At 32.7% G+C, this 141622-nt stretch overlaps 15 protein-coding genes, 1 long non-coding RNA gene and 1 pseudogene across 19 annotated transcripts; 4 read left to right on the top strand and 13 right to left on the bottom strand.

Moving 5' to 3' along the window:
- Positions 1-4767: 4767 nt before the first annotated feature.
- Positions 4768-7642, top strand: LOC146911463 (uncharacterized). The gene is made up of 3 exons (XR_015018376.1): positions 4768-5212; positions 5326-5380; positions 7428-7642. It is a non-coding gene; the product is annotated as an uncharacterized LOC146911463 (long non-coding RNA).
- Positions 7643-9493: 1851 nt separating this feature from the next.
- LOC146911464 (protein BONZAI 3-like) lies at positions 9494-15647 on the bottom strand. Its single transcript, XM_085725115.1, has 16 exons — positions 15125-15647; positions 14129-14176; positions 13830-13978; positions 13628-13676; positions 13291-13347; positions 12305-12484; positions 12091-12225; positions 11934-11995; positions 11723-11819; positions 11518-11632; positions 11354-11430; positions 11028-11165; positions 10584-10751; positions 10211-10324; positions 10011-10107; positions 9494-9858 (listed from the first exon to the last, which is right to left on the bottom strand). Exons 1-16 carry the CDS (start codon positions 15269-15271, stop codon positions 9734-9736), a joined length of 1758 nt encoding a protein of 585 aa, XP_085581241.1. The 5' UTR covers positions 15272-15647; the 3' UTR covers positions 9494-9733.
- A 5688-nt stretch (positions 15648-21335) lies between these two features.
- Positions 21336-26844, bottom strand: LOC146911465 (DNAJ heat shock N-terminal domain-containing protein). The gene is made up of 2 exons (XM_085725116.1): positions 26753-26844; positions 21336-24987 (listed from the first exon to the last, which is right to left on the bottom strand). Exon 2 carries the CDS (start codon positions 24870-24872, stop codon positions 21618-21620), a length of 3255 nt encoding a protein of 1084 aa, XP_085581242.1. The 5' UTR covers positions 24873-24987; positions 26753-26844; the 3' UTR covers positions 21336-21617.
- Positions 26845-35921: 9077 nt separating this feature from the next.
- Positions 35922-42958, bottom strand: LOC146911466 (F-box/FBD/LRR-repeat protein At1g13570-like; annotated as a pseudogene). Its single transcript, XR_015018377.1, has 5 exons — positions 42940-42958; positions 41370-42110; positions 36801-37010; positions 36567-36725; positions 35922-36484 (listed from the first exon to the last, which is right to left on the bottom strand). The product of XR_015018377.1 is annotated as an F-box/FBD/LRR-repeat protein At1g13570-like (transcript).
- Positions 42577-43874, bottom strand: LOC146911467 (bifunctional 3-dehydroquinate dehydratase/shikimate dehydrogenase, chloroplastic-like). Its single transcript, XM_085725118.1, has 3 exons — positions 43806-43874; positions 43617-43680; positions 42577-43093 (listed from the first exon to the last, which is right to left on the bottom strand). The coding sequence occupies exons 1-3, from the start codon at positions 43868-43870 to the stop codon at positions 42803-42805; spliced, it is 420 nt and encodes a 139-aa protein (XP_085581244.1). The 5' UTR covers positions 43871-43874; the 3' UTR covers positions 42577-42802.
- A 77-nt stretch (positions 43875-43951) lies between these two features.
- LOC146911468 (bifunctional 3-dehydroquinate dehydratase/shikimate dehydrogenase, chloroplastic-like) lies at positions 43952-44740 on the bottom strand. Its single transcript, XM_085729521.1, has 3 exons — positions 44603-44740; positions 44259-44348; positions 43952-44146 (listed from the first exon to the last, which is right to left on the bottom strand). Exons 1-3 carry the CDS (start codon positions 44738-44740, stop codon positions 43952-43954), a joined length of 423 nt encoding a protein of 140 aa, XP_085585647.1.
- A 1506-nt stretch (positions 44741-46246) lies between these two features.
- On the bottom strand, positions 46247-48936 carry LOC146911469 (Transport protein particle (TRAPP) component). Its single transcript, XM_085725117.1, has 4 exons — positions 48691-48936; positions 48237-48354; positions 47916-48147; positions 46247-46652 (listed from the first exon to the last, which is right to left on the bottom strand). The coding sequence occupies exons 1-4, from the start codon at positions 48840-48842 to the stop codon at positions 46624-46626; spliced, it is 531 nt and encodes a 176-aa protein (XP_085581243.1). The 5' UTR covers positions 48843-48936; the 3' UTR covers positions 46247-46623.
- A 1444-nt stretch (positions 48937-50380) lies between these two features.
- Positions 50381-61691, top strand: LOC146911470 (fas-binding factor-like protein). Its single transcript, XM_085729522.1, has 22 exons — positions 50381-50480; positions 50561-50624; positions 50717-51031; positions 51124-51177; positions 51257-51310; positions 51397-51456; positions 53186-53580; positions 53850-53931; positions 54168-54209; positions 54482-54544; positions 55187-55236; positions 55725-55746; positions 56528-56605; positions 56706-56774; positions 56854-56914; positions 57277-57387; positions 58135-58250; positions 59867-59936; positions 60096-60137; positions 60340-60380; positions 60672-60798; positions 61376-61691. Exons 3-22 carry the CDS (start codon positions 50717-50719, stop codon positions 61495-61497), a joined length of 1974 nt encoding a protein of 657 aa, XP_085585648.1. The 5' UTR covers positions 50381-50480; positions 50561-50624; the 3' UTR covers positions 61498-61691.
- Positions 61692-67285: 5594 nt separating this feature from the next.
- CSD1 (copper/zinc superoxide dismutase 1) lies at positions 67286-70226 on the top strand. The gene is made up of 8 exons (XM_085725119.1): positions 67286-67372; positions 68262-68350; positions 68451-68552; positions 68833-68928; positions 69061-69092; positions 69237-69312; positions 69595-69648; positions 69952-70226. The coding sequence occupies exons 2-8, from the start codon at positions 68275-68277 to the stop codon at positions 69972-69974; spliced, it is 459 nt and encodes a 152-aa protein (XP_085581245.1). The 5' UTR covers positions 67286-67372; positions 68262-68274; the 3' UTR covers positions 69975-70226.
- A 793-nt stretch (positions 70227-71019) lies between these two features.
- On the bottom strand, positions 71020-75550 carry NHX2 (sodium hydrogen exchanger 2). Its single transcript, XM_085724935.1, has 14 exons — positions 75253-75550; positions 74630-74748; positions 74317-74414; positions 74096-74155; positions 73965-74011; positions 73678-73872; positions 73544-73590; positions 73197-73263; positions 73015-73115; positions 72804-72905; positions 72588-72726; positions 72430-72492; positions 71917-72000; positions 71020-71485 (listed from the first exon to the last, which is right to left on the bottom strand). Exons 1-14 carry the CDS (start codon positions 75406-75408, stop codon positions 71123-71125), a joined length of 1641 nt encoding a protein of 546 aa, XP_085581061.1. The 5' UTR covers positions 75409-75550; the 3' UTR covers positions 71020-71122.
- Positions 75551-80329: 4779 nt separating this feature from the next.
- LOC146911473 (ARM repeat superfamily protein) lies at positions 80330-90925 on the bottom strand. The gene is made up of 22 exons (XM_085725121.1): positions 90652-90925; positions 89991-90095; positions 89747-89890; positions 89569-89649; positions 89407-89476; positions 87974-88044; positions 87736-87899; positions 87550-87621; positions 87220-87457; positions 86208-86270; positions 85832-86107; positions 85221-85334; positions 84974-85100; positions 84716-84885; positions 84530-84631; positions 83479-83582; positions 83075-83369; positions 82442-82650; positions 81727-82230; positions 81322-81616; positions 81002-81185; positions 80330-80726 (listed from the first exon to the last, which is right to left on the bottom strand). The coding sequence occupies exons 1-22, from the start codon at positions 90754-90756 to the stop codon at positions 80647-80649; spliced, it is 3573 nt and encodes a 1190-aa protein (XP_085581247.1). The 5' UTR covers positions 90757-90925; the 3' UTR covers positions 80330-80646.
- Positions 90926-98438: 7513 nt separating this feature from the next.
- Positions 98439-103262, bottom strand: LOC146911474 (putative serine/threonine-protein kinase At1g54610). Its single transcript, XM_085725122.1, has 7 exons — positions 102682-103262; positions 102299-102583; positions 101866-102183; positions 101246-101473; positions 100297-100397; positions 99788-99905; positions 98439-98976 (listed from the first exon to the last, which is right to left on the bottom strand). Exons 1-7 carry the CDS (start codon positions 102997-102999, stop codon positions 98677-98679), a joined length of 1668 nt encoding a protein of 555 aa, XP_085581248.1. The 5' UTR covers positions 103000-103262; the 3' UTR covers positions 98439-98676.
- Positions 103263-104726: 1464 nt separating this feature from the next.
- Positions 104727-108691, bottom strand: LOC146911475 (uncharacterized). Its single transcript, XM_085725123.1, has 4 exons — positions 108568-108691; positions 107607-107854; positions 106285-106504; positions 104727-106131 (listed from the first exon to the last, which is right to left on the bottom strand). Exons 2-4 carry the CDS (start codon positions 107850-107852, stop codon positions 105047-105049), a joined length of 1551 nt encoding a protein of 516 aa, XP_085581249.1. The 5' UTR covers positions 107853-107854; positions 108568-108691; the 3' UTR covers positions 104727-105046.
- A 1478-nt stretch (positions 108692-110169) lies between these two features.
- LOC146911476 (aspartic proteinase nepenthesin-2-like) lies at positions 110170-111624 on the bottom strand. Its single transcript, XM_085725124.1, has one exon. The coding sequence runs from the start codon at positions 111596-111598 to the stop codon at positions 110270-110272; it is 1329 nt and encodes a 442-aa protein (XP_085581250.1). The 5' UTR covers positions 111599-111624; the 3' UTR covers positions 110170-110269.
- Positions 111625-117072: 5448 nt separating this feature from the next.
- Positions 117073-123250, bottom strand: PES1 (Esterase/lipase/thioesterase family protein). The gene is made up of 13 exons (XM_085725125.1): positions 122554-123250; positions 121935-121986; positions 121533-121588; positions 120982-121140; positions 120765-120869; positions 120477-120583; positions 120092-120213; positions 119841-119949; positions 119275-119408; positions 118427-118796; positions 117995-118108; positions 117619-117704; positions 117073-117534 (listed from the first exon to the last, which is right to left on the bottom strand). Exons 1-13 carry the CDS (start codon positions 122981-122983, stop codon positions 117231-117233), a joined length of 2148 nt encoding a protein of 715 aa, XP_085581251.1. The 5' UTR covers positions 122984-123250; the 3' UTR covers positions 117073-117230.
- A 1487-nt stretch (positions 123251-124737) lies between these two features.
- On the bottom strand, positions 124738-136044 carry LRS1 (Transducin/WD40 repeat-like superfamily protein). Of its 2 annotated transcripts, XM_085725126.1 has the most exons (19): positions 135921-136044; positions 134956-135062; positions 133724-133882; positions 133210-133275; positions 133029-133118; positions 132557-132862; positions 132283-132380; positions 130973-131008; positions 130777-130897; positions 130407-130643; positions 129621-129716; positions 129455-129520; positions 129265-129303; positions 129002-129136; positions 127807-128165; positions 127068-127161; positions 126547-126747; positions 125705-125827; positions 124738-125216 (listed from the first exon to the last, which is right to left on the bottom strand). In XM_085725126.1, the coding sequence occupies exons 2-18, from the start codon at positions 135052-135054 to the stop codon at positions 125729-125731; spliced, it is 2301 nt and encodes a 766-aa protein (XP_085581252.1). In that variant the 5' UTR covers positions 135055-135062; positions 135921-136044; the 3' UTR covers positions 124738-125216; positions 125705-125728. The 2 variants fall into 2 exon arrangements, with proteins under 2 accessions (XP_085581252.1, XP_085581253.1); XM_085725127.1 differs by lacking the exons at positions 124738-125216; positions 125705-125827 and having other exon boundaries at positions 126709-126844.
- A 2615-nt stretch (positions 136045-138659) lies between these two features.
- On the top strand, positions 138660-141065 carry LOC146911479 (SEC-C motif protein). Of its 2 annotated transcripts, none has more exons than XM_085725845.1 (5): positions 138660-139000; positions 139075-139223; positions 139306-139467; positions 139960-140075; positions 140672-141065. In XM_085725845.1, exons 1-5 carry the CDS (start codon positions 138811-138813, stop codon positions 140688-140690), a joined length of 636 nt encoding a protein of 211 aa, XP_085581971.1. In that variant the 5' UTR covers positions 138660-138810; the 3' UTR covers positions 140691-141065. The 2 variants fall into 2 exon arrangements, with proteins under 2 accessions (XP_085581971.1, XP_085581972.1); XM_085725846.1 differs by having other exon boundaries at positions 138706-139000; positions 139969-140075.
- Positions 141066-141622: the final 557 nt, after the last annotated feature.

The following is a 141622-nucleotide window of genomic DNA, read 5'->3' on the forward strand; positions in this document are numbered from 1 at the left end:
AAATATAGTGTATTTTACACTTATAGTGTTAACTGAGTAATAAAAATTAGAATGATAAATAATTAAATTTATTAATTTACTCAATTGATAAATAATTAAATTTTACATTTATTTTCATTAGAATATTTAACCACGTGAGTTGGTTTGGTGATGTTATCTTGAAACTTTAGAGTGTGCTTATTTCTAAGTCTCATGTTCGATTCTCCTCAATATAAATTTCAATAAAATGGTTTGACTTCTTAAAAAAAACAATATATACATTTTATTTTTTCTGTGGGAGCAAGGGCAACAACTCCCAATCCAATGGACTAATTATTATTCTATCAACACTTATCTATTAGGAGTGTGATAATCACTTGATAAAACTCAAAGATTTGTCCCATTTCTATTTCACTTGAAACGTAGAGCATCGAGTTTTTCAGATATAAAAATAATTGACTCGAGCAAAATTTGGGGATGTGTTAGGTTAAAAGAATAATTAGTCTCAATTCATTCATAAATAACTCACTCATGATTATTAGTTTTTATTATGGATGATGAGTTTGGGAGAGTAGCAGGTAATGAATAAGTTAGTTGAAGATTTCATAAATTCGGCATTGCTGAGATGATTTTGTATTATAGAAACTAATGTCCACAAAGTTAGGTTAATGGCTGTATAATCAAGAAGTATGTCAATTGCCAAGTGGATGGGATGAATTGAACTGAACATGGATGTAAATTTGATGTCTCACATGGAAATTACCAAATACGATAAAAATTTGGAATAATTGAACTTCAAATGTTTGTGGTACCAATTTGGTGGTTTATTCATTTATTTTTACTTGTGGAATTAGACATTTAATCATTGATGTCCATGTAGTAAAATTTGCAGAAGATTTCAAAGAGAACGATGTCATTGAAGTTCCGAAAAGATGCATATCAGTAAAAAATCATTTTTCATCACATATCGAAACTTTGCTAAAAGATTAATAAAAAAAGAAAAATGATATTTGTACGACCATTTTATGATGACTTTTGAACAACTTTCTCTTTTATACAGATTGTCACAAAAGTTATCATTAAATAATTGTACACATATCATCACTCAAAAAAAACTTGGTTCTTTCAAAAAAAAAAACTTGATTAAAAGACATACACTCAAATCTCAATTTAATATCCATTACTCGATAGTTCATAAGTAAATCAAACTAAAGTAGTACCAAAGACCATAAAATAAATATAACAATTTGTCGAAAAAATACTTTTATATAGAAAGTAACGTATAAATAAAAAAATTAAGTAAAATATCAACTATAATAATAATAATAATAATAATAATAATAATAATAATAATAATAATAATAATAATAATAATAATAATAATAATAATAATAATAATAATAATAATAATAATAATAATATTTAAAATATCTTATATCTTATCTTATATAATAAAGCTTAACCCCTAAAGCTATTTCTAACCCTAATATTTTCCCCCCATTTCTCCCTCCACTTTTCTGAGCCATTGGATCTTGCACATTTAGGCGCCATTCAATTTTAGCCATTGATCATCTTACTTAATTAATGCCAGCCGAATTTTGTTATCAAGTTTGCTATAATTTTGACTATCCGAATCCTTATTATTTTTTTTGAATTCCTATCCTCCTTTTTTTTTTTTTCCGAATCCTTATTTTTTTTTAAATCCTATCCTCCTTCTTTTTTTATTCCTATCCTCCTTTTGGCCGGCCGAATCCTTATTATTATTTTTTTTGGAATTCCTATCCTCTTTTTTTTTTATTCCTATCCTTCTTTTGTTTTTTAAGCAAATATTTTCTACACTTTTAGGTTTGCAATTATTTAACATAACAAATTCCATCTAAAAAAATGCATCGCACCAATTTTATTCCTATCCTCCTGCCTTTTTTTTTATGAAGCAAATATTTTCTACCCTAATCTATCTTATATAATAAAGCTTAACCCCTAAAGCTATTTCTAACCCTAATATTTTCCCCACATTTCTCCCTCCACTTTTCTGAGACATTGGATCTTGCACATTTAGGCGCCATTCAATTTTAGTCATTGATCATCTTACTTAATTAATGCCAGCCGAATTTTGTTATCAAGTTTGCTATAATTTTGGCCATCCGAATCCTTATTATTTTTTTTGAATTCCTATCCTCCTTTTTTTTTCGAATCCTTATTTTTTTTTTAATTTCTATCCTCCTTTTTTTTTATTCCTATCCTCCTTTTGGCCGGCCGAATCCTTATTATTATTTTTTTTGAATTCCTATCCTCCTTTTTTTTATTCCTATCCTCCTTTTTTTTAAGCAAATATTTTCTACACTTTTAAGTTTGCAATTATTTAACTTAACAAATTCCATCTAAAAAAATGCATCGCACCAATTTTATTTCTATCCTCCTGCCTTTTTTTTTATGAAGCAAATATTTTCTACCCTAATCTATCTTATCTATCATATATAATAAAGCTTAACCCCTAAAGCTATTTCTAACCCTAATATTTTCCCCCCATTTCTCCCTCCACTTTTCTGAGCCATTGGATCTTGCACATTTAGGCGCCATTCAATTTTAGCCATTGATCATCTTACTTAATTAATGCCAGCCGAATTTTGTTATCAAGTTTGCTATAATTTTGGCCATCCGAATCCTTATTATTTTTTTTTTAATTCCTATCCTCCTTTTTTTTATTCCTATCCTCCTTTTTTTTTTTCGAATCCTTATTTTTTTTTTTTATTCCTATCCTCCTTTTTTTATTCCTATCCTCCTTTTGGCCGGCCGAATCCTTATTATATTTTTTTTGAATTCCTCTCCTCCTTTTTTTTTATTCCTATCCTTCTTCTTTTTTAAGCAAATATTTTCTACACTTTTAGGTTTGCAATTATTTAACATAACAAATTCCATCTAAAAAAATGCATCGCACCAATTTTATTCCTATCCTCCTGCCTTTTTTTTTTATGAAGCAAATATTTTCTACCCTAATCTATCTTATTATATAATAAAGCTTAATCCCTAAACCTATTTCTAACCCTAATATTTTCCCCCCATTTCTCCCTCCACTTTTCTGAGCCATTGGATCTTGCACATTTAGGCGCCATTCAATTTTAGCTATTGATCATCTTACTTAATTAATACCAGCCGGATTTTGTTATCAAGTTTGCTATAATTTTGAGTATCCGAATCCTTATTATTTTTTTTGAATTCCTATCCTCCTTTTTTTTATTCTTATCCTCCTTTTTTTTTTCGAATCCTTATTTTTTTTTAATTCCTATCCTCCTTTTTTTTTTATTCCTATCCTCCTTTTGGCCGGCCGAATCCTTATTATTATTTTTTTGAATTCCTATCCTCCTTTTTTTTATTCCTATCGTTCTTTTTTTTTTAAGCAAATATTTTCTACACTTTTAGGTTTGCAATTATTTAACATAACAAATTCCATCTAAAAAAATGCATCGCACCAATTTTATTCCTATCCTCCTGCCTTTTTTTATTTTTTATGAAGCAAATATTTTCTACCCTAATCTATCTTATCTAATAAAGCTTAACCCCTAAAGCTATTTCTAACCCTAATATTTTCCCCCCATTTCTCCCTCCACTTTTCTGAGCCATTGGATCTTGCACATTTAGGCGACATTCAATTTTAGCCATTGATCATCTTACTTAATTAATGCCAGCCGAATTTTGTTATCAAGTTTGCTATAATTTTGGCCATCCGAATCCTTATTATTTTTTTTTGAATTCCTATCCTCCTTTTTTTTATTCCTATCCTCCTTTTTTTTCGAATCCTTATTTTTTTTTAATTCCTATCCTCCTTTTTTTTTTATTCCTATCCTCCTTTTGGCCGGCCGAATCCTTATTATTTTTTTTTTGAATTCCTATCCTCCTTTTTTTTTATTCCTATCCTTCTTTTTTTTTTAAGCAAATATTTTCTACACTTTTAGGTTTGCAATTATTTAACATAACAAATTTCATCTAAAAAAATGCATCGCACCAATTTTATTCCTATCCTCCTGCTTTTTTTTTTATGAAGCAAATATTTTCTACCCTAATCTATTTATCTATAAAAGTTAACCCGAAAGCTTATTTTAGCTCTAATTTTAACCTAAACCCTATTGCTGAAACTTACTGTTTTAACCCTAAAGCTTAATTCCGATTTGTTTAACCCTATTAACCCTATTTTTTGCAAGCCAAAAATCGTATTGTTCCTAATCGTTTCCTACTAAACAGATAAACATAAAAAAAAATCACTCATATTAACAAATTGTTCCTATCCACTCCTATTAACAAAATATTATTAACAATAAAAACAACAAATCTGTTGCATATCCACTCTTATCTGTCGCTACAGTCCTTCTTAACAAATTCCACTCCCATTTATCTGTTGCATATCCACTCCTATTTTTTTGAGAATACAGATCGCTCCAACCTTTATTAACAAAATTAACAAAATTTTCTTGCATTAATTTCGGTCATTCCTGCCAACTGCCCACTGATCCATTAAACATTTAATGTGGCCTTCCATATCTCTCCATGCAACAAGCGAATTTGTATTCCACGAGAAGTCTCTCCAACTCCCCAATTCATTGTGTACACATGTCACCATGATTCAAATTCATTTTGTCTATGAGTCCGGTATAAATAGTGGCGTGCACATAACTTTATGGTACAGTTAATCTTAATGGATTTCCATACAATTTTTGTTCTAATCAATCTAATCATGTTTCATTGAATATATTTGGTTCTAATCAGTTGCTTGGTGTTTTTTTGTGCAGCTCCTTTGAATCTAAATCCAGTCACTGATTTTGACAAAATTGTGAATGAATTACGACTTCAATACAAAAGGATTTGCATTCAGTTTCATGTTAGGGTTGTAAGAATGCAACAATGTCGTTTTTTTCCTGTGCTGGACTTGAATCAATGTGGTAACAATTTGTTATTCTCTTTTTATGCAGGGCGCTAGAAGGCCTACTCAAGGAGCAGCAAGGATGATCTTTAATTTCCTGTTTTCTGTATCACTCAGTTTCTTAAGGTTGTACCAGCGCCGCTCCTCCTGTTTACCTCGCCGTCGTCTTGAATATTTTGTCGTTGAGGTAATTTTCTCTCATCATTTTTATTCATGTGCAATTCCTTTTCTTTTGAGGATAGTTAGTTTATCTTCAATTGTTGACCTTTTTCTTAATGTGTATCTGAATGGCTAAAATGGATTATTGATTCGTTCGAGGTACAAATTGTTTTCTTAATTTGCTTTGGAATAGTGAGTTTTAGGATTGTTCTTCATCGACAACATGGTTTGGGCTACAATTACATTGAGGTTGTCCCTCCTCACTATTGCAGATTCAAGTGTGTATTGTCTTTAATATTCATCCAAATTCCCTCCTCTACAAATTATGTAAGTTGAATCATCTTTCATTTTCATTTTTTATTTTGTTTTATGGGTTTGATTAGAAACAGTTTAATAATCTTTTTGGGGATTTTTTACCATAAAAATTCTTCAACAATGATTGATAAGGAGGATAATACTTCAGAGCCTTTTGATGCAGAGACAAAAAGTTGGGTATATGATGAATGTAGTTTTGCATCAAACAAGATAAGTATTTGTGTATCGTCTCCACAGGGAATAGTGCGTTATCAAGGACAGTTTAACATCAATTATCATTCCAAGTATTAAGAGTACTTGTTTGTTTGAATTGAAATGTAACTAGCTAAACTAATTGCAAAAAGTAAAAGTTGAGATAAATAAGGATTGAAACTTGTTAGGAGTAGAGTTCCTTAACCAAACGTCACATGTAGCCTAATGATCCATACGAATTCTAGCTTTGTAAACAACATTATCACAATCAATTCTAAACTATCCTTCGTGTCCAAAGTGATATAATTAACTCTAAGGTATCGTTTAAACATTCGTGTCCAAATCCTTTAAACGATAACATAGTCGATCGAATAACCTAATCGACCGTGTCCAGCCTGATTAAATATCCGGAAGCATTTAACTCTTGATTATGGTGATTATCACAAGATTAACAAAGATGTCAAGTAAGTTAACCTAAGATATATTGCTACTCTAGCTCTAGATTCAAGAGTTTGTGTCCAAAGCATCTTGAATCTCATTGAAAGCATTAACACATGAATAACAACAATATTGAATATAAATTGCTAGAACCATATATTGCAAGATCAAAAGATTACATGTTTAGCAAGGATCAAGTACCTCTCATCCCAACAAAGGGTATTTAGCTACACATCCTCATGGAAGCCTTGCAAGGATGGATTGAAAAGGAAGGATTCATTACACTTGTGATGTCTCAACAAAGAAATAAAGATCCAACTTCCAAAACCACTCTCACTCTCTGAAGAACTACCCTATTTTCTCTCTAAAAATATCTAAAGGTGAAAAACTAAGAAGAACTAGAAACCCTAGATATTTCCTAAGATAATTACAAAGAATAGCAAGTGGGCTATTTATAGAATTCCCACTATGCTTGAGCTCGCCTCGCGAGCAGCCTTACTCGCCATGGCGAGTTCTGTTTCCTTCACCATTAAGATTCTGCCACGTCACCCTGGGAGGGTCAAACCGCCCTTACTCGCAACGGCGAGTAGCTCTGCTCGCCTCGCGAGCAAGAGGGTGCTCACGGCTTTTTGGCTTTGTTTTGATGCTCGCCACTGCGAGCTGCTGTGCTCGCCTCGCGAGCAATGGGGTACCTGCGGCCCTTTTGCACTTTTCTTGGCTTTTTCATACTTGCTTAGTGTCTTGAGGTCAAATCCTGCACAATTGGGTAAAGTAAGGCAATTAAAGCGTAAAAAGGCAATTATCACTTTTATCTCGGCTTTTCCCTAAATTACTTGCAAAACAAGTAACAAAAGTGCTTAAAATATAACATGAAAGTATCACTTCCTAGCACTTATCAGTATATTGTGTTATTTGAAGCCATCCGAACTATATAAAATTATAAATAGGATTTCACCTTTAATTTATCCCATCAACCTATAAATAGAGTGATCACTCATGACTCTGACATTGAGAAGGGCATATATAACTCCATTTTGCATATTAGTTTTAGTCCTTTTTATTTTTGAAATAATATTAGCTTTAGTCCTTGATATCTAAGTTCTTTGTATATTCCACAACATTTTTTCCCCAATATAATGGAATTGGGGAGCCAAAAAACTATATGTAATAGCACTAATCCTCATTTGAAATATATGAATCTTTTTTTCTTTTTTTTTCGCAAAAAAAGCTTAAGTGTGTTTTATTGGATGAATATGAATCTTTTGTTGTTTTTTTTATGCATAAACTTTTGATCATAAAGATAAAATAGGGTGTTGAATAAGTGTTAGGGAATATGAGATGTGTACATGTATCATTGTGTTGTTGTTTCTTACAAGTTAAAGATGTTTCTTTTTTACTGCTATTAATTTTTTTTCTTTCACATTGACAGATTCATATTGTAGCATTTCAGAAAGAGAATGTAACCAAAAAGCTTTTCAGAAAGAGAAAAGAAATAGGATACTCATAGCATGATTCTCAATGGAAGAAAGATAGTAGCAATGACCAAAAAATAGAAAGTTTAAGCCACTCCACATTATTATTGTTGAGATTCTGAAATGGAAAATTCTATTGTTTAATGGTAAAAAATGGGAAATTCCTTGTATATATCTCTAAACTTAATACATATATTTAAACTTATATATAAATAATTATTCTTCTGGATTATATAATTGACTTTAAGCCTCAATGTGGAATCTCTAACAATCGGTTTAGTCATCATCCAAAAAAGTACATGGGTACCATACCACCTATAAATGGTTGTTTAAAGGGATCCTATTGTAAACTTAAAAAAGGACATCACCAATTTTACTTCAAATTTTAGTTAATATCAGTAAAATATGTGGTTTTTTTTATAGTTAACAGGTCTTAATTATTAGTTATAGTTCTACTTATTTTGATTTTCGAGATCATGCTAACATGTGTGTTAATTTTCCTTTTAAAAAAAATATTTTCCTAACTTTTGTTATCAAAAAGCAAACAAATAAGCTTAATAAATTACTCCCTCCGGTCACATTTATAAGCAAAAAATCACTTTTTAGATTCATTCAATACTTAATGTATTTGGTTATATAGACCAAATTCATTATTTATTCAATGAACTTAAAAAGTGCATTTTTGCTTATAAATGTGACCGGGGGGGTATGTTTTTGGATATGCTAAAAGTAAATAGATGTTTTGGTAAGATTCAAATGTTATGAAGATTTTTATTTTTATTGCAACATTTATCTCTATTAATTTCTTTTGTAATTTTTAATAGTGTCAACCTGTTTTGTAATTTTAAATTTTTGACATTTCACCATCAAATAATGGCCATAACCGATGAAATCAATTTTCAATTCATTTTATTTTTTAATTTTTATATGACTTCTATTAAACTATGAAAAATGCTAGATATCAAGAATGATTTTATCAAGAAAGATTCAAGAATGACATGACAGAATAATCACCCTTAGATTTCAGTCTTATTTATTAACCTTTCATAAAAAAAATACATAACATCCATCACCCCATGATTTCCGGCCAGGCTGAGATTTTATTGGCTAACATTAATTTTAGGACAATTTCTTGATAAAATCTATGGGTGATTATTCTGTCATGTCATTCTTGAATCTTTCTTGATAAAATCTTTCTTGATATATAGTATTGCTCTTAAACTATATATGTTTACATTGTTGCGACTTACTCGTTTAACTTCTTCTTGGAAAGACCCGTGCGGTAGCACGGGTCAAGAGTCTAGTATGATAATAACAACTCATTGCTACAATGAATCGACTAAATTTGCTCTCCAACAGCTACCTGAGAAGCAAACAAAGCAACATTCTAAGAACCAATAATCATTTCAAAATTTAGAAAATTATTCTAGAACCTTGATAACTATAGTAACCATATATCCTCTACTATTTACTCTAATCTTTAATTAATTTCCAAACTAAACTACATATGTCCAAATATGCATTATTTGGATTATAGGTTGGGTACTCATCTCCTTCCAAAAGCAGGAGAAAATTTTGGTTAGATGTGTTAATTTTTCTCATGAGTTTGATTTATGGAAGAAATTATGTGCCTTGGAAAAGAGCAGTTGATGGAAAAAAAAATTGGAGTAGTGTTGAAATAGAAAAGGAAAAAAAAAAAAAGGAAAGTGAAGAAAAAGTGGGGGGAAGTATCGGTTCCAACCTTTTATTTACAATAATGGTGCAAGTTGATAGATGAGAAGATCATGAGAGGTTTTTGACCATTCTAGGTTAGTCATGAATGAAGGTTTCCGAACAGAAAAAAGGTTTTCAGAGAAGGAGATGAAGGTGGTAGAAGTAGAATTATTTGTAACTGATACCCTATGAATATGAAGAAATGCATTCTTACTTTAAATAATGAATGGTGCTAGGTACATCAATTATATACATTTTGGAAGAAAGGAAGATCAACTTGAAACTGAATCAAATAACACAATGAAAACTAAAAGCTAACTAACATGAAATAGAAAGAGCATAAACAACTACTACTATCTAACTTTCATAATCAAGATGCTACATATGGCAGAGATTCATGCTTCAATATACCGTTCATTTGAATGAAAAACGCATTTGAGACCTAAAATTTTGTCCGCATCCAACACAAATAAAATGTACTGCTTAATATCTAAGGATTGTGGATCAAGTATCTATACAGAGAAAGGTTGGCTGTCTCTAATTGTAATATCTATAGAATAGTTGGTGGATGAGGGAACTGGGAAACAAGTGGTTTGATATCTCTACTTCTCATGAAAGTCAAAAATTGATTAGGTAGTTCCTCCAAAAGAGCTTGCACAACAGAGATTTGTCCACCTGTCAAAAACACAATAATGGGGTTCAATTAAATGAATAAAAATTGTTAGCAAAAATATAAGAGTAATAAATATTATATTTGTGTTTTCAAAATAGTTATAAGAATTGAAAGACTATTACACAAGTTAACTAGAGAAGCAACTATTACTTACTTTGTACTTCTCTCATGGGGACAAACTGCACTATATCTCGTGTAGCTATTCGACCAGTAGAACTTTCTAAGCGACGTCCATTATCAGCATCCAGTACCTGTAATAATTAATCTTAGGACTTGTTATTCTCTCAGATAACAAAGCATACTTAGCAGGAGCCATGTTAAGGAAAAGAAACTTAGGCAAGGGTATAAGTAGACCTCCATGCTCTTGAAATCAGCGCTTCCAACACCAACTATAAGAATCGATAAGGGAAGATCAGATGCTTTAACCACAGCATTTATGGTTTCTTGAAGATCCGTAACAACTCCATCCTACGGGAAGATCATGGACATTTGATTGATTAATTTTAAGGATTTAATTTATATGCGTTGTTAGTGTAAACTTTTTGCATACTGTCAATCAATTATAATCGTCGGATTTTTAAAATGTTTGACTTTAATCAAAACTATTTTAAAAGTCACATAGATATATGATTGACCGTGATTGTTTGACAGTGTAAAAAGTTCTACTCTAAACATGTATCAAAATTGAACTCTATTCTTAAATCATAGTACTTTGTGTCTTTCTCACCGTTATGATAAGCAATACATAGTACTTAGAGCCGTTATATGATGAAAGGGAATCTGCAGCCATTTGTGCAGCCAAGTTCATAACCGGGCCAAATAAAGTGGGTCCTGATAGACTGACACTGCGTAGAGCACTACCATAAGCATCCATTATGCCTTCAACTCCTACAACCTAAACACATAAGAAAACTATATGTTAGTTTTTTTTAAAAGAATGTATCAAGTTCATGATTGATGAGTAAGAGGGTAAGGGTCCTTCCCTGAACTGTAATGAAACGTATAGTAGTATATGAATGTTATTATCATTAGAGTTGATGAATGAGGTGAAATTGAGTTTATTAAAGAAGGAAAATAATAATTAACAGTAGTTTTCTAAATTCTCTAGTGAGAGTAATAGAAAAAGAAGTCAAAGAACCATTGTACTAAAAAAACAGAAAGAGTTTCTCACCTCAGAGCTAGTTAGACTCCCATTCAGATTAAAACAATGAGATACGATACCTCCGGGTATCTTTCCTCCAAATCCCCAAGCAGGAAACCGCTTATCAGAATCATAGAACTGGATAACTTCTCCAACCTCCATTATAGCCTACATAAATTTGTAGGGTGTTCATTAGGCAAGATAGTCATAATATCACACCAAGTTACTTGGAACCAAAAAAGAAGTTAAAAAATTGTAGGATCACAGTGGGATATTCAAAGTGATTGATTTCATTATGTTTCACAAGTTGATGATTAAAAAAGTTGGAATCTTCCATTGACAAATATCAAGCTTACCTTTTGATATGAATTTAACCGACCGGATAAATCCATGTGATGCAAAGAATCTGGCTGTTGAGGATTTCCATTTGAAGCTGGACACATATCGAAGCACTTAACAAACTACAGATATGAAATTAGTACTATTGTTCACCTTAGTCAATAGAAAAATAGCTACTTACCAGTGAAATCTACCGCAACCATGAAGTTTAGTTCAAATCCACTAGATACGTAGTCAATAAAGCTGAATTGTTCCTTTTCACAATATTGATCCACAAAGAGTTGACCCTTCAGAACCTATAATGAAGAAATTTTATTAAGTGTGAGGTTAAGCAGAGATCAGATCCAAAATATAACACAAATTCGATTTCAGGGACCAATGAATACCTTCTCTTGTCCATTGCGTGTGGATCGCATGACAAAATTTGCGCCTTTCCTCTCTTGGAATAGCTTTTCAAGGTCTGCTACTGATTTTTGCAGTTTACTGTTGCCAACAAACATTGATGTCACTATTTTGCATCTATAAAGTATATGAACTAGAAAATATAAAGCCTAAAGAAGTTTAGGCTAAACAAAAAACTATATAATTTGACATTACCCTATAAGTACATGATTTCCACTGCTATTGAAATCAAAACACTCAATAAGTAATGGATTATCCTGCATAGAGAAAAAAATTAAAAAAATGTCAGAGTAATCTATATATGTATATGATGTAACATCAGACATGTTGTGCACAAAGATGGAAAGCTTACTTTACTTCCAAACTGCTGGAAATTAAGACAAAGTGGTCTCCATTTTGGATTTAAATTGTTGTCTTTAACTTCAGTCTTGCAAATAGGAACAGAACCACCACTCTCAACAATTCTTGATATCCTTAGAAAAGGATCCTACAAGAAAAAGCAAGATGAGTTTTAAGAATGTTATAAATAAAACAGATATGAAGGGAGCTAGGTATTGAATATTTACACTTTTAGATAAAATGTCTTTGTTATCCAAGTGAGAACAACGGAAGATAATCTCAACAGCACTCCTTGCAGCAACCGTCTCCTCAGCATGAATGGTAATTGCCCCTTGTTTTCTTTGACCACTATTCCATCTTTTGTTTTGAAGCTGTACGGTTAAGCTCCGGCTCGGTTTGGTCACTATCTGTTAACCATAGTACACAAAAACAAGAGAGACACCAATGTCACACGAAGTCTTTTAATCTTATGTCTGCATGCAACAGAGTTAGCAAGCAGCTATAATTATGCTGACCAGCTACATGTGTGTGTTTTTTTCATGGAAATGTGTATTTGTAACGTTATATGTATGCATAAATTTATTACTGAATGAAATTAATGGTGATCACACTAAAGAGATTGATTCATTAGTCATTAACATATAAATATTTATTTAATATACTACCATAGAAATTTCAATAATGAGAAACATTGAAGACTGTAGTATGAGATTATATTTGGGTATTTCTTTTTATATTTCCGCAAGAGTTTGTTTGTTACAATTTCTAAAAAATGTGAACGTTAGAAATATGGATTCTCATGTTTGTTACAAACTAAAGAAATTATTCTCAAAAATAAAACATTTACTATAACAAAATAACTGTCAATTTCTAATTTCTTGAGACAAATAATTCTAAGAAATTTCATTAATCAAACATTTATTTGAAAATAATTTTATGGAACAAAATTTCCATAAAATTCTTTCTCATCAATTTTTTAATTAGATTTTTTTTACTATTAAAATAAGTTAATTCATGAAGAACTAAAGAAAATGTCTTATTGCAGAATGTGGGGCACCCAAAAGTTGTACATTATTGAAGCTGGCTAATATGTATGAGGTCAATGGTCTATCAACAACGAAATTTCTAGTATTAATTAATTAAAGGTTTCTTAGGAAATGAATACAAATTACAAACAAATGAAATACTGTAGTGGATAATATATTATACTGACCTCTGATAAAGTGCAGCTCGCCTCTCCAAGGAAATCTTGATCACTCAGTTTCAGTGTCTGCATGAAGTAACATATATAACATTCAAACTTTCAGTTTTCAAATATATAAACTTCACAAATACCATCACAACTTTTTATTGCAAACTAAAAGACCCTAATGCTGAAGTTTTTTCTTTCAAGAATTTAGCAGGCTATAAGTAGGCCCTGTATTTTACCCCAATCTAAAATAATTCATAGTGAAATTCTGATTGAAAAAAACAGTATAGGGAGAACTCATGACTTAATTAATCATAAAATGCTTAAAATGCAGAGTTATTATATGGTTTGGTTTACAAACCTTGGTGGGAACACGATGATATTTTGTGTCAATGTCATACACATGAAACCTGAAAGAAAGTAAAATGAGGGGGAGAGAGTTATATATAGGTTAATAAATCAAGTCACACAGAAGCCTCATAAATCTCATTGCTATATCTACAAACAAAGCACAGCATTTATGCAGGAACAGGCACATGAAAGATAGATGGAGGGTAACTTACACAAGTGGTTGCACCATCTCAAAATGAAATGCAATACTGATTTTTTCTATCCATTCTGGATTCAAAGAATTTGGTATGACTTCAGTGCGTCCTAATTCTTCCAATCTTCCATCTCCTTTCTTTGCATATACCACAACCATAGGATCACTCTGAAATAAAAAATAAAAAATAAAAAAACATTGGATGTAGTAGTGGTTTTAGCTAGGTAGATAAATAAATAAGAAACATCATAGGAAAAAAGGTGGCAACCGTTTCAGGTTATCAAATAACAGATGCATTCTAATGTATAGGAATATTACCTTTGATGCAATGTCCAGATCAAGTAAGTTACAAGCTGAAAGAGATAGCTGCAGCAAAAGATTTGACGACCATAAGTAATTGACCAAGGTTCCAAGTTACAAGTAATTGACCAAGGCTCAATGACAAATAGTATATTTGAAGTAAGGAAAACAAAAGTCAAAAAATAGGATATCAAACAAATGAAACTTCAAAACATATTCTTCATTGACAAAAGTACTTTGGTAAAACTAGAAGTAAAATGAGAAATGGAATATCAAGGACCAAAAATACCATGAAGACATTTTTATGTAACAACTAATTTAAATTATCATGATTATCAAATAAATATATAAAGCAATTTATATATAGGAAATAGTTAACGATTAATCAATTGGGAATGCCCGAGTTCGAATCTTAGTTGGGAAAAATTTTAACTAAACTTTACTTATCTTCTTACCAGTTCAGCCGAAGCTGAATTGATTTGATGGAAACAATTACAGTTGGGTTTGGTGATTCAAAAATTAATTCCATACTTATAAAAATGATACAACATGTTTGGGTGATGTCGAATAAAATTTATTTGATCTTTAGTTTTTGTAGTTTTTTTGTGTACACTTGTATGTATGGTATCTGCGCACGTAATTGCAGATACTAATCTCTTGAGTCGACAACCGATAATAATAGTCGGTTGAAGACCGACAACCGATAATAATTTAAAAGGATGTAACTGAATGTAATCACATGTGTCATGTCGGTGTTTGACATTAACGCGTATGAATATGGAACACAACTTCAATCAGAAGTGTCAGTGCTACATAGTATCACATTCAGCTTATATTAAAGTTGTTTTTACAAAATCAACTCATTCAAAATCAATTGTTGAGACAAAAGAATCAAGTACACACAATATTTAGTCAAAAATTTGAAATATTGGTATAAACATTTGCAAAAACAATCTATATCAGCAGTAACGGTGATAATGATGATGACGAATTAGAAATGGTGGTTGGTGGTACCTCGACTTGCGTGAACAATGGTTGAAAACCTTGAGCGGTGTAGAAGAAATCGACGGCGTCATTGTTGTTGTTAGTGGTTCCAGTTTGAGCATTAACACCTCCCACAGCTTGTTTGGCTCCTTTCATGTCAGAAAAACACGACCCCATTATAAACCCTAATTCGCTTTTCAATCACAATCACAATCACAATCACAATCACAATGCTTTTAACTTGTGATTGATTAATTTCTTATTATTATTATTTATAATAATGCTTTCGCACGAACAAACTGCGAAACCGGCGTTACTTAACAAAAAACCTGCTGTAAACAGCGAAACAAATTGTTTCGTGTGTTGTTACTTCGCGATAAATACCTTTTTTTTTTTTTTTTTTTTTTCGTTTAACAAACCAATTATAACAAACGAATCTCTCGTGATGATTTGATTTAATTTAATTTTAATTCCTGGAACGTATCGTATCTATGATCTGGCTGCTATTTAAACTCATACAGAACGCGTGCCCCTTGAATTGATCTTATCCATCAATGCAATGCAATGCAAAGAATTGGTTTGGTAGTTGTATTGTCGTTGTAGTAGGAACTCGGAAAGTGCTTATTACTAAATCAAATTATTAACTATTTGACCATTTCGAGATATCAAACAAATCTATATTCATTACTTTTGGTAGTGGTAGGACTGTACCTCAGACTTGTTGCAGAAGAAAGCTGAAAGCTAATTGTGGAAACAATAATTCAATAAATAATAGAATAAAAAAAGAAGAAGAAGAAAAACAAAAGAAAAGTTGAATCCAATTAACTTTTTTTAATCGAGTGATTAAACTTAAATGATTAATAAATTTTATAACTTACTATCGTTTTAGAGAATCTGAAACAATTATTGGTCAATTTTGATTATCTTGCAATTGACCTCTCTATTTTGTATACCATTGATTTATTTATTTATTGATATAAGTAACCCATTGATTTCTATGTGTGCAAGGCAGACTTGAATAAAATATATTTATTTTAGAGGATAATTGTATAAAATATAACAAGAGAAAATGTGTGCAGGGCAGAATTGTATAAATAAAGAGACATTCTTACATGGACACAAACATAAATGTATAGTGTTTAGTCACACACACATCACAACTCTTTTCCTCAAACTACTAAATCACTTTATTATCAATTTGTTTTTTGTTATTAAAAAAAATATTTTAATGTATGTGTGAGCACTATTTATTTATATTTGTGTCCATAGTAGAATTTTCCATAAATTAAATAAGAAAAAGTAGTGTGTCTGACATGAGAAATAACCTCCGAAATTGAAGGTTTTGGTTAGTGTTCAACACGTTTTGTCCTAGAGTCTTGGTCATCCAAAATGCCCAATTTTATTTCCTTTTATTTTTTACTTAAATATGTTTTTTGTGTACATAAATATTATTAATTTAAGTGAGGAATTAAGTCATTAAATTTAAATAGTTAATACACTTTAGTTTGTGCATGTTTGGTTACGGTAAATTTAAATGAATCATGATGAATCATCGTAATTATTCAAAAGCAGCAAAGGTAATGTCTGCATTTATGGTGTTGATGTCGTGCGTATGCTCCCCAAAAAAAAAATGTTAACAAATGTCCTAAGGGCATTGTTTAAGCATATAAAAGTAGCAACTTTTGCATTGAAAATTGTACGAGTATGACTTTAACAAGTGTTTGACTTATATTTTCAAGACATATTTTGCTTTTGTGGGTTCCTTAAACAATGCCCTTAGGGCATTTGTTAACAAGACCCAAAAAAAAAACTGGTAGCTTTGAAATTTTCAAAGTGTAAGTGCATTGGAATGCGATAAATCTTGATCCCCTGTCAACCCAAAGATACGCGAAATGTAGCTTTTAAAAAGGGTTTTGTTAACCAGTGCTCCCGGGCACTAGTTAATGAACTAATAGTAGAAAGAAAAGTCAAGTTTTGAATTGAAAATGTAGTACTTTTTTAACTTTCAAAAAGTAGAATACACAATTTTCAAAACAATATTTTCTTTTATAATTCCTAAACAAGTGCCCCGGAGGCACCAATTAACATTTCCCTTTTAAAAATCATGTTGGCTCACATTATTCTGGCAAATTCAGTGTGATGTCAGACACGCACTTAAAAATAAATTATTCATAAAAACTCATGTTTGAACTGGGGTAACATTTAGGTGACTTTGAGTTAGGTGGCTTTGTCTCTATTTCTTTCCTAACCAATAATTCTCTCTCATCAAAATAAGTTATTTTAATCACTCATCTATCATTCTCTCATCTAAAATACACTAAAGTCACTCAAGTATTTCTGGTTTGAACTCTAACTAATTAATCAATGATGAATTTTTTCTTAGTTTTCGACCCAACTTTGATGAATTATTAGGGTATTTTTATCCTAAAATTGTAGGCTTTAAGATCAGAAGTATTAAAGCTAGATGACTTAATAAAATTCAAAGACTCATCGCATTCCTATTCCTATTTCACTTGAAATGTATAGCATGAAGTTTTTTAAGTTTAGAGACAAGTCAAAAAGAAATTATTACTTCTATTGTGTTTGTTTTCTATGAAGCAATTTGATGAACAAAATATTCAAGTTGGAATTCATCTTAGTTTAATTAGTAGTAATTTTTTGGAAAAATACCACGCTAACTAAGTTGCTAACCACTTTTGCATTGGGTACGAAGTAGAATATTAATAATCTTTGACTTCTAAATTTTAGTCACAAATATCATACTCCCTCCGTTTAATCTTTCACAATTTTCAGAGAATTGAATAGTTCAGTTGATTTGAGCTGAGGTCGAGGAGTTGAACAGGGTTCAAGTCCTGATAACGATAAAAACTAACATAACAATTAACATACTAACATTTATTATTTAAAAAAAATATATTTCACAATTTTCTCTTGACCCAATTTAGTCACTTAAAAAAGTAATACCCAAAACATAAATCAATTTGTCCTCGTTTTAAAAATGACATAGGCTAGTTTGGTATTTTTTTTTCTCCGAAGGATAGGCTAGTTTGGTATTATTTTTTGTTGAGACTAAATTGAATCGCGACAAAAAATTGTTAAGCACTAAAGTGAATCTTCACTCAAAAATAAAATAATTGATTAATCATTCTAAAATAGAACTAATTTTAAGTGCAACTTTTGCAGATAAATATTTAGATCGAAGGAATGATGTCACAGAAGACTTTCGGACTTAAATAGCACTAACAAAAATGTTTATATTTACCTCCCACTAAAAACAATAGCGTGGCTCGAACCCGAGACTTTCGGATAAAAGACTTGTCTTTTTATTCTTAAACCAAATCCTTTGAGTTTTTTTTTTCTTTTCTTTTTCATATCATTGAACCACACACACACACACACACACATATATATATATAGGGGGCTGTTAACTTGCACCCACCTAAAAACACTAAGGTGCAAGTTAACAAGCTGCACCTACTTGTACTTTACTAAAACACTCTTTTGTCTCTATTAAACTTTATTTTAATTAAAAGGACATTTTTGTAAATAGCATAAATAATATTTGTTTATAATAGAAAAACATGGGTGTTTTGGTAAATAACTAGTAGGTGCAGCTTGTTAACTTGCACCTTAGTGTTTTTAGGTGGGTGCAAGTTAACAGCCCCCATATATATATATATATATATATATATATATATATATATATATATATATATATATATATTCGAGAACCACTTTTACAATGTTAATCTCTCTTTTTCCTATAAGCCCGTGCTAATCTCATTGAAATAGCTTGGTAGTTTAAGGTAGAAGTAAAAGATGAAATTAAAGAGAAACTCGGTTTATATTTTTACGTAGAATAGATGGACTATGGACATGAAATTGACTATACTTTATGGTCATTTTATTTTTATCAAAGATCGCTTTGTGGTCATTATTAGTCATCAGTCTAATGTCAATGATTTTGTAATCAATTTTAGAAATACCTGAATGGAAATGGACTATATAACATATGGGTCTTGCTAACAAGTGCCCTTAGGGCACTTGTTAAGGATTCAAAAAATGGAAACAATTGATAACTTTCATGTAGGAAAAGTTGCTTTTTGATTTTTTAATGTGTTGAATGCACAAATTCCAAGATGAAATTTCCATTTTAAACTTCTTATCAAGTGCCCTAAGGGCACTTGTTAGCATTTTCCATAACATATTAGTGTGATAGTTCTGCCCTATATGTTAAGACTTGTTTTGCAAAATGGAAATTTCAGTATGGTTGCTCCCGAAATTGAAATGTTTTGGTTAGTGTTCAACACGTCTTATGACTAACTTTTGGTCATCCCAATGTCCAACTCTAGTTTTTTGTTAAGCAGTGAGTGGCTAGAAGGTGAATGAGGAGGGTTTTTTTTTTTTTTTAGTTCAAAATTCAATCTCTATATATAATAAGAGAAATGTTAGCAACACATTTTTCAACACACTCTATTTGATTGGTTAAAATTAACATGTGTCTCACCAAATTTATATGGCCCCACATAATTTGGTGGGACCCATGTGAATTTTAACCAATTAAAGAGAATGTGTTGAAAAGTATGTGTTCAAATGTGTATTGTTAGCATTCCTCATATAACAATACATTGTCTCTGTTAACTAGGTTTTGCTTACGAATGCCCAACTCTAAAGAGCATCTCCAATGGGGGGTCCTTACTTAACAAGGACCACTCCCCATTAAGGACCCTCCATTGGAGGGTCCCACATTTAAAAAGTAATAAAATGTGTACTACTTGGTCTCACTTGCATAAAGGAGTAATAAAATGTGTACTACTTGATCCCACTTGTAAAAAAGAGTAATAGGTAAATTATTTTTGCTTAATGATGTAAAGATAGTGGGACATATTTAAGTATTTTTCATTAGAGTCATTATTAGTGTATTGTCATTGGAGTCATTGAGTCCTTAATAGGTACTTTTATTAAAAAATTATAAATAAGTGATGTATCACGTGGGGTCCATTTAAGAAGTCCTTGTTAGGGAACTACCATTGTGGATGCTCTTACTTTTTAGTCATATATATTTTTTAAAGTTAGTTCTATGGTGCATAAGTAAAGTATGTGTTGTATAATATACACATTTATTTTTAATCTTAGATCAATAATTTCCACATTAAAACAAATTAGATGATGTAATATTATTTTATGGAAAATGTTAACAAGTGCCCTAAAGGCATTGTTTAAGCATATAAAAGTAGCAACTTTTGCATTGGAAATTGTACGAGTATGACTTTAACAAGTGTTTGACTTATATTTTCAAGACATATTTTCCTTTTATGGGTTCCTTAAACAATGCCCTTAGGGCACTTGTTAACAAGACCCTTATTTTATTAGTGCGCTATACAATTAGTTTTTTTTTTTTTTTAACACACATAAATATCAAAATGAGCACGACTTTATAATATTCAAAAACTTGCCCCATTCCTATTTCACTTGAAACGTGGAGCATGCATCGACTTTTCCAGGTTTAGAGAGAAGTCATGGTCGGGATAATCATCACATTTTATTTATAACTCATTCCTAATTGTTAATCCTATTATTTTTGTCGAACAAAATATTCAAGTTGAAATACATCTTAATATTAACCTCTTATTTATTAATCAATGAGAAAATGAGTTGTTCATTTTAGAAAAACACCGGCGCAAGGAGAAAACATTTCAAAGAATGGAGCAAGGATGGTCATCACTTACAAGCATTGTGATGTTGTCGGACCCAAGAATCAAACGTGCGTTACCTTTGTTCCAATCTTCCCTAGATAATGAAAGCAATTTTACCCAGCGCTGACATTTTTAAAAACCAAAGAAGATTTCAAAATACACATCTAGAATAATCGTATTTTTGTTAAAAAATACACATCCGATGGCACAAAAAAAAATTGTTTATTCAGATTGTAGTTTCCAATTGCTTTTAGGTGGAAAAAATTCCTCCCTTTTATAATAATGGCTTATTTGATCCAATGGTCCCCTAATTAATTTTAAGTTTTCATTTTGGTCCCACAATTAATAAAACGTACGTTTTGGTCCCTCACTTTTTCGAGTCCATCTTTGCTCCTTTTGCCTTTGCTCCATTTACCCGATTTAAAATCATGGTCATGGATGTGTGTACCATTGTGACCCTCAAACATGTTAGTCCTACTAGAAGACGCATACTGTCAATCAAAAATTCAGTAATACAATTAGAAATACACAAGGATAGAAACAAATTGCCATGAAAGACCCCCTTTCTCTTGAGAGAAGCAAGTTAATCTGTAAAATTGTTAAGGATAAATCAGAACATCGATATAAGTGTTAAATGCCAACACAAGATCTGACATCGGAGCCAAATCGAGACACAGCTTTAACAATAACAACTGACCATATGGAAATCTTTTCAACACATTTCCACTACATTTTTCATACTTCAGAGAATAGCTGGTTAAATAGTACCATAAAACATAAGTTTACAGCTAACTAACTGAGACAGAATAAAAAGGCTATACTTCAACTTAAGTGTGTGAAAAACCAGGAATTGAAGAAGGATCGGCCACCCAACACCCTCTGAGTTGAACATCGTCTTCCCCATTGTGCTTAAATACAGGAATCTGATGTGAAAATCTGCCAACGTCTTCTCTTAAGATTTCAATTATATTGGTCTTAGATCGCCGGATAATAGGAGGCTTGAAAATGGGCTGAGATCTGCTATGACGCACCAGAACAACAACTTGTATACTCTTGTCACTGTCTGCTAATACTTCTACTATATGACACTCACTTCTGCCTCTTCCCTGGTTTGAAGAAGTGAGTTCGTAGTTCTGTTCCTTGTATAGAGCCCAAATCTCACCTTTTTTAGGGTAAATTTCATATATTTTATTTCCCGTGGGCCCAACTTTTACTTGATGAGAGAATGCAGAGGGAGAGAGAATTTGGAGTTTGGCTTTTTTAATTTTGAAGGAACCACAGGATATTGTTTGCTTCAAACCTTTTGGTGACGAACAGGGTTCAAGTTCAGATACGTGCAGCCGAAAATTAGTGGAGGATTCAATCTTCTTGATTTGAACATAAACATCAGGAAAATTATCCTTATCACCATATATTGCCCATATCTGACCACACTGAAACATCTCCCTAGATTTTTCCTTATTGAAGTCATAATATGCTCCCACAACTCTCAAATCCTTTTTCAAATGTGCGCTAGCACTTCCCACCAACTGAGAAAACACAGTTTCCTTAATATTATTGTTAGGGTTGGAATGATTATCAGTCAAGTTGTCAGTTGCACAATCGCCGGCACCTCCTACATCATTTTTCTTGCTTAAATCTCTAGGTGACCTTCGAACTGTCAATACATCTCCATGATAATTTCTCTTCCTGGGTTTCTTTGATGTCTCGAAATTCTCATTGGTCTGGCATGCAGCAGCTTCACTTCCCTCCGGTTGACTGCAGTCTCTGTGGCTACTGTTTTTGTCATCCTCTCTGGCCATATAGTGACTAGTGCTTGCTTGACCATTGCCCATACTTTTTGTGTTTGACCTTGGTGAAACTCTTCTACTGATTTGTGGAACTCTTTCAGTACCATTACTCTCTCGTAACTTTGCATTGTGAATGCTCTCATTCGACTTGTCACCTTCAACTTTACACTTGGAAGGTTCCTGGAAAGAACTTCTTACATTGTTTAACTTCCCATTGTCCTTCATATCCCCATTATCACCAACTTGAAAAACACTCATAGGCAGGCCAGCAGGGTCAAGTTCAAACGATCCACTTGGAACGCCTTCCCTTTCTTTACCAGTCATCACAAATGAAGGAACCCGATGTGAAAACCTGTACAACTCATTAGGTGGAATACAACATAAGCTAATTCCATTCTGCACAGTTTGCTGAAAGAGACTTACAAACCCTTTCACTTTGCTTAGATAACTAACTTTAACACCATCACTCTCATCAAAATCAGATAGGACTTCCACAAATTCAAATTGATATTCTGAATTCTTTTCTGGTTCGGAACTCCATCCTATATCCCAATGTCTGAAAATTGCCCAAGTTTCACCCTTCATGGGATATACTAGATAAGAACCCCTGCCACTTCCTTTTATGCAATTCACCTCGTGAGAGAACATAACAAGATCTCTAATTATCTGAGAATGACCGAGTCTGTACTTACCGCACGCAACAGGCAAACCTGCATCATGCCAATCAATTTCGTCTTTGCGAACTGGATTTGGTTCCAACCAAGTATATTCCAGCCCAAAAGGGGAGTGCACCTTCTTGATGCGAGCATAGAATCTTGGCATACAATCAGTATCATCATAAACAGCCCAGTATTGACCAACAGCAAAACAATCCTTTTTCCTAACCTTCTCAAAATCACTGAATTCTGGATCAGGACAGCAAATAATATCGGGATTGGATGTCTCCTTTCTTTGTGGATTCAATTGCTCAGTTTTCATTTTATTCCTTGAAACTGTTTTTTCAGGGTGGCCATTTTCTTTATTTCTCATCTCTCCATTCTGACCAGCCACATCAGCAGTGAAACTAGTTGGACTTGTGTTATTATTGAACAACCCACCATTTGCAGGCACTTTTCCTTTATCCACTTTAGTGGTTTTATCTTGCCGTTGCCTTTTGGAAGCATTCTTAAACTCACCATCTCCAGCAGTTTCTGTGAATGAAACTTGCTGCTTTTTCTTGGAAGATCTCCTAGAATGGACTCCAGAATCAAGTCCAGAAGGATCAACACCACTTTTTTTAACATCGCTGTCTTTCATGCCATTGCCATTTCCATCCTTGTTATCGTATCTTGAATCTTCTGATGCTGACTGCCTTGCTCTCTTACTTCCAACCTTTGTTGGGGTTCGTGATTGCTTGTCTTTGGATGTAGTACCATTGGAAGTTCCAGCACCAGCCTTTGTCACTCCTGCAGCTCCATTGCTATCTTTACTGTTTCGAACTTTAGAAGAGGCACCACCTCCAGCACTACATTTTGCCATTGGTACAGGACAAGACGGCACAAATTTGTCTGCCGGTCCTTTACCATAAGGTTTTCCACCATTACTTTTCGATGCTTCTTTTGGTGGCACATGGTTTGGAGGATCTTTATGACTGTTAAATGATGATGATGTATGTCCTGATGGTGCCGCCCAGAACCCAATATCATAAGCTTTAAAAAGTTTTGAACATTGTTGACAATGCAAGGTAGAATTTTCAACGGTTCTGTAGTACTCGTACTTAGTATCACAATGTTGGCATAAGGTCCAAAATGTTTGCGATGAATTCTGAGTGTGGGAGTGTGAATAAAAACTAGTATTGTAATTATTCCTATCTGCCTGATAGGGTGGACCCTGCGGTGCTGTAATTCCAACAAGACGGCTAATCTTTGCGTTATATAAAGAACGCTTTGTTTGGTCACTCAATACTCTGTTAGCATCCACGATCAACTTGAAAGCAGCCTCTGCCCCAGCAGATTTATTTTTATCAGGATGAAGTAGCAGTGCAAGCTTTTTATACTGCTTCTTTATTGTTGCTTCATCAGTAAATTTATCAGTCAGAAGAATTCCATACCAGTCCATATCAGACGTAGAGAGTTTGTTCTGTGCAGCACAGTGAACCTCACAGGCAGTAAGGATCTGTGTAATGTTCTGTATCTCAGGAAACAGTCGTTGAGCTTTCTTAGCAAACTTCAGCGCCCCTACAAAGTCACCACTTTTCATTCTATCTTCAGCAATTTGTTTCGCCTTCAGAGCATCATCCTTGTTGCACTCCATTGGTGAAGATGAAATCAAAATTCAATTACTGTAGTTCCCTCAGTCATGCAACACACAGACGGGAAACTTCTGCCTTTTCACAAATTTGACACCCACACACAGTGCAATATTTCACCTGATTGACACAAGCCAAACCCCCAATGAATCATTAAACAAGAACGTCATGAATAACTTGGTTGGATAAACAAAACTTTGAGTGTTTCTAGAATTAATTTTAGCGGAAACAAGGATCTCAAAAGTAAGCCTGTAATAAGATTTATTCCATGTTTGTGTCGATGTATTCTCAACCATAGTCCTATTAAAATACCAACAGCTGTGATTTAATGTAAAAACCATGTTGTTTGGATATTTACTCTAAAATCAATTTTGGTTGGAGAATCCCATTGATGTCAGATCATCCCATGTTTTTGCATTTAGATTCAATATTTTCAACTAAAATCATTTTCTATAAATAAAGGTATTGAAACATAAATTGCATTTGTTCAAACTCGCTAAAATCAATTTAACGAAATCAAGATCTGTAATGTTAAACCTTTATATATTTACCAAGACATACCTTAAGTATGAAATTCTCAAATCAACGCAAAAACTATTTTTTTTAACTTTTAGGCTCTGTTTGGTTATACAACTAAACTAGCTTATTAGATTAGCTTATTGAGATGTATTTCACAAACAAGCTTCTCTTGCTAGCTTAATTTTATTTTTTTTTACCCTTTTCATAAAATAATAAAACAACCGCCCACCCACGTTGTTTTTTTTTTAGGAAAAGCAACAACACTTTTTTTTACTTGCTCATTATTTCTACCGACAGAATTTTTTAATGGAAGCATCTTACTTTTTCTATTGTTTTTAGTTGCGATTTATAGCATATTTGATTTTAGAAAAAAGTTATAATAATGAAATTAAACAAGTTTACTTAAACGAAAACAAAATCTCAACTGAATTTATATTCATATAGCTTCCGATTTTTACCCTATAAAAATTATTCATATACCACATGTATTATTTTAAAGACGGAAGACAATTTGAAATAAACATAATACATAAGAAAATGTTTATAAATATAATTTATAAAAATTAAACAAACAAGTACTTTAGTGTCATTTTATATTTATAAGTAAGTTCACTTCAACAACTGAAGTTACCAAACCCTTTAATTTCAATTAACTAGCTTAAAGGGGTTGATTTTTAAATGGCAAAAGTATATTAGAACAACCAAGAAGTCACAAAGAGTACAAGAAGTACTCAATGTAATACAACAAAGGAAAAGTACAAAAAAGATACAAATGTTAGCAAAACTTATAGCTTAATATTAGTAAACAGAGCATTAGTCTAGAGTACAAATGTGACAACAACTTCACCAAGCATGCAATAAAATGGGAGACAAAGTCAGGACCTGTTTGGAATCAAAAAGAATTTTTTCTTTTATCTTTTTCATTTTCAATTACAAGTATATCCTTGCATTCAAAAAATTGTAAAGCAAATAGCGAACAAAAAAATTGATTTCACTGTATCAGTTACAAATCTTTGACAAGAGAAAACAAAATTAAAAATTAAAAATTCTCTCAAACCAAAATTAAAAATCACAGGCAAAAGTAGATCCAAACATGCAATAAATATAATCCAAAAAAAATTAAAAAATTGAACGAATTACATGAAAACCAATGACCTAAAATCAAAATATAAACCCTAATTCAGCTCAAGAACTAACGACAATAATAATTAAAATGATAATAGTAAACCGTAATTCAGCAACAACATAGCATAATCTAAACCCTAATTTCAAAATTCAAAAACAAAATCGGCAAAAAAAAAAGTACGAAAAGAGAAACCCGAAGTGAAGATCTAAAAAAGGAAGTAGAGAAATTGATGGAACTTACTTGCAGTGCGGCTTCGAGGGTCCTTCTTCCTCCTTCTCTGCGTAGATTTCGCCACTTGAGTTTTTTTCTTCTTTGATTTATTCTTTTTATTTCTTTGTATTTTTTGTCCCGAAGCATATATGTATTTTTATTTTTATTTTTATTTTTTTGTAGGCAGTATGTATTTATATTTTTTATTATTTAATTTAATGTGCTAAAGACAGACAAAAAGCCATTAAGCGGGAATTGAAAAGATATGGGTTTGATTCAAAGGAACAAAACACAAACGCTTGAAAATTGAAATTTCCCCATTTCCCACTGCGAAGAAAATTCTACATAAAAGTATGCTCTCCAGTCACAATTATTAGCAAAAATCTACTTTTTAGATTTATTTAATAAATGATGTATATAGTCTATAATATAGGTCATATACATCATTTATTGAATGAATCTAAAAAGTAAACTTTTGTTTATAATTGTGATTGGATGGTGTATAATTTAGAAGGAAAAAAATATTTTTTTTTGAAGAAATCAAAATGGAATATATTAACAGCGGCGATGTAAACTCTTAAGTACAAGATGTACCAGAGCAAGGGGAAAAAAAATCTTGAAAATTGTATATTCAATAATTTAAAAGTTTAAAATTTGTATTTTTCATATAAATTTTGCTATTTAATTTCTTTTTTGCTTCCTTAAGACCTTGATACATGTTAGTATGATTCAAATAATTTGTGTCTTTAATTTATTTTCGAGTATGTTTTTTAAGTATTGAATAATTTTGTCTTTTAAATGTATTAATTCATCGAACATTCTAATGTTTTAGGTATGTGTGAATCTAACTCATATCCTGCACGAACGTTCTAAATGATGTGACATTTATATGTGAAGTGAGTTAAAAAAATTTATAAATATTACATAGTTGATTGGCATACGTGGGTTAAAATTCTCTCCATCTGTTGGTGGCGTCTAACATGGACTAGCAACTAAGTGGTGCATGGGTGAACCACAACTAATAGCTATTGGATTGAGAGATTCCATGTCATCTTGTGATGCACATGTAACACCAAATATTTATTCCTTCTTTCTCCCTCTCTCGTGCTTGTCCACAACAGTGAGTGAGTTCCCCATTTCTCCTCCATTGTGTTTTAGGTTAAAATCTGTAAAATTTCTTCCTACACAGAGCCAAAAACCACATTAAAGATAGATAATTACAAATTAGGGAAATCAAAATCATCATATGATTGAAATTCGAAGCAACAGTGAATGAACCCACACACTGGACTCAACCAAAATTTTCAGAAAATATAATGTAACAGAAAAACATAATAACCAAAAACAAAAGCAGAGCAAATCCCAATCATGTTCTATTTGAATTAATTATTGTACAATTGTGGAGATTGATAATGTTAGACAAAATGGGACTTTATTCCTTTGAAGATTAAACCATGATTCAGTGTATTAAAATGGCGTCAAATTTTTTAAACCAAATTATTGTATTTTTTTCTTTCTAATTTTGAGTATCTACATGGAGAAGGAGAGAGAAAGTGAATGAATGTTAGATTGGTGGTTTGCCTTTACTGCGATTTGAAATGGTTGGGTTGATGGAAGGAGACGCCCGAGATGGGAATAAGGAAAAGGGGGAAAGAGAATAATTCAATATAGTATAGATGCAACATGATATGATAAAGTGAACCGCTTCATCTAATGGTTTTTAATGATTGTCCACCTATATTATGGGTGAGGGACTTAATTGCACCCTCCCTCACCCTAGAATCCACCCCATTTGTTAGTTTATTAATTTCTTTCACTTGGAGAGATAAAAATACAAAAAAGTTTGAAAATAATTAATAGTGATGGGACCCACTTAGTGGTAGGGCCCACTATATACTTTATTGTACCTATCTATCACCAAGTGGCATTATCCATTTATTTTAAGCAAATGAAGAGGATCTTAACTTGGCATAAGCATATACATTTTTGAGATACATTTGCTCGAATACGTGTTGAGATTGTTTTGGAACAGCTACCTGTAACCTATATTTTCATCGAAGGATATAAGTACTTTCTTAAGTACGAGGATTTCCACTCCATTTGTTGCAGGTGAGGACGTTATGGTCACACGAAAGAGCGATGTGGAAAACTCTTGGGAGAAGCAACCATTGCTATGAAAAATACAACGGTGGTAAAGGTGAAGGACGAGGAGGAGACAACAAGTTTCTCAAATATCGTTTTATTATTTGCGATTTTTGTCACAATCCAAAATTTTGGTTGTATATAGTATTTTATCTTCATATTTAAAATTGAAGCAATAAATCAACACTTATTGAGACGAATTTAAAATTGAAGCAATAAATCACAATTTATTGAGACGAAAAAGTTCACTTATACAAAGAGATAAATATTTTCATGAGTTATAAAATTGAGGTAACCCCTAATATGGACCTCATATTTTTTGGTCCATCCACGATCCTCTTTACATGACTGAGTATAGCCAGTCACTTTTTTAGTTAGCAAAAAAAATCATATTCATTTTTTTAGCAAAAAAAAGGCATATTCTTATGTTTTTCTTTTCTTTGTACGTCACATTTCGTTTGTGTAGTGCCTTGATTTTCCAATTCTCAAATGTATTTCTTCTTATCTTTATTCTTAATTCTAATTGTTTTATGAGTTAGTGGTCGTTGTAGTTGAATCAAAATTGATCAGATCTGCAAATCCCTCTTAATTTCGTTTTTATCTACATGAACTGAACACCCAGAAATGGAGCACTCTTTTCTCTGAGATCCGATTCTTCATCTTTTTCATTTCACCACCGATTTCTCAATTTTTAAACACGCTTTGATACTTCCACAGATTTTTTTGTGGGTTTTCGATTATTACATAATTGTTGTATTCTAGTAGTGTTCCTATTTTTTCTTTAATATTCGATGGAAACAACTTATTGGTCGCTTAATTTAACTGGTTTGTGTTTTTTATTGAGTTATGTTCTGTCTAGAATTGAAAGTTTCACCTTTTGGTTTTACTTGTTGATAATTTAGGTTTCTCTTTTCAATTTGATTATACCCATTTGGAAGTGGAGTTTTAGTGATCTGGATTGGAATTAAGAAGACATATGATGCCTATTTCATTGAGAAATGATAACTGAACACACTTTCTTGGACACAATACAGACACCATAGTATAATTATACGATATTTTCCTTTTTTTACACTGTTACTTTATACTCCATTTTACTTTTTTTTTTCATTTTCCTGCACCTTGTCCGTTATCTCTTTTCTCTTTCACACCATTACGACCGCCGTCTCTACAACTCTCCTCTTCCCTTCTCCTCCGCCTTTGTCAATTGAGAGATAGAACAAACTCCATCTCTCTCCTCGTCTCAGTCTCATCTCTCTCATAACAGTTACTCACCGTCATCACTAAACTCATCGTCGTAACTAAACTCGCCGTTGCGTGCGGTGGAGATCTAGAACAGAAGAAGATGGGTCTCGGACGGCGGCAGATCGGATCTCCGGTGACGTGAGGGAGAAGAGGATTTCGTCGGCGGCGTTAGATCTAGATCCGAGAGAGAAGAGAGAGATGGTGGTTAGTGTTTGACGGAGGTGAGGAGGATGGCGGTGGACCGGTGGTTAGAAGATGATGAGAGAACAGAGAAGAGAAGAGAGGGTTCTGCGTTCTGCACACGCAGAGAAGATAGAAGAGAAGAGAGGAAGAAAATGAGTGTGTATTTACAACAATGCCCCTGCTTTAAAGTTGAAAAGTCTAAATTACCCATGATGTCTGTATTGTGTCAAGAAAAGTGTGTTTAGTTATCATTTCTCCTATTTCATTGTATGATATATCTTTAACAAGACATGGATTAAATGGTAAACTCCAAAAATGGATGACAAAATCAATGAATAAATTAATTTACTAAATTACACAACTTAAAACTTGAAAGGGACCGCATGTCACTAGAGGTGTCAATAGAGCCCCAAATTTTAAAGCCCACTTAAAAAAGCCCCCACCAAGCCCACTAAATTAAAGCCCCCTAATTGAAAAGAATTATTTGGGGCCAAGCCCACTATAAACTCTATTTATTTGTGGGCCTAATAAAGCCCCACATTATAATTTTTTTCTTAACAGTTTATTTATGCAAAATAACTTATTCAAAATAGTTTATTTATGAAAAACAACTTATTAGAATGACTTTTTAAAAACTGCTTATTCAAAACAACTTATTTATGCAAAACAGCTTATTACGATCTCATTTTAAAAAACAACTTATTCAAAACAGCTTATTTATGCAAAAACAGCTTATTCGAAACAACTTATTTATACAAAACAGATTATTTGTGCAAAACAGCTTATTTATACAAAACAACTTATTCCGATTTCATTTTAAAAAACAACTTATTCAAAACAACTTATTTTTGCAAAACAACATATTTATGCAAAACAACTTATTCAAAACAGCTTATTTAAGTTGTTTTTTAAAATGAAATCGTAATAAGTTGTTTTGTATAAATAAGTTGTTTCGAATAAGCTGTTTTGCACAAATAAGCTATTTTGTATAAACAAGTTGTTTCGAATAAGCTGTTTTGCATAAATAAGCTGTTTTGAATAAGTTGTTTTGCACAAATAAGCCGTTTTGTATAAATAAGTTGTTTTGAATAAGCTGTTTTGCACAAATAAGCTATTTTGTATAAATAAGTTGTTTTGAATAAGTTGTTTTGCATAAATAAGCTGTTTTGAATAAGTTGTTTTGCATAAATATGTTGTTTTGCATAAATAAGCTGTTTTGAATAAGCGGTTTTGCACAAATAAGCTGTTTTGTATAAATAAGTTGTTTTGAATAAGCTGTTTTGCACAAATAAGATATTTTATATAAATAAGTTGTCTCGAATAAGCTGTTTTGCATAAATAAGCTGTTTTGAATAAGTTGTTTTGCATAAAAATGTTGTTTTGCATAAATAAGTTGTTTTGAATAAGTTGTTTTTTAAAATGAAATTGTAATAAGTTGTTTTGTATAAATAAGTTGTTTCGAATAAGCTGTTTTGCACAAATAAGCTGTTTTGTATAAACAAGTTGTTTCGAATAAGCTGTTTTGCATAAATAAGCTGTTTTGAATAAGTTGTTTTGCACAAATAAGTTGTTTTGTATAAATAAGTTGTTTTGAATAAGCTGTTTTGCACAAATAAGCTGTTTTGAATAAGTTGTTTTGCATAAATATGTTGTTTTGCATAAATAAGTTGTTTTGAATAAGTTGTTTTTTAAAATGAAATCGTAATAAGCTATTTTATATAAATAAGTTGTTTCGAACAAGCTGTTTTGCACAAATAAGCTGTTTTGTATAAACAAGTTGTTTCGAATAAGCTGTTTTGCATAAATAAGCTATTTTGAATAAGTTGTTTTGCATAAATATGTTGTTTTGCATAAATAAGTTGTTTTGTATAAGCTGTTTTGCACAAATAAGCTGTTTTGTATAAATAAGTTGTTTTGAATAAGCTGTTTTGCACAAATAAGCTATTTTGTATAAATAAGTTGTTTCAAATAAGTTGTTTTGCATAAATAAGTTGTTTTGAATAAGTTGTTTTGCATAAATATGTTGTTTGTTATAAATAAGCTATTTTGTATAAACTGTTTTGCACAAATAAGTTGTTTTGTATAAATAAGTTGTTTTGAATAAGCTGTTTTGCACAAATAAGCTATTTTGTATAAATAAGTTGTTTCAAATAAGCTGTTTTGCATAAATCAGTTGTTTTGAATAAGTTGTTTTGCATAAATAAGTTGTTTTGAATAAGTTGTTTTTTAAAATGAAATCGTAATAAGCTATTTTGTATAAATAAACTGTTTTGAATAAAAAAAAACTTTAAAAATAGTTTTTTTTAAAAAAAAAAACTTTAAAAGAAAATGTTTATAGAAATTTTGAGGCTTTGGGGCTTTTGATTTGTGGGCCTTTTAATCTTGTGGATTTTTAAGCCCCATTACCATGTGGGCTGGGGCCAAAACTTCAAGGCCCCATGATATTGACACCTCTACATGTCACCTGCTATAGACAGTCACATGAAGAGGACCATCGATGGACTTGAAAAAATAGGGTTCATATCAGGGGGCACCCATAAAATTGAGGGCAAAAGTACAATTAAACCTAAAATATAAAACACTATAAATAATTAATATACTTTTTTTTAAGAAGCTAAATCAGCCCATCCAAATTGAATATACTCTTAAAAAAATCATCACTCATTTATTAGAGTTGTGTGCGGTTCTTAAGAAAATGATCAGTTTGATTGATTTTAATGGTAAAATTAATACCCAATCCGTTGTAAAAACATGTCGCAATTTTACAATATGCTCTATTCACATAATTTATTTTGATCATATTTTTCAACTAATATATAAATACAAATGTTAGTATGTAACATGTTGTTTGATTTATCTCAATGAATATTTTCTAAATATTAAATTTTTATAATTTTTTATTATAAATATTTAATGACATTTATACATAGTTGTGTATTGTCATTGATTGTGATATGTATTTAAGAATGGAAGTAATATCATTTACTAAATGAGTGATCTCATTTCTCACATTTCGGTCTCTCTAGATTGCTGTTTTTTCCTTTATTTGATGTGAAAAAGCTTTTTATATTAAGAAGTATGGTTCTTTGGTGTAAGTGTAATGTGGGCCTAGAGAGAAAGGGTGTATGATTTGAATCAAGTGGTTAAAATATCAACTTATATTATATTATATATGCTCAAAAAATCTAAAAATTGTGCATAGGCATATACCCATGGATCACGGTTTGCTGCAGTCAGTAAAACCACACAGTCACGCACAGGCACGGATCTACACAGCCTATAATGGGGTCAGCTGACCCCACTCCTTCAAGAAATTACTAACCAAGAGTTTTATATTCTGATGGCTTGACCCCCATTTGAAATGTTATGTTGACCCCCATTGTCCAATTAATTAATCAATTGCACCGCAAAAAAACACTAATACTACTTATTTAGTGTGCAATTATGCATTGCTTTGGAAACTAAATGCTGGTCTTTATTCAACAATCAAAAAATTTCTTAAATTATAGATAAACGAAATGGAAATGGGTGGACTTGTGGGAGGTGATGCGCAACACATAAGTTTTTTTTTTAATTCGTCTCTACTCTTGATGTTTTGTGTTTTAACTTTTAAGTGGGAGACTCTTTGGGGGGTGTATTGGATTAAGATTTTAAAAGACTATTTTAATAAAAAAAGTCTTTAAGATTTTAAAAGACTGTGTGAGATTGTATTGATTCTGTGAGATTTTAAAAGACTTTTTATGTAAAAGACTTTATACACTCAAGATTTTAATGGATTTATCACACTGACTTTTAAGGATTTCAAAGGATTTTATGGGATTTTAAAATTTTAAAGGATTCAATGAATTTTAGGGGAAAAAAGAACAAACTTACAAGCGTGAATGATAAAAATAATGAACAAATAAATTGTAGTGTTTGAATAAAGAAAAATAAAACCAATAAAAAATTCTTTTACTATTGATTTTAAAATTTTAAGGATTTTATGGATTTTATAAGATTTTAAGGGACTAAAAAACACTCTTAACACATTATTCTCCATACACATTTTTTATTTGTTAAAAATGTTATTCCCACAAAATTCAATTGTACATATTTAAAATTATGACAGCCCTTACAAATCTTTCAAAAAAAAAAATATTGTGTCAGCCCTCATTTTGTGTTTGAAATTAGAGAAGTCGTTTGAGTTTTTCTAAGAGAGGTGAGAGAGAGAGAGAGAGAGAGAAGAGAGAGGAGGGAGAGGGAGAGGGAGGGAGAGAGAGAGAGAATGGAGAGATAGAGAGACAAAGAGAGAAAGGAGAGAGGGGGGAGGGGAGAAGAAAGAGATAGTAACTTTTAAATGAAAAACAATCCCAAGAAATCTCATCTCTTTATGAAAGACTTTTTCTTGTTAAAATTACACTACAAAATCCCACAAAATCCATCAAAATCCAATTTATTAAACAATCCTTCGAAATTTGAATGATTTTGAATACCATGAGACTTTTTTTAAGTGATGAAAAGTCTTGATTGAATACCTCAAGACTTTTTTAAAATGACAAAGAGTCTTGATTGAATACCACAAGACTTTTTTTAAGTTGCAAAAAGTCTTGATTGAATACCACAAGACTTTTTCATAATTAAAAAGTCTTTTAAAATCTCATAGAATCCTAATCCAATACATCCCCCTTTGATTAATAAAAAGGTTCTGCTAACCGGTGTCTCTGGAACACTGGTTAAGCATACCATAAAAGGGAATTATTACCATAAGAGGGAACTGTTTTTGACTTTATTATAAATTAATTATACAATTTCAATACATTAACTATTATATAATTTCCTTTTTCATATCCTTAACCAGTGCCCGGGGGTACCAGTTAGAATTTCCCTAATAAAAAATAAGTGGGAGATTCGTGAAGGTGTAATTAATTTGTTTGAAGTTTATTGAAATCTAGTGACGAAACATTATGTAAGTTGTTCTTTTATTATTTTTTTTCCTCCTAAAAAGTTTAGTGACAAAACTCATATACACTAAATACAAAGAAGTAAGAAATGGTGGTTCAAAATTCTATTCTAACATATCAAATGTCTCTATAATCTTTTATCATCTTAGTTGTACGGGTTGTTACTTTTTTTCGTTTCATTTTTGTAATATTGTATTATTGAGATTTAGTAATTTCTCCCTCTATATTTTTTAAGTTATTACACTTGTGCTCTAACAGATAATTATTTAGTGTTATATTATTTTAATTGACTAAAGAGTGATGTGTCTTCAGATTTTAGATATATAAAGGTATAATTTTTGTAATCTCTAATTTTTTTCTCTAATGATAAATATGATGTCGCCATTTATCGCTAGTGCATTATTATATTTTATGATAAATGATATACCTGAATATAATAAGTGATCTTGACCCCACTTATTAAAATTTATGGATCCGTCACTGGTCACGCAGTCATGTGTGAATACGGAAAAAACTAACTGCAATGAATCCTATTTCCATGTCCACATATGGAAAAAACTAATTGCTGACTTATGTATCTAAAGTCGGGTTGATCCAAATAATTAAAACATGAAAATTACTTGATTAGTGGTGATGCAGGAAAAAGTTCTTCAGCATAAACGTAAAAGAAACCTGAATGGCACAATAAATTTCATGTTTCCAAATGTTTCTCATACAAATGAGACAATAAATATATGAATATGTTAAAGACAATGTTACCAAGTGTTTAGGCACTCACACAAACTAAACTTAATTTCTAATTAAATAAATAAAAGTATGATTATTACAAAAAGAAGTTTAAAAAGAAGTAAACAAGTTGTTGCTCCAATTGTGGCTTTAGCTCTCTAGCCTTCTTATAGTCAAAGACACTTCCACTATAGCACTTAAAGTTCCTTCACCTTCATATGGTCATCAAATCTTATATGAAGACAAGTTTTTCTTGTCCTACTACAACTTCGTCTTTGAGCTTTTCACCCAACCTTTCACGCCCACCTGGACAAGAGTTCCAGCTTAAGCCATCATCTTCTGTCCAATAGGGACTCAACACTATTTGCTCAAGCTTGTGGGCAGATTTTAGAACATTCTTAACAAACTCAATTTCATACCAATTGCCAACACAACCTCTCAATTCAATAACGCTTATACCATCATGAGATAATATCTCAACATCCCTAATATCCTTTTGATTTTCAAACAACTCTGGAGCTAAAAACTGTCAACATTAAAACAGAACATGAATGATATAATTAATGTACCATCAAATGCAAATCATAACATCTTACATGTTCACTCACCATGATTGAAAGTTTCTGCAAAAGAGGAGAAGCTTGAAGCATGTTTAAAATCCACAAAAGACCATAGCCCATATCATATGTGAACGAATCCGCGAAAAGGACAAGGTTTAGCTGTTTAAGACATTTGAATGGTTGAGTAATTTGTATGGAAGTTTTGACCTAGAAAAAAAAACTGTTAAGATTCAAAATAAGGAGAAATGTAAAAATAAAAATAAAAAATATCTTATGAATAACCGTTGGAAATATTTCCACATGCAAAATCTCAAGTTGAGGAAACGTTGCACAGAGAGCAACAAATGCTTTAAGACTTTGTTTTGGTAGAATGGAGAATTTACCGCTCTTTAACATAGAAGTCTTAATGCTTGAGGTATCCAATTCACATCCAAAAGACTCTAGTGAAACGAGTCTAAGGCAATCTACTAAAAACAAGTTTGCATCCACCTTGAGATTGTTGTAATTTTAGAGTTTTATTTTATTTCAAAAGTTAACATAAATTGGTCCTTTTGACACCTGCTCTAATTCATGATTTTATAAACTACATGTCATGGTGTTTTGACCACGTGATGCTTTACTCAGTCCAAAACTTATTCTTCTAAATTCTGTTTGGTGTTGCTTTGACCATGAGTTTGTTAGAAATTTTCCTATTATCATGCCTTACTTCCCCACTAGTAGGAAAAAATAATGGCACTCAATAGAGCACGTTCCTTCTTTACTTCCTTCATTCTGATCAATATAAATAGTATCCACCAGAAGCAAACTAGCCACCTCTTCTCTTTTTCAATATTTTTTTTATTCCTGGGTTATATCTCCTGTGTTTAGCAAATTCAAGCTGTTCTGTCACCTCCAGTTATGATTCATAACGGGGAAGAACTGTTGTATCCTGGGAGGATATGCGCTTATGAGGCGGATAAAATCCTCAAGGACAGTGACTATGTCACGCCTCAGGTTACGTAATAATGGTTTAGTGTTTTGCAGGTTATCACTTTCATGGTTTCATGTTTGTTTACTTCGATTTGGCCGACATCAAATTACCGCAATCTGAAGAACAGATAAGTTTATTGTTCTCTCTTTTAGCTATATTTTATTGAGGCTTGTATTTATATATGTTGATTATTATTCAGAGATAATTATTATGACGAATTTATACAACAATCTTGAGGATTTTAATTTAATTATTTGTTTGCAGTACTGCTAGATAAATGGTAAAAGAATTGCTTAGCCTGAAAATGGTAACACGTCGTCCGTGAAGCCTTTGATAATCAGGTGAACTTTATTGTATAACAAGGAGGCAATCATCGGTGCAGGTTTTATCAATGCCCTCCTACTTCTAATTATTGAATATGATTTACTTGTGTCAATTATATATAAATGATGCATGAATATGATATTGGGTTCAAGTTTAAGCGGTTGTGAGCTAGTGTGTACGTGTACCTTTTGGAGTTCTAATGTTAGATTTCTTTATGCCTCTGAATATTTTATGTACCTCATTTTGATAAATATTAACAATATTGTTTACACTTGGACGATTTTTGAAATTTAATATTATTGTGGGCTAAATAATACTCTGTGTAAAAACGTTACTGTAAATCGCATGATAATCAAATGTTTTTCTCTTAAAGAGGTGTTTATATGTAACATATGTGTTTTATATTTTTGCCTTTGATTTCACCCTGTTATCTATCATTGGATGCTTATGTGAAACTGTGTATTGGTTTTCTTGTGCCATTATGTTACATGTATAGTTCAAATCTCTTCTATCATATTTGTGTTATTTATTCTTTATATGACAATTTGTTGTTTCGGTCGATATGAAACTTTCTGAATGTGGGGGCTATACATGTGTAAACTCAATTTAAGAAGCTCATGAAGGTAAATATGTCATATGCATTGGTGAAACAAGTGTAATAGAGATGTTGTCGCTTAGAAATAATCTAAGTAGACCTGAATATATTTTTATGACACTTGATATAACTCATGAGATATATATTGAAATTCACATTAAATTATTGGTGACATATTATGGATTATCCATTGTGTTAAAATAATACAATGATGTTTGATTTACCAATGTGTGGGTTTATGGATGATTTTAAAGGCTGGTTGTGATGTATATTAGTCTTTCCAAATTTATAATTCTAATTCTCTACTATCTATAGTATGCATGCAAACAAGGTATGTCTGTTAACTAGCTTGATAGATTTTTATTGAGATGAACTCTAGATATGGTATGCATAACTTTGTGGTTGAGAAATTTTATAAGTGCATTGATATGATATATAATAATGTATTATGTGGTTAATTCTTTCTAAAATTGCTTTAGACAAACTTGTGAGGTCACAATAATATTTAAATGATGAAGTTGTGATTGCATGTAACATTGATTTGAGCTATTTTCTTTTTTCTTGGTCTTTTGTGCATATTACTCACTCTCAGTGATGAGAAACTATTCTTTTAATCCCAATTGTAGACTTAGCCAAACTTTGGTGCTGAATATGAGCTATTGATTGATTTCCAAATATGTTGTCTATCATAATTGGTGCTAGCTCCTGATTTGTAACTATTAGTTTAAGCAAAAATTTGTTCAGTCACATGTGATAGTTATCATTAAATAAACAGATAGAAATAACATATTATTGTGGAGTAATTATTGTATGTCATCTTTGATAAACTTTAATTTAGTGGAGTTATGAGTATATGATATTTACGGTTGGAGAATTCATTTTTAATAACCTTTGTGTGTATACATGAGAACTATAGTTCGGAAAAATTTACTTTACTGTAAAATATGAGAGTCCTTGCATTTTAGGAATTGCATTGTTAGGAGGTATTCTCGAAAAAAAAATTATGATGAATAATATGATAGTAATGGATGTTTAAAACTTAAACTGGGTATTCTATTTTGATTATTGTTTTGGTAATACTTGCTTGATTCTATGAGTCAATTGTTTAATGTGCAAATTTTAAGATCTTTTGATATTGCTGTCACTTGAAAATCATTCAAGACCTGAATAGAAATCTACCTATTTTATGCAATGTGGGGGTATTGTCGCCTGAAAGTTTTTCAAGTAGACATGTATAATAAAACTAATCATAAATTTATTTTCCCCTTTGTGAAGATGTTGTCGCTTAGAATTTATCTAAGTAGACCCGATGACATATATCAAAAGGTCAGTTTGACAATATTTGAGATATTGTTTAAAAGTGGATAAACCATTGTATCCAAAATACAATGACGTTAATTAGATATGAATCCAATGAGAATAAATTTATAAGTAGATTTATCTTATTGATGAATATGTTGTCGCTTTGTAGACAACTAAGCAGACCTGTATGAACTTATTATGAAGAACAAGTTTATAATTGTTAACTTGGTAAATTTGAGATTAATTGACTGAGAGACGTCTTAGTCAATATTCTTTGATGAAAGAAATCTTTGTCTTCATCAAAGTGTGTAAAGTACGTACTAATAAAGCCCCTGGGATGAAATAAATTTGTGAGCATCGAGGGGATTGAGACTTAAGCCAATCGAAATTGACATGTGATAGGAACCCAACCTTTGTGATTGGAGATCCCATGAAGAAGGTTCAATGTGGTAAGAACAAGTCACATGTTAGTTCTGCTAGCGCTAAATTTAATCCTAGTCTCTTTCCTATGGTGTATTTGAGTAAGTGCTAGACACTGCAATATTGAGAGGATAAGCTATAATGCTTTCAACGATTATCATATCCCTTACGGGTGGTGTATGACTTGCAGCATACACTTGATGAAATCGCCTATATGGGTGTCGAGTGGGGCTGCTTGCATGAGACCGTGGCGGGTCTCTAGAGCACTCATGAATACCAGGCACGCGCATGGCCTATTCGCGCACAACCGCTTAACAGCATGAATTGTGGGGGTGTAGTGTGATTATGAGACCTCTGACATACAACAAGTGTCTTGGGTTCCATAGCTTGCTAAACCAATTCACTGTGTGTTAAGTCTTATTAGTCTAGGACGGGTTCCATAGCTTGCTACACCGTTCCGATGCATTACATCTACGATGTTTACCCAGGAAAAACTCTTTTTTACCTTTTAGTTTAACTTTTGAAATATGTGGGGGATTGTTGTAATTTTAGAGTTTTATTTTATTTCAAAAGTTAACATAAATTGGTCCTTTTGACACCTGCTCTAATTCATGATTTTATAAACTACATGTCATGGTGTTTTGACCACGTGATGCTTTACTCAGTCCAAAACTTATTCTTCTAAATTCTGTTTGGTGTTGCTTTGACCATGAGTTTGTTAGAAATTTTCCTATTATCATGCCTTACTTCCCCACTAGTAGGAAAAAATAATGGCACTCAATAGAGCACGTTCCTTCTTTACTTCCTTCATTCTGATCAATATAAATAGTATCCACCAGAAGCAAACTAGCCACCTCTTCTCTTTTTCAATATTTTTTTTATTCCTGGGTTATATCTCCTGTGTTTAGCAAATTCAAGCTGTTCTGTCACCTCCAGTTATGATTCATAACGGGGAAGAACTGTTGTATCCTGGGAGGATATGCGCTTATGAGGCGGATAAAATCCTCAAGGACAGTGACTATGCCACGCCTCAGGTTACATAATAATGGTTTAGTGTTTTGCAGGTTATCACTTTCATGGTTTCATGTTTGTTTACTTCGATTTGGCCGACATCAAATTACCGCAATCTGAAGAACAGATAAGTTTATTGTTCTCTCTTTTAGCTATATTTTATTGAGGCTTGTATTTATATATGTTGATTATTATTCAGAGATAATTATTATGACGAATTTATACAACAGAGATCATTGAATACCAAATCGCAGTATAAAACCTTGAGATGACATAATGATGAACTTACTATCACAGGCAATGATTTGAGTTCACAGGAAATTAAGAAAAGCTCTTGAAGCCGTGGGCAATTAGACAAGAGACTTTCAAGGAAAGTTTTATCTAGTTTTGCACTTACAAGTGATAGAGATCTCAAATTTTTGAATGGAATAAAATCGAAATTGATGGGATTGTAAACAAGACAATTTTCAAGAGACAAATGGTGTAGAGTTGAAAGATTAGTCTTGGAAAACAAGGCAAGGTCAAATTTATAAGGATCGCGACGAGTGGTGCGATGTTTATAAGGAGTACCTAGAAAGAGTAGATCCATTCTTCCAACTCCCCTTTCAATTGCAAAACTTACCCATTGATCAATAATGTCGCTATCTTCACAATCGAAATAGAAGTTGACGAGGAAAGAATTGATAATTGTGCCCTGAAAGTTCTTGATAAATTGATCAACTCTCTCTACAAAGAAGCATCAACGAGATACCCGAACTGTAGCAGATCGTCTTCGGTTGTTCCAAGCATGAAGATGTCAAAGAATAGATCTCTCCTCACAGCCCAAAGCTTACACCACCTTTTAGACAGTATACTGGTTTTCAACAAATCTTTCACATATAACATTGTGAGGATATAAGACAAGACGTCATCAGACAACTCACTAATGCGATCATCCATTTTATTTATAATCTGAATCCGAATGCACCTGCTGCAATATATAGGTGGAGTTTATATCAATTTTCATAAAGCATCAGCTTTTGTATATGTATAGTTTTTCTTTGTTTGTATTCCAAATACGGACAAGAAATTAAATTTGAACGAAATAAAAGTTGTGTTGACACTATCCCCGGTGATTCTTGTAACCCTTTTGGAATCAGTCTTCAAATTCAAATTTAATTCTATCCAAAGTTCCGAATCTCTTCTCGTGATCAAGAAACCCTTGTTTTCTACCCTCTCATATTTTTCATCTGATACAAGATCTGTATTTATAGAGAAATATGACTCATCAATTTAGAATGGATATCACACTGAAGATACCTTTCTTTTATTTCCTCCTTCAACGTAGAATATATTTGCATCATATATTCCTTTTAAAATAATATTTGTATAAAATATTTCTTCATACGGTACAAAAATATATTTATGGTTCATAAATATATTTTCAGCACAAAATATATTTGAAACAAATATTTTATATTTTTAGCAACAATATTCTTCATCCATCAAATTTTGAGTCAATTTCAACGATACGCTATATATACCAAAGATTATTTGCAATGTGGCCCATTAATTGGCTCAGAACACACCGTCATTTCTCAATTTATTTGTCAATCAAATGCTATATGCCTATATAGAGGTATGAAGTGTATAGCATAGTTCAAATAAGTTATATTTAAATAATCAATGGAAATAACAAGTTTGTTCAATGTGAACCAAAACACCCTTTGTGACTAGTTTGTTGGTTAAACTTAAGCTCCAACATGAGAAAAACCAAAGAAAATTAAAATTTATATAGACATGATATGCCTTATTTATACCAAAATCAATGTCAAAGATGATGACTATACGAGCTCCTCTGTTTTTAGCACCAAATGCTAGTGCTTTCCCTGCACCTCCCACACCAACTAGAACAAACAATCGTCGATCAAGGGGTGAACCTGAAGATGGTTCCACCATCATTGCAACCATGTTCTGACAATTGTTCCATTGGAATCGCTAAATCAGTAATTATCACACCAATTGTAATTTGACCTTGATAAAGGACAAGATTTGATCAAAGAATATTTGCATTGTAACTACAAAAAGTAAATAAAGACAGAAGAATCCTTCATAAAAGAGAAAACCGAAACATGGTAGATAATTACTTTTGTAGATGGAAAGCAGTCTTGGTTCTGCATTTATCAATTCAAGTTTTTAACAAAGTTGGTCCTTAATATATTGTTTCCATACCTCTTTGGCCAAGTGATAAGGAGTTTGACCTTTCATCTTTTGGTGTTCATTTAATTGCTTTAGCTCTAAGAATTTCATTTTTCACTGATACATTTGACAAGTTCAAGGAAAGTTCAGCAATTTCACATATATACAAACTAAAAAAGACTTGGGCCTTTTTTTCCCTCATATATATTTATAGGAGAGAAGAACTATTATGGAAATTCAGATCAAGCCATAATGTGGGATGGAACACTTCAAAATGTTACAAGGAAGAACAATTAACCTGAGCAAGTGGATGGACTTCATCACAAAACCGTAGAACTTCTTCCTTATATGGAATTCCAACACTGCAGTTCATAAGAAAGAAGAAATAAAGACAAACACTTAATGGTTAATTTGATAACAAAGTGAATAAAACACTATGGTTGCTGGAAATTTAACTTCTTGTCTTAGAAGAAAACATTTGACATACCTAAAACCAGTAAAATCGGGACTTGGATAGGTGCTAAAAAACATTTTAAGATCATCAACAAACATTGGGACATAGATTCCATCACAGTTTACATGTCTGAAGGAAGGATTATGCAATATAGGGCCTTTGCTGTGGCAAACTGGTTTTTAGATGAGTCCAAAAACTTTGGTATTCGCATTTACATGTTCCAATTTATAGGCATCCCGTAGACTATCAAGAGAAGGCAGGCCAGGGATTGGATTTCTTGCCAAAGATCCACAGACAAAGAAACCGCCAAACTTTGGACACAGAAGTTGGCTTATCAAACCGCTTTCTCCAATAGAATGTGCTATTAATAGTACCTGCAAATCGTTACCCCAAAGCAGGCATATCACCAAGTCCTCATACAGTTATACTTTATGTTTGATACAATGAATTAAGCTTCTTTTTTTCCCTCTAAAGAAATGCTCATGCCTGACAATAAGGAAACAAGCTGAATATTCTTGTTATTTCTGTTATATCAGCTGCATGTGTGACAAGTTTGATGATATCTGTTCCTGTAGCCTGCATGAGTGCAACAAGTTGAAGAAGTTCTTACTTCTTTTGTCGAAGGAGTGATACCATCCCCAAAGCAGGACGCAATAATTGGTCATCATTTATCAATTTCCGACAAGACCTGTGTGCTGATACATTTTCTTAATGCTATTAGTGACAAAGATTGGTAGAATGAAAACAATCTTTCACACAACTAGTACAAATAGAACACTGTACTGTACTATTTAATGTAAACTTTGTGAGTACTGTCTGTAATATTATACCTTGAACTCCACTACATCAGCACCCTGTGCCTTTGCCTGAACCATGTCACTGAGAATGAGCTCCACAACAGGTTGTTGAACTGTGAGTTGAGCACAAACCACAGTAGAACAATTTGATACTGATCCATAACTTTCCATATGTCTGAAAAGAAGATTTGTATCGCCCACAAATAAATTATTGAAGTTGCATTTATCTGTATGATGATCATATGTTGGTAGTGAAGTGAGAGCTCAAGTTTAACTCATACGAGGATGAATACAGCTAGGGTCTAAGTCGGATAAGTTGAAAATAGAATTTGAAAACACCAACAACTACAAGTGTCTACAACGTTAAGTTAAATATGACTGTCATGGACATGATCAAGACATCAAGTTGGTAGACCAAATGGAATATTTCTTTATAAATGACATTATGACAAGCAGGACCGTTCCTTGGCATGTGCAAGGAGCTCTACGGAGCCGAGCCTCCAATTTATGGGGGCCTCAATTATTTGTAGGGGTATGAGTATAAATGTTGGGATGTAGGATAAAATTTTCTTTTGTTATGTAGGTCTAAATCAAACACTTATTATTTGACAAAAATAAAGAGTAAATGGACAAGTTAGGTCAAACACACACATCTATCAACAACAAAAATTCAACAAAACAAATTAAAATCAAAATAATGCTTATTGTTAATTTGCAATTGTTTAAATTATCATTAATTATTTTTATTAGAGGTCATTTTTAATATTAGAGCCGAGCCTCCAATTTTATTGGAACGGCCCTGAATTGACAAGGACATTGAATTTATCATTTCAAGGAAATAATTGCACCAATTAGAAAAGTTGCAGCTGCAGACCCATTAGGAATATCAAGCCGACGCTTGGAAGAGCTTAGCAGAAATTTTCGGTTGTAAAAACATCTTAAATGGATAAGGTTCTTATATAATAAACACTTGTTTTATACTAACATGTTGTAGATATCAAGTATTCACCATCCTTTAACAATACTAATCTTTTTTACTAACCATATACAAATTTCTTACCATTAAAACCAATTACATGTTCGCAACAAACACTTTAATAAGGCTTGTGTGTTTCTCAACTAATACAATTGTTAATCAAAACACCATACTTTGAATTAATTAATTAATTCACGATTAGATACTTTTTATTGAAATACACCGGTAGTTATCGGATATTTGCTACTTGTAAGTGTATCCATTATCTGCTATATAATTATAATTTGTTATTTTTCTAAACGAAGTCTAAGTAATTTTTTATTGCATTCCGCTAAAAAAAAAGTAATTTTTGAATTGTTGAAAGAAGACTAATACAATTTGTTATTCTTTCAAAAATAACTCTTCGTTTATTCTTTGAAAAAAGAGTTATTTTTGAATTGTTGAATGAAGAAAATGTTATTGACATATATTTAATAGTAATAAATATGACCATTTATAACAATATTTTTATTATTAAACTAAAGTAGTGTGTGTGTCATAAGTTAATAAACTTTTATTATTAAACCAAAAGGTTTGCTAAAGAATAAACATCAGATCAAGTTCGTCCGAATAAAATATTTCCGATATATAAATTTAAGCTAATCCTCCAGACAAAAAGGAAAAGGAAAAAAAAAAAAAATCATCCTGTAAAGAAACACAAGTAACAAAAGGTTTTCAAATTAAGTGTAGCATTAGTTCCATACAAGAGGGATATAACATTACAATGACTGAAACTCCCATTGTCTTTCAACAGTGCACCATAGTAACCATAGTATGTGACTATGTGAGCAACAGACCAATTATCGTAATCTCCATGAAATCTGCAGCCAAAAGAACCAAAAGTCCTAATTTATCAAAACACTTCATCTGGACCTCTTTCTATACAACAAAGTCAATAGTATTTGATAGTTTAAAATATGATAAAGAAACATTCCCCACTCCAGCAGATTTGGGACAAAAGAGTACAGTCGCAGACATCAAATGATCGTTGAGAACAATGTTGATGCTTCCCCTCACATCAGTAATACAAATGAACTTATCAAGCTTTTATACGGACAACAAATGAACCTGCCAAATAATGTGTAAAAGGATATTGATCAGAGAAAAATATGTAAACAAGACAAATGGTCATGCATTGGTTGACAATTTTAGAGCAAGAACAAAGATGCTTGGAACTGTATTTGACACAAAATGAAGGAATTTGCAAGCAGCAATGGTAACAGTCTGTCATGAATAGATAGGGCAAAACACACTTAATGTGATGACAATGACAACATGTACTCCAGGTATAAACTGAATATGTGAATATTATCAGAGTTTCAAATCAAGCTGAATCAGTGATGATATTATTAGCCTAAGATGCATACAGGCCTGCCAATATTGAAGTTATGTTCGTGATTTACTGAACACAGACCTGAATCATGAGATGCTCTAATATTTATAAACATGGAAAGCATAGACCAGCCTATAAATGCCTAGACCCTCTTATGTGTGAACTGTGAAGACAAAAAGTTGTTTGAATTGTTAAATAAACAAACATGTGCAAACATAAATTTTCTATAAAAGTGAAAATTAAACATCCTATACTGAAGCAACCAATGCAGGGGCTGGTAGAATCATACTATCATAGCATTCCACTTTACTATCAGCACCTTTTGAATAATTTTATTCCATAATGGAAAGAGATATATAGATCACAAATAATTTAAGAACTAACTTAGTGACATGATTGTCATTGATTAGAACTTAAATAAACTAAAACACTTAAAAAAATAAAAAAAATAAACTTCAGGTTTATTTCTAACTGGAGGGTGAGACTTGGTGCATCAGACAAGCTGATGTTTCCTGATCACAGAGATAGTTTTGTGACCCTCTCGGGTCTCCACTCATAGGGCTAAGGCTAAATACATCTAATCCATATCAGACCCCACAATAGTAGAAACCCCATGCACTAAACCGCCCCTTCTTGGTTTTTTACCATAGAGAATCAGTCAATGATGAAAAATGATTCTTCTATTTGCAAAAACATACAAGTTAGACATGATTGAAACACACACAACTTCACCCAACAGAGATTTGATCAATAAAACTATATCCAAAATCTAACAAAGAAACTTTAAAGAGTAATGATACTCTCACACTACCCATTGAGTATGAACTAGTCTAGACCCTGTTTAAACATTTCCAAACAGATCAAATTATTCACATCAGACTTGTCACATGCAAATTGTGCATCCAGAAAACACTAAAAATGAAAAGAAACTCTTCACTATCCTTAAAAAAACTTCTCTTGTGTGTGTGTGTGAGAGAGGGAGATGGGGGGATACGCACATGCTGGAAGGCTTGATATGTCTGCAGAAACTGCACAGGGAATTCCCAAGTTGGAAAGAGCTCCTCTAATGATCCCACATGGGAAATAAAGATGCATGCTCATCGCCTGTGCTGCCTTACTTTCAGCCGTAGGTGCAGAATAATCCTCAACTGAACTAACATTATCAGTGGATGGATCAACCGACATCCGTGCAAGCCACGGAAATTTATTATCTTGCAACACAAATGTACCCTGCAGCAGAACCAAATAACAACACAACCATCGAAATCAGAACACAAAAATACCAATATATATCTATACATTCAACGATTTCAACTCACCCTATGGTTAGTTTTCAAGTTGTCTATCTGCTTCTTAAACACCTCAGACCAAAAATCCTTGCAAATGAACTTAATTGCCTCCAAATGATCACCAAACCGAGGCCGCTCCATCGTATATCTGAATTACACACATCACATTTATCCAATTCATTGCAATTTCATCATAACTTACTTCATCCATCCATCCATCATAACCTATCTGACCCTGACACATGTGACTACATTCAATTATTTCATTTTCTCGAATTACTACATAGGTCGTGCTTCATGGATAATAATAACTAATCAATCATAGTCTAACCAATTTGTTTACAATTTCATGATACAAAAGCAATACAGAATCAACCTTCCAAAAATAATTAACATGAAGAAATAGAATAATCCTACTATGGTGTGTGATAACAGATCTGGACGAAGATGAAGAAAGAGAGAATTAGGGTTTGGTAGAACCAACCTTTCAGAGAGCTGTTGACCGACCTGATAACCAATGGCTTCGATCCTGCGAGCAGCAAGTTCAGGTTTGTTGGCATAGAATCGATTGCAATAACAAGCAACCATCTCCGTCATCAAGCTATCAACGCAACTCTCTGAAACTTCCCTCACCATTTCCACTCTATGAAGAAAATGGAAGAAGAAACTGAATCAAATTGCTTTTTTTGAACTCTGATTCTGAATCTCACTACAACTCGCTACTCATCATCGTGTTTCCTTTGCCTCTTCCAGATCCATATAAGGAATTTCTATTACCACCCCTTTTTTACTAATGCACCTTCCTTTCTTTTGTCAAAAAAAGGCAAAGACCAAAAAAGAAAAGGAAATTACTAAACTACCCTAACACTTATATGCATGCAATCCTACGAAATGTCATTAAAGAGAAGCTTATAGAGCTCTCGCTAGCATTTTTATTGTCTTCACGTCTAGTGGATTAATTTGAACTTGGCAGTTTAAACTCAAGGTTACGGATACAACAGACTAAGGTGGTAGTTCCCTTGTTGTACTTAACATTTCTTGATATGATCAACAAGAGAGATAGAGTGAATATTCACAAATACATTCTCTGCATCTCAGCATGGAGTGCATCACAATTCCCAAGCTTACGAGAGTCTACACCTTTATCCATCGGCCATCTAAATCGTGTAACAATCATCCACAACATGCAATGTTTAATTTGTCTTTATGTGCTCTATCATAATTGAGCTTCACTCATCCCTCTTGAAAGCTTCTTCCAACCAACCAAGTACTAGTGTCACTAGATGATGATGAGTGCAACTATCAACGCCTTTTGCCTAACCTCTGAAAAATTTCTTCAAAATAGCTTTGTTCCTCCACGTCCACATGTTTAAGCATGCAAACATGAAAATTGAGATCCAACTATCATCTTTGTCTCCATGCAATTGATTGGTGATGTTCTTGAAGATTCAACCCATGCAATTCAAAGAGACAAAAATAGGAACCACCACCACACCAACAATCCAAAAATAGGAGCCATCATCCATGTGAAAGTTTGATTTTATGTGAGCATTTCCACGCCCATATTTTCTTCCACTAACGCTCAAAAGGTTGAAGGTCCTTTTGTTGAGTGATATAGGCACTCTGAATCGAGAAATGACAAGTATTGGTTCCTCTCTGATCGATGGCATCATGGTCCTCTATGATAGTGGCCGCTGGGAGGTCTAGGATTTGATGAACGGTGATAATAATATATTTTTAGTAAGAAAGTTCTCGTCTCGTTCACAGGCCGGAATCAATATTAAATTTTTTATGATATTTTTTTTATAGAAGATACCTCGACCTTAAACATTAAGAAATATGGAATGGAAGGACTGGTTTTGTCGTGTGTGTATAACTTGACTAAACTTTTATTAACATAAAGAGGAAATTCTAATTGCAAACAATCAAGAAGTTATAAACATTTTAGTTACAAATCTCAAATCACATAATATACTCTATTGAGAAGAAAAAAAACACTTAATATTATTTGGTGGAAAATTGGTAGGGAAAGAGAAAGGGAAAGAAATGATTTGTCCTAATTGTGGTATTAATTACTAAAAGTTCGGAGACCGTTACAAAGAAAAGTCACATGTCATACATCTCATTCAATGATGTTATGTTAATGATTAATGAACGAATCCCCAATCCTTCCACAATAGATGGACACCACTCCAGGCTTCCTCTTATCTTTGTTATTTCATTTTCTTACAATATCTGTTTTTTTCTGACATTGTTTGTTTTATCGCTTCTCAGGTAATTGTTATAATAGTTATAATGCAAATAATTATATTTTATCAAAGATATTCAATAACCAATTTCTTTTATATCTTTAGTTTCAATTCAAGGAGATAAATATTCATACCAATCTGAAGATCACAATACAAATCACAAAGCAAGGTAAGCAATATCAACGTATCATTGTGTATAAAAATAATCCACGATGATTCGATCGCCTTTTAACGATTATTCTTAATTTTTTTGTTTTGTAGATGGATAGGCGGAGAATGTATGATAGGCAACAAAGCTCAACGGGAACGCCAACATCACCGTCTTCGCCGGTAATGATGTCGCCCCTGAACCGACATGCTCGTGCAGGTTCCACTGGTTCTGCCATGAACAACATCGGGAGAACACAAAACAATGCCACAAAAGCCGCTGCTCAACGACTCGCACAAGTTATGTCGCATCAAACAATTGATGAAGAAGAAGACGATGACGACGTTCCTCTTGACTATTCTGCAATTAGTGGCACTAGAAGCATCGGACTTGGTGGTGGAAGAGCAGCGCGGCCTCGTTCCCCTGTGGTAGCTATTATTCCTTCCTTACTTGTATTTATATTTTGATATTGATATATTGAATGTTCATCCAATTCGAAGATGTTGTTGCATTCTATTAGACAGTTAAGAGTACTCAAGAACAACCTCCACCAATGAGACCGCGTTCACCTATGGTAAGCTTCATGCTGATCACATTATTTTGAAAATTGTATGAGATTTTGAAACATTTAATTTTTGTGTTGTTTCTATTAGTCAGTTCGCTCTACCCAGGAACAACCTCTATCTGCAAGATCACGGTCACCAATGGTATAATTGGCTTCAGTAACCGCTTAAATTTTAGATCATGGTTTTTTGTTTGAAAATTTGAAACTTGTGGTTTGTTGTTTTATCAGAAATTTCGCTCTGCTCAAGAACAACCCCAATCTGCAAGACCACGTTCCCCTGCACCAGTGGTAATTGGCTTCTTCAATCTCAATTTAAATAAAGGCACAAGTCACCATCCTTATTCCTTCAAATCTTACTTACTCATTCAAAACAAATAAATTACTTATTGAAAATTCATCAATTCCATAAAAATTAACAGCACATTTTTTTAGTTTTTTATCTAAGATTGTGACCTCGTTATTGCTATCGAAAATCAAATAAAATATTATACGGTAAGGATCAATTTTATCGTAAGAAAATATTTAAAGATTGAAACACGTTTCATAACCAAAAATTTAGAGAGACTAAAAGTATAAAAATGATATACACTAGTGGAAAGACGAACGTGTGAAATTTTTGCTATTTTTATTGTGCTACATTTGTAAATTATGAAAAGTGTTTTTTATGAAATTTTGATTTTGATTAAAAATATAAGTAGGGATAACAATTGGACCCAAGCCCAATGAGCACCCGCAAAAAATACCCACAATGGACGGGTAAATACCCGCATTGTTGGGTATGGGCCTGGGTGCGGGTACGGGCACTCTAGTGCCCACCCCGCCCCATGCCCGCACATTATATAGACTATACCAATAATTTTATTTATATTAAATTTAGTTAATTAATCCCATGTCTTTGATATTTATTGTAATATGCATTTGTTTTTTTATATTTTAGATGCTTTTTATTTGGCTAAATAATATGATGTTTAATATTTTATGTTGATTTAGCAGATTTCATATCATATTTTAATTATGTTGTGATATTTTTTGTTATTTATTATCTTTTTGTTGTTAAATTGCGGGTAATGGGTGCGGGTACGGGCACTTAGATACCCATAGGGTATGGGGACGGGCACCAAACTTATTGCCCACGAGGGTATGAGATCGGGTATGGGGATTTTCTTAAAACGCGGGTATGGGGATGGGCACTATAATACCCTGCCCAATGGGTACCCATTGCCATCCCTAACTATAAGTATAGATAATTGTGACTTTCAAATTATAAAAAACCCAAAACATAATAACTATATTTTTTCAATGACAACAATAATATAGTAAATATCATATAAACTAGGCTTAATTGCAGTTTTAGTCCCCCTATTTTCACCAATCTACATAATTGGTCCTTCTATTTTAAAATTTGACAGTTTTGGTCCATTCATCAACTGGTTGATAAAAAATATGGTGAAATGATGTGTTTTAAATGCTGCTTTTAATAAAATTTTCTTACAATTTAATTTATATTAATATATTTTTTTAATCACCGTATCATATATCACGACATTTAAAACATATCAAATTACAAATTTTTAGTTCTAAAATACGATAGAGGGACCAAAACTGTTGGATTTTAAAATAGTGGGACAAATTATGCAAAATGGTGAAAATAGAGAACCAAAACTGCAATATGAGACTCCCTAAAAAAAAAACTGCAATATGAGACTACGAGTCGTTATCTTTTTTACTTACATCAACATTATAACATTATTATAGAAAACTTTATTTAAGGGTGTAATTGAAATAATAATAAAATTCCCCATTCCAAAATTCCCCATTCCTTTATATATATAATAGATTCAAAGCTATCTTGAAGACACATAAGTGAGATTGGTAATGCACCATGCACAAATTTGACTTATTGAGATATAATGTGACTATCTTAATTGTGCACTAAATAATTAGCCTAGATATGAATCTTACATGTATGTTCCTTAATTGGAACAAAAATATAGAATTTTGATCTTGTTTTTATTAGTCAGTTCGCTCAATTCAAGAACAACCTCAATCTTTAAGAACTATATCTAGTGTTCGATCGTCTTTCTCTGCAAATAATGCTGAGCAAACTCCACCACGAATCTCCACGCATGCCAATCAGGGGGAGCAACAACCACCCTCTGCTCGTTCAACAACGACAAATCGAACATTTGATTTGTCTCCCTCTGCACGCAGTTTAGCTATGTCTCGATCGACTCAATCCAATAATGTGAACAATGATCAACCTCCATCTGCTAGAGCAAACTCAGGGCGTCCTAGTGGACTTTCTAAAGTAGTTCCCTTGGTTCCGGCTAGTGTACCTATCACACTTAGGCCAGCCACTTCTGGTAACATTCCTCAAACAGAGTCTATTTCAGATGGCAGAAAAGACAGAAGGTAATATAAAAAAAATTCCTGCTCTTCTTTCTTTGCATTTTGGGTTTACATTATTCTTCTTGGTTATTTTCTATATCTTTCTTATTTATTTATTTTGAAAATGTCAATTAGTATATTAGATGAACGAATAGTTCATGCAAACCTCTTTCATATCAAACATTTTTCTTTTTAATAATATGTATGCATGCCATGAAACTACGACATGACATTGTGGTCCAAAGTTTACCTCTAAACACGTGTAATATTATGCATTTTTTGTGAACATGTAGATTGTCACTTGATCTTGGGAGTATGAAAGTAAGAGAAAATTTGAATCCGCAACAACGTTCTCCCACTGAACTTGAGGATGAGGTATGGTCGATGACACTAATAAAACAATATTAATGGTTATTACACTCATGTATTCATAATTGTGTTATCTCAATGTTACCGATAAAAGCAAACAATCTTGTATTTGCACTTACTTTTTCCTTCCACCCCCTTCCATGTTAGTGCACTTGTATTTTTTTAATCTTCAACTCCCTTGTCCATACATAATTGTTATCTCCTTATAGGAATCTACTAATTAGATGTAAATTCTAATGCAGCTTGATATGCTACAAGAAGAAAACGATAATTTACATGAAAAGGTGACAAGATGCAACATATTGAGTAGTTTATTCTCTGTATAGACATTGTGGTTTTTTTTTTTAATACTTTATCCTTGGTGCTTATAATTGTAACATTGAAATTTAGAAGAAATAATCTCACATGAATTTTGGTTAAATTAGATATGTAACTGGCTTAACACTCCCATTGAAACATTGGTTATTATAACATCAATTTTTTCTTCATACTTAAAGGTGGTTATGTTTTGCATACACATATTTTGGGTATGTCATTCTGACATGTGCATCCTCAGCTTCGACATGCAGATGAGAGATGCGAGGAAGCTGAATTGAGAGTTAGGCAACTAGAGCAACAGGTAATACATTTTTGGAAACATTTAATATGTGCATGTTTCTTTGACAACCTTTTTTTCATTATTTGTCTTGTGCACAAACCATACCGTAAATAGATCAATGACTGAGAACTTAAGTATACAATAGTATCATTATACACAAAGAGGATTAATTTACCAACATGAATATGATGTTCATTTAGCCAAATACATCAAATCAAAAGGCAGTAAAAAAAATCATTAAAGAAAATATATTCTCTTTGTATAAATTTGACATGTATTTTGCAAAGAAAATACATCTATAAAAAAAATGACTTGAAATCATATAAGCATATAAAGTATACAAACTCATTGTAGAAATATTTATCTTAATTTATCATCTACAGAACTATGTGTATAGGAAGTTTGTCAACAAATAATTTTGATTTTAACTAAATAGTAGTTGTATATATTTGAATACATCAAAACAATTTACAATGACATCTAAGGTTGTATCACTACACCATAAATTTTAAATCTTATATATCGTCAAACATATTAAGTAACATAATAATATATCTTAAATTAAATATATTGGTATTGAAATAGTGCTTCAATATTTTGAGTTTGACAAAATATTATATTTAGTATCAAATGTCCTAATTTTTCTCCACGTTTTCCTTACAGATTGCTAATCTTGGCGAAGGGGTAACTTTGGATGCTCGCATATCAAACAGGTAAGTTTAATACTGAGACAAATGGGTATGACACAAAATCCACCATGAAGATCACACACTACAAAATTTGTGGTTTGACAGGATAAAATAATTTTCCTTAAAATTTTATATGGTTTAAATGTTAACATTGTTGTCCACCTATAATTTTATAAATCCTCCCAAATTATGAGTATTTCAATAATTTTCTACATTGATAAAATTTCATATATACACTTATTATTGAATCTATTTCAACGCGTATTATTTAGATTTTGAAGGAAATTCATCCACGATTTAATCGAAGTTTTTTTTTTTTTTTTAAGAAAATAATCATTTGCAGAAGAAATACTAGTTGAGATTAACAACAAAGACCGTATTAACATGTGTGTAAATTCATGTTTCAATACAACAACACATGGTGAGGTGAACATACGAAAAACCACAAGATGTAAGCCTGATTTTCCTAAATATTTTCTATTTTTTGACATGTGTTTTTTTTTTCTTTTCAGGAAAGAGCTGCGACAAAGGGAGGTTTGTCGAGTTTTTCTTTTACTAACAATTACCTTTTCTCTATGCATTCATCATTATATCACTATACTTATAGGACCGTATTAGGTTTATATTCCTAGTAGTTGTGTGCCTATTACTTGTGTATCATTTTATCAAAGATATCATTATAGTGATCATTTTATCTATAAAACCATGTTGGTTTGATCTCTACTTTTACATATTTTGGTATTTTTTTAAAATAGGATTAAATTAGTTTTGGGTTCCTACAAATATGAATTTCGTTTTTAGTCTTTGTACCTACTTTGTAGTCCATGCAAATACGAAATACATTTTTAAGTCCCTAAAAGAGTGACTAAAAGTATATTGTTTGTATTTTGTAGTGTCCATATACACTCCAATATCATCCTCCGGATAAAACAAATTGTTTTTTTTATCTCAAATAAAATTAATTTTTTATAAGAACTTAAAAATCCACATCAAGTTGAAAATTACCTTGCAAGCCTAAGTAATTTTAATCAAAATGGTCAAAAAATGATAGTCACGCACTCATATAAGAGGCGCTTTTGCTACAAGCTACATTTTCTAATTTATCTTTAAAATACATGTTTCACCTCTTCGCAAAATTCCTTTATAGAGTAGTGCAATGAGACTCCCGACAATGATTAAGCGGACATTAATTAATTATTTTAATTTTTTATTTTTTAAAATTGTCGCCTCCTTCTTTAAGAGATGAGCAAAAGCTTTTCAAAATTCTGAACTATAATTCTAAATATTAAGAGGTTGACTAATATCATTCTATTTTTTACAGGCTGCTATGGGAATTCATTCAAAAAATCATGGAGGTTTTCAAGGTGGTACATCACTTCAGACGGATGCTGAGGTATCCAAAATTTTACCTTGTACATTGTATGATTTTGTTTCATATTCGGATGTCCATAAGCAATACACTCATAAATTAAATTTAAATATCTCATATATAGGAGGCAATGTCTACATTGGAGAAGTTGCGACTTATAACTCAACGAATGATACTCACATCGGAAGAAATGGTTAGAATTTTATGTTGTTAACGATGCATTCAAATTGAAAAACTTATTTTGTTTTGTGGTTTCCCTTTCTGTCTCTTAGGAAGAGGTTGTTTTGAAGAGGTGTTGGCTAGCTCGATATTGGAATTTATGTGTTCGACATGGTAAGATCGTTTAATTAGGTTTTCATATATAAATTTTGAAGAATGTAACTTATATGCATATAATTTATGGATATTTATTTATTTGATAAATCTCAAGTTTAACTTATTTTACTTGCATCTTTGTTCTCTAGTATGAACAATGCTACTAAGAAAGATTCTTGACTCTCACACTCTATAACAAACACTTATCAACATGCTTTATTAAGAAAACTTTAAGCTTTTATTTTATAGATAGATGTGTAATTAGCAATAATTGATTAATTGAATTTCTATTTTTTTATTTTTTTAAAGTCACTCTTTAATAATAAATGAAAAGGAAAAATATTTCACATTCCTTTTGATGACAATAAATTGTTTCATAGGTATTCATGCTGAGATTGCCGAAGCAAAATCTAAATACTGGTCTACTTTTGCACCTAACAATCCAATTGATGTCGTATTGGCTGCAGGAGAGAAGGCGAAAGTTGAAACAAGTAATGTTTATATAGTACGTTAGATTTTTTTTTTTTTTGTATTCCTATTTTTGTTATTTGCATTTTATTATGTTAGAAGAATTCTTAAGTTGGATTATACTAATTTTAAATAGAAATATCATTTTTTTACTTTATCGAAGTTGTATATGACCTAAATACAGAAAACTCGATTAAAAGCTATATCTTATTCAAATATATTTTAATAAAAAAGTACAAGTTGCATGATAATGTTATAAATTTATATAATAAATAAACATATTAATGCAAGTGGTCTATGTATAAATATAATTACATATATTATATATTTTTTGGTAGTGTAATCTTTTTTTTGGTAGTGAATTACATATATTATATATGTATATCACTTTGGTTTAGATTCTTTTAGAAGAAAAAAAAAAAATCACTTTAGTTTAGATTGAATTGGATATGTTTTAAATTAAATTTAATGTTTGATCTAGCTTAGTAAAAAAAATAATTATAATTTTTTGTTTGTTTTGATTTTGGTTTATATGATTGTCGATTAATCATTTTTTGAAATATTTATTAATATATCCCTTGAAATAATATATATATATATATATATATATATATATATATGTATGTATATGTGTATGTATATGTGTGTGTGTGTGTGTGTGTGTGTGTGTGTGTGTGTGTGTGTGAATGAATACATATAAATTATTTACGTTGATATTTAAAATAATTTTGTGTGCTTAATTTTCTCTCAATTTTTGAACTACACTGCAGATCTCGATTTAGAGGATATAGAATATCAACGTGACTTGAATGAACTTTCTGGTGAGGGAAATATTGAGAACATGCTTTTTGTTGAGCAAGGCTTGCGGGAATTGACTTCTTTAAAGGTGTCTACTAAATCTTTATTTTAAAAATGTGCATCCATGTCCTTCATTGAGACAATATTATTATGGGTTGGTTAAGTAAGCTAGATATCGGTTAGATATTTATTATATATGCATATGGATAAATAACTTTATAATCAATTTTAAATTTTTTATTGAACGAGATCAATGAACACACTACTTCATATTCCTCTAGTAGTTCAATTTGGTATCAAAGGTGTGAGCCTAAAAAAGTGAACTCTTGTTTAATGTGATCTTCCTTAATGATTTATTTTTTCTTTATTTCTTTTAGCACATTTGCTTTAAAGATCTTTAAAGATTAATGCCATAATTTTTACCTATATTCATTTGATAGTTAGTCATGGGATTTTCTCGTTTCTCAACCCCTCATAGGGAAAGTTTTCAAGTGTAATATATTCCTTAACTACTGCTAAAATATGTAAGATATGCATGAGAGGTTCAAACAACACAATGATCTTCAATTGAAAATGAAGTTGTTAAGTTGTAAAAGGTTTGTTTTAGTGTAAACTGCATTTCACAAAATCAAAATCCTTCAAAAAGAAGTTAGTTACTATTAGATTATGTGCCTCATGTTTCAGGTGAGACTTTCTAGTATGTGACTCTTAATGATGCACCATCGTTCAATAGCCGACATACTCATAGACTCTTTAATACATGACACTCCACTTGGTGGCTCCTCATCTAAATTTATCTGGTTAAAACCCTCCAATGGTCAGAATCCTTTATGGATAGTCTTTTCCAAATAGTCAATCCTCTCCACAAAATAATCAATGCTATGAGCATAAGCCCAAAGAGAAAGGCCAATTTAAAAGATTTTCCTATTAGGTCAGAGACCTATTTAGTTAATACTTCTCAATGTGAGACTCCTAAGTCTAACATTAGGTCTCAAGATCTTGCATAATATATTTGTAATGAATGTATTCTCGTTGTCCTTATAGGACTCGATGGAAGTTCTAATCAAACCAAAAGTCAAACTTTTTCCATGGATCATTTCCCATCGTTTATCATGTTTTCCTCTTTTCATTCAAGAAGAGAAGCAAAAATGGTTGAGGAAAACAATGGAATATTTTAGTAACAACTTGCTTATGCAGTGCAATCCTCCCAGGGTTCAAAGGAGAAGTACTCTATGAACCACGTAGAGAGAGACAATGATGTTCACATTCTAGTATCCTTGGATGGACAATGGAGAAATATTTAGAACTTCATGAGCAGTTTGCAAAAGATATAAAAGTCTCATGATCTTCATAAACAATGAATTAATTCATTGATTATAAGTCAAAACTTACACACAAAAATTTACCTTATATTGTGTTAAAACATATGTCAACTATAAAGTAAAATTCATGTTACTATACCGACGACATTGAATGATTTGAGCTCAAATTCTACTAATATGGTCGTATAACTTTATCAAATGATAAGAAAGATTTTAGAAAAATATAATGACATTTAGTATTCTCTTAAAATTTCTCGATGTGCATATAAAGAAAATAAAATCCTTGTGTATTGTATTCATTTATCAGTCGCAATTGGTAGTTACCAAGAAGAACAAAAGAGGTCTTTCCCAAATCAATATCTTCATTGTAAATTTTTTATAGGTAGAGGAAGCATTGGCAATTGCATTGGCTCAACATAGGCGACCAAATTTATTAAAAGCTGGGTTTTCAGGTGCAAAGTTCTATAATATATATACATGTGCTAATTTTATATTTTCCAATGTAGTTCTCATCTCATATATATTTACACATGTATGTACATATTTTTAAAACTGATACTTAGTGAGTTGCATTTGTTTATTGGCTTTTGTCTTTATTTTTTTTGTTATAGATGACTTGAAGCTTCCGGTTGAAGGGCAATGTGATGCGTTTCGTAAGTTTTCCATGCTACCGTTTACATTTTCCATTATCATCATGTGGTAAAGTGTATAAATACAATGTTGGGGGAGTCGTAATATTGTTTAGACTTGTGTGGGATCTAAAGTAGTATTATATTCTTGACAAAAAAAGTAGCATTAAATAAGACAATGATTCTGACGTGTTATAACTCACTCGAAAGTAATTTTTTATTCCAGAATTGAGCCAGGAGGAGGCTCAAGATGTAATTTTTAAGCAGGTACATGCAAACACATATTCATTTTTGTTTGCTCTTTCATTTTCTTAGATAATTTACTCCTCAGTCACGTTCTACTTTTATCCTTACTATATCTCTTACAAATATAAAAATGAATATGTCACTTTTTTTTTTTGAACCAGAAAAAAAAAAACATTTTAGGTTGTTATAGTTTTATTAAATGTGTCATGAGTTTTTTGTTATTATAGTTTTTAGGTTGTTTATTAAGAGAGGTTCAGATTGAATTACATTTGATTATTGACTGGTTCTTTCTTATCCATCATGTTTGTATAGGCATGGCTTACTTATATATGGAGAAGAGCAAAAAGACATGAAATAGAACCAGAGATAGCGGATGAGCGATTGCAGTATTGGATCAATCATAACTCCAAGACACCTACCTCACAAGATGCAGTTGATGGTATTGTCAATCTCATTCGTCCTATATATTTTAGTTTGCTTCAAATCTTAATCACTATTACAATATAGGTTCACCATATCGATTTTTTTTTTTTTGAAAATTAAGGCAATGTTTACCTATTTTAGTTTTGTCTTATTTAGCCACTTCTTCAGTATTTTTTCTGTCAAGTCGCTTATTTAGTTAAGTGAGGATAAAATTTGTAAATTAGATCTCACTATTTAAACATAACTTGTATTTTGTAATTTTTACATTGCACAATAAAAAATCTTGATCTAAGGTATAATTGACCGCACTCTACAATCAATTATCGTGATTTCATGTGAGTTACTATTTATCTATGGGAAATGTTAACTTGTGCCCTTGGGGCACAAGTTTAAAAACTATACATAGAAACTTTTTTTTTTGAAAGTGTGCATTCAATGCATTCAAGTTTTAAAATTTTATCTTTTCAATGCAAAAGTTATCTTTTAATTCCATTTTTAACTTCTTAACTTGTGCCCTTAGGGCATAAGTTAACATGACCCTTTATCTATTTACTTTTGATTTGCGTTTGTTGTTTAACATATTTCTTGTGCAGTTGAACGTGGACTTGCAGAGATTAGGAAGTTGGGTATTGAAACACAACTATGGGATGAATCTCGCAAAGAATTGGAACAAGAAACTAACAATTCCAAAGCACCGAGTCGTTCTGACTTTTGATTGATAATTGACAACTAAAATAGGTTTTTTCTTTCAATTTTTTATCCTGTCACATACCATTCCAAGGTGAAGCTGTCTATCACAAAGTCTTGGATGAATAGGTTACATCTTTAAGTGTATTATATTTTGTAGAAACAATGTTCTCAATTTTTATGATGTTGTAAAAAAAAACAATGTTAATAATAGATTAGAATTATATTTTATTTTTCTTTAAGAATTGCAGTTTATATAAATATCATCACTATTTACCCTTCTAAAAATATAGCGACCACTTACAAGAATTAATGTAGAATATCATTAATAATTACTTTCTCATGCTTATAATAATATTTTATTGTTTAAATTACACCAACCTTTTTATTAATGCAATTTTTTTTTACCGGTTCTTTATCAATTAATTGTCGAATAATAGTTCATGTTTCATATATTTTTCTAATTATAAAAGTTGCGGGTACATGAAGGCTAACCTAGTAAAAGAAAAAAAAACGAGAAAAACAAAACAATCATGATCACATAACTCAATCCGAAACAAATTAATAGACATCATGCACAATCCAACGCGCTCACGTACGAACACGAAATCAAATTGAAAAAAAAAATGAGGTGTATAGTCGACGAATATCAAACAATATCTTCAAAGCGGGGAGTGGATCCCATCGTCAACACGCTAACTAATAAATCCACACACACACAACTATTTGCGGCGATGAACAACAACAAATTAACAATCATTTTTGGCCCATATTCTATTACCAAGGTAAAAGCAGATATGAAGCTATGAAGCATACAAATCTCAACAAATCTGAAACATCAAATAATCGTCAATCAAGAACACAAAACACAATCAGTTTTACATCGTAACAAAGACATGAACCCAAATTATTCTAATTTCTATGTGGGAATTAATTTAATCTTTTTGTGTTTGACTTATTTATGTTTCGAAATTAATTAATGTAGTTAGCATAACAAAATGCTTTTAAAGCTCTAGTTCTCTAGGAAAGTAATATGTGGTGAAACTGATAATTTGTTTTCTTGAAAAAAAATTCATTACTTCTCTGTTTAGTAATTTCTTTATATGTGTCTTGGTTACTTTTCTTTTATGTCATGTATTTCGTTACTTCGTAAATTGAAACGCATGATGTAAGTATCATGAATTATGTATAATTTATGAAATTTGAATGAATTATATATGGATGTTTAAAAGTTAAAGTTTTTTGATAATTAAAAAAAGTTATTATCTCTAAAAAAAGTTAAAAAATTCGTGGGTAACCATGAATACCTCACTACCTGCGGGTTATCCGTATCGTGTAGAGCTATCAAAACGGGCGGCCCGACCCGTTTAGGGACGGCCCTAACGGGCTTCAGGCTTTATCGGGTCGGGCCAAAAAGCCCCGTTTGAAAACGGGCTTGAAATATACTACCCGAGCCCGGCCTACACGGGCCGCGGGATAAACGGGCCGGCCCGTATTAAAAATTACATTTTTTTTTTTGAAAAAAAAATGTACTATAAAATACTCCTATAAATTTTTTTATAAATAATATTTTTAATATGTTTAAATAATGTCTAGCAGAAAAATAAATTGTAAACATTTTCGTACAAACGTCGTAAACTAAAACGGTTAGGAATACAATTTTAAATAAATTAGATACGTTATGGTTATAGATATTTATATATTTGATCTTTAAAATTATAAATAACGAAACGAGTAAATATAATTTTATATTACATTTATATTTGTGTTAATTCATTGAATTTTCACTTTTATTTTTTACTTTGATAATCAACTAAGTAAAAAATTATTTGAAATATATATATAAATTATAGGATTTTTTTTATTACGCGGGCTAACGGGCTACCTGCGGCCCTTTCGGGCTAGCCCTAACGGGTACCGGACTTTTTAGGGTCGGGCTAAAAAGCCCTATTAAAATTCGGGCTCAATATTTAAGACCCAAGTCCGATAATTAATCGGGCTAAACGGGTCGGCCCGTACGGCCCGACCCGTTTTGACAGCTCTAATCGTGGGTATCCACACGGGTACTGGACAATCACGGATATCATATTTATCTAACTGGACAGTGACAAATATCATACTATATGTACTCATGAATACTCATCGATATGGATGGGAATAGGTCAGGCCATGCCAGACTTTGGTAGGCCTGAGTCTGGTCTACGAAATTTTTTGCAAGCCTGAGTCTGACCTATGGCCTTTCATAGGCCTGTAAGCCTATTTACAGGCCTACTTCATATTAAAGTCATTAAATATTCAATTTTGTCTACTTTTAAATAGGTCAAATTGGCCTTAAAGCCTATTTCACCACAAGGCTTGTCTATTGCTATAAGGTTTTAAAAACCTATTTCAGTGTAAAGCCTCAAAGTCTATTTAAATAGTCCATTATTTGAGTTTTCTTCTTGATTTTTATTCTAATATAAATTATATTTTAATATAAATAAAAAAATAAATTTTAATAATATGAATAAATAGGCCGGCCTATCAGGCTTCGTAGGCTTTTGTTGATAGCCTGAGCCTGATCTATTTACTTGAGATTATTGCTCTCCACCCAGCACGTTTTGCTCGCACCCTGCAAGCCTACCAAAAATACCCTTGCGCAAGTTAACTTGCGCAAGTGTTAATTTCTGCGCAAGTTAACTAACGCTACGTGAGTTAACATGCGCAGCGTTAGTTAACTCACGTAGCGTGTTGTCTTAAGCATGCAGACCACCTAATTTCGTCATTTCTCATCTAAAATCTCAAAAAAATCTCACTCAAATCACCCAACTCCAAAATTCCTTCAAGTTCAAATCAAATAACACTCCAATAACAAGTAAGTTCTCATAATCAAACATCATTAACCTTTTATGTTTGCATGTTAAATTTTTTTCTCTTAAATTAGAAATTTTTTAGATTTAGAGTTTGTTTAAATTTTGGTGTTTTTGGAAGGAAATCATACAATGTTAGGATGTAAATGACTTGTGTTGCTTAAAATGTTTAGATGTTTGCATGTTTATGTTGATTTTTTTAGAATTTTTTTTAGAATTAGGGTTTGTTTAAATTTTGATTTTTTTTTGCAAGATATGATACAATGTTACATGCAAATGAGTAATATTGCTTAATTATTTAGATGTTTGCATGTTTATGTTGTAGTTATCATTTTTAGGGTTTATGTATAATATGCACACCAAGTGTTTGATTAAATGTTTGAATGAGTTTTTCATTGATTATTTTTAATTTCTATGTGTGTAGATTTGAAACAATGGCCGGGTGGATCGACGTTCATGCAACATTCAACGACGGAGAACCTCAGAGGTTGAAGTTTCGGTGCCTTGATGTATCGTTAAGAGATCTCAAGGATCAACTGAATGAATTTAACCAAGGAGTCAACCCAAGAGACACAAGGAGGGTGCAAAATATTCTGTATAAACGTCCAAAGCTCGACGAGGGGAGCGTATCATTCACTTGGGTGGAGTTAAAGAACGACGAAAACGTGACGAGCATGTTTTGGGAGCACACCAAGTTCCAGTGGATCGATATGCGGGCGACGTTGCTGAGATCAACTGAAGATATCATCAACAGCTTGATTCCGCCAGAAGTGATTCCACCAGAAGTTCGTCATTAGTTAGGGTAAGGTGCATTCAAACTACAACATTTGTCTCACCTCTGATATGGGGTAATTCGAACTTGCCAAACGGCGAGGACTCAAGCATTTCGCTCAGCCTTCATGTTTTTCCTTTGGAAAGATTAAATTTTTGTTTGGCTGGTTTAGATGAAGGTATTAAGTGTCAAGGAATGGACCTTATTTCGGTGGCACTGGAATACATTCATCTAAATCAAGCCTAACAAAAATTTATTCTTTTCAAAGGAAAGCATGAATGCTGAGCGAAATGCTTGAGTCCTGTTGTTTGGCAAGTTTGAATTTACCCCATTTCAGAGGTAAGACAATTGTTGTAGTTGGAATGCACATTCCAACTACAACAATTGTCTTCCTCTGGATGGGGTAATTCAAACTAGTTAAATGGCAGGACACCGGCATTCGACTGAGAGTGTTTTTATTCCATTCTAAATGTTAATTTCTTGTTGGCTTCGTTTAAATGATGGTATCGAAGTGTCAAGGTCTGGACCTCATTCCGTTGGCTCTTAGATGCTATCATTTAAAACCAAGACCAACAAGAATTTAACATTTGGAATGGAATAAAAACACTTCTGGACGAATGTTGGAGTCCTGCTTTTTAGCTAGTTTGAATTGACCCCATTCAGAGGTAAGATAATTGTTGTAGTTGGAAGTTTCATTTCCGAATGTAATGTAATGATAGTTGACGTACATGTCTTTTATGTAATGTAAAGTAATGATACCACAATGTAATGTAACGTAGATGAAATTATATCTAAATAAAATTGTCTAAGAATTAATGTTGTGTACTTATCGAATTTATTTATTCAAAACGCCAATGCAAATATTTATTTGAATTCACGCTGTCGCAATATTTATTTGAATTCACGCTGTCACAATATTTGTTCGAATTTTATTGAAATTTATTTTATTGACTTTATTCTTCTAATTTATTTTATTGAATTCACGCTATCGCAATTTTATTGACTTTATTATAAAAAATATATTGCGTTAATTAAGTCACATTGCGTGACTTAACTCACGCATCATATAAGCTGTGCGTGACTTAAGTCACACACGTTATAAGCACTGCGCAAGTTAACTTGCGTAAATTGGCCGGTTCTAAAAACTGAGGCACAAACGTTTCTTGGATGGTAGTCAATGTTCTTCAATGGTTTTTGCACGTTTTCCTTCACATTTGACCACGTTTTTTGACTCATTAATTGCTATATACCTCATACCCCCTATAAAAACCCTCACATGCTTCCTCTTTTCCTCACATTTTATCATCCCACTCTTTCTCTTCTTCTTGCTCTGCTTCTTTGTTTCTTATTAGTTTCTAGGGTGGTTATACCGCTTTAGGTATATACCAGTGGCTTCTGGGGGAAGTAGTGGTCGGTCCGGTCGGGAAAAGGGCATCTTGATGTCGTTTTTCCCAGGACTGATCACTATTTCCCCCAGGAGCTATTTGGCATATACCGAAGAGGGTATCAAATAAGTTTTGACCTCAAGAGGACATTAAAAAAAAAGTTAAAAATCAACCTTATTTGCGCGACTTAACTCGCGTAGTGCGTGACTTAAGTCACGCATAAATACAACGTACGTTAGTTAAGTCACGCTACGTGACTTAACTTGCGCAAGAGTATTTTTGGTACGCTTGCAGGGTGCGAGCAAAACGTGCTGGGTGGAGAGCAAAATTCTTTACTTAAATAAATTTTTTCAAATGTCTAAGCCTAACATTTTTCATAAATAGATCAAGCTTAAACAGACCAGGCCGTAGGCCCTTGTAGGCCGGTCTGACCTATTCCCAACCCAACTCATCAACATCCTTAAAAATGTTCATACTTTCATAGATCATCATCATCTATAATTGATCATACAATTTGGTATCCGCTATTCTTACCGGTAAGTTAGATGAGAGACACATAGCCTAATTAATGAAATTCGACGAAAAAGAAAAAAGCCTAATTAATGAATGAGTAGATGAGGTTACCAAAAAAAGATGAGAGAAACATAGCCTAATTATTAATTAATGAAATTCGACGAAAAAAAAAAGCCTAACTAATGAATGAGTAGATGAGGTGGCAGTTGGGGGTAGGTGAATGTAAGAACAGTAGAGGCGTGGAGCTCGTTTGTGTCCTGCTCGCATATATACAAACAGGCTGCTTCATTCATTCATTTCATTTCATTTACCTAACCTACTCACTTACTCACTTCTAGATCATTCCTTCCTTTTCACTTCTCTTCTCTCTGGGGGTTTCCTGAGGTATGCATGCATCAATCAATAATTTCTTCATTTTTTTCTTCACGTGTTCTCGGTTTCTCTCTGATTTTTTCTTTTTGTTTATTTACGATCGATTGTTCGTAATTTTTTTTTGTTATAAGATTGATCAATCACTTGCTTTCATCCTGATTTGATTATTCATTCGAGAAACCTAAGCTATCTCGCGGATCTGTATCTTTTTCTCCAAAAATTTAATTGTTTTGTTTATTTATTAATTTTTCAATTTTTTTGTTGAATTAAATCTATATCTGGGATTTGGAAGAATCCGAGTCAGTTAGTATCTGTTTGGATTGACCTATTTGAGTTTATGTACTGTCTGTTTCAGAGAACGTGTGAAAACAACTTACGACTTTCAGTCATAATCCGTTTTCAACTTATTTTCACAAGTTCTCCCAGATAACTTATGAAAACAACTTTTAAAAGATACATAAATAATTTAATTTTATCTTTGTTGTAGAAATGACTTGTATTAAGCGTTTATCTTGGTAAGCGCTTACGATATAAGCTATAAATCAAGCTGGGTCTTAACTAGACTGAATCTATTTAGTGATCAACTAACTTAACAGTGTTGAATTTGGAGTTCTGCTTTTGGGCTTGATAACCTTATTTTACTTGCAGTTAAATCATCAAATTCCTTATATTATTGGCAATTTGCAAAAGAAATGCTTTAGTAATTGAACAAAATTTTATTATGATTGTAATTTTTTAATGTTTTGTAAGATTTTATTGGTGCTATTGTTGTTAGATTTCTGTGAAATTCAATCGACCAATTTGTTTTGAATAGTCTGCTTTTTATACTTTATATTGTTTATCTAACAAATGTTATTTGTCTTGCGCATTGTATTTATCACCTAGCTGTTTTGTTCTTTAGATCACATTGAACAATGGTGAAGGCTGTGGCAGTTCTCGGTAACAGTAATGATGTCTCTGGTACTATTAGCTTCACTCAGGAGGGAAATGGTAAGTTTCAACAGCGTTTGGTCTCCGCGAAGATTAAGTTTTTGTTTAACTCTACTGTGTGCTAAACCAAATTGATTAACATGTATTGTGAATTCTGCAGGTCCAACCACTGTGACTGGAAATCTTTCTGGTCTTAAGCCTGGCCTCCATGGCTTCCATATCCATGCCTTGGGGGACACCACAAATGGTTGCATGTCAACCGGTAAAGTCCTTGGACAATAATTTGTTTCATTTTTAATATCTCAAGTCACTATTGAGTATGAGAAGAAACAAATTTTAAACTCTCAATTTCCTTGAATGAATATAAAGTGGAGCATTTGCTTGAGAAATTTTTACTCTTGTATACGTTTTATACATTATATTCTTTGAAGTTCCAAGTTGAGAATGAATTGTGTTAGAAGAGACTTAATTCAAACTTCTGCGCTTCTATTATTTATTTAATTTAATACAAAACTTCATCTTTTGAATCTGTTTTGTTACAGGACCACATTTCAATCCTAATGGTAAGGAGCACGGTGCCCCTGAGGATGAGACTCGACATGCTGGTGATTTAGGAAATGTCACTGCCGGTGATGATGGTATGGCTCTGTTCTTTTAGTTATCTTCTTTTCCAGGCCACTTGATTTTATTTTTTTGTGACCGGTTATCTTTAAAATGTGCTTGTTTGATTTTTATTTTAAAATGGTTTCCTCTGGTTGTGTGTAACTCAGGAACCGCAAGCTTCACTATTACTGACAATCAGGTATGTTACTCATCTCTTGAATCATGTTATTCATTTCTAATGAATTATTCTAAATTGACAACAAGACCTGAGAGTTTACCCTCAAAAAAAAAAAAAAAAAGACCTGAGAGTTTCAACTTTTAATCAATTGCTAAATGTTCACAGATCCCTCTCACTGGACCAAACTCAATCATAGGAAGGGCTGTTGTTGTTCATGCCGATCCTGATGATCTTGGGAAAGGTACATATCTTAGTCATCAATCGTCCCATTTTTTGTTGAGGGAAGTTAACACAATCTTTTGGAAACACTTTTTGTGTTTGGTTAGCATTTTTAAAAGTCTATTTAATTGCCTATAAAGTGATCGTCACAAATTCAAGAGTGTTTTTAAAATAGTGTTGCTAGCATCAGCCTAGCTCTAGCATAATATGACACAACTGTTTTTCACTTTCATCACATGTTACAGCCGTTTCTTATTTTACGATAATATTTTGCATAACATTTCATCTCGGTACTGCTGTATAGGTGGTCATGAGCTTAGCAAGACTACTGGAAATGCTGGTGGCAGAGTAGCTTGTGGTAAGCATACGCATTTTGATAGTAAATTCTGTTTTTTTAAACATTCACTGTGCGGTATAAAAAAAAAACGGCCGTGATGCAAAAAATTAAGGTTCAAACGATCTTTAGAGGAATATCAACAACTATACAGTGAGAAGTTCTGACAATCATGGATAACCTTGAATTTGTTACTGAAAACATTTATCCTGTTACTGTCTCATAGGTTCTAACAGTTTATCCAAATTCAAGATTCAGTTTTCATCCCTTCATTTTCTAATTGTTATCTTGATTGTATGAGTCTTATCTGTTCCCCATTTGTTGTAGGTATTATTGGCTTGCAAGGATGAACTTCCGGGATACATGAAGTTGGAAATGTGCGTGATGATATGTCGAAGCTTTAGAAGAATAAATTGCACTGATCCCATCTCTTGCTTGTTTAGGTCTGATATGTACTGTTGAATTATGTGTTTTTTCTTGTGTCGAAATCTCAATGGCTATATGACTGCACTTGGTACTCAATTTATGACTTCACCTGAAGTTACTGTCATGCTTGTTTTCCGTTTGTGGTATGATCTTAAGGAAATATGAGCTTTTAATAACGACTTCATATTATATCATCTTCCGTAAACAAAGGATTAGTATAATACTGATTAAAACCCGTCATCAATGCCGTCCGACCTTAGCTTAAAAAATCTAATTGTAACTGAAAATTTGCAATATTTTTGCCATGTCATTAATTGCCCGGTAAACCAACTTGTGCAGAGGCTCACGGTTATTCTATTGACTGCTAGTTGTGCTCTATGCAATTGATTTCTGGAAGCAATACGATAGAATTAAATTTTTACGGTTATTCTATTGACTGCTAGCTGTGCTCTATGCAATTGATTTCTGGAAGCAATACGATAGAATTAAATTTTTACTGTAGAAGTAATACGTAGTGAAAAATACAACTTGTAAAAGAAAACAAAAACATCAATTTTGTGCCAAAAGTTGATGTAGAGACTATACAGTAAATTTCTAGAATTTATTTTTCTTACAACCATATTGAGTTTGAGTTTTTTTTTTTTTTTTTGAAGGAATATTGAGTTTGAGTTTCATATTCTCTTAGAAACCAAGTTGAGCATTCACTCTTACAATAAGAAATTATTAGTTAAATTAATTTATTAGAATTATATAAATAAATAAATTAAATCAAATTCGATAAAAATTAATAAACTTTTTTAGCATCTCTATCTGAACCGATGAATGAAAGTTCAAGAATCCTATATTTACTTCCATTTTCTCGCGCTTATTTCTCACTTCTTCCATCATTTATCTCTTCTTTGTATTCCATGATTCCATCGCAAGCAGATTAATAACACTTGATAACTCTTAAAATGCCAAAATTAAATATTTCCTGCGGTAAAATACAGAACCTAACTAACTGTATATTCCTATTTGATCTTCAAAAAAATTTCATTTTACAATAAATATTACATCTTTCTCGGTTTTGTTCTCAATCCCATTGTGGTTGGCAGTCACTTTCAGTTGGGGAGGAAGGAACAACAGGAACAAAACCCCTGCCGCCAAAAACTGGACGCATAATTGCATCATCAAACTTACGCCATAGTCGATGAACAGTGTGTGTTGGAGTTGTGAGTAAGTCACGAATGCTGCTTGGACGGTGAGAATCATTGGCATCATTATCATTATCATTATCATTATCAACTTCTTCTGAATCTTGTCTGCCTCCAAGGAATGGCACAGTGATTGATTTTGGTGAAGATTCTTCAAGACCCGCCAAGCTCTTTTTCCGTTTTGGTGGGTGACCATGAGGTATCAAAAACCTTATCAGCGGCTTAGTCATCATTCCAAACACCTGAGAAATGGTAATTAACTTGTGGTAGCACCACCTCCAATCCAAAGGTTTAGTTTTTCAATCATATACTATATACTATATACGAGTTATTTCATCCACTCTATTATACACTTGATAAAAGATAAAACAATTGGGTTTCATAAGTGCAACTCTGATGATAAAAGGATGCAAAAACATTTGATGTATTGGGGGTGCATGTTTGACCCGCAACACCTCTCTTCTTCATAAAAAAGTACAACTTTAGCAATAACTCGAGTGTTCAAAGATCTTTATTAATCCCAATTTAATTGACAATGAGGTCATTCATAATTTAACATCTCCCATGGTTTACCAAACAGTTGTGCAGAAAGTGATAACTAGATAAGCTCAATATGAAAAAGAAAAATGAATAGTGACAAAAGATTAGGGAAACAAGAAAACAGGTCTCTTACCATTGTACTGACAAGCACAACAGTGATGGTACTGGTGATCATGATAGCATTGAATTGTAGTTGAGTATGCCCCGACATTGTGAACTGCATTTCATAAGAGTTAGTTTCTAAAACATGAACTTTGAGACCAGTCTAATGTTCAAATTTGGGGACACCATCATGTGATGTGTTGGTGACACTATATGGCCTGTTTGGATTAACTTATTTGAGTTTATTTACCACCATAAGTACTTTTAAGACTGTTAGCCAGAGCTTACGAAAACAACTTATGATACATCCATAAGTTGTTTTCAGCTTATTTTCATAAGCTTTCAAGAATAGCTTATGAAAATAGCTTATAACTTATATGAAAACATTTTGATTTATTTTATCTTTGGTTATAAAAACAGCTTATACAGAAGGACTTATATGGTAAGTGTTAATGCTATATGCGCTCAATTAAGTTGTTTATCTAAACAAAGATTTGCAATGTAACAAATGATAAGTCAGCTCTTAATGGGAAGTTGCCCCCACCTCATTATAGGCAAGTGCCATTGAAACAGCACCTCTCATAAGACCAGCCCACCAGATGATCACCTAAAATAAGAAAGAATAAAGAATTTGTACCGATGATTACTTACAGCTCAAGAAATCCTCAAAAAGAATACCTGTTGACAGAAATCCAAGCATACCTGTTTCCTGAAGCTTATTTTCTCATTTTGTGACTTTTTAGTCAAGTTGGATAAAAAGGATAAGGGGAAAACAAATGCTGCTCTTCCAATGAGCACTAGAGCTAATAATACTGAACTCACGATAACAGATGTTCCAGGTCTGCAAAGATTAGTAGGCACAAGATTCATCAATCTTTCATTGATATTAAAAAGTCTTAAAGAGAACACATGACATACCTATCACTAACAAATCTCCATTTTTCAATGTCCAATGCATCCATACCAACATAAAGGAATAGAAATGTCTCAGCAACAAATGACAAGGTTGCAAAAGCATGTCTGTAAGAGTAAGACAAAAAATAGTTAAATATATAATTATATATCGATCTGGACAGTGTTACTACCCCAAATAGATACATATATAGTTTTAAGAACTTAGAAGATGTACTTAGTAGTGATTCTTGAGCTCTCAGTCACATTATGCCATGTATAATGAGACATTACAATCCCACAAAAGAATACAGTAAGAATGCCACTCAGATACCATAACTGCACAACATGTAGATATATTATGTAAGACACGAGATTAGATGGAATATGCAAAACTCAAGATACTTCTTTAGAACGTACTTCAGCCAGAATGTAGGTAAGGTATGCCATTAGCATCATGAGAGCAACCTCACGATCAGTTGAGTGCCTACATTGAGTGGCAAAGTTGTTCAATATCCCAAAAATTGTTCTAAATTCTAAATAACATTACTACCTGAGTTTCATCATACTTGATTTTACTTGGAAGAAACTGAATATATATATATATATATATATATATATATATATATATATATATATATATATATATATATATATATATATATATATAAAAAATATAAAACAATAGGATGCTATCATAAATATTAGAATGCCTGCTGAATGAAAATGGAAATGGCAAAAACAGTTCTGGAATTCCAATATGATACCTTCCAATATAAAGCTTTTTGATAATGTAAGCACTAAGCAGACCACCCTGCAAGGCAATGAAGACGCATCACACCAGAGCCACATGCACATTTGTACTTGAGATTGAGAGAATCAAAGAGAGCAAGACAGTTACCAAAACTCCAAGCATGGTGCTTGCTATAAACAGATACAAGAAGTTGCCAAAAAATTGCAAAGCAATTCCATGGTCAAGTTGTTCAAGATCAAAACTTTTGATTGCATTGAAAAGCACCACTGAAGTAGCATCATTCACAACACCTTCACCAAATACAAGGCTGTATAGTAAAGGTGTCTCATCCTGGTTTAGCACCTGCATAATCATCATTTAAAACTTCAGTACTTAGCATTGACATCTTATAGTTGCTTTGGAACATAGAGAGAGTAAAGATTATTGTTACAAACCTGCAAAGTGCACACAGAATCTGTTGCAGCAAATATTGCACCAATTGCTGAAATTTTATTTACGAAGTGAATCAGAATTTGTCAGTTGACAAATATATCGATGATATTGAATAATGTACTTCAGTAATTACCTACAGCCTCCCCTAGATCAAGCGTACCAATACCCATTCTCTTAAAAATTTGTGATACACCTGAAACAATGCTTCAAAATATTAAGTCAGATCAGAATTAGACAATTACCCATAAGGATAAGGGATAGTTTGCTTAAAGTAACCATCTGAGTTTTCTCTATGTAGATTTTTCAAAAAGAAAATCATAAAGGTTCGAATCCATATAAAGAGGAAAGACATACCAAAAGTTATGATGCTACAACTTATTAATGTACCAACAGCACCAAACGACATGATGGTTATGAAGTTAACAAAAAACCGCTTCTTTTTAACCTGAAACCTGAAATAAATTACATTTATGTATAAGCTATTTCTATAATGAAACCGAGAACATGGTTAAACTATTTCCACAACCTATCATATAAGCCTTATATTGAAATAAACTAAAAACAAATTCGGAACACACCATAAACCATTTTCATAAGATTTTAACAAAGACTTTCAAGTGTTCCTCAATCAAACAAACATAAATAGAGCACGGTACAAAAAAATTACCCGGCATTAAAGATGATGGGAGGTAGAAGATATATAAAAAAAAGATCTTCACTAAAAACTAGTAGATGCGAGCTTTTACCACCACTTATCCACAAAATAACCACACCAGTGCATAGACCCTGATCAAAGCAATCCAAATGAAATTTAGTCACCACCATAGCACTCATTTTTTTGACCCTTCACACCATTTAAAAACTGAAGGTACCAGACGATTCAAGTCCGGTTGAACCGTGAATTGGCACCGTTTATGATCCGGCACAAAAAAGTTCTTATACCAAATGTTACAATTTTTCACCTCATTCATCCATATATTATATCGAAAAGATAAAGATGATGTTATTAAATTTAATATCTTCAAGCCCTTCGTTGATCATCACTACTTGGACACATCTTTAACCCCCATAGAAGTGTGTGTCTAATGAGTGTTAAAGTGTGTCAAAACAAAGACAGTTTTTTTTTTTTGGGACACACTTAATATCGGAGGTGTTTGTACTTCCAAGATTTTTGCCCTAGTTCGAATGATTTAAATCACTTGAACTATGATTCTGAGGTCTCACTCTCGTTTGATATTTAAAACATTAGTTTACACAATAGAAATGAATGGCAAAATAAGTAAGACTTACTATCAAAAGGGCAGTGATAGACTCATTGACCCATCGATTCTCTTCAAGAAGATGACCAATTACTATACAGGCACATAGCAATGCCACAAATAGGTTCATAGAGATTACGGATGCATAATCTGAAGTGGTTAACATTTGAAGTAATTCAACACCCATTTTTCTCAACCCTCAATGATTAATTTGTGCAACCAAATTCACATTTTATTATAAAGTTTAGCTTCACTTAATCTACAAGCCAAATCCATGTATCTCTTCTCGTACTTTTAGGATCTTAATCTTAATCAACAAAACAGCATCTGAAAAGAAAAAGAAAAAAAAAAACAAGCGGGTAAGATTTCTAAATGAACATAAATTATAGAAAAAAAATACACATGCTTGTGTTTAGTCAGAATCATAAAAACACATGAAGAAACAAAAATAAATAAATGAAGAAAATGCAAAAGAAGATTAACGAAGTAGAAGGTGAATGGACGTGTGAGAGACAAAATGTAGAAACATAAACGAAACGCTCACAGAAACGTTAATTAATGGAAACATAGGAAGGAACCCTGCGATTTGGAACAGTTTTTTGAGCTTGGTGCAATGCAATGCAATGCAATGCAATGATTGAGGAAAAGAAAAAGGAAAAGAAGTTTTGTTTTGTTTGAATAATAATAATAATGATTATTACAAAAGAGGAAGAGGAAGAGGAAGAGAAAAAAAATCGGAGAAAAATGGAAGACAAAGGATTGAAAATAAATAACAACCGTGTAACGCGGGAATCACACACTAGAGAGAGAAAGCCTCGCTAATCTATTATCAACTCAGCTTAAGCTCAATCATTACACTCTATTATTACCGTTGGATTGTGCTACTGGATTGGAGGGGCTCACCACTTTACATGATGATATAAAACCTTTGTGGATAACTTTCTCGTCACTATTATAAATAAATATTTATTTTTCAAATTTATTGAATAACTGATGTATATAAACTATATTATAAATTAAATACATCAATTATTCAATAAATCTGAAAAAATAAACACATACATTGCTAGTAATTGTTAATATATACATTGCTAGTAATTGTTAATATATTATGGAGGTAATAGTCACTTTAGTCCCTTAATCATTTTAGTCCTTCATTGTATCAAAATTTTAAAATAGTCCCTGATTGTGCATTATGTTAGTCAAAATAGTCTTTAACACTAAAATAATTTCTCAATGTTCACAATAACTCTTTTCATATATGGACTAAAATGACAATAAAAATGTACTTATAAGGACTAATGAGACAATAAGTAAGTATATTGGAGGACTAATCTGACAATATTAATGAAATATTTTAATGTTAAGGACTATTTTGACTAACAAAATGCACAATCAAGGACTACTTTGAAGTTTTGATACATTGAATGACTATTTTGACTATTCATTACAATTTCAGGGACCAAAGTGACTATTACCCCTATATTATGTTGTTATTGAGAATAGAACAATCAACCTCTTTATCACTTCACTATTTAACTCCTCCAACCAATCACCAAATCAATCTTTTATTCAAGTGAAACCATTTTCAAACTCTAAAACTATTTTGTTTTGATAAAAAAATGACCATTTTTCATCGTCAATTTTTTTAATGATGTTGTCCCGTGGCATCCACATTGAATGTCATGTAAGCCGTTAATATGTGCCACCTTATTTTATTCGACAGAAATTAACTGAAGTATTATTTTCATGGACACACCTCAATTTTAGAGACTAACTTTTTGCTATTTCACAAATTTTAAGGACGAAAATGATCCATCGTTACTAGTTTATTCACTTATTGTATTTTTGTAGAAATAAGGATCAACCACACTTCATTATTTTTGGCATATTATTAAGTAAAAATTAGGCCATGATGTAAAAAAGGATGGCACTAGCATACCATTTGAACCAACCACACATAAAACACCATCATTGTTCTAAATCCCTAGTTTTAACTCATCAAACTCGTTCTTTATTTATTTTTCAATTTATAAATGAGAAATCAGTGTCTTTTAGTCTAGCGGCATTTATAGCCAAGACTGAGACAATAGACGGTTTGTGCAACTCTCCAAAATGTTTTATGAAATTTATCGGTTTAAAAAATAGGGTTAAATATGTTTTTGGTCCTTATAAATATGTCAACTTTTCGTTTTAGTCCCTCTAAAATTTTCCTTCAACTTTTAGTCCCTATAAAATTTTTAATCACTACTTTTGGTCCCTATTTTTAATTTAATTTTTGTATTTTTTAATGAAATTGTGCAGAAATGTGTAAAATATTCTAAAAAAAATTCCTAAAAAAATTTAGAATTTTTTAACAAAACATATATTAAATATGAATTTTTAACCTTAAAACATATAAAAATTCATATTAAATTCATGTTTTGTTAAAAAATTCTGAATTTTTTTTGGAGTGATTCTTATAATATTTTGAATTTTTCTGGAAAATTTTATTAAATAACATGAATTCTACATATGAGTTTACTTTAAAAGAGGGACTAAAAGTGAAGATTGAAAATTTTATAGGGACTAAAAGTTGAAGGAAAATTTTAGAGGGACTAAAACGAAAAGTTGACATATTTATAGGGACCAAAAACATATTTAACCCAAATACTAACAAGTGTTTTTAAGGTATGGTTTATGTATCTTAAAGTAGTAACTTTTACATTAGAAATTGTGTAGTTAGGACTTTTATATGTGGTTGACTTGTATTTTTAAGTTAAAATTTCTTTTTTTTTTATTCTTTAAACAATGCTCTTAAAATACTTGTTAGCTAACAAGACCCTTTCTCCTTTTTACATTTTCTGTTTGAGATTAGGATAGATGATCTATTGTTAACTCTTGTTAATTAAAGAAAATGTTAACCGGTATCTCGGGATGGTGTTAACAAATGTTTTGACAATGTAATTTTTTTGGGTTAACTCATAACTAATTAATTACTCCTAGTATGGTCTATGGATATCACAACTTTCATAACAATTTTTTTTCATCGCTTTAATATCAAATTATTTTGAAACGAACCCGTTGATTTTATATATAAATAATTGCAGAATTTATAAATACAAATGCAAAATCAAACACAATTCAGAGATGCCCATTTAAACAAGTATTTGAGATGTATTTGCAAGTATAGCTTATTTTACTGGAAAAAATCATACACTTTCATTAATAATTAAAATCTGAATACAATAAAATCTTCATCACAATTTTAAGATTCTCTCCTAAAAACTTTATCAAAGAATTTGAAAAATATGAAAATAAAAGATATCTTGAGATCTGAGCTATACAACCCATTAGCGCCAGCACCAAGCCACGAACAATATTAATCCCATTACTTAAAACCAATTCATTTATTTTTTGGAATATAAAACCCAGTTATTGTTGTTGTTGAAGCAGTGAAGCTTGCTATATATCGGTTAAAATTAGTTGAAAATGAAAGAATATTAGAAAGATGTTAATCTTTACAGTTTACATCTAGCTAAGCCATGTTCGATGATTTGACATGTTAAATTCAAACTCTAGAAACATTGAATCCTTGTTGAAATTAAACCCACACAGTCGATATGTCTTTGTAGTAACGGTGATTGTCATGGAGACAGAGAGAAAACCTGGTTTACAGACTCAATTTGATCTTAATTTAGGAACATAAGTAAATTACAGTCACAAGGAGAGAGAAGAACCAACAGTGGAAAAAAATGAAGATAAACCTTCAATTGCCGGTAAAACAAATGGGTTCACAGGTGGACCTTTGTATATAAGGTCCATATTAGGGGCTCCCTTTAAAATAATAACATCATATTCATTTGGTTCTCCCAATTATTATTTTTATATTATCCACATCCATCCACATCATAACTAAACTAGATTCAACTAAAATATCACCTTAGTTGAAAGAGTTGTGTTATTTAAACCTTCATTTATATACCAACTTTTGAGACAACTAAAATTTTGCAAAGAAAATGAGGTATTGATATACAAAAACCAAAATAATAAAGAGAGAAAATAAAAACATAATGTGAGCATGAGAAAGTTGTAAAAAATTGATTGTTCAAATATTTTTTCTCTAGTTGAAAAAATGTCTATTCGCTTCTTGAAAAGCATAAGAGGCATGGAGTTTTTATTTGAAGAACGAGGAAGTCTTGATGGTCACAACAATTTAGACACAATGTCTAGACAGACTGACATATTTAGAAAAAAGAATCAAATAATATAATTTTTAAAGTAATAAACATGTTTTTCATACAACATGGGGCTATTCTTACTTGAACACAAATATAAATGAAGAGGAATGCTAGCAACACTCTCTTTTGAGCACTTTCTCTAGCACTCACACTTTTATTGGGTGAAATCAATGTATGTCCCACCACTTTATGTGGGTTCAATTTCCAAAGTGTAGGTCCTACATTGATTTTATCCAATAAAAGAATGAGTGTTAAAGAGAGTGCTCAAAAGAGAGTGTTGCTAGCATTTCTCATAAATGAAATATGTTTGGGGCATACTCACATAAATGGAGCAAAATAAATGAGAAAGAATTTAGTCAAATCATTCAATTATTTATTCTTTTATTTTTTTATTTATGTGTGTGCCTAACCACTTTTTATTTGTGTTTGTGAATATGTTATAATTTCTCATAAACATGGAGTATGAGAGAATAATTGTAAGATTTGACTATGACGAAAAGTCTTCTCTCATCACATTAAAATAGGACAAATCAAATTCTAGTTCCCTAGCTCTTTGTTCAATATGTAAATAAGGCTCACTAGAGTGCCAATATGTTTCCTCAAGGTTTTTTTTTTTTTTTTTTTTTTTTTTTTTACAAATATATTTCCTCAAGTTCATTTGCACAAACTAAAATTTGAAAATAAAAGTAGCGAGAAAATATGAACCAATAACACCAAACAAAGTAGCTGAGAGAACCCTTAAAAATTACTTGAGGGAAGGAATTGATCCTAAATTACTTATTTCTCTGAAATAGAAGTAATTTAGAGAAGACTAAATAGAGGTAAAACAGTGATAATTTAGAGATGAAATTCAAGGTTTACTCTAGTTATATATACTTCACAAGGGAGTATGCAAGGTCATAATCATAACCCAACTTCACTCAAAAAAATGAATTGAAATTTAAATTACAAAGGTCTGAATAATTGTCAATTGTGGTTCAACTACGCTAATGGAGCTTATACACCAACACAAAAAGTAAATATCTGCATACTGTGTACCAGAATTCTCATGTTGCTAAGAGGAAGGACATGCAAATATTTGTACTCCCATCTAATTTCTCATTTGTAAAGGTTGCAGGGGAAAAAGACGTTTGAAATAAAAGGCTAAATCTTCTCAATATAAGCTCACTCCTGTACACAAAACCTTCAATGAGCTCAAAATAAAATCAGATCATGGCTGCCAAACCGACAGCATCACCATCATGAACATTGGACTCAGGAGCACTGGCTGAGCTGCGTGGTCTCACTGCATGGCAGAAGCAGAAAAGGTTAGATTTTTCAAAATATTACTCTAGAAAAATAGATAAATAGATTATCCTAATAACAGCTGAGACATATAGCAGTATAGGGAAACTACCACACTCATGGGAACACTCAAATCTTAATATGTTATCGCACAATTTGAGAACTATAATGTACACACTACGACGATTCATTGATAACTCATGCTAAACCACACATTCCAGAAGTTGGAGAAGTAAAATATAGAAAGAAAGAAAAGCATTAAAAGTCATTGCTTACTTGAAACATTTGTAATGATGTTTACACTTTTCTGCGCTGCAAGTGCTTTTAATTTGTTCCCAGTTGCCAATAGAAGCAAGCTTTTCATGTGCTGCTTTTGTTCCTTTGGACTTGAAGTTTTGGATAAAGATTCCTCAAAGGCATGTAAGTCGCGAGGAGTAACAAATGGGAGAGATTGCAAAATCTACAAAAAGAGTGAACACATTATTAATACGAACACAAAATCTATACTACTCAATGTCCAAGGGATTTTTTAAAGGGTATTCCAAAAGTTAAATGAACTAAGAAAAAAACTATCAAAATCATGGAAAACAACTAACCTGCCGGGGGGCTGGGTGTCTATCACAAAGATTTACAAATATCTCTCGGCAAATAGCAACTAGATCAGAACTGATTATTGCATTTGATTCAAGGGATAAACCTTGAATAACGGATGTAAAAAGATCTCTAGAAACATATTCTACGAGTTCAGTATGGTTTGTTACTATCGAAATAACTACCATCGTAGAGCAAAAAGAAGAAATCTTTGTCACAGCTTCACCATCTGTCCATGTAAAAACTTCTAAACACATTCTTAATGTTGGAAGGGCAAGACTTTCATGCTTTAGAAGGAAACTGTAACGTTTAAAGACATAATGAGAAGAAAAAAATTACCAAACTGAAGTTAAACAATAGGAAAGAACCACCATAGATGAAGTATATTCCAAAACAAGTAGAAAACATACCCAACCAAAGAGCATGATGCAACTGCATCCAAGCTTTTCACAGAAGACATGTCGAAACGAATAATATGCCCAGACTGTTCCAAAGAAGGGAATCCAGTATTCAGGGGAGGAGAAGCAATCACAGAGAGGAGTGAGCACATTTCACGCGTGAGATCCCTCAAAATTTTTTCCTCCATCACTTCTACTTTCAGGTCTGATCCAATAAGGATTCCATGAATATCAGGAACCTTTGCTCTACCATCTTGCAGAAGACTAGACCATGAACAGCTAAGAGCTTGCTGAACATGAACAAATAGCGGGTGCAGAAGCTTTTCCAGCCAAATTTCCCTCATATCCACAGGACAGTGTTTAACCAAAGGAATCAAAATGGAATGAACAAGCAGCCTCAAATGCCTGAACTCCATTGACTGTATATTCTCCATCAGGGCAACAGCAACAGAGTGTACATCCAAATTTTTGAAAAATGAGTCCCCAACGGTAGTTGACAAGCCCAATACATTATATCTATTAATATAGACCAAGCATTTAGTAATGTATGGAGACATAAATAAAGAACAATGAAGATGTCATACATGCAGATTCATATATTAACCAGGAACTTAATTTGATCTTCATTGATATTTGGTGAAAAACAAAATTGCCAGTGAAGAGCGATCCGATTTGGAACAGATAATAAGTAATAGATAAAAAATAAAAATTGAATATGCACGCTTACCCACTGTCTCTGATGCCTTTAAACCAATTTCGTATATCAGATTCATTTGGTTCACCGTATCCTTCCTTAGGGTTCTTTGGCAATTTAGGGTTCTCTTCTCCAAGAAGACTGAACCTCTCAAAATCACTCATTGCCATTGCAGCTTTGATCTCTCCAGGTAAAGTTTGACTTATAGACGGAGACCAAAGAGAATGTAAGCCTCGAAGTAGCTGGAAAGTAAAAAATACACACTATTAATATTTGTTAAAAATAAAATACAAAACCATTCATGTGTCTTCACCACCTAACAGTTAAAATTTTGAAATGGTTGATGGCATTTTACAAAAGCCTCTGATCAAGTGATCTTGAATTCAATCCAAGCCATCCCCATTTTATTCTAATAAAAAGTTCAATTTCAACATATGGTAGGTAGGAATGTTCACTATCCACTCTTCAACCCCAAATGGCACTTGAGCGAAGGGACATGTTAGATATATAATATTAAAAGTTCATGCCTTTACCAAATAACTTAAGCATCTTGGATAGTTGGAAAAGTTCAAAGATTTAACGAACAACATTGAAAACATAGCAACCATTTTGATTTAAAATACTAGAGGAAACACATGGCCAGACTCTTCAAGGAAGTATGCATACTTTCAAGAGAGGAGTTAGCATCCATAACACATGAGGGGCCATTGGATTTAAAGGAGTTGAATCTGATGCTGAGCTGTTTTCTAAATTCCCGTGAGCTTTCTTCAACCCACTCCTCTTGAGCGCTCTCTCAAATAATGCAACTGTGTGAAAAACTGACCACATAACTGGCGCTTCTGAGCACAACTGAACCAAACCATGTGGATTAGACAAATATTTATCCTGCCACTCCAATTGTATCCACTGTTGGCTCAAAGGTTCTAGCAGCCACTTTAAAACTTCTTGCTGCTGTTGAATCCTGTGGCAAATTAAGAAATAATAAGTGAGATAAGGTTAAATAAATCTTAACAGAGTATAAAAAAAAATAAAAAATATCAACAAAATTATCTATTCTGTTAGATCATTACCCAGCAGAAGAAGCCATAATAAGAAAAGCTTCGCCTATAAGATTATGCTCTCCCTGAAGTAAACGACCCTCCCTTTGCAAACAGGAAATGGTATCAGCAATGCCCTGCATACAAAGCTGTAAAGGTAAATATACTAAATCTCCTCCTGATTTACACTCTAAGCAAAGGGGCATTTTCAACTTGTACTCAAGTGTCCAAAAAAATGAAAGACAAACTAGTGAGAACAAAGCTACACTAATTACAAAATATAACGCTTCAAGGTTCCCTGAGTTATTTATATAATCATTCAATAGTGCCATTTTCACATGATAAAAGTAGCAGATAGAAAACTACATTGTGTCTTTCAAAGATTTAAGTTTCACCAGCCCAATTCCAGTCCCTCTTCAATTCTTTCGATTAAAAGTCAACTTCAATAAGTGTGTGGTTTATAACTCGTCAATTGAAATAGCATCACACACTAATATATTGACGTGTTTTAGAGGAGACTAAAGTGATAAAAACAAGTTGGAAATTAACAAAAGACAAGTATGAAAGAAAATAGACAGTTGCTCTTGAGGCCACCTGAGTTGCTCGACCTATTGGAACATATCTTTCGATAAGGTTTTTTTGGCTCACAAAACCTATCGGATTTCACTATATTTTGAGCAATGCAGGGGGGCCTTAGAGTAATATTCATGAAAATATAGTGCCAAATACCGATTCCAAGAACAATTTTACAAGGTCAGGCGACAAGTCAAACGAAAAATTCAATCACCAAATATTTGTATTATACCATAGCAGCAAAGATTTTTTCAGGAAACATATTTTCATATTTGTAGTATACTACACCGGTGTGTTGACAGTTGACACATAGATATCAAAGTAGCCCCAGTTAATTCAGCATGATCCCTGTAGTGGCTGATTTTTATTATGTTATGACTCAACTGGCTTAAATTATATTTTTAATTCATAACTAGATCAAGGTTAGTTATATAGCTTAACACGTGTGAAGATCTGTGAACATAACCAGTTAATTGCAATCGTTTAACGATGGATGTTTTAACAAATGCACCTTCATATGAGGCAAGATGCTTTTATCAGCAGCTTTTGCTATCCGAATAAATGATGTACAGATCTGCAACCTTGCATGTCGAGCACTTGATGTTGACGGATCCTACAAAGAGAATATATAACTTTTACTTGTCAGAAAATTTATATATAGTTGAAAGTAAGAATGAAAAGGGGCTGTTGAGGGAACCTTAATTTCAAAGGGAAGAGATGTTAGAAGTTCAAATAGTTTATTGATAACACTGCCAGCTGCATCTGGGAAATACTTCAAAAAGAGACCCATTCCTTCCAAATAGCGAACAAGTACTTCCACAAGTGCAGGCTCCTTCCATTTCAAGGAAATAAATTGTTGGAGTAAACCTTCAAGACACAATAACCAGAATTATTACAAAGGTCCAACCAGACAAACTCAAAAACAGCAAAATATGGAAAAATAAACTAAAACAACCTTCAAATGTTCTACATAAAGCAAACTGAACTTCAGCATTTGCCTCGGCAGTATCATTGGATCTGTCAAAAACAGCATTTACAACATTCTCTAAAGCCAACTGCATGCTTTCCACCACAGCTAAGTCCTACAATGAGAAAAGCAGAACAAACAACAGTCAACACACAGGCATGAAATGATGGCGAGAAGCTGACATTTTATCGAGACTAAATTCAAATTGAAAAATTAAAATATAAGGCATTTAAACCTGAGTTGCCTCCGGTGAAACCAGGAAATTCTTGATTACTATATCAACTTTTTCAGAAACTTTAGCTGCAGCTATCAGGGGTTTGTGTGAAGCAACAAATCTAATCAGCTCCAACTGTTTTTAGAAACCACTCATCAGTAAAAAAATATTTCAAAACGGTTAAACCAAATTTAAAATAAAATAGAAATAAGTTGGTTTTAGGGTATAGTTTTACTCTGTATTTTCACGTGTTGTATTTTTCTTTCTATTAGATTGTGGGTATTTCATAGCTTTGAACAGCTGTAACTAAAATATAGTTATAGAAGGCTCCTCTCCTCTCCTCTTATATCTATAAATAGAGTAGGGAGAGTCTTTGCATTTTACCTCTCATTTTACACATTGACATGCAAATGGTGAATTACACAAACACTCCCTCTTATATAACATCAATCAATGGAATATTGCAAGCAATAAGCCACTTTCCGAATACTATCTCAGATTATGAATAAATTCATTAAAGTAGAAACTTCCTTAAAAGATGTTCCATAACAGAAATTATTCATGTAAGTATGGAAAAATAATTTGTATGATAGACAATAATATGTTAATTTTTATACGCCTAAGAGACATACCAGCCTAGAACGATACTGGCTGAATTTACTCTTGTCCTCAAAATCGTCGCTCCACAACTCCAATGCCCCTAAAGAAAGTGCAGTTCCAGGCAGAATTTTCTCTCTTTTAAGCATGCGAGGGATAGATGTATCCAACATCGCACCACAAAAATGATCATTCACAAAGCTTAGAGTCTTCTTCTTTGCATTCTCAGAACCTGAGCCACTAGCAGCTGAACTGTCAGCAGCAGAATGAGTGGAATTTTTTGGCTTTGACAGTAAATCCCTCATAAGCACCTGCAAGTAAACATTTGTTGCAAGAAATGGGAGATATGACAATATGATCCAAAAAAGAAGAACCACCACCAGACGGTACTTTTGTACAACTGCAACATACCAGCCAGAATTGCAGGGATTGAAAATGAATTGCAAACTTGTAATTTTTGAAAAATCCCAGCATCTGGAGAGAAAATAAAATGCAATGGTTAACTGAAATGCAAGATTTATAAGTGTTAGTGTAAAATAGAAGTAAACTGAAACAGCGAAATATTCCATCCATGCATATGATAGCAACATGAATTAAACAAAAGAAAATCAACTTGTCCTTTGGCGAACAAGTTATGCGATTTTTTTTGCAAGATCTGTTGTGAAACGAAGATATTTAGTCATCTGCAAGTATCTCTTCTGTGGAGTTTAATCAGCACAAAAGCCAAAAGAATAATGAATGATATTGAGATTAAAAAAAAATCTATAACAAAATTGCCAAAGAGAAACCAAAACCACAATTAATATACTTCATCTTGAGCCAAACTTCCCTAACCTAAGCTGCACAATATTACAAACTTACTATCTTAATCTTAATCTTAATCTTAATATATATAAATGTTAAACAGTTCTGATTAACCCTAATCCCGCCTTTTTTGAGGGGTTTGAAAAATATTTATGAAAAAATTTCTCTCCAGAGATTCGAACCCATGCGATGTTGGTTACTTCAAAGCATTTTGACAACCAAGCCACTTGCTGTTTTTGCGATATCATTTGGCTTCCACTACATGATATCCAATATTAAACTCCCTTTTCAAAAATCCAATTAATTACTTTTCTTTTCTTTCCAAACGGTTTTGAACCCTTTTTTCTCCTTTCTCCTTCGCAATCTAAACACAAAAGTCTGCGGTTTTCATCCATTTCTTCCCCTTTATACAGTGACTTTATACAGTAATTTTTTCCTTTGATGTGTATTTTGAACTATTTAATTAGCTCATTGTTTAAATTTTGTATGATGAGTTCCAACTTCTGTGCACTTTGCTCATTGTAGTCTTTATTGAAATGTTATACATAATACATTTAAACATGCCGACAACTAATAATATAGTCAATCTGTTACTATTATTACACTATACATTAATTACCTGTTCTAGGTAGAGTGAAAGTATGGAACTATCTCCAGCAATACTTTGCAAGTTAAAGGAACCCAGTAACACCATACATTCACATACGCATTCAGCAAATTCATATTCACCCTCATCTACAGAGCCGGGAACTGAACCAGATTTGTACAAAAAATCCCTAGATATATTCATCAACAATTGAAAGATTTCCCTCATAACTTGGTCAATTTCAGAAGCACATGCATCAACAGATCTCTTCCTACAATCACAATTCAGATATATCATTCATCCACAAAAAAGAAAAAAAATGCCATCAGAATATATCAACCATTAGAGCTCTATAATGCATACCTCGACGAAACAAGTTTGAAAAACTCAGAAGCATGAAGACGAAAGTCTGGAGCAGATAGTAGGAAACCACAACTGTTTGGGAGGCAACAGAGAAATAAGGCGGGAAGAGACAGAGAAATAATGTGCTTATGTAGCAAGAATGTTGTATTGAGCTAGAATAGATAGTAAACAAGGTAAGATACGTACCCATTAATGATACCAGACTTGGAAAGATCAGTCAATGGAGCCCACTCGGCATATGCAATTATTGCATTTAAAGCAGCTGTTACTGCAGCAGCATGCAGTTTGGCAATGTCAGTCTGTTTTCTACCAGCTTCATTTAGTGCAGCTACAAAGTGTCTTTCTAGTAACTGTACCAAGCATCACAACATTAACAATAATGCTTAACAAAGAACTTGTAATGAGGTTTAGGGCTGAGACATACCGTGTACAATAGTGGCAAAATTTCAGGCAATGATTCAGTTAGCCCGCGCAAAAGTAGCCTCCGGCGCTCACCTAAAACATCAATATTGCAAGTAAGAAGGACATATAACATTTCACTTACAGAGAATTCACTCAAGACTAAATACATATTCATTATTAAGTGCAAACGGTCATATTCTGCTAAGTGCATTTTGTGTTTTGTATTTTACTAGTACAACCAAGTTAGTCAAAATTAAGGTTTTATTTAGGACTGGGAAGAGCAGTCAAAATCGTATCATAAGATGGACTGCAAATCCTACAAAATTCAAAAAATGTGTGTGTGTCTATGTATATATATAAAATAAATATGGAAAAAAAATTAAATCATACAAGCTTTTAATCAAATTCGAAAACAGTGCCTTATAATGAAAACTTATTTTTATTAACTTTACTCATTCCTTTTATTACTTCAACTGACCTAGTCTATTTGTCTGGTCCAAACAAGTTTAAATCTTCTCTCGCTAGCCGAAGGAGAACACTTAAATGGGCTCAAACCACAGGCCCAAAAAACCCTAATCCCAGTTCTAGTTAAACATTAACAAACCACAGCAAAGGAAAACACAATAAGTGACCACACACGGGTTTCGGCTGTGGAGTCTAAAGTTACGTGTCCAGTGGCAAGATGGGAGGAGGGGGGGCTTGCAAGCAGCCTCCATGGCAGGCTGTGTACAGCGGATACACAAACAAAGACAACCAGCGGTAAGTAACTTCAGCGCAGCAGAGAACGACCTTCAGTCACAGGTTTTTCAAATCAGAACCCTTTTTTTCGGTAAACAGGTCACAGATTCGACCCAGAATCACAGCTTGCTCAAGATCGACGCTTTTACAGATTTTTCGATCTTGAGCAGCAATTCTACCCAATCCTGACTGGCCGCAATATTGCGCAAGATCTGGAAGGTTGGGATTGGGTCTGAACTCTGAAAAAATTGTGAAATCGAGCGATATGATCCAAATCATGATTTTAGGTACTATTGAGTACAAATGCCTATATTATTAGTATAATATGTAGACAGGGAGGGATCCTGACAATCACCAAGTTGGCACATCCCATTACATCCAGCAACCTCTTTCTCTCTCTAGTATGCATTTTCGGTCTGCTCTTTTTTCACTTACGCATACACATTAAGTTTATCAATGTATCAGATGGAAAACATTTCAGAGAGATATGTAATAAATACACCATACTAACGTGTCTCATGCACTTGTTTTTTTTTTAGAGCGAATGCCCTTGCTTTGTTTATTAATATTGGATGCGCAATATTACCATTAGAAACACTCATATCTCTCCATTATTTAACACAGTTGGAGCAAGTTTGATTCTTTGACTCAATTTGTATATAATATACGAGCCCCATTTACTAAAACCTATGTGAGAAAGCTCAAGACATTACAAACCTTCTAAGTCCTCATTGTGAACTGTAATGTCCTCAGGAAGCCACCGCAGCATCATTGAAACCAACTCAGCCTGTATGTAATTTCGAATTATTAAAAAACAGTGCATAGAAATAGAATAAATCAAGCATGAAAATGAGACAAGAGAGGAAACTTGAAATTTACTTGTATTGGACCCTTGCTAGATAGAGTAACCAAAGATGGATGTATTTCTCGCCATAGATCAAGACCCTCTCTTCTAACAATCTGTGAAAGTACCACCAACGAAATATAGTTTAGGCGAAGCAAAATTTCACAAGTAAGAAGCAATGTAAATAAAAATGAAGATCATTGTGGTGAAAACCTCGGCAACAAGGGCAGCGGTCTGACTTTTAAGAGCCCAGTTTTCAGAAGGATCTGCAATCTCATACATTAAATCCATGGAGAGCTTTGCGAAATTCTTGTGCTCTTCGGAGCTTAATTCCTCCCACCTTAACCGCACCAAATGCTGTATACAAATATATTCTCACATAAGAAACAAAAACAAGTCGAAAACATCAAGAAAAATCTCCTAAAAAAGGAAGTAGTAACAGCATATCAACATGAACCTGCAGCATCTTAAAAGCATGCAACCGGATTTCAGATGACCAATTCTTTTTCACCAGAAGGAACAACGTGTTCGCTAATGTCCGTATATCACCACTTGCCTTCATCTGTAGAGATTTGAAATACATACGTCTTTAGAAGATATTCAAATGTTCACCAATCATTACCGTAAATTAGCAATACTAGTAGACTACAGCAACAACAATAAGCTTTATCCCACTAAATGGGTTCAGCTACATGAATCAAACAACGCCAACGCCGTAATGTTCTGTCATCATATACTAATAGACTAATACTACTACAATAACTAAATGCGGTTAAAATAATATAATATAACAGCAAATACTATAGGAATGTTGTGAAAAAGCTGTGTAAACTCAATTAGGTCATCATCATCATCATCATCATTAATATTAAAAATAAAATAAAATAAAAACTAGTCTTAAAACTCTCCTTTATTATTATATTGAACAATCCATGACAGTAACAAAGTTGGTGAATACAACGATTAAACATGTGCTTAAGTGTGATTAGGGTTTCTTGTGAAAAAAGGTTGAAGTAATTTATGAACAGAAAAATGAATTGAATACAAAATTTGATATATGATCAGATGAATGAGGAAATTGAAGAGTTAAGGAAAGGGAAGAAGAGAGAAGAGATTACGGAATCGAGAAAAGAGAGAGCTTGTTGACGAGAGTCAGGAGTAGAAGACCAGTTGAGGGCGGTGGCTATGGCTTGAGCCACATTGTTAACACTACTGTCCTCCATTGAAGCAAACTTCACTGCAACGATAATCACTTTTCAGAGATAATCGCTTTTCGTCAACAGAGAGAAAGAGAAATAATCGCTTTTTTTTTTTTCAACACAAGTCTCGTTCGTTCGTTCTTTGGGGTTTTTCAGTTTTCACTTTTTCATTTCTAAGTCCACACACACACACCAGCCTGGGTTTTGTTCATCGCCTTTTATAACGGTAGTGAGTGCTTGTATATTACGCTGTATGCTGTGTTACCCTTTCTCGTTTTTATTTTATTTTTATTTTTATATATCATTAATACTTCATAAATTGGTCCGAGTGAAAATCTTTTAATTAATAATAATAATTAATCAAAATTAATTACTGGGATTCATACATTGTTGAATCAATTAATTTCGGATTAGTCAGGTGGAAAGAGAAACCTTATGACCGTATAAATGGTGGTAATCATTGTTTAAAGAGGAGTAATGTTATATATAGCGATCTCGACTTATTTATTTGCGAAATCTCACAAAGCATGTTTGAAATCTATTTTGTGTGTTTAAAAGGGAACTTTCATTTTAGGTATGGATTTGGCAGAAATCGCAATTAATAATGCTAGATAATAAATAATGTTTTATGGTGATGACTGATAACTTTATCACAATATTAGTATTTTTGTTTGAAGAAACGATGATTTTATTTCTAAAAACAAATTGAGGTTTTAGTCAAAGAATTTGAGGTTGAGTAAAACAACCAACAAACAAGCAAAGCAAGATTCTGTTTTCAAAGTTAACCACATTTGGAAGCTTCAAGTCAAGAGATCCTAAAGTATTTAAACTTCAAACTAAGTCTAAGAATTGCTTTTGAGATAAAGAACATGCTAGTGTATATGGGGACAAATGAGAAAAGAAAATTGCTGTTCACACATTAGAGAAGGCTGGGACACACATGTAAAATACGCTTTTGCCCCCTCGGCAGTTAACTGCCGAGGAATTTGAAATCCGACTGCAGTTAACTGCCGAGGAATTCCTCGGTAGTTAACTGCCGAGGAAAGCATTTATGCAGACAGCAGGTTCTGCATTAATGCTAAGCATTTCCAAGCCATTTTTCGGCCAGTTTTTACCTGTAATTTTACCAGAGCATTTCCATATGCAATTCAAATTATACAACAATGAAACTCGGTCATAAACAAGAAAAATACAATATCTTTTACATATGTCCATAATTAAATCAAACCGACATTTGGTTCAAACCACACAAAAGTTTGAAATTCATCAAAACGGAACATAGTGTCCATAATCAAACAACACATTACAAGTCATTACACATCATTACACATCATTAAATTAAATCCCTACTTACATTCATTACAATTGCATATGGAACGAACATATATATATAATACATTATTTTCCACCATATTCCTAAACATAAATCCGACGTCGCTATCGTCTTTAATAAGCCAAGGCATATAGCTTGCCGTTTTCCATGTGAATTCATCTCTATCTTCTCCTAGGTCTATCATTGGCATTAGAGCAGACAAGTGACGTGTATATTGATTTTCACCAAGATGCTCAAAATAAGTGTTAAGTTGTGTCTTCAAATCATCAATAGAGTCCGTCGGTGTTATCATAACCTTAACCGTCTTTTTAAACGCGCAATACCTAACACGCCCTTCAATTCTTGCAACCTCTGACATGTTTCACTTGACAAAAGCTTTAACAAAATAATCATAGATTAGAACAAAATTAAATGGAATGTAATAACGAATAAATCAAATGCGCAAACATTAATAAGCTATAAATAAGTATTGCACTAGTTTCAAGTCAATAAAAGTCATGTTATCATATATATCAATATAAATTACATAATGTTACTTATATATTGGCCACAAAAAATTGGCATTACAATTTTGACCCCAAAATATACGTCGGTGTAATTTCTACCAAAAAAAAAGGACTAACACCGACAAAAAAATCCCTTGTTAATTGCCAAGTGATTGGAGAAGATCAAGTGACATAAAATCTTCCTCATCTTCCGCAATAACTTCAAATTGTTGCTTTGGTTTTTCGGGAGTGTCCAACAAAATAGGCGCCGCTTTGTTTGATTCCTTTTGTGGTTTTGGCGGTTTGTTTCCACTTTCAATAGCCATGAGCTTTCGGAACAACTCATGTTGATCCAAATACTCATCTTCCCAAGTCACCGCATCTTGTTTCTTGTGATTGTGCCACTCCGTAGATGATGGAGGTAGTGGACAACCATTCCTCAAGTAAATAAGCACAAAGTGATTAGGAATTACCCCAAGGCACATGATGAGAGTTTTTTGCTTGCCCGGCGGTGGTGGCCCTCTTAGTGGGAAAAAAGATTCTGAGTTACCAACTTCAAGATTTGTCAACACAACCACACACCTTTTGTAATAATTGGCAACAATGTGCCCCATGTCCGGAAAAGTCAACCACTTATCAACAAGATGTGCACAACTTTTTGTATTTGCGGGAGGATGTAAGCCATTTAAAATGTAGTTATAACGATCCTCACCCGCAAATACTTCAACATAATCATCTCTATGATCTTTCAATTCTTGAATAAGATGTGTACGAATCATGAGATGATTTTGTTCGGTTAAGCCCATGAACTCGGCTATAGCCCGGAATCCACAATGTCCATCGCCAATAACATCCACCACTTTTTCAATAAATGGAAGCATGAAGCGTGGCATATAATCAATAGGCCTCATAACCGAGATAGCCTTAGGCTTTGGATACCGAGAAGGTGGTGGAAGTGGGGAAATTGGTGCTTTACCAAGACGAGCACCTTTTTTCCTTTTATATGATGATGTTGTTGGTGATGGTGACGGTTGACTATCCGGATTTTGGGAATCAACAACCTCCCAAGAAGAAGGGATCCGGCTAGTGGATGTAATTCTTCCTTTAGACCTCGTAATGTCCACTTTTTTCTTGGCTCCCTTGGTTGTTGCCTTTTGTGGTGGTGGAGACATCATGGTGGTTTCAGGAAATGCCAATTGCCGCAAAGCCTCCTTGACTTCAAGCTTCATTTGGAAAGGGAGTTTCTTGAGACGTTCTACAATACCCTTCAACTCATCATCCACCGAAAAACCAAGTTCATTACTTTCTTCTCCCATGCGTAACCTTTGCCAATGGTGGTGTATCTCATCCAATAAAATTGGCTTTTCTTCAAGGAGTTTAGTTGCAATTTCGCATGCACATGGTAAGCCATAAGATGTCCTTTGAACACAACCACAAATTTCCTTGTTCATGCACAACGTTTCCCTACAACGTGACTCTTCCATAGCAATGTTGTCCAAAGCATATCTAGACACATGACCACCTAAGCCGGAGTACAAAGTGACATCTTTGAATCTATGTTCCAACACGGTAACGCTTTGACCAAAGGCTGTTTGTATCGCAGTGTGTTGAAGCAACAACATGTTATGTATTTTCTCCCAACAAGTACCCAAATCACCCACACTATTGTCTAAATATTTCTTCACCAAAGCATGAGCCGATTCTACCCTATTGGTGGATCTACAACCAAGATGCAACACACGGTCTGTCCATACCCTCACTATTTTCTCCTTCACTTCATTCAAGGTGGTCATGGCATAGGCTAGGAAAGGTGGGAAATCACTACAAGCATCTTGGAACTCCACTAATGCATTTGCATATAACTCTTGAGTGGACGATTCAACCATATCTTTCCATGCCCTCATGATCTTCTTGACAACATCGCGATTACTCACCTCTTTCCCATCCTTTTTTCCCATAGGATATTTACAATCTAAGACGCACCTTTGTTTAACATTTGCTTGCACATGAAAGTAACAATTCATACCATAACTTTCCGGGAAAACAATTCCAACCGCTTTCATCAAAGACCCATCTCTGTCGGTAACAATCACCTTAGGCATATTCATCTTTGAAGTAAGAAGTTTACGCAACATTTTTAAAACCCAAACAAAGTTTTCCTCTTTCTCATGCATCAAGAATCCAAACCCAACCGAATATGTCAAATCGGTCGAAGTTACCCCAACTACCTCAAACATTGGCATCTTATACAAGTTGGTTTTGTAGGTGGAGTCCATAACCAAAACCGTTGGAAAATTGTTAAACAACTTAACGGATGTTGGATGAGCCCAAAAGATATCTTCGATTGTATTACTTTCACCATGTGTTCTTGAGTAATAAGTATAGTTGTGCTCCTCCAACTTCGAGATTAGATATTGCAACGACTTCTTGTCACCTCTATTTGCCTTCCATATTTTTTGACGTTCATTGTACACTTGCTTCACATTTGTCATGCAATGTGGTCTTTTGTTCTTCAAGTGTATCAAAATATTTCTTGGAAGCACCTTGCTCTTGGTCAAGTCATGTACAATCTTCTTGTCATCCTCCTTTAATCTACCGGCAAGAATGTGTCCTTCTAAAGCCGGCTCCATCGCATGGTTGTGAACTCCATTAAGAATGTTCAATCCCCATTCCTTTGTTTGCGTACTTTGATATCCACTAATCATGAACAAGCACCCGCATTTTCTTGAGCCCGTTGTCGCATGCTTCGGTTTTTTTTTAGGCACTTTGTGAGCTCCACTCCTTTCACACACTAGGCGCAATATTGGATGGACCAAGCTTGATCTTTGTGTAACAATTGTAAATCCCGCCTTGTTTGCTTGACAACGTACCCACCCAAGCAATTCTTCTCTATCTTGAAACTTAATGTCGTCAGAAAAAAACCTAGCCGTGTCCACTTCGTGGGCTTGAAGTGGGACGACACCGGGGCTAACATATTTAGAAGCTTGTTCAATGTTTGGTTTGACTTCAACCTTAGGCGGCTTGACATCTCCGAAAATTTGGACAAAATTACGTTTTGTCTCTTCCGAAACATCTTCCGCGTTCTCGGTCATTACTATAATTAAACAACACATAAATATGAATTAACAACTAACTAATGCATAAACATCAATGCCATAATGAACTAAAACAAAAAAAACAAAAAAAAACAAAGAAAAATTTTTTTTTGAAAAAATGGCAGTAGCTGCCATTTTTTCGTCCTTCAAAATTTTCGCAAGTGTTCCTCGGTACTTAACTACCGAGGTTTCCCTCGGCACTAAGCTACCGAGGATTTCCTCGGCAGTAAGCTGCCGAGATTCCCCATGCCAGTCTTACGTGACTGACGTTGTAAACCAACATATGACAGTGTAACATATAACAAAAATAAACCGAATAAAATGCACAATACCTTTTTTTTTACGTCAAAAGTATGTTGAATGATCCTAGGCTTGATGTTTGAATCATTTGGGGGAAGATTTGATAGAAAAAAATTATTGGATTTGGGGGAATGGATGGGTTTGATATGGAAGTTGATGAAAATAGTGTGTAGGGGAGCAGGTTTCCTGTTTCATCTGATGAAACAGCTTTTTTCGGCAGTTAACTACCGAGGAAATCCTCGGCAGTTAACTGCAGCCGGATTTCAAATTCCTCGGCAGTTAACTGTCGAGGGGGTAAAAGGGTATTTTACATGTGTGTCCCAGCCATATGGAATGTGTCAACAGCAATTTTCATGAGAAAAAGGACGAGGGTAGGTAATTGTTAGGGATAAATAACTCAAAGTTACCATCACGTAATTCCTAATAAGTGCAAAAAATAATCATCACCAAAATGATCGATAGTGAAAATGGAAGCCACGTGTTTCAAACATGCTTTCATATATTTCACAATTTTCTTTGATAAGTGGTATGAATAAAAATATGTGGGGATTGCAGCCTATAAATATTGGATATGTTGCACATATACTTAGGATGTTTGAATTCATTATATATATGCTACTGATTATTATGTTATCAAATTAGAAGTTATGTGCTATAATATAGTGATTTCACATTATTATAGTCTTTCAATAACATCATAACAACAAGCATGTAATCTCTTTAATCATCCCTCAACTTAATTTTTCCAACACATGTTTAATTTTGTCTTTTCATCTAAATTACTATACTCTCTCGGCTGACGATGGTTATGTATTGGAGGTTTAAGGACCTAAAATGCAATGTATGATGGAAATGGAGCTAACTCTATCCAAGTAAAGGAATAAAAAATGAAGTTCAAAAGAGTAAAGAACTTCTACTTGTAAGTTTTATCATAGTTCCTTTGTCTTCCTAAACTCCTTGGTTTCGAAAATTCTTCCAATCATTCCAATGCCCTACACAAAATAATTCAATCAATTTCTCCAAAAATGTAGCCTGTGGAAATGAGATTCAACATCATATTCCTTTGTTCACATAAAGAATCACTATCTTTTGTCTTATTTTGAGCCCTTAAACAACTCACTTCTCCAGTTCAACAAATTATATAGCGAACCAATTCACAATAATATCACAAATTGCCAAACGTATACTTATATGTAAAAAAAAATCATTTTTTAAATTTATTGAATAATTGATGCATTTGATCATCGAGTTTATAATACCCGTTTAAAAGATGTTCCTCCTCAATGGAGATTTTTTATTGAAAAATTTGAGGAATTTGAATTTCGGAATCCCAAATTGCCTTCAAAAATGTTGGGTGGCATAATTGTATGCAGGGTGGTTTTTCGATTCTTTCTTCGCATATTTTTCGTGAGGACAACTGTTGTGTAGACAAGCTTGCAAATCATGGACACAGAACTGCAAATGTACTTTGGTGGAATTCTTTACCCTCTTTTATTAGGGAAGACTTTTTTAGAGACAGTTTTGAGCTTCTAAATTACCGTTTCCCTTAGGTCTCTTGCTTTGTATTTTTGTTTTGGCTTTCTTTTGAGGGTTTTGGTTTGGTCTCCCCTCTTGTACAATTTTTCCTTTTTTTAATAAATTTTCTGAGCGAAGGGGTAGAGGATGGGGCGCCAACCTATTTGGGATGTCAAGTTCCCTCTTGATCTTTTGCTTTTGATTCAGCAAAAAAAAAATTATAAAATTATATTTGTTAATGTAAAAAAATTACAAGATACATAAATTATTCAATGAATCTAAAAAATTATTTTTTATTTGTAATATTGACCGAACGGTGTATATGTGTAACAATTTATGTATTATTGTGAATTAATCCGTCCTAAATATATCAATTATTCAATGAATCTAAAAAAATATTTTTTTTACTTATAATAGTGGTCGGAGAGAGGTTGGACCAATTTGTGCTTTAAAAAGGGTCAAATAATAATCCCTTAAAAAAAAGGGGACAAATAATTGGATTATATAGTAATACTCCCAATTTAGGAATAATAGTATGAAATGTAACATATAATAAATTAATGTTTATGATTAATATATTTAGTTTTAAGAATATTATAATTACATAGATGAAATTTGAAAAACTCATGGAAACCCCCAATACCCCAAAACCTTCCTCCAAATGAAAAGGATTTTGTATTATGAAAAAAAAAAAAAAAATGAACCCCCAAAGTCTTCATCTCTCAATGTCATCTATTTCGTCCACTTGCTCTTTTCTTTTTTCCAAACTCATCCCCTCCCTTCCCCTCCAAACAAAGCCTTCATAGCATAATTAAATCATAAGATTTTTTTGAAGGAAATTAAATCATAAGACCTTGCTGACTTGGTTCACCAACCCACTGTTGAAACGAGGATAGGGAAATACCTTTTTTTTTTTTTTTTTTTTAACAATTCACAACGAATCAAGCACAATTTAAATAGTAAGTAACACGGGTCTCCTTAATAAAATCAAGATGTAGATCATGATAATTCATTCTCTTACCATACTAACAGTTTAAACAGAAGAAAAAAGTTTCAATTAAAAAACAAAAGAAATTATGGGGTATACTTTGAAGATGTAACTAAAGATAGGGAAAGATTATTCTTATATCATCACTTACTGATAGCTGTAAAAAAGAAAACATCACTTGCTGATGCAGATTAAGATTCTTAATTGGACTCTTTAAGTAATAGATATCTATGCTATAATTGCCTTTCCTTTATGTGGTTTTAATAAATCCCACGCCTCTCCTGCAGTGTATTTCTTTCGCTTCGACACTCCAATATCGGCAGCATTGCCAATTGGACCTGACCATGCTTGGAATGGTTCCTTTGAATAGGTATATGTGGTTGAAGTGAAAGATATATCGGTAGGAATAGTATCTGGATCAATATGATGCGAAGATCCCAAAGGAGAGCCAAGTTGTCCATCTTGATGAGGTGGAGGGAACTTTTCACTCTTGCTCTTGGCATTTGCATGAGTAATTACACGTCTTCTCTGTTACACATGAAATGACAGAAACAAATTTACTGACTTTACTTTTAAGTCACAATATCATAATCATGCAGATGCAGATTTCTTATATTGTTAGAAAGTAGTAAACAAGTATGTGAAAGAATAGATTTCATCTCTAAACAAAGCACAGACGAAGCTAAAGATGCAGAAAAACATAAAGGCATTAATACAGAAGAGAATTTTGATATTTAATTTGTAAGAAATCCAGGATAAACGAGAGGCTCAAGCTGCTTCTAATTAAGAAGTAGGAAACCATTTTTAGTTAAGCTCATTCAGAAAAAGGATCACTAAAATAATCGCTTTAATTCAAAATACTCGAGACAAATTCAAATATCTTAAGGTACCATTGATAATCTACCACACTTGAGTCGGATTGAGGAAGTTTGGCGACTAAATCCTAATCGGTCTTTCTACTTTGGCCCTGTTTGGATAAACAACTTATTTGCAGATTATAGCATAAGCATTTGTGTATAAGGTATTTCTATATCAAAATACAGAATGAAGTTAAATTGTTTTCATATAAGCTATAAGTTGTTTTCAAAAGCTATCTTGGAGAATTTATGAAAATAAGCTGAAAGTAGTCGTAAGCTATCTTTATAAGTTCCACCAAACAGTCTCACAAAGCTTATGTCTCAAGTAATCCAATCCAATAAGGCCCTTAGTCTCAATCTTTTCATTCCTTAAGCATTCTTAAAGACTTTAAGCTCAAAGCACGTGTATATAGCAATTGTATAAAACAAAGCATCACTAGTATGCTAGAGCTTAGCAATATTAGTAGTTTGTTAGAACATACATCAATATTGGATTGGCGCTCGGCATTGGCTTCGGGAGCAGGCATAGCTTTCATAGCATGTTCACGCGTACGATGCTTCTTTGAGCCATCGACCTGAGCTTTGCTTGAAGCTCTTTGTCTGAAAATTTATACATAAAAAAGCATCTTAGAGATGATCAAACATACCAGGTTGGATAAATCATGACTAGAAGACGTTACCCAAAACAAAAGGAAAACTTTTCACTTATGACTGCTATAAATGTCATCGAGTGTGTTTTGACTGTAGAGTTTATGTTATTTATAAGGCTGTTGGAAGAGCACATTTGTTGAATAACAGAAGGTTAAAATTGTCATTGAATAATGCAGATAATATAATGTTTTTTGGTAATATCCGGGTCAACACCCTACATTTAGTCCTCACAATTGATATCTTCCTTCCACTTTCTCCCTCCCAATCGCTAGATGGTATCTTATTTAAATATATTCAAATACTTCCAATATGCAGAATGGAAACTTAAGAGTAGAAATACCTCCTCACTTCATCGTCCCGTCTTTTAGCATCCATTTCTTTGCTTGGAGGGTATTTTGGAAGACTAGAAGGATCACAAGCATAAGGTTCTGTGGTAAAGAACTGCAAAATGTAGGAGCAGACAAGCAAAGTAGTTGTAACTCAACGGGGATAACACCTGAATCAGATTCAAGACAGTTTTATTTTATAAATTCATACATGGATAAGCCAATATTAAATTGATTTGGTCTGTCTATGAAGTGTCGACTCACTGGTAAGAGCTTGATCTTGTAACCTCAAGGGACATAGTTCTAACTTCCTTGGAGACGGTTGTAAAATGGGCAATAGTGCCACTCTATTAAAAATAATTTCCCCCCTCTTCAATTTTTTTTAAAAAAATTGTACGAGTCACATTTATTTTTAATTTTAATTAAAAAGAAAACACCAAAAATTTGCTAAATCTATTCCAAGATGGGATTCATGTGGTTAAGATAAACACGGCTTAATACAGGAGCATCACCTCTAACACTACATTCAAGATATGACTGACTAGTTCTCCTATAGCAGCAGGTTATAATGGTCAAGCACATTGTTAGTATAGGATATCCAAAACAAGGAGCCAAAGAACCAGGCTCTAAGAAGATTTAATGTAAAGATCAGAATATCCACTGGCTAAAATTGTGGTTAAGGATCATATAGCCTGAAAATTATAGGGCTTCAAGATTGTGGTTAAGGATCATATAGCCCGAAAATTATAGGGCTTCATGCAGCTAAATACGAAGTCTAACCATTCGTATTACAAAGCAGAGCTTCACATATGTATTTTATGGCTTCATTTAGCTCAAAATGCAGCTTAGTCATACGTATCAACAAACAGATCTTCAAGTATGGTATCTATATGCACGGACAATATATCAGTCAAAGACTCTAAGTGGTACGACTACAAAGCTGGGAAATTCGAAAAAACCCACCTCACTTCTTAAAGCATCTGAGGCGGTTTCCCGTTCTACAGGATCAATCGCAAGAAGTTTATCAATAAGGGGTAGAGCAGACAGTGGAAAACCTTTGAATGTCTCTCTTATGCATCTCTTGTATGGCTCTCGAGGTTTAAACAATGTAGCATTGGGCAACTTTGACTTCTTCCAGTATTCATCAGAAGGTGAACCGCATAGTTTGTATATCTTATGCAGTTGCTCCACCTATGCAAGAAAGAAGTCAGATAAGTTATATGTGATTTTGAATAACTTGCTATGCTATATAAATATAAAATTCTTACAAACTACACATGAGTCATGAGATAGGATATAACTAAACATACAATCTAGTATACCACTAAAAAGGGAAATATACCATAAACATAATGATTGTGTGTACACTGTGGACAACGTAATTTGGTATTCAGCATATTTAGGAAAATGAAATGAAATTTCTATTAATATCATTATAATCACTACTCACTAGCATCTCTATATCCTCATAAATGCAAACTATAATTAGACCAAGATTACTGCAACTTAGATAGTTGTGACACAGAAAAAAAGGGAAATGAAAAATCCTAAAAGCCAACAAAATGAGATATGTAAGTTTTCACCTCTGTACGGCCAGGCATAATTGGTTTCCCGACCAATAACTCTCCTAAAATACATCCAGCACTCCAGAGGTCTATACCCACACCGTAATCTGTGGCCCCAAGAAGCAACTCAGGAGGCCGATACCAAAGGGTTACTACACGACTAGTCATGGGATGCCTATGGTTTGGATCAAAAAAGGACGCCAAGCCAAAGTCAGCAATCTTAAGTATTCCTTCATTGTCAATGAGAAGATTTGATCCTTTAATATCACGGTGAAGTACACGACGGTTATGACAATGCTCAAGTCCCGATAGGAGTTGATTCATGTAACATTTTATCTGCAATAGAAGGTGCAGTTTTTTTGAAAAATCAAATACTACAGCTTGAAAAGAAAATGAACCAAATACCAAATAAATAACATAAGTAATTAGTTCAAGGCAAATCTGGTCTAACCTGTGACTCTGTAAACCTGATTACCGGACTTGCAGCAAGTCCGGCTAAATCATGCTCCATGTAATCAAACACCAAATACAAACTACAAGACATCCTAGATGTAACTAAACCTTGCAACTTAATAACATTTGGATGATCCAACCTTCGCAGAATAATAATCTCTCTAGCCATGAATTTAATGCTCTCGGGTTCCAAATTATCAAATCGAACCTTCTTGAGAGCAACAACTTTACCGGTCATGGAGTCTTTAGCTTTGTACACATTACTATAAGTACCTTGCCCAATCTAAAATAAAAGACAAGAATAATAGTCAGAACTTAATTTGAGATTCTACACTACATTAGTTCTTCTTACAAGCTACAAACAGTTAATTCAACCTATACCTTATCGATTTTTTCAAATGTGTCGGCCTTTCGGGGAATCCAACCGGTGAGAGCTTCTCCACAGACAGCAGTGAGCCAAGATGGCCATCCAGCAGCAACCTGTTCACCATGTAAATGCTTAGGTGGATTACTTAGCCTTGGATTCGGCTTTGTTCTTCGAGGCCGTTGAACCCTATCATCACTCTTCTTCTTCTCATCATTCTCAATCTCTACCACATTCTTCTCCGTCGCCAGAGAAGCTTCATCAACCTTGTTCCTGTTAGTTTGGACTTCATCAACCTTGTTTGACGAGGCTTGGCGACCAATCACACATCCCATTTCTTGAAACTATGCTTCATTGTCACTTAGCATTGCTTCTAATTAGAATTAGAATTAAAAAAAAAAAAAAAGGAGTGAGAGTGAGTTAGTGTAATAAAGGTAAATAATGTGGAGTTGTTGTAGTAATATAGAGAGTGGTTGTGTATGTAGTGTTTGTTTTATGGTCTGAGACAAGAAGAAAAGAGAGTGAGATCTTCTTCTTTTTCTTCTTATCTTTGTACTCTCATTTTCAAGTCAAACTACTTAGTATAACTCAATTTCACAATTTACAATACAAAACCATTTGTTTTTGTAGTCCTTCCACACATCAATCTACGGACGGGTAGGATTTGGAGGTGAGTAATAATCTACTACTTACTTTTGTGCTTTCTTTGTGACGTAACGTAACTCCTAAGGCACCATCATGGACAATATATCCGTATTTCACAATCTTTGTAATTTCTTTTATGAAAAAAATTGTAGCTGGAGCGGACTTCGGACACACCAGGGTCAGGATAGACATCAAGACTCGGAATTGAATTCATGAAATATGAATCAATTTTTTATCGGTCGAATCAACCTTCATTAGCTTTACTAAATTATTCCTTGAACAATTTTAATATTTATTATTTCAAAAAAATAGTAAGAAAAAAAAGTATTGAAAAATATGTAATGGAAAAGGAAGTGTCTTAACAACACTTGAAATTGAATTGTGTTTGTCCGGAAGAGAATGATGTCGGGTTATGCTGTGTGTTGCGAGACAACTGACAACCCAACCCATGTGCTACAGGGTATCTTGTTGTAAAAATCAAACAAAAATTCGACAGACACCCTAATAATTTTTCTCCTGTTTCCCCTCTGCTTAACTTTACTTAGAAAAGAAATGATATTTATACGATTAATTTTTGTGACAATTTTCTCTTTCTTACTAACATTATGTTTTGATTTTATTTTCTCTCTTTATTACTTTAGTTTTCATGTAAATTTTTTTTTTTTTTTTTGTAAATTTATAGTTAAATCATATAAATGATTGTTCAAATAACACACCTCCCCCTTATATGGTAGTTTTTTTTTGGATGAATGTGTATTATAGCAGCAGTTAGCTAATACTAACCCTTCTGATAGCAATTTACTGTTTTGTTTCAAAATCATTAATTGATTATTGATTTTGTCAAATTAAAACACAAATTTTGTTAGTAAACAGTTAATGATTATAAATATAAAAAGCAAAATTATTGGTAAATATGAACAAAAAATGCCTCACATTTAGAATTGTCACTTAATTATGGCAGTGGGTCACTGTCCTTGGCATTTTGGATGATTTTTTATTTTTGAGAAACGAGGAAAATAATTACTGCTTAATACTTCCCTTTGTCTCAATATAAATTATTTTAAATGACAATTGAAAACTATAGCCGTTTTTTTATTTTTTAAAACATTCTGATTTATTTTCCAAAATTATTCTTTCTTAACTACATTTATAAATGATATGAGAAATAGAGATCACAATAATTGAAAGAAGAGAAAGTCATAGTTATGAGCATATGAGAAAAAATAAACTTAATACTTTATTGGTATTGTAAAACTGTATAAAATGAGACGGTATTTATTTTTGCTAAAATGGCTTGTGCAACTAACCATTTTTTTTTTGTTGCTAAAATGACTTGTGCAACAAACAATATGACAATATTTAGATCACTATTATTAGAATCGTTCAATCTTCTTGATTTTATCAGGGAAGAGCCATGTAATCTTAATTTCACGATCGAACTATTACTATAACTTAGGTGAGAATTTACATTATCAAATCCGCTCACCATTACAAGTCAGGTAAACCTGATTTCAATTCCCACACCCGATTAAATTGGTGGGATCTCTTGTCAAAGTAGGACGTTGGAACATATTTGTAGAGTTTTGTTTACTTATCTACAAAGGCAACCAACATATTATTTGGCACGACCTACCACTACATGGTTTAACTTTTAACCGCTATACTCATTACTTAATACTCATAATATTTATATTTGAGAATTCAGATGGCCAAGCTTAGAGCTTAGTTCTTGAGACCTCATTTGTCTTTGGGTTTTGAATCTCCTTTTTCACTGCTTTTGGACGTCTCTGCTACGTACCTCCTTGGAGGAGCAGAGCAGACTGGAACTACTGATCTGATTCTCACAGCTGGGGCCATATTGAATCGAGGAGTAGGCGTTCTTACCATGCCTGGATTTTGTGGGACCCCAGTTCTCAACCTTGGAGCAACGGCCATAGGTACTTCTCTATGCTGCACTGTTGAACCAGTCGATGAAGTAGGGGCCGTGGTTCTCACGGTGGAATATGAAGCTGCTGGTGGTCTAAAACATCTATTGGAACTTGCTTGTGAATGTGCTATGGCAATCCTGGATGGGTTTTGCAGCTCAATATTAATTGGTTTGTGTGCATATCCCATGCTCCTATGAGAATCCCACTCAGATTTCAAACTTTGTTCTCCTCCCAGTTCATTTCTACTACTACTGCTTCGAGAGCCGCCATGATTCTGTCTCACATTCTCTGGAGCTGGTGATTGGACTCTTGTCTCATTGCTAAAGTTACAAACTTGGGAGTCTTCTGCTTTTTCTTCTTGTATCTCTCTAATGGTTACTGTTGACCTCCCCGTGTTTAACTGGGGGACAATTTGGTTTGAATAGTAAAATGGAGGCCTTGGTGTAGCAATAGAGAAATTTGGTCCTACAGGGAATGATGATAACTCTTTAGATGGAAAATAGAGATAGCGATCTGGCTGAATCACAGATTGCATTAGTGGATAAATCTGTGGAGCAGGTGGAATAATTGGTTGAATGGTTAATGCCATCATTTGCTGCATAATTTGTTCTTGCTGCCAAATCTGATAAAGAGCCAATTCGGGCGAGAAATTAGAGATTCCACAATGCTGGTATTGCATAGAATACATCCCTGGAGTTGGCTGGGTTGACACCAATGATGTTGTAGTTGACTTTTGCCATCTATGTTGATGATCACATTCCGGAAAGTTCTTTGACCCAGATGATTGTAAGCTTGCAAGGACCCGAGCAATAATAACATGTTCTTGTTCTTCATTGCTTTTAGACTCGGATGAAAATGAGGATGAAGTTGAAGAAGATAACTGATTCTCTGACACTGGAAATAAATTTAGAACAAATAGAATATAAAGCAAGTCCCGGAAAGGAAAGGAGCATGAGCCAGATAATGTCAAATCAAAAATAATAATAGGTAAACTGAAAACAAAACAAAATGAGGTTAGGGACATAATTACGTCCGCAAAATGCTCACATTTTCTCAATGCAGACCAAGCAGCTATTGCCGCATTTTTCTGAGCCTGTTTTTTGGTCCTAGCTGGGTCTCCAGTAAAATGCATTCCAGCAATCTCAACAGTACAATAGAAGTTAGGGACATGACCTGGTCCAGCACGAATAGTCCTATAAACAGGAAGGTTCAGTCCAGCTCGGTGGGCAGTTTCCTGGAGCAAATTCTTGTATACTCCTGTTTCATCCTGTAAACATCCAAACAACAAAATGTTACTACCTTTTAATAATATATATTCATGAGTATTAAGTAGAGCTAGTAGAACTCACTCTAACACTCTTTCCAACACTCATTCTCTTATTGGCTGTGAAATTCATGCGGGTTTCATCACTTTATGTGGGACCATTTCCAAAGAGAGTGACTGAGTGGGTGTGGGAAAAGGAGTGTTAGCATGAGTGTTGCTAGCACTTCTCATATTCAACATTGCAATAGAAGAATTTTAATATGGGGGAAGATAGAAAAGAAATGAAAAGCACTATAATACACTTGAATCCAACAAGCGAAAATATCTAGTACTTTTTAGAGTACTAAAAATGAAAAGCACTATAATACACGAGGGGAAAAGTTAAATTGATAATCTCAGATTCTTCTATTCATTCCATTTGGATATAGAACTATTAAATCTAATGATTCAGACATCTTTTAAATCCTTGAGGAAAAACTATAAACTACAATATATGATAAAAAGGGAACAAAAAGTTTTCTTTGAAGGAAAAAGGGGAACAAAAGTTAGAATCTATTTGTATTTTTTTTATCAGCATCAGGATTGAAAAGTCCAGTAAAGATCTAAATGACAATGTATATTTGGCCTTCATGTTGCCTGTTTACTGGTTAGCGTATTAGCCCAGCAAAGAGAAAGTGGTACATTGACTAAGTATAATTCATAAAAAACTGGGAACTGAGCTTATACGTAATAGATACAAACTGAGTGATTAGTTCTTACTTCATATAGCTGATAGAGCAATATCAGTGTAAACAACAACAACCAAGTTTTAATTAAGTGGGGTCGGCTAATAGATCAAACGACATCATAATGTTCTATCATACTACATATCACTGTAAATAAAGATTAATATTCTAATGTTGGTTATTTTTATAGGATGGAGTTCTCATATAAGTTACCATTGAACCATCTATTTTTAACAGTTATTTCATTTAATTTAAAATATGAAGCTAAAACTATTAATCCCTGACTTCGTAATTCATATCAATTGACACAAAACAGTGGGACCCTATGATCATCTGTTCTAGTATTCAAAATCAAAAGCATTATACGTCAAATTTCTCACCAGAACTCTAGCTGCCAAAGTTCTAGAGGGACCTCTGGTTGCGAGTGTGTTGAGAGCTACCTCAGCTGCAGCATGTTCAGCCTGTCTAAGAGTAGAGCAAAATGTAGGGCTTTCAAAGGTCTCTCCATTGAAGTTGACAGTTACCTTGAAACGAGGAGCATGATCTGGCCCTTCACGAATGCATGAATAGGCTGGCAAATTAAAACAGCTTCTTTGAGCCAACTCTTGCAGCCGGTTCTTATACATGTCTGCACAGTACACACAAATGAACTTGCCAGCAGCCTAAGATAAAAAGGACTTTGTTTTTTTCATAAAGCAAACGAGCTTTGAATAAACTTCTGTTTAAACTATTAGGATAAATAATTGACCCTGCAACAGATTCTATAAATGGATACAATAACTAACAATACTAAATGAATATATGGTAAGCAATTTATCACATACTGTGAGTGAGTTACTATAATATTATCCTCTACATTTCTTTCTCAACATTATTGAGTAGCACAAAACTCAAAGCAACCTAACATTCTATGCAGGCAACTACATGATCTATAAAATCCCAACAGCTTAAAACATGCAATGCAACATCTGAAACATCTCAAATTCTCTGTGATTGTTCACTATTACACCATATTTAAGAAAACAAAACAAATTCTCTGTAATCACATGTGTCAGACACAAAACACACTTTCAATTTGAAGTGTTTACGCTCATTAAATTTTGAATCAAATACATCAACTTTTGTTGACTCAAATGTCGACCAGAGATGATGTAATAAACTCAACACAACAACACAAATAAATAAATCACAGTCGAACAAAGAGACAGTAAAAACACGAAAAATGAAGTAACTGAATCAGATCGAAAATTCAGACAAAAACAGCATGCGAATTGCATTAATAAATAAATTAATAAAATAAAAGTAAAAAGAGCATAAAGCGTGGAATGGAATCAAACAAACCTCTTGAAGGATCTGTGTGTGTGAGGGAGCAGAGTTAGGCGACAAATTTTAATTTAACTCATTTCACTAAATTTTCCACAGAAAAGTAAGTGATGAAAGTTTAGGAAGAAACTGGATAATAATTAATATTAATATTCCTTTATTATGATTTATTGCCTACTAAGCTACATTCATTCATGCTTTCTGCTTCCAGAAGCAAGGCCCAAACTAAACCTTTTTTATTTTATTTTATTTTACAAATGGCAAAATTAAACTTTTTTTTGTTTTTGTTTTACATACCTTTCGATGGAGTTAGTCCACTTGATCCTTCTATAATAATGGACCTCTTTGTAAAAGAAAATAAAATTGGTTTGACATTTGCAATTTTTTACTTCCTCGGTTTTAAATGAGTGTTACTTTAATAGAAAAAAATTATTTTAAAATGAATGTCACTTTTAGTTTTCAATGAAATAAATAATATTACTTTTTCTTTAATGAAAAAAACCAATAATTAATAAGGATAATTTGGTAAAATACCAATTTGTTTTCTTTTAATCGGTGCATTTTTTAATATACTTGTAAAAACCTTAAACAATATTTATTTTGAAACGAATGAAGTATTATAACACTAATTATTTTTTCTCGATTGTGTCATCTAAATAATTACTCCAAATTCAACATCTTCTATTTTATATTCATGTTATTGATAAATACATCAGTACTACATGATAATGATATTTTAGCAAAAATGTTTTTTTTCTTCTTTAATTATACAATTTTCAAAATATGTGTGAAATCATAAGTAAGTTGGTTAATTTGAAAAGGAGAGAGTGTTATATTCACGAGAGTTTATAAGGGAGAATACTTTTGTAAAACAAATTAGAAGTAGTTATAGTCCCAAATTTATTTATTGTTGACAAAACTATAGTCCCAATTTGAATATGGAAGTTTTTTTTTTTTTTCATAATACAAAATCTCTCGAAGAAACAAATTACAAATATATTTTTTTGACGAAAAATTACAAATATTTGGTCTTCATCAAACGACATTTGCATGTCACATTTTTAAGATTTATATACATATAAACATTCCTTAAAAAAAATAAACATATAAACGTGGCTCCATGAAGATATAATTCATAAATAATGTTCGCAAGTCATAACCCGATTGGTAAAAATGTTAGACGTTGTGATCGGGGTTCGAACTTTAATCCCTCTATTTATGTGTGTGGGTTTTCGATGAATATTATCATTTCGTCTATTAAAATTATCATAAACAATGCATAAACTTTTAAAAACAATGCAAATTTGGTTTGCCTTCCCTTAGATTGTTTTTTCTTTTTCTTTTTCTTTGAGGGTTTTGGTTTGGTCTCCCTCTTGCACATATTTTTTTCCTTCATTTTTTAATAATATTTTCTGAGATTGGCGGTATAGGATGGAGGTTTCTCCGGGATACCAAACTAATTGGAATGTCGTGGTTTCCTCCTGATGCACAACTTTTCTCCCGACCTTTCCATAACAAAATAAAAACAATTTAAAAAAACTTATTTTCTCATTCAATAAAAGAAAGAAAAACGTTTGAAAAAAGAAAAGAAAAGAAAAGGAAACACTAACTAGGAGGAAATTAATATGCCAATCACACTTTTATTTCATAATATGAAGTACTTATTGTAAACATTGTTCCAAATTGCACTTCATATTTGATTACACACCAGTAGTAGTGACTAAATGCAAGCATGCGGCATTGGATTAAAAGAAACTTGATTCTTTTCGACATCAAAGAGTAAAACATGATTAGATTGGTGCTGGGCTCCCAATATATTTGGCACCTTTTCATTCGGCACAGCCATAACATTCATACAAAACATATTCCCCTCTCTTGCTTTAAAGGTCAAAAATAACGAGTTAGGAGCCACCTCAAATTTAGAACCTCCTTGAAAATAGTAAGCCATCCCAGGCTTCACGACCCTCTTTGGAACATCAAGATAGCAAAGATCATAATCCAATTTACGTTCTGTAAAAGGATGCAATTTGTACTTGGTTTGAAAGTAATCAATCACACTTTTTTTCAACACGTTAAAAGCACCTTCAACTAAATATGTAGCAGGACTTCCCGAGTCAAAGACAAATCCACCTTCTATACCTGGTTTCAGTTTGAACAGTTCCGGGTTTATTGGGAGGATTTTCCCAGAGAAACTAATTCCCGTACAAACAACATAGTATCTTGTCAGTTTGGTGTTGCCTTGTTTTGTCAAAAGTTGTATGGTTTTGAAGTCTCCACTTGTTTTAGCATCGTTGCCAAAACGCAAGTAACTAGTATGTTGAGATTTTGACGTTTGTGGTGAGTCAAGACAATAAGAGAAACGCATTTTTGTTTCACCTGACAACTGCGTAAGAAGAGATCTAGGGCTTGTGTCCATACCAAATACTCCTCCTATGATATTAGTATCATCCATGGTCTTACCAAATGTAATTCCACTGTTTTGAAGTCCACAACCAAAAACCACTCCTTTGAAACTTACAAAGGGGTGCTTTTTATTAGTAGGATCAGGAAAAGTGAAATTTTCAGATAAAACGATACCGTTACTAATTGCACCTCCTGCGTATTCTGTGGCATAAATACACTTTCCTGTTGGAGAACATTTTTTAGGAATACAAAGTGGGTCGTCACATGAAACCTCCTTAAAAGTATGAGACTTACGATACTTGAAATTCTTTCTATCTTTGATTGGGAAACATTCGCTGCATCCATCACATTGAAGCCATGTGTCATCAGAACCGGTGTCTAGCAACAAGTAAGTTGTGTGTGGCGTTGGTGTGCCAATCCTCATTTCAACAACATAGAAGTTGTCATAATTTTTTACACTTGGTTGAAAAGTTTGTGGTGTTATTGTATTGGTGTTGGACACGAGATAATTATGGGCATGCATTTCAGAGAGTTTGAGTATTCTATTATATTTTTCTTCTTCAGATATATTTTTGGGAAAGAGTATCGGATCAATGTCCACTCTTGGGATCAATTTCATTGTGAAACACATGGTTTCTAGGGGCATGTAGACACAAAACAACAAAACAATGTGTATTACTCCCTCCGTCCCAATTTAATTGACCTACTTTGGTTTTTCACACAGATTAAGAAAAGTGTATAAATAAAGGGGAAAGTGGAATATATTGTATTGGGAATGATAAAAGTAGTATTATTTAGTGTTATATTGTATTGGGAATGATGAAAGTTGTATTGAAAATTGAAATGAGTCAGTTATTTTGGGACACTTTTTTTTAGAAAATGGGTCAGTTATTCCGGGACGGAGGGAGTAAGAAACTATGGTAACCAAATGATGACGCCATTGTCATAACGATCGATGTGTGTTTTACTTGTTGTGAAAGGATTAGGAAGTTGGTAGCTCTCTTATAGGGACTATTTAGCATGGTCAGGTAATTCTTTTTGGCCATCATGATAATGGAAAAAAGCAAGGAAACGGATAGGAATTTATTTATAATTAATTATAAATTAATTTATGGTATAACTTAATTTATGTCAATAAATTTAATATTATTTTATCCATTCTTTAAAAAATCATTTCAAAATGTGATGTAAATATTTTAACTATTTTTTATAAAGCATTTCAACTATTAAAGTACTATATTAAATTATATATGTTATGAAAAATACTAAAGTAGTTTTTATAAAATACTTTAATTATGACAATAATCTTTTTACTATTTGAATAATATTTTTAGTAATTTACAAAGACAATATACTATTTTATAATATAAATAAATTACTAAATAATAATATATTAAATTAATATGACATTTCATTGATTAAATAATAATATTTTACATTCAAATAATATTATATTTAATTATTTTAATAATTAAATATTTATAAAACTCTAATTATTTAACGAAACAAATTAATAAGGATATGGATGTAAAAAACTTCCACCTAGGTGCCACCACGTCATTCAAATTCACCTTAAAATGAGATTGGTGATCAAAAAATATAAAAAAATTAAATAAAAGGACCAAAAAGCTTGTTTTTTAAATAAAAACAAAAAAACATGGGGACATTTACCTAACCAAGCAGGAAAAAATCAGAACCTAAATCAAATGTCAGAACCTAAAAAAACCAAGCAGGAAAAAAAGACGAGACAAATATTTCTAATTATTTTTCAATCTATTTTATTGAATATTTTTCCATTATATTTTATTGAATATTTTACTTAGTTTCTAATTATTTCTCAGTAAAAAAAAATAATAATATCCTTTTTTTTGTGTGGTGTCCGGGATTCGAACCCCAAACCTTGCATATATTATGCATTGTCCTTATCAGCTTAAACTAAACTCACGGGACAAAAAAGAAATATCTAGTTTTACTTTTAAACTAAGCTCACGGGACAAAAAAAAAAAAAATCTAGTTTCACTTAACATAATCTGTGTCAATAAATTTGTATTTTTGTCCAAAAAAAAAATTGTATTTTTGTTTTTGCGTGTGTTAAAAAAAATATCTAGTTTTACTTAACATAATTTGTGTCAATAAAAAAAAATTGTATTTTTGTTTTTTCGTGTGTTAAAAAAAATATCTAGTTTTACTTAACATAATTTGTGTCAATAAATTTGTATTTTTGTCCAAAAAAAAATTGTATTTTTGTTTTTTCGTGTGTTATTTGTCAATAAATTTGTATTTTTGTCCAAAAAAAAATTGTATTTTTTATTCTGTAATAAATTTGTATTTTTGTCCAAATTTTTTATTCTGTAATAAATTTGTATTTTTGTCCAAAAAAATTGTATTTTTTATTCTGTTTTTTTTTTGTTGTGGCCGGGGTTTGAACCCCGGAATTTGTATTTTTATCCAAAAAAAAATTGTATTTTTTATTGTTGTGGCCGGGGTTTGAACCCCGGAATTTGTATTTTTATCCAAAAAAAAATTGTATTTTTTATTTTGATTTTGTTGTGGCCGGGGTTTGAACCCCGGACCTTGCATATTTTATGCATTGTCCATACCAACTGAGCTAAGTTCACAATGATATTCTGTTTAATATACACATGTGCTACTAAGACATTTAACTTTATTTTTAATTCAAAAACTAATTTTCTTATGCATAATATCTCAACAAACCACACATGAATTTTCCTTAAAACCAACCATTCTTTTGAGTTTATAATCAATCAACCTATAGTTTCTATATCATTGTTGTATAAATGCAATTTCATAGTTAATTACTAATTATCTTCTTTTTAGCAAGACCATTTATTGGACAAAATTACGGGAAGCACTTGGGTGACATAATGTCACCGTGACATTAAATCTGGACCACACAACACACATTGTCACACAACATCTGGGTCACACAACACATACAACACATCTGGGTCACACAACACAACACCTTTGTGTGGTCCAGATTTAATGTCACGGTGACATTATGTCACCCAAGTATTTTCCACAAAATTACCCCTGCTAACTTAATTTTTTTAGAGTGCATTTGATTCGCTAAAAAATAAAGGATAAGACATCTCAATTCAAGTTGTACTTATCAAGGACACGACAAACTAGAGATAAGGGACATGATAAAAAACTAAAAATTTTGTCCCTCATTAAACGACAACACATAATTTTGTCCCACATACAAGTTGTCTAAAATACCAAAATAACTTTTTATTCACCAATAATCGTATAAGACTAGGTTTGTCTTGTGATGTTCTGCCTTATGTTGTGCTGTTATGTCTTATGTTGTTCTGTCCAGTACTTACTGTTTAGCAAATCAAACGCACCCTTAAAAATCTAAAATTAAATCTACACAAATATAATAAATTTGAAAATTAACTATCTTTTAGTTAGAACATTTTTCTCATTTACCCTTAACAACCTAATTTTTTCTTCAAATTTAAATTTTAAAAGATATTAATTGTGTTTCGAATCTAGTCAATGCCCAATCTCATAGACCTCAGTCCAATAATGCAGTCAAGGGCCAATAAGGCATTTACGTGCTATAACGGCTCGCATGTATCGGCGAAGAGTCGTGTCACACATGATGATATGTTCGGGGCTCCTCTAAGCCATCCCACCTCATCCAAGGATCGCTATATTTCCACATCATATGGGAAAAAACAAACATATCCATGCATGAGGACTTATAAACAAGGAGTGAATAATCACTAAAATCAAGTATATTATCTCATTCCATAAAAACACCTCAAAGTTCTTTGAAACTTCACTGACTTAAGTGTTGGGGTATCTTTACAGTTACCATCCCCGTCTCTAGTGAAGGATTCCCCTTATCTGAAACAAAACAGATTTGTCCACCGTGCACCACCGCAAAGATCTAAGAACATCAATGTTATCCACAGGAACAAAGTTCTAAGAACCTCATTCCCAGAAACCTTTTCCACCTTTTAAACTTCTACAACAATGGACATAATCAACACCAAAAATAGAACAATACTTGAGTAAATATTTTGGTTATTAGTCAAAAGTAAATAGTAATAAACTTGTTAACTTACTCCTTCACATTTTTAAGTGGAATTGAGTTTTTTTTTTTTTTTTTGAGATGAAAGTAGGTTTTATTAGGTAAAAGGTGAAAGTAAGTAACCAACCATTTATTTAAATATTTAATTAAACAAAATCAATTTAATCAGATTAAAAAGAGAACAATCCCACTGCAACATGAACAATAGTTTATCTTGATCTTATTTGCCAAAATTAATTATAATTATGTATGATAAAATAAAAATACAATTAAACACAATAGAAAAGCGGAAATACGAGTTTAGTAAAATCATAAAAAATATAGAAACAGTTCAAAATAGTCAAAAAAAAAAATTGTTTTCTCATCCAATAAAAGAAAAAGAAAAGAAAAAATAATAGGAAATGAGACAATCACACTTTTAATTCATAATTTGAAGTGCTTATTGTGAACATTATTTCAAATTGCACTTCATAAACAAGTTGTAGTAGTCACTACACAATACAAGCATGTGGCGTTGGATTATTTTCGACATCAAAGAGGAACGCATGATTAGATTGGTGACGTGCTCCCAATATATTTGGAATATTTTCAGATTCTGCAAAACCACAACATTCATACAAGTCATATACCCTTCTGCTGTTTTAAAGGTCAAAAACAATGAGTTAGGATCCACCTCCAATTTAGCTACCTCCTTGAAAATTGTAACCTATCCCAGGCATCGCAACACTGTTTGGAACATTAAGATAGCAAACGTCATAAGCCAATTTACGTTCTATAAAAGGTTGCAAATTGTATTGGCTTTTAAAGTAATCAATCACATCTTCTTTCAACACGTTAAAGGCACCCGCAAGGCCGCAACTAAAAATGTAGCAGCACTTCCTGAGTCAAAGACAAATCCACCAACTCTATTTGGTTTCATGGTTTTACCAAATTTAAATCCTTTGTTTTCAAGCCCACAACCAAAAACCACTGCAGTGAAAGTTGCGAATGGCTGAATTTTATTATTAGGATCGGGGAAAAGGAAATTTTCGGATAAAACAATGCCTTTAGTATTTGCACCTCCTGCGTAATCTATGTCGTAAATACCTGTTGGAGAACATTTTTTAGGGACACAAAGTGGGTCATCGCATGAAACCTTAGACTCATGATACTTGAAATTTCTTCATTTTTGGGAAAAAGTATTGGATCAATGTCCACTCTTAGAATTAATTTCATTGTGAAACACATGATTCCTAAGGGCATGCAGACACAAAATAACAAAACAATGAGTGTTATGGTAAACAAATATTGAGGCCATTTTCAGTACAATCGATGTGTGTTGTGTTTTTTGTGATATGATTATGGAGTGAGATGGCTCTTTTATAGGATCTATTTAGAATGGCCAAAGTAACTCTTAGTGACCATCTAGAATGTGGAGGCCATATTTAATAATTAAGAAAATAAGGGAAGGGAAAGGAAGTTTGACCATCCATATATCATTATTAATTTGTTTTATTGAGTAATTATTACTGTATTTTGTAAAATATTTTTATTATTAAAATAATATATTTAATTATCTATTTATTAAAATAATATTGTAAAGTATTGTATTATTTTGCAAAATATTGTAATTATAGGCGATAGGGTTGTGTTATTATTCCTATTATTTGTTTTATTTTATATTTTTGGTCAAGAAATTAAAAAATATGGTTAAATTATTATTTGTTTTATGTACTTATTTATTAAATGAACCGGTTTTTATAAAGTCCATCTAGCATGGTCAAAGTATGCATGTTTGACTTTTGATGGAAAACTATGTAAGGGAAGGGAAAAGAAGTTTTGACCCATATCATTATTAATTTGTTTTATTAAATAATTATTGCTTCATAGAAAATTTTATTATTAAAATATCAATTATTTAAATAATATATTTATTTACTTACTTATTTATTAAAATAAAAATATAATTAACACACACATATTTATTCTCAATGTATATGATGCAAGACCAACTCAGGTCGATCAAACTGGTAATCCTTAACAACAACGAACTGTATTTATGAAACTCTAACTCATTTCTTCGAGTCAATAATCCATTGTTTATATAAATGAAGGAAAACACCATTTTTTTATTTATTACAATCATGATGACCACCCACATATATTAATCAGCTTCCAAATAATTATGATTACATAAAAATCAATAATATAATGTATTTCTATCAACAAATTTTCAGGGTTTAAATGTTGGGGTTTGATCATTTTCAGAAGGATATAAGGCCTGATACATTTTCCTATCAATTAAATTCCTATAAGGATCCTCCCCCCTCTTCTTGATCAAGTAATCTATGTTTTTCTCAACTTCAGACTTAATCTGCAGGTACAGTTGGTTTGCATTTTCTTTGTCTTTTAGTATATTCTCCATGCCTTTCATTCTTATAGGTTTGCCAAATAGATAGTAAAATCGACCCGGCATTTTTGGTAGAACCACTGGAAATGACAGATTTTGGTTTGCCACCTCTCCACTGTTCTCATCTCTGAAGGTTGAAAAATATATCTTATTCATTCATTGATTTACTGAATAAAATCATATTTCATAAATTGAGATGAAGAGTAATTACCTAATCTTAACCGAGTCTCGATTAACATCTCTGAGGTAATCGCTGACAACCGGAATCTTAATTAAGTCGTTGTAGTCAAGCATCACCTGTAAAATTCAATAAGAAATGACCAATTAGATATACCAAATGTTCATTCCTCTCCACAACAAGGCTTGATTATTTTTATATGAAAACTATGAAATTATGTTGACATTAGATTCTTATTTAATTAAACTTGATATTTCTTTGAAGCATAATAACCAAAACATTCAACATATGCATCTATGATCGGTATATTAAATGATATATATCATTTGACTCAAGTAGAATGAAAAGTCTAAATTATCATAGTTAAAAAAATAAGTTAAGTTGTTAAGAGAGAAAAGAAGAAACTTACTTCAGCTATATCATCTTCGCCTACAGCTCCAAATGGCACAATCGTGGCACCGAATCGTGCTGCCATTCTCACAAATTCTGGATGATCAGGCCAAAACAATTTGTATTCTTCACCCTGACATTATAATTTATAGGAGCACATCAGTAGAACCATCATCAAATAACAGTTCGTGTTGATCTCTTAAGTTTGACATATAGGAAAAATCAACAGAAACAAAAAATAGTACATAGAGAAGGAAATGAACTAATTTCGATTAGTATGTACAAAAGCTTAGTAAAATTTAGATTGAATATTATCCACAAAACTAACCAACACTCTATAAAGTATAAAGAAGGACATGAACTAATTTTTTTAATAATATTATATAGAAAATGGAAGGACATAAAATAACCATGGATCAAAAATACGGTAACACAGAGAAAGATGATGCACCTTAAAATGGAGAGCCTCACGTGCACCACCGGGATATAGGAGAACGTGAGATTTTGTTGAAAGTAATTTAAAAAGATTGCTTGCTGATACAGGTACCCCGCCAAATACCTTCACCCAATCAATCATAGAAAACTCAGAAGAATAACTATCCAATTTTCCTGTAAACAGATCAGGATGGGCTATCCCACGAAGAGCAATACCCTTCTGACTTAGAAATTCATCTATAAGTGAGATAAGTTCTAATCCCATCAACATGTGATAACCGACGAATAAGACAGGACCTTCATCTGGAACACCAGACAGACCTTTTACTATCTTTCCATCCTCCAATGTAGAGAACATCACAGATCCGGTAACAGAACGAAATAATCTGTCATTCATGTCACATCAGTAACATATTAGCAATTTAAACTGATTATTTCCATTTGATTTTATATAGTTAGACAGTTGTTTTACCTTCCATTTGTTAGTTACATGCTAGTAGCCTTTCAGTTTTGTATCATTAGAGCCTCTATATCATTCAATCAGTTCAATAAATATTGAATATTCATTAAATTGATTGAATGGTCAAGAACTATATATAGAAGGTTCAATGATACACATTCGGATAGATACAAAGACACCAACCTGTAATTAACTAAGGAAAAGTAAAACAGAACAATGGAAACAAACTATTCAACTAACTTAATGAAAGTCTAATAAATTGAAAACAATTTGAACAAGAAAAATCAATGTTATCTGGAGAGGCCTCTTCTCTTTGTTTATCTGTCTATGCAACAATGAACTTAGCTAATAGATTTCAAATAAAAACAATATTTGGCAAGCATAATATTGGAAAATCAAATTACCCAACTAGTCGATCCATTGCATATCTGAATTCTGTCATACTGGGGGGAAGGAAGTCCATGACTAAATCATGCCTCCTTGAACGACGGTACATACAAGTCCCTTTGATGATTGTTAGAAGACCAATGCAATCTTCCTGCACTACCATGCACAGCACAATTAATCAACTAAGATGCAGATGTTATCACAGAAGATTACATAGGCTGTAAATCGGTAACTAGTATTGTTAAAACTGTGTAATAAGAAAAGGCTAGCCAGTTCATACCATACTGCAATGTTAAACGGTGTTACGCAGAAAATAACAGCTTAAAATAGATTAAAAAAAACATATCCAAAATCCTACCGAAGACAATCATGTTTGAGGAGTAAACACTAAATGGGTCAGTGCCTGTTCCAACAGAAATTGAAAAGATGGTTCGCCACTTTAAAGGAAACTAATCAATCAAAACACTGTTGGTTCAATTTTAAATGAATGATCGAAATCACATATGATATTAGGTCTCACGTCCATTTAAATTAATGTCGATGATAGGTCATAGGTGTAAGTATATCTATCCGTTACACATACCAAAAGAAGGGTGTGCCCGTTGTCCTTAAAGATACGGATTTTGCAGTTCTTCAATGAACCCGCAAGTCTTTGAGCTTCATTTACACTGGGAAGCATGTTATCATTGCCACTAGAAAGGAAACTTTGTCAATCTTAACACCCAATTTGAGAAAACCAACTTAAAAGTAATGTCTCAATGCGTGTATAAGAACACGAGAGTCCCAAAAATACACAATATTAGTATGAAACATCAAATTTAGAGAGATACTAACCTAGCAAGCACAAGTACTTCAGCTTTGACAGCATGTAGACGCGAATTAGTATATGCAGCAGCTGATTTGAGAAGTTTAATTTTCCAAAGAAGAGTGTCCTTTGGTATAATATTAGCCAGCTCCTGACAACAGATCACAGAGTAAAATTTAATTGCAGCTCAACATAATGCTATATTGTATGAACTTGTAAGAATTTGTCTGGAAAATAAACCAAAGGAAAATGATAGATGAAAAAGAAGGATGCTACTAAAGACTACTACAAAATAAGGGATACTTAAAAACAGTTAAGAGGGTCACCAACAAGGTACCTTTATAATTTTGTAAGTGTGTGTTACCAAAGTTTAGGAGGTATATTAATTACAGCATAATATCAAAAGCTTCTTACTGGAAGACATGGCAGCAATGAAGTAAGGTTGTTTGACAGTTGTTCAATTATCTTTGTAGGAGGGAGCCTATTTTCGATATTGACTAATGCCATCTTCACTGGATCACCTGATGATATGAAATTGTATAATATAAATGAATGACCAATCATAATGAAGAAAAAAAAAACTTTATTTAATAAGCAAGACATGAAATAAGAGGTATATATACATAACAATTGCAAGAGAATTATATCACCATGAAAATGTAAAAGGAAAAGTTGAAAGACTTGAGAAATTAGATGATTTACCCATAATGAAACTAAGAAGAAATGGAACAGTTGCATGTAGTTCTTCAGGCAAAGCCTCCAAGATAGGTAACAATGGTTGCAACTGAGATCTACCAAAGGATGTAGCTGTGGTTGAAAGGTAACAAAGAATTATTATCATGCTACGGCATTGACAAATCATTGCCCAAAAAAATGCGAACAAATTTGACAGAAAGGAATACAACACTGATAGACTCACCAGGATTGACTAAAATAAGTACCAGATCAACCGTTGGATTATGAGCGGCAACGGCGAGTGCAAGGCATCCACCTAAGGAATCGCCGACGAGATAAATTGGCTTCTTTGGGGATAGAGCTTGCTCTTGTTTAACAGCCTCTTCAACAAGTTTCACCAGTCCTACATAAAATAAAAAAAACAAAAAGGAAAAGCTTTCAGTTCAACTACAGATAATAGTATTAGTAGCACACAATAATCATGGCTTGCACATTGAAATTCATTCATAGCTATAACATTCTACAATCAATTGCATGTTCAAATTTGCTTACGTTTTGGGGGGAAAACATTTTTACCGATAAATAAACTTGCATATTCTGATTGTAACCTACTTTCGACACAATATAAACTAATCTAAACACACAACAAATGTTCTTACTAACATAACAATTAACATACTAACATCTGTCATTCACAAAATACACCAAATGTCCTAATAATTAAATGCATCATCAACAAAAACAACATAATAAACTTCAGAAAGTTGACAAAAGCATACGTTAAAAAGCAAAGACCTTCAAATGGTGTTCGATCATGAACAGGAATATGCAAGCAACGAACTTCAAAAAACCTGTTGTGCAAAACGTAAATATGATAATTAGAGGAAGCAAAAATAACAAACTACATAGAATAAATATTCTGTCCAGCACAATAAACTTTTTTTTTTTTTTTGAAGGAAAAAAAAAAGTTTATTTTTACTGACATAAAGAATCAATTTCAAACTAAAAAGATTAATTCAAGGCAAACATTAAACTTAAAGGATCCTAAGATACATTTATCCATATTTTTTTTCAATGGCATACATTTAGCCATAATAATAACAATAAATTGACTCTTTTTTTCTTTCTATTTCGACTTTTTTCCACTATCTATTCAAAATACATACACACAATAAAATACAACACAACACAGCATACTTGGCAAGAGCTTGATGGTGCAAAGAGAGGCCCGATCCAGTGCCATCCATCCCTGCAATAATTAAACGCAAACATTGCACATGTTTAACTTATTCTTCAAATGCAAACATAATAAAATTATTATTAGAGATATTTCCTTCTCCTACATCTTCCCAATTTTCAACTACATTATTTCTTTATTATAATATTTTTAATTAAGGTTTGTCTAATACGTGCAATGTTGCATGTGTTAAAAAAAGCAACTCAAAGTAGCAATTTTTGTTTTAAAATAAAATTTATTTATTAAAAAATTATATTATGATAGAGACATAAATCAATTATCTCTTGTGAAGATTAAACTCAATATCAATTGTCAACACATTTGATTAGTACTACCACTACAAACTTTCTTAATTTTTGTAATTTAGTCAATTTCAAATACAGCTACAAAATACTACACGTGTTAAATGAATTAAAAGTAGCAATTTTTTATTAAAAACAACAATCAATTAGTATTAAAAAGTTATAGAATTGAGGTAAAATACACAAGTTCTAAAATAAACTTACTAGTTTAAACTTGTAACATTTGCATATTACATGAAAACTCAAAGATTAAAGAGTAAAGTTGTTAGGTGCTTACCAGGTAGAAACATAAGGGTGGGAGAAGCTTGGAAAGGAGAAGCACATTCAATTGGGCAAAACCAACGTGGTGGGCCACCATCAAACTTGCAAATATCTTTGGATGCAGCAAAGTAATCTTCAACAGTACGATTCCCATACCCATCATCCCAAAGTGGTGCCAACCCAACTTGTTCTTCATTCTTACTCTTCTTATCTTCTTCAACAACATTATTAGTAGAAAGCAATAAAGAAGGAACCTTACCGTTTTGGTTTGTTTCAACAACAACAGCAGAAGAAGAAGCTCCGTTCAATGGATCAGATTCAGATGACAATATATCTAAGCTACGTGATTGATGAACTTGAAATTTATGAAGATGAAGATATCTTCTTTGAGAATATTTTATGGTGGAAATGGATGAAACACCAAAACCCATTATTGCTGAAACCATGAATGAACGACAAGTGAAAAAAGTTAGCTAGTTTGTTTCTTCTTTATAATAAGAATAAAATGTTACAGAGAGAGAGAGAGAGAGACACTGTACTTGTTATCATGTAGTATGTATATGGGTATATGTCAGAATCAGAATCACGTGAAGTGAAACTATGTACTAAAACAGGGGATGATGAGGAGCGAAAATGAAGGCAACAAATAGAAAAGGAAAAGCGTGGTGTGTTTGTTTATCATGTAATGTATCACACAATAATCGACGTGCATTAAAATCAGACAATTATCCTCCTTCCTTCATCAACCCCATTCATTATTACTAACACTTTCCGTGTAGTAATTCTTTATCACTCTTTAAGGTTGTGTTGTGTACCAGTTGTGAAATAGTAGTCATTAAAATCATTTGGTTTTAATCAAGTTTTAAACATATGTCTAATAGTATATTTTTTTGAAAAATAATTATCTTATTAGCAACAAAGTGAAAAGAGACTAATAATTGAGAACTTTTTATTAAATTAAGGGTTATGCTAACTTGGGTTAAACACACAAGTTAGCTTAAGTTAAAAGTAGTTTAATAACCGGTGAAATTTTTTATTCTTAGGTAAGAGAAGAAGGAAAAAGATATGGGTAATGCTAACTATTATCCGAGACACTCCTTAAAGAAAACAAAAGTATAAAATTTTATATTGAAAAGAGTATTCTTTACACTTTTAAAAGTTTTCCAAAAGATATTTGGGCAAGATAGAGCAACTTCTTTTTTTAAAGAAGCAAAATCAACTCACCTAAATTGACAACGGTAAAAATCGAACATGAAACCTTGATGAACGCATTCTAAAATCTCAAGACAACACCACCAAGCCAAACCAAATGGGTTAAGATAAAGCTCGACATCCAAAAAACTTTCTATCGTTTGGCTGTATCAGAAACGGTGGAAGGAAATAAAGCTTAGTAACCAATGGTTTCTTTTTTAAAAGTTAAACTTTTTGTCTTTGTTTTAACATTTGTCGCAATTTTGATCTAATCCTATATTTCGTGACCCAAAAATCGTGATTTTTGTTGAATCTAAAAAAAATATCTTGAGAGCAAAATTCAACTTTTTTTTTATCAAGTAGGCTAGTGGTTGAAGCTCACACGTTTTAAATATGAAGAAGTGGGGTATTCGGGGTTCGAACAACCACTGCATATATTATGCATTTGTCCCTACCAACTGAGTTAAGCTCACAAATTCACCTTTTTTTGTACCAAAAGACATAATTTTCGGGGCAAAAATTTTAAATTGGAACCAAAATTACAACAAAAATGAAAATAATAAGGAGTTGAGTTTAAAGTATTACTTGAGGGAGTAAAAATATAATTTTTGCATTGTATGCAATTTCTTAAGTTTTAAAATGTTGATTGCCCATTTTTCAAATAATATTTCTAAACTGGAGTATTTGTTATCTTAAACAATACCATAAAAACACTTGGTAACATTTTCCTATATTTTTTTCTTTTGGTTCATGGAAGCATATTCTTGCTTTTTGGCATTTATTATGGTTCTGATTGGGCCACATAAACAAGTGACGTGTTATTTTCGATATGCTGTTCTGTTCTTTCGATTGGGAAAGGAGGTTTGTTGAAAATCTTACGGTAGAAGGTATTTTTCACCACACATTTAATTGAAGCTTAACTTTGGCCACGCGTTTGAAGGCTCACCAATTTCAATATATACAGGGGACAAGGGAGAAGAAATGCAGGATCAAATATGAGAACCAATACTAGACTAGATATCAAAATAGTTTATTTGAACTTTCGAGAATAATTTTACTAGCAATTAACAATTAGCAAAACCTGTAGAACATAATTTCTATGACTAGATTATTTGATGCACAGTTCAAATTTACAATATTTCCTTTATCATCTTAAATTAATCGCCTGATTCCTGAGAAACACCCCAATATGCCAGCATAATCCCCAGTAATTCTCAATAGAACCAATTAATAACCTCTGTGTCAGATGCAGACCACTTATGACTCCATCATGTTCACCAAAAGTATTCACTTCAGCTAGATATAATTCAAAATTTATAGTAACAACTCTCTAGTAAAGAAAAACTATCCAAGCAGGTCAAGAGAATGCTACTAAACTTGGTGACAAACGAGTTCAGAATTTACAACATTCTAACAAGCCATCGATCAATGCAGGCAACCAATGATGAACCAGTGCTCAAAGGTATTTTTGGACAATCACAAGAAAACCTGCGAGATTTAACCATAATAAAGTCTGAATATCTTGTTGACACAACAAAAATCAAGTATATACTTCACACCCAAGTAGAATGGTAAATTCAGTATGAAGAGTCAATTAAACAAAAAATTTACCTTCTTTGATTTTTCTTATTGATAAAACTTAATGTATGGCGTAAGAAAGGAAATAAAATGGTTACACAACAGTTCCAGACATTTAGAAATTATTACATGACACAGATAATTTCCTCCTATTTGATTGAGAAAAAATTATTAACAAAATTAGGTTTCATCAACTAAGATTACTTTTGTAAGATTTGCATCAATAAAAAAATGCTATCCATAAAATAAATAAATAAATAAAAAACTTCCCCTTTCCAGATGCCAATAAATTATTCTCTCTTACAAAATAAAAATAAATAAATACAGGAACAAAGCCATTAAATCATTAATATCACATTGTAGCTGATAAAAGCCAAGCAAAGCTCAAGATTACCAACCTTTGATGCATATCTGATTTGAGGTCACCTGCCTTGAACCACTCTGTAATTTAGGATTAGGTCATCTCCTTTCTTCCATATATAAGCTCGCACTGTGGCTAAGCTCATATCAGGAGATAACACCTGGAAATAAACAACAGTCAGCTAAATTTACATTACTTCAAGATGAGAAAGTATCATATTAAAGTAAAGACTAATGTAAATTCTATCCAGAAAAAAAGAGAGACAAATGTAAATTAAATCGAACAACTTCCCGTTAACTAGGGTCAAACAATATGTTTCTTTAGTTTGAAAAAAGTGCTGTCATCATTCAACCAATCATGAGACGTAGGTACAAAAACTTAATTAAAATGTGAAATTGAAAAAAGTGTTGTCATCATTCAACCAATCATGAAGCTTTATTGTTGCTTGAATTGAAGCCAAGTTTTTCAACCAATCATTTGAAATCAAGGGTAAATGGTATTTTGAGCTAATTTTCGGGATAATCAAACCAAGAATACTTAAACCATATTTAAAACTACCCACCCAAGATTTTATCAATACATCCTGCATCGTGATTCCTTAAGTCAGTCAAAATGGTAGCTTCGTAAATCAAACTACAATGCAAAATGAAGTAGAACTCTGAAGATGTATGATGCATTTGAGAACTTACACCAAGCAACAAAATGAGAAACCCAAAATGGCATATGCATAAATTGGAAAGATTCTAGAAAGCATATGCATGAATTCAAAAGTAGGTCAAGTGTTGAAAAATAAAGCACGAACTTGATCAACCTCAGCATCTAGAGAACTGTTTTACATGTTTGTCATCCAAACTTTGTTCAAGAGAACATATAACTTGCCTGATTGCAGCACAATATTTCAATTGAAGGTCTAAGCTTTTGCCAAGGCTTCAATCCAGATCCAGATCGGAAAGATCCATCCCCGACTACTGGAAGTAGTGACTGTGATCCAGCAACGCCAGGGGCAAAATTTCCATCAGCATGTAAATTATCCAAAGGTTTATTATCGAGCACCAACTTTTCTACCACATAATTAATAACCTAAACCAACAAAGAAAAGGGTAAAATTACCATCAGCATGTAAGTTATCCAAAGGTTTATTATCGAGCACCAACTTTTCTACCACATAATTAATAACCTAAACCATCAAAAAGAAGGGGAAAGCCAAGTTAATCAGTCAAAAATGCATAGTCATGTGGGAGAAATACGCCTCCAAAGTCCACAAAATACAAAAACTGAAGACTTTAATGAAAGAAAAAAATAATCCTTTTGATAACCATGACCAAAGTCAACAACAAATGCAAAGATTTTTAACAAAATATAGTTCCCAATTTTTAATCAATATAAATATGAAATCTTACTTTGTGAATTCTCAATATACGCGGAGCACTTAGCTTCCCTTGTGTCAAGATCTGGACTGAAGAGCCTTCACATGGTTGCAAATAGAAACTGCATCTGTTAAAGGTTATAACAAAAGAAACTATATCAAAGAGAATCCTATGATCAATGATAATCATACTAAAAAGAATATCCATCAGACTCAATGAATTCATAAGCAATGTTCCATTTGTTGTCTAAATCTACAAAAGTAAGTAAACAAATTCAATCTTTTCATGCCAAAACCATTAAAAGTACATAAAAATGTTCAAAGATAATGTACTAATCAACACATAGACATAGACCAAGCAACAGATACCATTGGCAAAAGATGGATTCCAAACACTCCTCAAGCATATAGAAAACGATGTCAGGTATAAACGATGTGTCATGCACCATCATTTCTTTTTCAGAAATGCAAGAGCAACAAAGTACTTCCATTTAACATTCTAGAGTCACATTCTCATTAACAAGGGCAGCACCAATTTTAAATCATCAAAACATGCCTTGCCTAAGATATGATTTTCAGACATACAAACACACATACACATGTATATGATGCTGCTGATGATGATAAATGTATCATCATCGTAGCATTAGGAAGTTAGCTACAGTAACAAGATATGCAAACTTTCATGAACAAAGTTCCTTTCTTTTAACTGCAGCCATGTCTTAATGCAACATTTAGGGAAGAAAAAAATGAAGAGGAAGGTAAAAAGTTACTTCGTATTTTCTCGAGGAGTTAACCGATTATTCAAAACACAGTCTAGACACCACCAGGGAAAGTCTTTTTCGTCTTCCGTTCCATCTAAATCAGTAATTTTTTTCCTCCACGGACCTCCATGAGTGCCCTCAGTAACAATCGACGGAGGGGAAACAACTGAGAATTCAAACGGAGGATAAACCGTAGCATCATTTTCAGAACTCACATCAACCTCAGCTCTTGAATGGATAAGACTTCTAGAAGCAACATCCTTTCCAGATAATTCCCCATTAGCTGGAGCTGGAGACCCCATTCTTTGCTTTCGTTTTCTCAACCAATGAGTCAAGAGTCCTTTTAGGGTTTCTCGACCCAAATTAACCTGTGCAGAGTAACAGGCATTGATTTGGATTGTTGATCATAAACTACTGAAAACATTTACATAAATGTCATTGCATGTATCAATCCCATACTTCTTGAATATATTGAAACAAAACATGTAGAATAACTCAGCCAATGTCAGTTCAACAGAAATGTGACATTTGAATACCACCACGCCCATAATAACAGTACCATGATATGAATCATTTCAGATTGAGCAAGTATATGGACTACGATAGCAAAGATAATTTTTTTGATCCCTATTATATCAGGCTCATGAAAATAGTCTCCTCTTTTTAAAATCAAACTTTTTAATCCAACCATATTTTTGACCCAAAAACTGAGGATTTTTAGCCTAAAAATGGTGCATTATGCAAGTCTCTTATTTTTATTTAAAGGAGTAATCAAGTTTTAATGTAAGCCTTTTTCTTATATCTTTTATTTAAACTATTTTATTTACAATTTTGTCAAATTATAAACTCAATCAAATAGATGAAAAATAACCACATAAAATTGTGTAACTTCTATTATTTGTACCGAGAAAAGCAGACAGACAGACAAACACAGTAGTGTAAATAATATATCATTATTTTATCATTTATTTATTGATGTATTTTTTCCTGGATCTGTCCCTGGATGGATCCCACATATGAGGAGACAATTGGTGTCACCAATTGTATAAACTTGAGATCGATTATTTTAGTTGACAATAACAAGCAAACAATTGCATGAAGTCGATGTGGATTCTTACAGAATACAAAAACTAAGAGCAAAATCAATATAATAAGAAATTCATGAAAAGGGCAGGTAAATTGCTTACGACAAAGGAGCCAGTACCTTGTCGTCTTCAGGCTTGCCAACAATGTTAAGATCAGCTGAATACATCTCTGCATTAAAGCAATGCTGAGTGTCCAAATGGACTGACAAAGTTCCAAGCCTGGTATCCACTGTGAACCATCCAGGAACACTTACCTGAAGAAGCAAAGAAAGAAAAATAAACACCAGCCAGAGCTAACAAACAGTTACAATTATGATATTTTTCATAACAAATAAAAAGTACGATTCGATATAAAAAGCATGCTGTAAATCATTAAGCATACCATCTCAAATAGCTCTTCCTTTTTCTCCTTAAATGAAACCTAAATAGTCCACAAGTAAAATATGAGCTATTACAAACCAATGAATTAGCTGGCTATAATTGAAATTTGCAAACATCATTCAATAAAGGCAAGTTCCTTCCCCAGCAAATATGCAATGAAAGTTAGCAAATGAAAATCAACCAGTAGTCACCTTTCCATAATCTTCAACCACAACACCTTTGGTAATCTCCCAAAGCTTCACCGAATCAGATGTATCCTACACCAAGTGCTGAAGGTTATTATTATATTTACAACAGAATGAATGACAATATTAGAATGTATGACATAGCAACATGAAAAAAGAACAATGTGATCACCTTTGTCAGCACATGCCTCTTATTATTTAAAACCTCATGTTGAACTATTCCAGGGGTGCCCCTGATAGTTAAGGTGGGTTCTTTATATATAGGAACCTATTAAAAATTCATTATTTAAAAACAAATTAGACAATTATTAGTTCCCCAGAACAGAAAAAAGCAAAAGAAAATTGATTTCCAACAATAACTGTTTAGAAGATTGCCCCAGGCATATCTACAAATAGTAAGCAATAATGTGGGATATATAGACGAACATGCTTCATCAATAAATTTACTTAGATCTGTTTGGGAGTTGGGAGAGAAAGGGAAAGGAGGGCATTGGAGTCAGGAAGGAGAAACATAAGTGAAAACGATAATAGCCCCTCACTTTGCTGGGGGTTTATTTTTTCTCCATAAAACTAAAACTCCTATATGGAGTAGAGAAACTCAACAAAAAGAAAAAAAAAGTATTGGGAGAGGGTTTAGCCAAATTCTCCAAATTGCTTTTCCTCATTTTTTAATATTCTCAAAACACAAAAAAATATTATCAAAAGCATTCTCTTCCCCCTGTTAAAATTTTCTCTCAAAAAAAGCGAGAAACTTCCCTCCCTTGCCTTCTTAACTCCCAAACAAAGCCTTAAGAGAACGGGTTAAGGAGTATTTGGTATACTGTATTACATGTTATTAATTATTTTTCTAAAAAATATGTATTTAATGGTATAGTAAATTCCCACAGTAACACAACACTTCGAAGATAAAATAACAGAAAATTAATATGGTGATTTTTCAGAAATAAATGTAACATACAGGAGTAGATCCTTCTAGGGACACCCTTGCTCTTGAAAAGGACAAGTTTCCAGCTAAAAAAGAATTGCCTCTTTGGAAAATCTTTTGAGGGTCGCATCCTTCAGCAGGCCATCTATGAACTGAAGAATCTGTTGATGCAACCCATATGCTATCATTGTGCAAAGCCAACTGACGAATAGGGTGTTCGCCGGTGCAAAGCAAACTACTCTCTCTTGTTTGCAAGTCTGTCAAGTATAACTTACGGCATAAAAGAATTTGGCATTAGAAAGACGAGCTTCACAAGTTATTAAACAAAACAAGGAGATGTTAAATAAGTTCAAGTCATATTCATAAATAAAAAATTGATGTTAATTGCATGAAAGTCACTCACTGAAAAGTCTCTGCCACCACTATAAACATGACTAAATGTTGGGGTGCTGGCAAGTGCCCAAACAGAATCTGTATGAACTGCATAAGAATGAACACATCTCTGCTGACCTATATCCCAAAGCCTACGAGGAAAGATTATAAGTCAACCACGGAAGAAAACAAATAGAAATTCTTACAACATTGTATGCATACATTACCTTATCATAGAATCTGATGATCCTGATAAACAATACCTGCAAAAATAAAATGCTATAAGTATTACAGCTGACTTGTTTGGGGAAAAACGTACGACTTAAAGTCAAAATAACAAATTTATTCAATGAAAAAGGCATGGCAGCATAGAATAGCAAAGAAAACCCAACAGCATTTCTTTCATTGTACTGACTATCAAATAGCATTCCACTGTGACATAGCTAATGAAAGTTCTTGGGATCCCACATTGACTAGACATATGGCCAAAGCAGTTTTTAAAAGGCTTTAGCAATCCTCACCTCTTGAGCTAGCTTTGGGGGTTGAGTTAGATAATCTAGCCCAAATTCTAAGAGGGTATCAGAACTTATCCTAAATCTGTTATTGTGCGACCTTACCTGTACTTGTCCATTCTCTAGATTTCCAGTCATAGGCATGAGAGGTATTGTTATTGGGTCACCATGTTATTAATCACAGACAGCAGTCCAAAACCACGAATAGCAGTATAACTTCAGCGGGATGACCGCTATTCTAATCAATTTTATATGTGTTAAATGATATTAAATAATTAATAACTAATACTCTCTGTGTGTGCATGCGTGTGTGTGTGTGTCTGTGTGTGTGTCTCTGTGGAATACAGCACAGCAGCCACATTATCATCTTTCCCCTTCTTCTCATTTGTGTGTCCTTATTCTCTCATCTCTATGTCCTTCACGTTTCTGACCAGGAAACACAAGCTAGCCCCGTAACGAAGAGTAGTCAATAAAAACTTGATAGAGTGAATCCAGGAGGACTGGAGGAGGGAAGACCTTGTAGTGGTCGTGATGGGACACTTCCAGTCTACGATTGCCGCACGTAAAAAATACCCTGCACCGGCCTTTCACATCGCAGAAGACCTTGATTTTGCTCCGTGATCGCGTGCTATTGCGCCGCTATTCACAACATAGGGGTTACCCACATTTTTTCATGTTCCAGATGTTCATTCCTGGGAAAGTGAGTGTAGAATACTACACCAACTAGAGATATCGCCAAAATAGTTTTTTTAAAAGGCTTGGGCAACCTAACCTCTTGAGCTAACTTTCTTTGAGTTAGGCCTAGCCCAAATTCTAAGAAAAGTATTACAAGTTTATCATGTGTATTGTTATCTATCTATAGGTTGTAGGAAGGCAAGAAATGCCAAACTAGAAGAATTAAAAAAAATGAGGAAATTTTTTCATATTAAAGCACACATAAATTGAAGGAACGGCATGTTACGAACTTCAAAATATAAATGTCAACTGAAAATTTGCAACTAAACTTAAATATTCATTCTACAAACCTTCCAGTGGAATCCAGAAGTAGAGCCCTGATGTTATCTGTGTGCCCTTTAAGCTTTAGAATCTTTGATCCTGATCTTGTGTCCCAGACACGTACAACCTATAGCACCCCAAATAAATAAATAAATAAAAGAACTAATAAAGCATGTTTTTAAGTCAGAGATAATATCCCATAATCTAGCTAGTGGAAAATTTAAGAAACCGCACTTCAAACAAAAGCTCATGTAACATTAACGTAAAAAACCTCAACAAGTCAGAGTGTATGCCATATTGTACCTTTTCTGTGCCACCAGAGACAAGAATCGATCCACCTTCATCCATGGCCAATGCATAAACAGACTCCTTATGGCCTTTGGCAGCAATTGGAATGTACCCTTGAGTTTGAGTAGTGTGCAAGGATATACTGTGGCTTGAGCTGATAGTACGCAAGTTTGTCGAAGGTAGTAAGTTGGCAGAACCATTGATACCATTTGAAGATTCATCAACCATAGCATCACTGCACTTAGAGACTGGAGCAAGCGCGGCTTCAATATCCCACACAAAAACCTCCCCACCAAGGCCACCAGAGGCAACAATATTGCTCTAAAATGCAGACACTATTAAAGAATCACAAAATAGATTTGACAATGATACAAACTATTAATTGAACCAAAGTATCTATTAGATTCAATGTGGAACACAGTAAAACAAGAAGATCAACTTTTTTTATGCACTAAATCAGAAACTTGGGAAGTTTAAAGTAAATTACATTTTTTCCAGCTGCTGCGAGGCAAGTAACATAATCAGTATGTTGGCGGTGTGTCCTAACACAAGTTCCAGTGGACAAAGCATTCCATGTCTAGCACAAAAATACAGCAACCCAGTTAAAAAACAAAAGGAGTACATAATATAGTATTGTCGGAACAAGTAACATTAAGCAATCAACAAACCTTAAGGGTTGTATCTGAAGAACAAGAAACAAGTGTGTTGTCACCGACAAGAACTGCATCATTAACCTGCAAGAATAGAAAAACGTTTATATATTCAGCAGTAACTTATACTGTTGTGCACCTGTTATAAGTTGCATTAGTTTCATTTCATGTTTAGCGGGTATGAAGGAATCAACATTTCCATGTCCTATTACAGTAACACATCCAAATCAATGCTAATAAAAAATTGTGAAAGTCAAAAATAGATTAGAAGTTGATATTTAAAAAGGCCAAAAACTGAGTCAATTTAAAAAATTAGAGATATTTAAAAAATGCATTATGAACAATCTAAGTCAATGGTCACCAAAATACCCTGAGTATGAGAAGGCCAAAAACTGCAGGTGGGGGGACTGGGGTCATTGCAAATGCAGATGTAGTTTCAAGTAATCGTAGTAAAGAAACATTGCTGCATTACTAAAATGAAATTCACCAAACAAATGGAAGGGAAGAAAATGAGAAGAAATAAAAGGATTACCCAGTCCACGTGAGATTCAAAGGTAGCAGAGCATGTTGCTGCATCCTCAGCTAGCGCCCATCGTTTTAGCCTGCCATCACGGCTTCCAGTAAATAGATAATCTGACCCATCAGATATTGCAGATGTAAGTAGGGCCAGACAATTTATGCCTGCACAATGCTGTAGAAAACAACCAATTTTCAAAGACAGTAGACTGAGAAACTAAGAAAACTATCAAAATTGACTTAAACAGACAATGAAGAATCGTCGAGAGATGAAAATTACTGTTTAACTAAAATTTCTCCTTGTGTGTGCACGGGTTAAAATACAAGTTAAAAACCATTTCAATACAAATACATTAATTGTATTTCTTAATTTGTGTGACCTTGCCTTAAACTACACTTGCAAATGAATGCAGTAGGTAATATTAAAATTTAGAGAAAACCTCCATTTTGGACCATGTAATTTTTATTTAGAAATTCAATATAATCCTTGGAAAATTATTACGTCAATTTGATTTTTAACTGTTTGGTTTTTACTCTTAAAAAAAGTCTAAATACAGTTTACTAGGATCAAATCTTTGCCATTCAAATACTACAATTTGAGAACTAACTAGACGTCAATAACCTTTTGAGGACCAAACTTTAGCTTCAAAAAAATAGAGGGGAAATTGGGGATTCACTCTAAAATTGTAAGTTATATTTTCACCCAACCAAGTTAAATTTGCAAGAGTTCATTATGAACTGCCGAGCGTTGTGGATGGTGTATGGCGGACCATCACAGAGAGTTAAAATCCCGTGTCATACCAACCAGCATGTGGCGCCGTCATATCGGATTATGGCGGGAAATACCACCATATTGGCCAAAATTGACCATGGGCGATAGCCCTATACCTGCCATTGATATCCGCCATGGGCGATATTTGACAACATTGCTGCCAAATCAATCTCAACTAGCTAACAGTTGTAGAATAATGTATAAAGATGCAATTACAAGAAGCAATAATGAACTTGACTGTTTTCCGAGAGCAAATAAAATAAATAAGGGTCATGTTAACTTGTGCCCTAAGGGCACAAGTTAAGGATCTAAAAGAAGAATTAAATCATGAGTTTTGTATTGAAAAAATAAGTTTTTAACTTTTCAAAACATTGAATGCACAATTTCCAAAAATAAGTTTCTACATTTAGCTTCTAAACTTGTACCTAGAGGGCACAAGTTAACATTTCCCAATAAATAAATAATAATGAGATCACCTTTGTGTCATCAGAGTCGTTCAACACATATGTTAATCTTTTTTCCTTTCGAGGGCGAGTTGAATTGTTTGCGTTGCCCGTACTAGCCACGCGGTGCATTGCGGTAACTATAAAAGTCATAAATTACATAGGATAAATAGTATTCCCACGAATAAATTAAAGAAAATAATCCCAAATAAGGAATTCTACTTCAGAACATTATCAACGGTATAAAAAATCATATTTGGAAAATAAAATTTCAGGCGATGTAATTACGAAATAAGACCAACTACTTAAAAGAAAGTAAGTACACAGTTCAATAGCCGTATTCCAATAAACCATTTGGTTGAAAGATTACTTTTCAACCTTGTGGTACTTGGTTCGAAACCCGGCACCAACAAAGTACACAGTTCAATAGAACTCTCTGAGGGGCACAGTTATACATAAATGTGCAAGGCATATCTGAGGGGCACAGTTATACATAAATGTGCAAGGCATAACCATATACATTAAATATTATCAAATTTTCTGGTATGATATGAGATTAACCTTGGTCTTCTCAATACCCAATCTAGTCAGAACTAAAATATACAATTCCACAAGTTCTTGATCGACTAACTCAATATTTCAACACTATCATATAAAATTCACGAAGATAACTCAATGAAAACCAAGCCAAAATTCAAAGTTACTTAATCAATCATCGAACATAAACCTATAATACATAGCAAACTTAGCTCGGTGAAGCTATTGAATACACCAAATTTTCCCTAAAAAGAAAAATCCAGAAAACATAATTCTTCACGCAAATTAACTGGTTTGATCATAAGATTATGCGATTTGCAACGGTTCTGAGGTAAAACGAAGTTATAACGAGATGCAATAATTTCTGTGAAGAATCGAAAGCAGTGAAAAAATCGAAAGAAACGAAATCAAGTAGAAGAAGGAAAGGATGGAACAGTGGAAGAAAAAGGATAGAAACTAACCGTGATCAGCGATGAATTTGAAGCACTTTGTTTGGTTTTGTGTTAGGTTTTTTACAAAGCTCAAAGTTTCAACTTCAGAGAGAGAGAGAGAGAGAGAGAGAGAGGAAGGAGGTGGATGTCGAACAAAGTGACTGTCAATGTGGGCGTCAAAATTTATTCCGGTAGATCCTTTGACCCGACTTGTGCTTTTTTTTTTTTTACTTCTTTTTTTGTTATAAGTTTACTATTTTTTAACTTTACACTGTGAAAAAAGATTGGATCGAGTTAGATTTTGTAAAATTTTGTCTGATTTATCATTTGTCATAACCTATATTGTAGATTTGAAATTTGTGTTTCAAAAGATTGACATGGTTCGTACGGTTATTTAAAAGAAATCTATTTCGTATGAATGTAATTAAATAAATAATTTGATCGGTGTCTGATAGAATATCTTTAAAGAAAATAGACTATCAAGTTAATGGACTAATGCGATAAAATTTTATTTTGACATCTAACATAAATTTTAGAGAATTTGGTTATACGTGATGTTATATTTCAATTCTAATTTATCTTTTTTTTGAAAAAATTCTAATTAAATAAAAATTATTATTCATATTTATTTAAGTGGGTCGATGACATTTTTATAGCATATAGTATAGCATTTTTATCTAAATAAACTTTTAAAAAAAATCTTAGTATTCTCTCTGTTTAAAACAAAAAAGTCTGGTCTAGTCTAGATCTGAGGTAGGCTAGGCCAGACGGATGTCACATATTTTCACTCTAAGTATATAGGTAGACCGAGTTGTTTTTATTGAATTCGTAGTTGATTCATCAAGATGACTCGTTAGTAAAATAAAAAATTTATAAGCAATTAATCAATCTAAATTGTAAAAAAATTTGGGTCCTTAAACAAGTGTATGTTCAACTTTTACGCATGGAGTATGGATTTTACGCATGGAGTATGGATTTATGTGTTTCACATGTTTTTCGACATTGAAACTACTTTTTTTGGTGGTGGTTGGGGTTCGAACTCCAGACCTTGCATATTTTATGCATTGTCCATACCAACTGAGTTAAGCTCACGTAGACCGACATTGAAACTACTAAATCACGGTAGAAATTTCATATATAATATATAACATAATATCATATGTGGTATAGTACTGATATTTTTAATCCATCATATACGGTAAATGAAAATTATTAAAAAAACGACTTGTTAGCAAAAAAAAATAGACAGTGAATACTTGGTTGATATTTTTTAATCCATCATATATGGTATAATTACCCATGTATGGTATAATATCTACAATTCATTTTTTACCGATGGTTAAAGATTATTCATTTTAAGAGTAATGTTTACTTGGATACAAGCCCATATAAAAATATTTAGACGCACACATAAACTAATAAAAATTTAAAAGAGGATAAAATGAAATGATGTCGAAAATCCTAAAAATATTGAGTCAGATAGATATTGTTGCAACCACCGGGGAATATGCATTGCAAGGAGTTCTATTGTGTTGGGGACATATTAGGCATCAAAAAGAAATTAATTTTTTTCTCTCCAGGCATGCAAGTTATTGGACACTGTTAAGTTTATGTCTTTCTTATGGTTGAAAGCTAATATGCTTATTACCTCCGCCTTCAGTTACACTGACTGGTGGCGGCACCCTTTATTATGCGTGGGTGTTAGGAAGTAGCTTTCTTCTTTTATTTTCTTCGTTGTGTTTTTTAATTGGCAACATACGCTTAACATTGTATTTTGTAGGGTGATTCTCTTTCGCACACCTTGTGTGAAACAAATCAATCTTGGTGATTTATATTATTTCATTTTGATTTCTTAAAAAAAAAAAAAACTCTCTTCCTTCCAGGTTTGTAGCCCGAGCATGTAAAACCATAGGATCCTATCTTCTTGTTTTTCTCCAAGCATGAAGTTATTTTACTAATTAGACATTGAAATTCTCTTCATGCTCTCTATTTAAGTCTGGTGAACTGATATATTCAGGAATTGAAAGATGATTTAGCAGGATCGAGGAGAAAGTAGGTTTTATTGATATTTTGTTTTTTTAAATGCATAAAACAATTTAGGAGCCCAGAATGCATATGTTGCGGAGCTTTGGGAGGTGTTCGAAGGTTTGAAGTTGACTTTATCTCATGGGTTTTTAAGGGTAGAGTTTCGTGTTGATTCTAGTGGTTAACATTACTACTTTTGCAAAAGGTGGGTCACATATTGGGTGGATCTCGGTTCAAAATATTAGAAGACTTTTGGATGTGAATTGGGAGGTTAAAATTTGTCATTCATATAGTGAAGCAAACTCTTGTGCGGATGCTTTGGCTAATTTGACGTGTTACGGTGGTTTTACTATGATTTTATACAAGCAATGTCATGCTCAAGTTAGTTCCTTTTATTTAGCTGATGTTATTGGAGTTTATACTCCGCGCTTAGTTAATCACTAGTTTCTCTATTTTTGGGATTTGACTCTCTTGTATCAAAAAGAAGAAGAAGAAGCATGAAACAAGTAATAATATAAGGTGCAAAATCGCTTGTTTGAAACAATGGGTTGTAAAATCGCACAATTGACAAAATATAGGGGGCAAAAGTGCAATTAAGCCAAAAAAAAGCATAATATTTTGACATTTTAATGAGCTTATTTTACGCACAAAGAATTAAACATAATTCTTCCTTCAAAATAAAAAAAAATTAAACATAATTATTTAAAAAAAATTAAAACATAATTGAAAATCAAACAACAAATTACGCCGCTAAACATTTTTCTTGTCAAAAAGAAAAAAAACCACGAAAAAAAAATAAAACAATGAGTTGGGGGAAGCCAATTTGGGTTGGAGGAGTCCAGTTTTCCACTTCCCAGTCTTACAAAAACAGGATTTGAGTTAAAGGTATCGAATAATGGCCGCACTTCGCATCGCAAACAGAATCATAAATTATCATCATAATCTCTTATACAACAATTACCACCACCGTTCAATTTCCACTACGGTTCACCTTCAGAGTTCATGGATGGACAAGGTCAAAAACGTCTTCACAGGCCAAAAATCCGAAGGAGCACCACCAGATGCATCTCAATTCACCTTACTCCGTAAGTTCATTTTCTCATTTCAATTTCAATTCATTCTTCTAGCTTTTCATTTTTTCTTCCTATTTTGTCCTCAGAGTTTGCCGATGAAATGAAGAAAGCAAGAAAAGTTGGTGCCTTTGAAGAGTATATAGTTGGACGAAGCAGCGAAGTTACTTTTAGTACTGCCATTGAGAAATACGAAGGCATTATCCGATATCTCGCCGCATTCGATTACACAGGAGAGGTTAGATTAAACTGTATTAATCTGTTTGAATTATTATTACTAGAATGTTCTGCATTTGTTGATTTTGTTTTGTTATGGTTAGAACTTGACAACGAATCAAAAACATGAAGCGGCGAAACATTGTAATTGCACAATTGCTGAAGTGGAGAATGCACTTGCAAAGTTTACTTGGGCTAAAGAAGCACACAAGAAGATTCAAAAGTTAAATCAAGAAGGAAAACCCATGCCTAAAAATATGTCTGAAGTAATCTTCCTCCTTACTTAATAATACCTTCATCATTTTATTAGTTGCTTATATTACCCTTGAAGAATTAGAGTGATAGTTGTCAAGTAACAATGTCACAGCGTAGCTTGAATGTGCTCACACTTCACAGCGTCATAAACTGCTCCGATGATGTTGATTCGTGTTAATGGAAATGTCCTATATAAAAATAAATAATACATGTTTATGTGTCTGTTATGTGTTTTGTTGTCTTTTGTTGTTGGTATTGATATTTCATTCAGAATTGCTTTCGTTGTTTGCATGATTTGGGAGTTTACATGTAAATAATCTAATGCAAACTAAGTCAATAATCAATTTCTTTTATAGCTAAGATATATGCGAGTTTATGATTATGAGTATATGTGTAATAAAGCAAGACTTTGTTGTGTCAACTGATTTGTATAAATGTGTTTCTTGTTCTTGTAAGGGCATTTGAATTTATGTGTAACCATCCATATTTATGTTTCTTGTTAGCTCCAAAAGATGGTCGGTACAAATCCAATGGATATTGCAAGGTCTAATTTGGCTAAAAGCGGACAAGTTAGCAGGAATGCTCTCTGTCCATGTGGTTCAAAGAAGAGATATAAAAGGTTGTTTTCTCTTCTCCGTTCAAAAAAAGAAAATCTTCAGAGAACAAGCTGATTGCTGATTCTTTTTTTATATTTTATAATAGTTGCTTGATGCTTGTTCATCAATTAGAAAAGCAAAATGTTATGTCCACTTGTTATCTCGGCTTGCTAAAGTTCTTGGGGTTTCTCAAATATTTTTTACACAGTAGCTGAACTTAATGATACATCTTTACATCGATCAGCAAATAGGTTCATAGAATACATTAGTGATTTCTGACCTATAACTTAGTACTTTTGTATTCCTTTGATAGATATTAGATTAGTTTTCCACCTAGTAACTTTTTCATTTCTTACGTCTCTGTCACTTCTGATTAAACTAAATTTCTTACTCATTTTGTATATTTTCAAAATCTGGGTTTGGAGTAATATGTATTACATTGTGAAAACTATTGCATTTTTCTGTTTTTAATTATTTTCTTTTGAAAAAGTGAAAGACTGACTGTTTTCTGTCCCCAATTGTTTTGAATTTGAATTTCAATTCCAATATACTAGAGTCTTCTTTATGAATAAATTTTCAAAATTGATCAGCTTAAGCTTATGAGTATTTATTTATGAAGGTGCTGTGGAAAGGATTGAAAGAATTCAGAGGACAAGTATTAAACTGCAAGGAAGCCTTAACTGAATGGGATCTACACTTGTACTATTTCATCTGGTTCAGATCAAGCCGCTCAATGCACTAGAGTAGACTGCAGACATGGTCATAATAATCAAATGTTAGGATAAGATATTTTTCCAAATAGTTGCTTGAGTTTGTTAATCTACAATTTTGGGGGTATATTTAGGCAGAACTAAACAGAATATTTCTGTTCAGTTGAAGAGTAATTAGATAGTTCTATTCTTTCCCTTCAGCCTTGATAAAAGGCAAGAACCCAAATTGTTAAGGCATAATTTATGCCCTGTAATCTCACTTTTTTAATTTATTTGATCCCTAGCGTAATCTGGCTTTGAAAATTAACATATTTCACAATTTCAGCTCATTTTTTTTACGATTTTCAAAGAGATCCTGGTTTGATATATTTGGTAAGATTAAAAGGAAAGTGAGGCAAATTGATCTCACTTATAGATGGGATGTTTATCTTTCTACTTTTTTGCTTTAGGCACTTTATTTTGTATTGCTTTCATATTTGTTTTAATCAAACCACAGTTAAACTTCTGCCATCTATGGTTCAATGGTGGTTATCAAATTACGATGTGAGTCAAAGATAACCTCACACTTTTAGTTACTGGAAATGCTTGAATTAGTTAATCAACTGGGGAAGAAAAGGTAGCCATGGATGCCAAAAGCCCAAAATATTCCCTCAAAATTGTTTAGCAACCGGCCTGGACTCTGCAACATGCATCTCTGTTCTGTGCATGCAACATCATCTTATGATAATGATCTATTCACGATATAGTCGACACACTGTCTGAACTTAAAACACTGTTGGAACAGACGCTTATGCTCCTGCAAAGTGGTCTTCTAGGCAAGACAACTAGTAATGGTTCAAATTAACATCCTGATGATGCTT

The sequence above is a fragment of the Medicago sativa genome, chromosome 7 (genome assembly GCF_051527215.1).
Source record: "Medicago sativa cultivar Bolivia chromosome 7, Bolivia_mono, whole genome shotgun sequence".
Taxonomy (NCBI): domain Eukaryota; kingdom Viridiplantae; phylum Streptophyta; class Magnoliopsida; order Fabales; family Fabaceae; genus Medicago; species Medicago sativa.

Bases quoted from the DNA above. Each gene is read 5' to 3' on its own strand.
- LOC146911475 (XM_085725123.1), bottom strand. From the start codon at position 107,852: ATGTATAAGAACCGGCTGCAAGAGTTGGCTCAAAGAAGCTGTTTTAAT. The intron at 106,505-107,606 runs GTGAGAAATTTG...GGATGTTTACAG, and splicing joins CTTTGGCAGCTAGAGTTCTG to GATGAAACAGGAGTATACAA. The intron at 106,132-106,284 runs GTGAGCATTTTG...ATTTATTTCCAG, and splicing joins TTGGTCTGCATTGAGAAAAT to TGTCAGAGAATCAGTTATCT.
- LOC146911470 (XM_085729522.1), top strand. From the start codon at position 50,717: ATGGATAGGCGGAGAATGTATGATAGGCAACAAAGCTCAACGGGAACG. The intron at 51,178-51,256 runs GTAAGCTTCATG...TGTTTCTATTAG, and splicing joins TGAGACCGCGTTCACCTATG to TCAGTTCGCTCTACCCAGGA. The intron at 58,251-59,866 runs GTGTCTACTAAA...AATTTTTTATAG, and splicing joins GGGAATTGACTTCTTTAAAG to GTAGAGGAAGCATTGGCAAT.
- LOC146911473 (XM_085725121.1), bottom strand. From the start codon at position 90,756: ATGGAGGACAGTAGTGTTAACAATGTGGCTCAAGCCATAGCCACCGCC. The intron at 85,101-85,220 runs GTTTAAATGCCT...TTCTCATTGTAG, and splicing joins TTTCACCGGAGGCAACTCAG to GACTTAGCTGTGGTGGAAAG. The intron at 84,632-84,715 runs GTTCCCTCAACA...TTCTCTTTGTAG, and splicing joins CTCTTCCCTTTGAAATTAAG to GATCCGTCAACATCAAGTGC.
- LOC146911479 (XM_085725845.1), top strand. From the start codon at position 138,811: ATGGCCGCACTTCGCATCGCAAACAGAATCATAAATTATCATCATAAT. The intron at 139,001-139,074 runs GTAAGTTCATTT...TTTTGTCCTCAG, and splicing joins ATCTCAATTCACCTTACTCC to AGTTTGCCGATGAAATGAAG. The intron at 139,468-139,959 runs GTAATCTTCCTC...GTTTCTTGTTAG, and splicing joins TGCCTAAAAATATGTCTGAA to CTCCAAAAGATGGTCGGTAC.
- PES1 (XM_085725125.1), bottom strand. From the start codon at position 122,983: ATGGTTTCAGCAATAATGGGTTTTGGTGTTTCATCCATTTCCACCATA. The intron at 121,141-121,532 runs GTCTTTGCTTTT...TATTTTATGTAG, and splicing joins TGATCGAACACCATTTGAAG to GACTGGTGAAACTTGTTGAA. The intron at 120,870-120,981 runs GTGAGTCTATCA...TTTCAACCACAG, and splicing joins ACTTATTTTAGTCAATCCTG to CTACATCCTTTGGTAGATCT.
- LRS1 (XM_085725126.1), bottom strand. From the start codon at position 135,054: ATGCACCGCGTGGCTAGTACGGGCAACGCAAACAATTCAACTCGCCCT. The intron at 130,644-130,776 runs GTGAGTGACTTT...TTATGCCGTAAG, and splicing joins GTGGTGGCAGAGACTTTTCA to TTATACTTGACAGACTTGCA. The intron at 128,166-129,001 runs GTACTGGCTCCT...TACTCTGCACAG, and splicing joins GCAAGCCTGAAGACGACAAG to GTTAATTTGGGTCGAGAAAC.
- LOC146911474 (XM_085725122.1), bottom strand. From the start codon at position 102,999: ATGGGATGTGTGATTGGTCGCCAAGCCTCGTCAAACAAGGTTGATGAA. The intron at 101,474-101,865 runs GTGAAAACTTAC...TTTCTTGCATAG, and splicing joins TTATGCCTGGCCGTACAGAG to GTGGAGCAACTGCATAAGAT. The intron at 100,398-101,245 runs GTGGGTTTTTTC...TACATTTTGCAG, and splicing joins CAGATGCTTTAAGAAGTGAG to TTCTTTACCACAGAACCTTA.
- LOC146911467 (XM_085725118.1), bottom strand. From the start codon at position 43,870: ATGTTTGTTGATGATCTTAAAATGTTTTTTAGCACCTATCCAAGTCCC. The intron at 43,681-43,805 runs GTATGTCAAATG...TATGAACTGCAG, and splicing joins CCCGATTTTACTGGTTTTAG to TGTTGGAATTCCATATAAGG. The intron at 43,094-43,616 runs GTTAATTGTTCT...AACAATTGTCAG, and splicing joins AAGTCCATCCACTTGCTCAG to AACATGGTTGCAATGATGGT.
- CSD1 (XM_085725119.1), top strand. From the start codon at position 68,275: ATGGTGAAGGCTGTGGCAGTTCTCGGTAACAGTAATGATGTCTCTGGT. The intron at 68,553-68,832 runs GTAAAGTCCTTG...GTTTTGTTACAG, and splicing joins AAATGGTTGCATGTCAACCG to GACCACATTTCAATCCTAAT. The intron at 68,929-69,060 runs GTATGGCTCTGT...TGTGTAACTCAG, and splicing joins TGTCACTGCCGGTGATGATG to GAACCGCAAGCTTCACTATT.
- LOC146911476 (XM_085725124.1), bottom strand. From the start codon at position 111,598: ATGCCCCTAGAAACCATGTGTTTCACAATGAAATTGATCCCAAGAGTG.
- LOC146911464 (XM_085725115.1), bottom strand. From the start codon at position 15,271: ATGGGGTCGTGTTTTTCTGACATGAAAGGAGCCAAACAAGCTGTGGGA. The intron at 11,166-11,353 runs GTAAGCTTGATA...AAATTTATGTAG, and splicing joins GGTTAAATTCATATCAAAAG to GCTATAATGGAGGTTGGAGA. The intron at 10,325-10,583 runs GTGAGAAAGACA...ATCTTCCCGTAG, and splicing joins ATGTATTGCTTATCATAACG to GATGGAGTTGTTACGGATCT.
- LOC146911465 (XM_085725116.1), bottom strand. From the start codon at position 24,872: ATGGAGTGCAACAAGGATGATGCTCTGAAGGCGAAACAAATTGCTGAA.
- LOC146911468 (XM_085729521.1), bottom strand. From the start codon at position 44,740: ATGGAAAGTTATGGATCAGTATCAAATTGTTCTACTGTGGTTTGTGCT. The intron at 44,349-44,602 runs GTATAATATTAC...GCACTCATGCAG, and splicing joins CTGATGTAGTGGAGTTCAAG to GCTACAGGAACAGATATCAT. The intron at 44,147-44,258 runs GCATGAGCATTT...AACGATTTGCAG, and splicing joins GCTTGTTTCCTTATTGTCAG to GTACTATTAATAGCACATTC.
- NHX2 (XM_085724935.1), bottom strand. From the start codon at position 75,408: ATGGGTGTTGAATTACTTCAAATGTTAACCACTTCAGATTATGCATCC. The intron at 73,591-73,677 runs GTAACTGTCTTG...ATTGCCTTGCAG, and splicing joins GCACCATGCTTGGAGTTTTG to GGTGGTCTGCTTAGTGCTTA. The intron at 72,727-72,803 runs GTATGTCATGTG...TAATCTTTGCAG, and splicing joins TGGAGATTTGTTAGTGATAG to ACCTGGAACATCTGTTATCG.
- LOC146911469 (XM_085725117.1), bottom strand. From the start codon at position 48,842: ATGGTGAGGGAAGTTTCAGAGAGTTGCGTTGATAGCTTGATGACGGAG. The intron at 48,148-48,236 runs GTGAGTTGAAAT...GTTCTGCTGCAG, and splicing joins ACTTGAAAACTAACCATAGG to GGTACATTTGTGTTGCAAGA. The intron at 46,653-47,915 runs GTGCGTATCCCC...ATTATTTGGCAG, and splicing joins CATATCAAGCCTTCCAGCAT to GTTCATTTGTTGTCCGTATA.